Below are 144,179 nucleotides of genomic sequence, written 5' to 3'. Positions count from 1 at the left end.
TTACCCCTCTTTTATAAGACTATGACTGGTTTACTAGTACAATAAGATGGACTCTTGACCTCACTATCTACCTTGCCAAGATCCTGCACCTTATTACTTTCTTGCACTTTATTCTATGTTTTAATTGTTTAACCTTGTTCTGCCCCATTGCCCCGTGTTGATAATTTGATCTGTATTCACAGTATGCAAGGCAAGCTTTTCACCATATCTTGATACATGTGACAATAGTAAACCAATTCCATTTCCAGTCGTATTGAAGTTTGCTCAGAGATTTCGGCTAAAAGATCAGCAATATTCTTATTGAATTGTGGAGGAGGTGCAACTGGTTGGCCTACTTCTGTGTCTTTTTCTTATGCTCTTATGTTCCTCTGTTCTGTAGGACAGGCTGACAGGCCACACTGAGCTGGTGCTTGAAATAATGGGTGATTTATTAAAAATCTGGGTGCACACCAAAATACCAGCCAGAGCTGATCCACCTAGGAATGAGTTTGGTTCAAATATTCTCATTTGAAGAGAATACCAGAAAAAAAGAACTAAATTTTGATAACAGAATGGTGGCTACAGGAAATATCAATTAAGTAACAAATTAGGCCCTGAATCCAAAAAGATGATTATCCACAGGTTTAACAACAAATCCACTTTTCTATTACGACAATGGGTGCACACTATAACATACTTAATGAAGTTCTTGAAACTAGGATACCGTCACTGTTGCATTCCATGTCTCTACTTTTAAGCTTTGTTTGTGGTTCCCTGTTACCACATTAATACAATCCACATCCCTGTTTACTAGTTGTTAGCCCTCACTATTCTTTCCCCGACAACTACTCCTTGTCTATCAAGTCTTGATACTATCTTTTTGATTTATTTCCATTGAATGTATATGCTCCATGACACTCACTCAGTCGCTCAACTTCCACTTGTACGTAACCACTGACAAGCACATTTGTTCCCTGGGTCCAGAACAGCTGATCTTCTACCTCCTTAAAAACATCCTTCTCCAATGCCTTACCTTCATTGTCTTGTCTGGACAACTTATTTTTATTTAATGTTCCTTAAATTTGTTTGTTAGTTTATTGATGAAGCTGGAGCAGTGGATGTGGTGTATTAATAAGATATTTGACAAGGTTCCCTATAGTAGTCTCATTCAGAGAGTCAGGAGGCATGGGATCCAGGGAAACTTGGCTGTGTGGATTCAGAATTGGCTTGTCTACGTAAGCCAGAGGATGGACGTAGATGAGGCATATTCTGTATTGAGGTTGGATGTAGATGAGGCATGTTTTATTGAGGTTTGTGACCAGAAATGTTCTGGGGGATCTGTTCTGAGACCGCTGCTCTTTGTAATTTTTGCAAATAACTTAGATGAGTAAGTGGAAGAATGGTTTAATAAGTCTGCAGGTGGCATGAATGTTAGTGGTGTTATAGATAGTACAGAAGGTTGTCATAGGTTACAATGAAACATTGACAAGATGCAGAGCTGGGCTCAGAGGTGGCAAATGTTGTTCAATCTGGAGAAATGTGAAGTGATACACTTTGGAAGGTTGAACTTGAAGGCAAAGTACAAGGTTAATGACAGGATTCTTAGCAGTAGGAACAGAAGTATCCTGTAGTCCATGTACATAAATCCCTCAAAATTAACGTGCAAGTTGATAGGATGATCAGGAAACTGTTGGCCTTCATTAGTCAGGGGACTGAATTCAAGAGCCACAAGGTAATGTTGCAGCTCTATATAGCTCTGGTTAGACCACTCTTAAAGTATTCTGTTCAATTCTGGTTGCCTCATTATAGAAAGGATGTGAAAGTTTTAAAGAGGATGCAGGGGAGATTCACCAGTATGGTGCCTGGATTAGAGCGAATGTCTATGAGTAAAGGTTGAGTGAGCCAGAACTTTTCTCATTGCAGCAAAGGAAGATGAGAATTCACTTGATAGAGATGTAAGATAAGAGGCATAGATCGAGTAGACAGCAGCACATTTTCACCAGGACAGCTATAGCTAATATGGGAGGACATACTTTTAAGATGATTGGAGGGAAGTATAAGAGGAATGTCAAAGGTAGTGTTTTTCACACTGAGAATGGTAAGTACATAGAACACACTGCCAGGGTTGGTGATAGAAGCAGATCATTAGGGATATTTAAAAGACTCTTAGATAGGTACATGATGAAAGAAAAATAGAGGGCTATGTGGGAGGGAAGGGTTAGGTTACAAGGTTGGAACAACATCATGGAGCAAAGGGTCTGTAATGTTTTATGTTCTATGTTCTTTTGAGTTTTCTCTCCATTTCAATGAGTCTACGCCTTTATTCCTTCTACTAAAGTGCATGACCATACACTTCTCTACACAATATCCCATCTGCCACTTCTTTGCCCATTCTCCTAATCTGTCTAAGTCCTACTGCAGACTCCCTGCTTCCTCAACACTACTTGCCCTTCCACCTATTGTATTGTCCATAAACTTGGCCACAAAGTCATTAATTCCATCATCCACATCATTGACATGTAACTAAAAAGAATCGGTTCCAACACCAACCCCCCGTAGAACACCACTAGTCACTGGCAGCCAACCAGAAAATGCTCCTTTTATTCCCACTCTTTGCCTTCTGCTAGCCAGCCAATCTTCTATCCATGCTAGTATCTTTCCTGAAATACCATGCACTCTTATCTTGTTAAGCAGCCTTAACAAAGACTAATGTAAAATACTTATAGCATCCACCATTTCTTTGTCCCCCATTACTCCCTCTCCAATGTCATTTTCTAGTGGTCTGATATCCACTCTAGTCTCATTTACTCTTTACGTATCTGAAAAAACTTTTTGGTATCCTCTTTTATATTATTGGCTAGTTTACCTTCATATTACATCTTTTCTCTCATGATTTTTATGATGTCTTCTGTTGGTTTTTTAAAGGTTCCCAATCTTCTAACTTCTCACTAATTTTTGCAACATTATATGCCCTATTTTTTACTTTTATGCTATCTTTGACTTCCCTTCTCAGCCACGGTTGCCTCATCCTCCCATTAGAATATCTCTTCATCTTTGGGATTTATCAATCTTGTGCCTAGAAAGTCTAGCCATTGCTGTTCTGCTGCTATCCCTGCTAGTGTCCCTTTCCAATCAGCTTTGGCCAGCTCCTCTCTCATTCCCCTTTACACCACTGTAATACTGAAACAGCTGACTTCATCTCTTCCCTCTCAAACTACAGCAAGAGTTCTATCCCTGCTTCCCAAGGGTTCCTTTACCTTAAGCTCCCTAAATCAAATCTGGTTCATTACACAATACCCCCTCCAGAATTGCCTTTCCCCTAGTGGGCTCAACCACAAAATAAGCCATCTCATAGGCATTCTACACATTCTACACATTCCATCTCTTGGGACCCAGTGCCAACCCGAATTTTTACAATTTACCTGCATTTGAAATCAATGACTGTTGTAACATTGCACTTTTTTTACATGCTGTTTCTATCTCCTGTTCTAATTTGTACGGCATATCCTGCCTACTATTTGAAGGACTGTAACACCCATCAGGGTCTTTTTACTCTTGCAGTTTCTTAACTCTACCCATAAGGTCTCTACATCTTTTGATGTTATGTCAGCTCTTTCTAATGACTTGATTTCATTTTTTACCAACAAAGCCACCCCACCCATTCTGCCTACCTGTCTGTTCTTTCTATACAATGTGTATTTTTGGATATTAAGTTCACAACTATGGGCACCTTTCAGCCACAACTCAGTGATGCCCACAATGTCATACCTGCCAATCCATAAATGTGCTACAAGATCATTTACTTTATTCTGCAGACTGTGTGCCTTGAAATACAATGCCATCTGTTTTGCTTTCATCATCGTGTTCAATTTTGCTCCCATGTTACACCTCAACTCATCTCACTGAAAGCTATTGTGCCCTATCATCTGCCCGTGCTTTTTCAGTCTCATGAAACACTGCATCTACATAGAACATAGAACAATACAGCACAGTACAGGCCCTTCGGCCCACAATGCTGTGCCGACCCTTGTATGCCAACTACCTTTTTATTGCTTTTGCTGGATTCTCATAACCTGCTAAATATATCGGCCAAGAAATAGTGTCAAAAGCTTTAAATGATGGTTTTAAAGCAATTGCACACCATGCTAATGGCAGTGTCAGCTGATAACATTGCAACAAAAGAATCTGGATATCTGGACTGGAGCACAGAAATCAGCCCCATGTCTCCTTAACACATCTGAGAGACAGAAATAAATAGCATCAGGATTGAGAAGGAATAATAAATTTGATCAGGAGAAATCCATTACAAGTTGGGTACAGATGGAGAAATGAAGAGAGAAAACTAAAGATTTATCAAAAATCAGAAATGTAAAGATTATTATATTCTCCACTTACCTTAGAGCCTCTGTCACTATCTTCACACTTTCCTCCCATTTGCCAATCACCAATCTATACCTGGATCCACCTATCTTTTGCAGTTCTTACTCCACTCTTTCCCTAAACTGGCTATCTCCCCTTTATCGTTTAGTTTTGATGTAGAGTCTTGACCTAAAATATTTAATATCCCATTTCCTTCCGGAAAAGCTGTCCGACCTCCAGCTTAGCTTCTCTGACATTTTGCTTTTCACTTCATTTTTCTGCATCTGAACTTCTTAGTGTTATGATTTGTAACTCCAGAAACAAATAAAAAGAAAATCCCAAGAGCTGGGAAACGTTCTGTCCACATAGTTTTTCTTTAGTGAGGTGCTCACATTTGATGTGATGGCATAATGACATATGCCATTCACATACTTCTTACATATAACCCAAAATGAATTATGTAAGCAATGAAGTATGCTTAACAAAACAACATATATACAATAATACTGAAATATTAAATACACTACACCTTTTAAATCCATCTCCATCTGATGGAGTGGCTAATGATTCCACGATACAAACAATGCATTTATGACAAGTGTGCATAACATATAAATCATTCAGACACACAAATTTTGTCAAAGTAGATTATTAGCAAAGGCCCTGCTGCCTGAGGTGCTCAGAACTCAACAGAGAAGGTAAAGCATGAGGTTCCTGGTAATCTCAGGCAGGCAGCACATAATCCCCACTGTAAGAAGTCAACCCTCACTACCAGTCGCCCAGTGAACAGTTGGGGTGCAGAGGCAGGGAGAGGAAGAGGCAAATATTATATATTAAATACGCTACACTCTTCCCTGCTATATTCCAACTCAATATAGAATGCATCTCAACTCAAGTATATTGCTCTCTGATCATAATCTATATATCTATCTACACACAACTACTATATACAGACAGCCACAGCATAGTCAATTTTAAATTGCCCCATTCAGTCCTAAAGTTTTAATCACTGTGGAGCATTTCTTACTCTTGTGGGATAACGTCTTTCCTGACAAGGTTGTTGGGGGTGGGGGTCACTCTGCTTGACAGGTGAGACAATCTCAGGTTCTGGGGCCTCCTCCGTTGTGGTTGTAGGAGTTGACTCTGGGACTGCAATTGGTTACTGGGTTCTGACAGCTCTGGACACACTTCTTCTCTAACAATTGACTCTGTTCTCCTCAACTGATTGATGCGGTGACTCCAGATGACAGCAGACACAATCTCCACGTGTAGGAGAGTGCTCCGGTTCTGTCCTTAATCTTTCCAAGTGCCCACTTTTGATCACCTCTGTAGTTCTTCACAAGGACTGCTTGTCAGGAGTGAAACATTGAACCACCTTGTTTGATATGACCTCCAGTTGTCTCAGCTGTTTGTCATGCATATTCCTTCTGAGATTGGGTTTCAGGACATCCAAGTGTGAGTGCAAGATACGACCCAGGAACAGAATAGCTGGTGAATTGTTGATTGTGGAGTGTTCTGCATTGTGAGATACAAGGAGAAAATTAGTGAGTTTCTGATTCAGTGCCAGTGTAATATGTTTTGGTGACATTGTTTGCAGTACATTCTTTAGACTCTGGATAAACCTTCCCTCTAAGCCATTTGTATTTGGGTGGAACAGTGCAGATGTAATATGTCTTATTACATTCTTTATTATTAACAACTGTGGTCCATTGTCACTGACTAAGTGTCTGGAACACCAGTCCTTGAGGAGAGGTTTCTCAACACATCAACAGTGTGTGGGGCTGTAGTAGAAGCTATTGGGAACACTTCTGGCCACTTTGTAACTGCATCCATTACTACCAAGAAATTTGTGCCCATAAATGGTCTGGCAAAATCCATAAGAATCCTCTGCCAGGCCGACACAGGTCTTCCCAGGGATGGAGAGGCACTGCTCTTGGCATCTTCTGCATGTGTTAGCATCCCAAACAGTGCAGGGCAAACTGTTTGATCTACTGGTCTATCCCAGGGTACCAAATAAAGTTCAAGCTAATTCTTTCATTTTGGCCACACCTAGATGATCCAACACTAGCTCCTCCAACACTTTATCTCTTGACTTCGATGGTACAACATCTGTCGATCCCCGCACAAGGAAAACCCCCTTCAGGGGCAAGTTCATTTCAGTGCTAGTAAAAATGAGAGAACTAGAGTTTCAGGTGCTCATTACAGCCTTTTTGGGTGGTCATGTAGGCATGAGGCTGTGTGGGATATTTTCTGGTTTCCTTTAGATCATCTCTGCTGTAATTGGGAGACTTTCGACTTGCATGAGGGAGAATATGTTAACAGGAATTTGTGCAGTATTTCCTTTTCCAAGGATAAACAGGACAATACATCAACATTTCCATGATTAGTTTTTCTCTTAAATTTGATCTTGTAATTGTGTTCACCAAGAATCAAAGCCCAACTCTGCATTTGTGCAGCTGCTATTAGTGGAACACTGTTCTCTGGATTGAAAATGGATACTAGTGGTTGATGATCAGTAACTCAGATTCAGTTTATTGTCATTTAGAAACCACAAATGCAATGCAGTTAAAAAATGAGACAATGTTCCCCCAGAATGATATCACAAAAGCATATGACAAAACAGACTACACCAGAAAATCCACGTAATGTTTGGCAATCCCCAATCCAGAGTCCGGAGAGGCTGCTGCATATTAATATCACGCTACCGTCTAGCGCATTCCCCGGAAAGGAGCTCCAATCCCACCAAACAAAAACAAGACCAAAAACTAAAGCTACAAGACCTGCACAAAACCACATAGTTACAACATATAGTTACAACAGTGCAAACAATAGCACAATTGATAAAAAAAACAGACTATGGGCACAGTAAAAATAGTCCAAGATGTTAAAGGACTCTAAGTTCAAAAGAAATCACCACAGTTTCCACAAGTCCCCAGGGTCCCACCAGACTCGCCATCCCACACCAGCGGCAGAAGGGAGTACCCCCTCTATGGACTTCCAAGGCGCTGCCCGACTCAGCCTCGCAGACGCAGCACACACCGAAAGCGACCTGAGTCTGTCGAACCTCCGAGCCGACGACCATCCCCTCCGGCACAGCTTCTCTGAGCACCATCCTCTGCCGAGCATACTAAGATGGCCCCGCCAACAGCCATCGGCAACGCGACCCCGAGGACTGGGGGCCTGTTCTTCCCACCAGAGTCCCAGACCTCACAGCAACAGCAGCAATGAAGAAGGTCTTCCTGGAATTTCCTGATGTTTCTCCGTGCTTCCACGTCCGTTTTCAATCGATTATGATTGCGCACGGCACCCCACTTCACAAATAACAGATAATTCAGTTCCGGAGTGGCTGCTGCAAGCTGCGTCACATCACCATCTTGGATCCACAGTAATGAAGGTAATATCTCTCCCACTCAGATACCGGTTGAAATGTTTTGCACCCGAAGCCAGATGCAAGGCCTCTGTCAATCTGTGTGTAATTTTTACCTTCAGCGGTAAGGGAATGTAAAGCAAAGTCTATGGGGCATTTACTTCCATCACTCATAACAAGTGACATGACTGCACCTATACAATATGGATCATAATGTTCAAGTACAGTATCTAATGTCGCCAATACCTTTGCTTTTTGGAAAGCCACCTCACAGTGCTTTGTCCATTGCCATTTCTTCCCGATCTGTAGTAATAAGTTCAAAGGATGGAGCATAGCAGCCAGGTTTTGCTTGAGCCTGTAATTGTAATTGACAAATCCTGAAAAGGACCACAACTGTGACACTTCCTTTGGCTTTGAGGCATTCACCACTGCTTGAATTTTCTTGTGTAATCCTTGTGCATCAGTAGTATGTCCACAGTAAGTGATGCTTGGTTTGAAGAATTCACACTTGTTACGTTGTGCTCTGAGCCTTTAATCTTTTAATCTTTATAACACTGTCTTGAGATTTTGGAGATGTTCCTTGTCATGTCCTCCAGAAACAATGATGTCATCCAGGTAACACTGAGTGCCTGGCCAGCCTTGCAGCACCTGGTCCATAGCTTTCCGCCAGAGTGCAGGTGCAGATGCTACTCCAAAAATAAGCCTGTTTTAGTGATAAAGCCCTTTGTGAGTGTTTATGGTGAGAAACATTTTGGACTCATTTCCATCTCCATCTGTAGGTAGGCCAGAGCTAAGTCCACCTTGCTGGCATTGTCCATGGGCTCCACTCAACCATGGGAAGAATTCCTTTAGCCTCCATGTGATCTGGCTCACTGGTTACTTTATCATGGATGGTATAAAGATCCTGACAGGTTTTATAAAAATTAGTGTGGTATTTTCATTTAACATGATTTTACCATTGATACATATGTTGGAGTTTTCCATTGCCATCCTTGAACACTTCTGTGGCATCATCCAGTACCTTTCTTGAATCATTTTCAGCTAATTCTATTGCAGGGGTTGAGGCATACAAATGGTGGATGGATCTCCTATCAAGTTGCCGTTATCTCAGCCAATCATGGCCCCACAATGATAGCCTTCCTGTTTTACCATATACAAACTCAATGTGGCTTGTTGGTTGGTGTATTTAATGTTTCGAATGTCATTTCCACAGGAATTATCTTTTCTCTGATATAAGTTCCTTGTTGGATTTCTGCAGGCTTCAGTTCAGTATCTTTGAACTGTCACTCAAACTCATTTTGTGGAATGACTGAAACAGCCGAGCCAGCATCCAAATCCATTTTTATTAATTTGCTGTTCTCTTCTGGTGTAAGCCATATTGCTTGTCTCTTGTTAGTTTTCATATTGTAAATTTTATGTTTACTCAGTCCAGTGTTGCTCTCATCATTTTTCAGATTTTTCAACAGCATGCAGATTAGTGCACTTTTTAAAACTGCAACTTAACTTTTTATCGTTTTCTCTTTCCTTTGCAGTCCATTTATTTTTGTCTGCTCAACATGCTCTTTGTATCTGTCCTACTTTGTTGCATTTTCTGCAAGTTTCACCTTTAACCCTGCATTAGTCTGTTGTATGTGAGCCTCTTGCCATAACAGTAACACAATTTGTTTGGCCAGGCAGGTTTCTGTTTAAACATTGCAATTTTGTTCACGCTCACTTTCATTCCTGACTGCAATTGAATTGCATCTCTAGCTGCTATTTCCTTTGATATAGCAATTTCAACAGCTCTTTTGAATGTGAGCTGTGCTTTGGTTAGGAGCTGTTTTTGAATACTTTCTTTTAAGATTCCACAAACTAAACAATCTCTCAGTTCAGCATTAAGCCCAGCACTGAACTGACAAGCTCAGTCAATTACTTCAATTTAGCCACATATGCTGAAATGGACTCCACTTCCTTTTTGATTCTGCTCATGAAACCTCAAAGTGTTCTGCAATCAACAATGGTTTTGGTTCTAAATGTCTCTGCAGTACGTTCACAATATCACCAAAGCATACCTCAGCTCGTTTAGTTGGAACAGCTAAACTTCTGAGAAAACCTTATTCTTTTCCACCCATTGCACTCAGCAATACTGGCATACAGTTTTCATTGGCTGTTTCATTTGCTTCAAAATACTGCTCAATTTGTTCAGTTTACATCATCCAGTTATCTGATGCGCAAACAAATGCATCTATCTTTCTGATGTAGCCAGCCATTTCTGATTTTTATTTATTTATTATTATTCTTACCTGGTACTCATAGTTTATGAACCTATGGCCATAGTTGTTGCTTGTTAATTGGATCTGTTTTCTGCCTTTTTTTTTTAAACTTCAATCTCTCTCTCCCCTTCCAAAGAAAAATGTACTGCACTTTAACAGTCACTTCAGGTTCGTTATAAATCTTCCTTGTCACCACTGTTATGTTTTATATCTCCAGAAACTAACTGAAGGAAAAACATAGGAATTGGAATATGTCTACTTAGTTTTTCTTTACTGAAGTGCTCACATTTGACGTGGTGGCCTAATGACGCATGCCATTCACATATTTCTAACATGTAACCCATAATGAATTATGCAAGCAACAAAGACTGCTTAATCAAATAATATATTTACAATATTACTCAAATATTTCTGAAATATTAATTTCACTACACCTTCTATCTTCATCTCCAATCTGATGAAGTAGCTGATGGCTCCACTGTGCAAACCATACATTTATGACAAGCATGCATAACATATAAACCATTCAGATACACAAATCTGGACAAAGCGGATTATTAGCAAAGGCCTTGTTGCCTGAGGTGCTCAGAACTCAGATGCTATCATGAGGTTCCTGGTAATCTGAGGCAAATGACACATCTTCCCCGCTGTAAGAAATCAACCCTCACCCCCTGTCACCCAGTGAGCAGCTGGCAAGTGGCCACAGGGAGAGGAAGAGGCAAACAAGACAGCCCCTTCTGCATGGTATCAGTCAGCGAAAGCTCATCTGAGCGTTATTTCAGTCATTGCAACCAACACGCAAGCACCGTACCTTATCTTCCCACCATCACAGTGTGTGCCGACCACAATGTGACAACAGCTTTTTTTGAATTGCATTCTAGCTGAAAGTTTGGTTTTGCAGTTGCAGCAGTCAGAGCAGCAGAAAGGAGGATCCAGCAGGGTTTCTCTAAAGTTGCTTTTGATTGTGGCAACTCGGGCAATAAAAGGAAGGTAAGGTAAAGCAGAAAGATCATAGTGAGAGTGGTCCAGTGTAAGCATGGAAATGAGATTTTGCTGAGGAGGCACAGGTAGAAACAGATGAAGCTTTTATTTCCCTGTTAATATTTGACTTTTGACTTACCGTAGACAAAATGGCAGCCGTGGCGGTGGAATGCTCTTCCTGCAAGATGTGGGAAGTTAGGGAATTTTGCAGACTCCCTTATGACTGAATATGTGGAAACTGCCCCCATCAGCACAGACTGAGTCAAGGAATGGGAAATATGGAATGTCCTTAGGATCATCAGGGAGGCTGAGGAAATCTTAGGTGAGAGTTTTAGTGCAGAGTATGGATAGGTGAGTGACCACCAAAAGAAGAAAGAGGAGTAAACAGATAGTGCAGGATTTCCCATCAATAACAGATCCAATGCAAGTGAGAGGGAAACATCTCATTTGTCTGTGTAATCTACAATTCAACGAAAGGAACATTGAATTGTTAATTTCTGCTAATCTGTGTTCCACACTCCCTCTCTTTCTGATTGCCCACTGATCCTATCATTGTTTCCTTTCCTATAACTACCTTCCAGACCCCCATCAACTATTTTCACACCCTTCCCCTCCTAGTTCTATTCACCTACTATCAAAACACCCCACCCACTGGATCCCTTTCCATCTGCCCTTCATCTTTTCCTTAAATGGTTCCCATCATCACCTTCATACTTATCAGATTCCAGCACTTCTAGCTTTTGTGTTCCCACTCGTAACCCTCCATCCTCTTCGTTCCACCTTCAACTTCTGCTCCCCTGCCTAGCCTATTCAAACCCTAATAAACCCCTCCCAACCTTTTAGTCCTTTTTTTCTCTTTTTGTCTTCCCTTCTCTGATTCCAACTATCACCATTTGCTTCTGTCCTCCAGCTCTCCCACCCAGTTCCATTTGCCTATCATCCCTCTCTTCCCATCCTTTGTCCACCTCTCACCACCTGGACTGATCTCACCCATCACCTCCTGGACCGATCTCACCCCTTCCCCTCTCTCCCTTAAACCTACCTTTCCATTCCACTCTCAGTTCTGAAGATGGGTCTCAACCTAATGTATTAAGTTTCCTTTCCCTCCACAAATGCTGCTCAACCTGCTAAGTTCTTTCAGTGATTTAATTTTTGCTAACACTTCTATCATCACCAGTGTTCTATCACCTATTCTCTGGATACTAGGAAGTGCTGAGCAGATATTTCAATTCATTTTTATCATAATTTAATTTCACATTAAATATATCATTGCCTTACATTCCTGTTTCCTTGCCCATTATCCTTTGGTCATTATAATTATTAGTTTAGAATATCCTGTGGGTGCTGATTGAAAATCTCATCTATTTCCTCCAAGTTTAAATTTAAATGTTTTGCACCTTTGAAAGCTAAATTTTTATTTTGAAATTATCACTAGGCAATTTCTTTAGTTGAGTTAACGCTAGTAAGACCCTGTGCATACAGAATAAAAGTTAATGATATTCTTCATTTAACCTCTAGGTGGCAGGGCAGAACTGTGATAGACTGGCTCACTAAATTTTCCTTCTGTCTGTCTACACAGTAAGTATGAAATTTCAGGTTTATTGCATGTTAATTTTAAGGCATGACTATGTTTGGTTTAACCTTATTGTGTAATAGAATACATAGCTGGTCAACATATTGTTTTACTGCTGCAGGGTAATAATCCAAACTTCCTTATGACAAAGACAATGGGGCATTTTGTCCCATTGAGTCTATACTATCTCGCAGAGTAGTCTATTTCACAACTAGTTTTCCCTATGATCTATTTTCCTCAAATTCCCATCAACCCATCCCATTCCTTACACTGTGGGGGTAACTTACCATGTCCAATTAGCTCCTAATCTAATAGATACCACAATGACATTTTGTATTTGAATTACAATATTGCAATATCCTCAAGAAGTGAATTATAAAAAATGAGGGAGAGGGAATGATAAGTCCTAGGCAGGTAGGATTAAAGAGAATTCAAAGGTATTCTATACATACATCAAGAGCAAGAGAATAACTATGGAGAGGGTAGGACCACAAAAGGATAAGCTTGTATACGGAAGATGTGTGTGAAGTTCTTGATGAGTACTCTACATCAGTATTTACAAGAGAGAAGGACATGGAAAATAGGGAGATCAGTGCTGAACATAACAATATGTCAGGGGCTCTTTGAAGTAAAGGAGAAGGTTGCTTAAAGAGCATTAAGGTGGGTAAGTCCTCGGGGCCTAATGGGATATAATCAAGGTTATTGAGAGAGGCAAGAGAAGAAATGGCTGGGGCCTTGACCATAATCTTCATGTTCTCTCTAGCCACAGGCGAGGTCTAAGAGGACTGGCAAGTAGCTAATGTTCTTCCATTATTCAAGAAGGGAAGCAGGGATAATCCTGGAAACTATGGACAGGTGAGTGTCATCAGTGATAGGGAAGTTACTGGAGAGAATTATTGGAGATAGGATTTATGAGCATTTGGAAATCCATGGCACAGTTAGAGAGAGCCATTGTGGCTTTTTGCAGGGCAAGTTGTGTCTTATTAACTTGATTGAGTTTTTTGACGAGGTGATGAGGATGATTGATGAAGGTAGAGCCATGGATGTTACTTATATGGATTTTAGTAAGGTGTTTAAGAAGGTCCTTCATGGGAGGCTCATCCAGAAGATTGAGATGTATGGGATGTATTGGGATTCAGAACTGGCTTGCCCATAGAAGATAGAGGTTACTGGTCAGCGGGACTTATTCTAGTTGGAGGTCTGTGATTAGTGGTGTTCTGCAGGGTTCTGTACTGGGACCTCTGCTGTTTATGATTTATATAAATGACCTGGATGAAAATGTAGATGGGAGGGTTAGTAAGCTTGAGGATGATGCGAAGCTTGGTGGTGTTGTGGATAGTGTAGTTCCAAGGTTGTCAAGTGGAGGAGTGGTAGTGGGGACAAGCTCCCACTACCTAAAAATTCTCCTCATGGTGTAAGCCTCAAATAGCCTCTGACAACCAAGTCCAACTCCTGGCCTTCTCATGTGGCTTAGCCTCTAAACCCGGTGGAACTGTTTCTACTGACAGGAGAAGGGGCGAAGGCAGGTCCTGGTGCCTTAAAACCAGTGCTTCGGGTAGATGGAACTTGTCAGCCTGGGAAGGCAGTCCAATTAAGAGAGGGAAAACTCTGATTTCAAACCTCTGCTGCCTCGCAGCCACACCCACTCATGGGAAAGGCTTCGGGAATAAACCCCGAGGACAAATCTGGAGCTGGAGTCCCTAAGGCAGTCCGACGTTGTCTTCAACCTCGTTCTGGCAACTCCTGTGACGACACTGGTGCCAAGCTGTATCGGCCCTTGCCCTTCCGTTGGACAACATTGGTGGTGTGGAGAGGGGAGACTTGCTGCATGGGCAACAGCCGGTCTTCCATACAACCTTGTCCAGGCCTGCGCCCTGGAGAAGACTTTCCAGGCGCAGATTCATGGTCTCGCAAGACTAATGGATTCCCTTGGATAGTGTAGAAGGCTGGGAAAGAATACAATGGGATATATATCAGTTGCAGATATGACTGGAGAAATGGCAGATGAAATTTAACCCGGACAGATGTGAAGTGTTGCACCTTTGTAGGTCAAATGTAAAGAGTACATTTTTTAGGGCAAGTCCCTTAACAGTGTTGATGAGCAGAGAGAACCTGGGGTACAAGTTCATAGCTCCCGGAAAGCGTCTACACAGTTGGATAGGGTGGTTAAGAAGGCATATGGCATGCTTGGCTTTATTAGTAGTTGACGCATTGAAGTCAAAAGTCAAGAAGTTAAGTTGCAGTTTTATAAAACTCCAGTTAGGTATCTGGAACATTGCACACTGTTCTGGTCATCCTGTTAGTGGAAGGATAGTGACACTTTGGAGAGGGTGCAGAAGAGTTTTACCAGGATGCTTCTGGGATTAGTGGGCATGTGCTATAAGGAGAGGTTAGTCAAATGGGTTGCTTTCTCTGGAAATGTGGAAGCTGAGAGGGGATCTGATAAAGGTTTTTAAGATTATGAGAAGCATAGACAGAGTTGTAGGTTTTCACAAATGAAACATTGTTAGCCATTTTATGTTTAAGAAAAACAATAACAACTCATTTATTGTACTCCAAGCACTGAACACAAAGCGCAGTGAAAGAAAATTCATGTAATTATGTCATCATATCAGACCAGGCTCTCAAAGTGAAACCCCAACTCAATGCTGGTGGTTGTGAATTCTGTACATTTCCACCAATTAAATTGCCCTACACAGCCCCCCCCCCCCCCCAACCCACAGAATTCATGAAAACCAGCATTGTGAGCCTTTGTGGAGCTCGGATGAGCCACCCGGTTCGGGACCTGTGCTCCATGGGTGGAGGAACAGCAGGTGCCTCTGGCTCATCCAGAGGTGCGTTGACACACTCAATGTCATGTCGTGACGGCAGGGGCATGGTAGCAGAAACCTCCAAAGCTTAGTGGGCCTGTTTAGAATGATTTACCAAAACTCATTCAGGTTTATTCTTTTCTCTCCATTCCAAAATACGGAATGGGCCATCATAAGGGGGCCTAAGGGGATGCTGGTGTGCATCATGGCGGATGGAAGAACAAACGAGGCAGAATGTAGGTCGACAGGAACCCAAGAGTGCTGTATGCTATGATGGGAGGTAGGAATAGGTGCAAGAGAATTGAATTTACTGAGGAGGATGGAACGCTGTTGAGAGGCAGAACAGGCAGTCTTGGCATCAAGAATAAAATCACTTGGCATTTGAAATGGCAGTCCGTATACCAACTCAGCCCTGGATGACTTCAGGTTCTCTTTTGGAACTGTTCTGAGCCCCAGCAGGACCCATGGGAGATGATCATGCCAACACTCATCGGTCCGGAAGCCCTCAGAGCAGCCTTTAAGGAGAAGTGAAACTGCTCAAATAGGCCATTGGACTGTGGGTGATACACTGTGATATGATGTAGTCTAACACTGAGGTTCTGGGCCATCGCATCTCAGAGGTCTTTCCTGAATTGGGGACCTCGGTCAGAGGAAACATCAGATGGGGTGCCAAACTGAGCAATTCAGGTCCTGGTAAATACCCCACCAACGTCTGTGACCATTGTCGATGCTAGAGGGACAACTTTGAGCTACCTGGTGGTACAGTCCCCCATGGTAAGGAGGTGAGTGAAATCATGGGAGGGCGGACAAAGACTAACAAGGTCCACATTGCCATGGACAAACCTTCACTCAGGGACCTCAAAGGTGCTGGTGGTGCTTGGACATGACTGCTGGCACTCCACATAGGCTGTAATCCAATCATGCACGTCCTTTCTGAGGCCGTGCCACACAAACTTTCGTGCACTCAATTTCTGTGAGGCCTTCCGGCCCAGATGCGAAAGGCCATGTATGGAATTCAAAACAGTTCACCTCCAGTTTGTGGGCACCATGGGCGAAGGTGACCTGCTGAGACATCACATGGAAGAGAAACCCCAGCTTCCCCAAACCTAATGTCAGCCAACTGCAGGCCTGTGACTGCTGTTTGGTAGGCCTGGACCTCTGGGTCAGTAGCTTGGCTGGCTGCCATGCCGGCATAGTCAACCCCTATGTGTACGGACTCGATGGCTGGCCGTGAGAAGCAATCAGCCATGACGTTATTTTTCTCCATGAAATGTTTTATATCAGTTGTGAACTCTGATATGCAGGACTGTTGGCAGTGCTGCCATGCAGACCAAGGGTCTGATATTTTGGCCATCGCATGCACTAGGGGTTTGTGGTCAACAAGCGCTGTGAAATGGTGACCCTCTGGAAGGAAATAAGAATGGCGACCAGCCAGATAGAGACCAAGAAGCTCACGGTCAAACGTGATGTATTTCCTTTCGGGGTGACAGAACTACAGGCTGAAGAAGGCAGACGGCTGCCACACACCTCCGGCCAACTGTTCGTACACAGAACCCACAGCATAGTCTGAAACATCAGTAGTAATGGCTATGTGTGCACTGGGGAGCAGGTGCACCAGTAGGGTTGCGTTAGAAAGAGCTTGTTTAGTATCATCAAATGCCCAGGTCATATCCGCTGACCAGTGAAGCACTTGATAAGGGTTATTGCCTTTAAGTGCACTATACAGGGGAAGGTTAAGTTCAGCAGCTTGTGGAATAAAGTGATGATAGAAATTCACCATGCCTTAAAAACTCCTGTAGTTTTTTAGTAGTACGTAGTGGTGGAAGGGATTTTGCACCTTCTGCGGAGATGTGATGGCTGATAAAGTCAATGGTTGACAACCCGTGCTGGCACTTAGCAGAGTTAATAATCAGCCTGTGTTGGCTTAGTGCTCAACAAGTGTGTGGGGATGTGATACATGTTCGGATTTGGATGAACTGGCGACAAGTATGTCATTCAGGTAAACAAAAAGAAAATATAAGTCTTTTTATACATCGTTCATCAGCTGGTGGAAAGCCTGTGCTACATTTTTCAGTCCAAATGGCATGCACAGGTACTCAAAGAGGCCAAATGGGGTTATCACAGCTATTTTGGGAATATCCGCTGAGCACATCAACACCTACTAGTAGCCCCAAACCAAATCGGCTTTGGAGAAAATTAACATTCTAGCTAAACGTGCTGAAAAGCTCTGGATGTGAGGGACTAGGTAGCAATCGGGAGTGGTAACCTGTTAAGGTGTTGGTAATCCCCACGTGGGCGGCAACCACCATTGATCGGTCTTAGGGAATATATGGAGGGGTGAAGCCCAGGAGCTATTCGACTGACATATAATGCCATGCATTTCCATGTTGGCAAACTCAGCCTTCAAACTCAGCAAACTCAACTTTTCTGGGTCCAGTCTACATGCCCGGGCATGACTGGCAGTCCAGTTGTGAGAATGTGGTGTTCAACCCCTTGGTTTGTGACTGTTGTGGAAAATGTACCCTTGGTGAGGTTTGGGAACTTGCCCAGCCATTGAGTAAACTCACATGCAGTGGTGCATGCGCTTGACAGAGTCGTTGTGAGGAACTTACTGGCAGAGCAGGGTAACTACCCAAACTCCTTGACATCCACAAGCTGGCAGTTCTTAAGATCGACTAACAGTCCTCGGGCACACAGGACATCTGCACCGAGCAGAGGTCCAGCCACTTTAGCCAGGATGAAGTCCCATGTGTAATGCCACCTACTCAAGCAGAGTCTCACCTGTCATGTCCTCGAAGTCTGGATCCTGCAGCCTCCAGCAATGTTTTGGTGCTCTTTGCCTTCTCACGAATAACTCTCTTGAGCATCTGTGTCACACTGGAAGCGTCGCCCCAGAACAGGTGTCCGTAATGAACAGTAGACGTCCCTGGCAGCTGAAACCCTCTGTGTTCACAGACCTCTGATGTCCCGACGTGCTAGTACCTTCGAAGCTGCAAGGTGGTCGGCACTTCCCAGCGTTCGTACCAAAGCGAGCGTGGTAAAAACACAGACCCGGCGTTTCCTGTTTCACAGCTGCGGGCATCTTTATATTGGAGCCCTCGCTGACTGGGCTTATTGAGGTAAGGAAAGGAGGAGGAATAATGCACCTCTGCCTGGCTGAGTGCAGACCATCAGTCCTTTTGGCAATCTCCCTATAGTCCTTTATGGGTACACTAGCGAGGGCTATGCGCGAACTTGAGCAGGCACTTTCTACATGTGGAGTTCTTTAAAAATAAGACAAAGATAGTGATTTTCCAGGAGAGAAAGCATGTGTTCCATTAGCTCTGATAGCTTAGTATCCCCAAGACTAGGCAAGGAGAGCAACTGTTTGCTGATCTCAGACTCTGATAGTCCAAAAGTCCGTAAAAGGTGAGTTTTCAGTGATTAGTATATTTGTCGTGTTCAGGTGGATGTTCTATCAGACTTCACCACTCTCGATGCTGTGGACCTGCTGAGCGACGCTACCACATAGTAAAATTTGGCATTGTCCACGGTGATTGCTCGCAGGGTGAATTGGGCCTGCAACAGCATTTTGCTCCCTAAACTCTGGCAGTTTCAAAGCGTCTGCGTTGGCCGACATGTTCGATAACTCTGGAAATCGTCCTAGAGCATCGAGGTCACCAATGTAGGTTTACACAAATAAAACGGCATGAGGCATTTTATGTTTAAGAAAAACTGTAACAACTCATTTATTGCAATCCAAACACTGAACACAATGCACAGTAAAAATACTTCACATAATTACATTATCATGTCAGACCAGCCTCTTAAAGTGAAGCCCAACTCAATGTCAGTCATTGTGAATTATACACGTTCCCACCAGTTACATTACCCTGGAGAGTAAACAAATGACATCTTTTTTTCCAAGGCTGAAATGTCTAATACCAGAGGGCATGCATTTAAGGTGGGAGTGTTCATTTCAAATGAGTTTATTTTTATATACAGAGAGAGGTGAGTGCCTGGAAAACACTCCTTGGAGTGGTGGTAGAGGCCGATATATTGGAGACTTATAACAGACACTTAGACACATGAATGTGAGGAAAATGGAAGGATATGGACATTGTGTAGGCAGAGAGAATGGGGCATGTTACTCATTTGATTACTAATTTAATTGGATTGGAATAACAATGTAAGCTGAAGGGCCTGCTTCTGGGCTCTACTCTTCTAGGTTCTAATACTGATAATTATAAGAAGAATGAGGACCTTAACAACATTTCAAAAGATAGCTGTAATAAGAACTTCAAACAAACGAACCCAAGCGCTGAGTAAACTCGAAGGTAGAAAGTAAGGACGAGGATTTATCTGAAGAACATAACAGAGGAATAACAAATAACCCAGAGTGTACTTGAGAGGGTTAGAGTACACAGGACATTTATTATGTCTGTGCTGGTCTGAGTTCATAACAATAGCAAAATATCAAAGCAGTCAAGTTGTACAATTCATCATTTTCTTGCATTTGTTGCATTGATTTCATTATTGAAATGAGGTAAAGAATACACCTCAGGGCTGCAGCAGCTCGAGAAGGCAGCTCATCACCACCTCCTCGAGGGCAATTTGGGATGGACGATAAATGCCGGCTTAGCTGGTGACGCCCACAGCCCTTAAATGAATAACTTTTAAAAAGATAAAGCATTTTGCCATGGATATCATTAAATTTTCATTTACTATTGATTGTTAATATTTCATTTTCAGATAATATCAATTATCATCCACATATTGTCTTTCATATAATGAAGCATCTGCAGGCACTTTTAAAGAAAGCAATCTGACAAAAATCAATGACAGATATCTAATTCACACACTCTTCTTCAACACTGTGCCACAAGATAGTTTTGAGAGAACAGACAGAGTCTGAAGTTTAATGTCCGTTCTAAATCAGAACTCTAATGATATTGTAATATTTCATAAGCTCAGACTGTTGTGGTTGGGATTTGAACTCATGGCCTTCTATGTCATAAAGTAATGGTGGTACTGAGGAAACTACAGCTGACACTGAACGCTGGTCAAAGGCTCATTCTGAGACTATAAAGAAGGATTTAGGTGCGGAAACCTAAACTTTAGTACCTTGACATATCTAAAGGATAGTAAGTCACAATGAATCATTGGAAATGAGCAATTCATAAAAGAGCAGGGATGGTGAAAAATGGAATATTTGGATCTGTAAGGAAAGAAGAAACTGGACACCATGGTACAGTTGTGGAAAAAGGGTGGTGTAAATAAACAAAGTGATTTGAAAATGCAACATTTAATCTGAGGTAACATTGGACCAGAATACAGGAAGCAGGAAGAACATACACAATTGGTATATGGGTGGCTAAGCTTTGGATGGGTTCAAGCTCAGATATATTATTCTCCCTGATTTTAACAAGACTAACTCACTTTTGAGGCAAGTGCTCATCATTTCTACTGACTGATAAGCTGCATTTCCCAACAGTTCCTAGCTTAGCTCTTACAGACAGTGTAGTCTATAATGCAGCTTGTCAGCAAGCTTTCCCATAGTTTATGGTCCACATGATGTGAATCGTTTGATGTACAATCAGTACGGATTTGTGCTGGCATGGTGTTGAGATTGCACTATGACAGAGGGTCACAGCTATTCAACTCCCAAGAAGCTTTCATGTAAGTTCATTAACAAAAAGAAATTGGATGATTCAAATAAAATCAACAACCACATTTGACTGATAAATGCTTGTCAGGAATTAGATCACAGCTGCAGCAACATGGACTGATATAAGCAATTGATTATTTCTGCTTCCTTAATAGTCATTGAGAACTACAGCACAAAAACAGCCCTATAGCCCATCTGGTCTGTGGCAAACAATTTAAACTTCCCGGTCTTATCAGCCAGCACCCGGACCATAGCCCTCCGTACCCCTCCCATCAATATACCTATTCAAGCTTCTCTTAAACATTGAAATCAAAATCACATCTACCACTTGCACTGGCAGCTCATTCCACACTCTCACCACCCTCTGAATGAAGAAGTTTCCCCTCATGTTCCACTTAAAAATTTTACATTTCACCTTAACCATGAGTTCTAGTTATAGTCTCACCAAACCTCAGTGGAAAAAGCCTGCTTGCTTTTACCCTATCTACACTATACCCCTCATAATTTTATATACCTCTATCAAATCTCCTCTCAATCTTCTATGTTGTAGAAAATAAAATTCTAACCTATTCAATCTTTCCTTATAACTCAGGTCCTCATTCTTATAAATTTTCTCTGTACTCTTTCAATCTTATTGACATCTTTCCTGTAGGTAGGTGATGTGGATGTGCTGAGGACCCTACAAATACTTGGGGGTACACCTGGTTGACAGATATATGTGGAGCACCAACTCGGAGGCTGTGTACAAGAAGGACCAGAGTAGCATCATCTTCTTGAGGAGACTGAGGTCCTTTGGAGTGTTCAGGCCTCTCCTTCACAAGTTCTACCAGTCTGTTGTTAACAGTACAATCTTCTATGTGGTGGTATGCTAGTGCAATGGCATCTACATGGAAGATGGGGACAGGCTCAATAAACTGAGTAGAAAGGCTGGCTCTGTTGTAGGAGTCAAACTGGACACACTGGAGGCTGTGGTAGAACAAAGGACCCTACAGAAAATCCTGGCAATTCTGGACGATGTTTCTCAGACTCTGCATGCTACCTTGGCTGAACAGAGAAGCACTTTTAGTCATAGACCAAGACAACTGCGCTGCTCCAAAGAGTGCTATATGAGGTCATTCTTACCCTTGGCCATTAGACTCCAAAATGAGTCAACCTACAGCTGGGGAAGTGATGATCGCCTCTTGTTAGACTGTCTGAGGTAGCTTAATTTTTATTATTTTTTACTTCTCTTCTAATATTTGTATATCTGTGCACTTGTAATGCTACTGTGACACTGTAAATTTCCTTTGGGATCAATAAGGTATCTATCTATCCAATCGATCTCTCTACCTGTGAGGCCACTTTCGATGAGTTATGGACCTCTATTCCCAGACCCTCACTCCTCAGTGTCCATCCACTCACAGTGTAAGAGCTACGCTGGTTAGTCCTCCAAAGGTGCAACACCTCACACCTGCCTGCATTAAAATCCATCTGCCATTTTTCAGACCATTTTTCCACTCGGTCCAGATCCTGCTGCAAGCTTTGACAGTCCTCCTTGTGATACACCCCCAGTCTTGGTGTCACCTGCAAATTTGCTGATCCAGTTAACCACATATCATCCAGATCGTTGATATAGATGACAAACAACAATAGACCCAGCACCGATCCCTGCAGCACTCCACTAGTCACAGGCCTCCAGTCAGAGAGGAAACCGTCACCTAACACTCTCTGGCTTCTCCTATAAAAGCCAATGACTATTCCAATTTACTATCTCACCTTGAATGCCAAGTAACTAAACCTTCTGACCAACCTCCCATTTGGGACCTTATCAAATACTTTGTTAAAGTCCATGTAGACAATATTCACTGCCTTGCCTTCATCAACATCCCTCGTAACTTACGCAAAAAAATTCTAAGATTGGTTGGACAGGATCGACCACACACAAAGCCATGGCTACTATCCCTATTCATTCCCTGTCTATCCAAATACTCACATATCCGGTCCCTTGGAATACCTTTCAATAACTTTCCCACTAATAATGTCAGGCTCACTGGCCTGTAATTTCCTCGTTTATTCTCAGGGACTTTCTTAAACAACAGAACAATATCAGCTATCCTCCAAACCTCTGGTACCTCGCCTGTTGCAAAGGATGATTTAAGTATCTCTGCTAGGTCCTCTGCAATTACTGCCCTTGCCTCCCACAAGGCCCAAGGGAATACCTTGTTAGACCCTGTGGATTTGTTGACCGTAATTTGCCTTAAGATAGCAAACACCTCCTCCTCTGAAATCTGTATCGGGTTCACAACTTCGCTGCTGCTTTGCCTCTGGGTCTGTCTCCCAAGTAAATACAAAAGCAAAAATAAAGAAATCCATTTAATATCTCCCCCATCTCTTTTGGCTCCACATATGGATTACCATCCTGATCTTCAAGAGGACCAATTTTGTCCCTTCTTATCCTCTTACTCTTAACATATCTGTAGAAGCCCTTAGGATTCTCCTTCAGCTTGTCTGCTAGAACAAGCTCATGCCTTCTTTTAGACTTCCTGGGTTCTTTCTTAAGTGTTCTCTTGAATTTCGTATAATCCTCAATTACCTTATTTGATAAAAGCTGCCTATATCTGCTATGCACCTCTTCTTTTTCTTAAGCAGGACCTCAATACTTCTCGAAACCAAAGTTCCCTAAACCTGTTATCCCTGCCTCTTTTTTTTTTTTTGACAGGCACATACAAGTTTCATACTCTCAAAATTTCACATTTGAAGGTCTCCCACTTACCAGATATACCTTTGCCAGAAAACAACCTGTCCCAATCCACACTTGCCAGATCCTTTCTGATACCATCAAAATTGGTCTTTCTCCAATTTTGAATCTGATCCCAAGGACTAGACCTGTCCCTTTTCTATAATTACCTTGAAACTAATGACATTATGATCACTAGATGCAAAATGTTCTCCTACACAAACTTTTGTCACCTGCCCTGTCTCATTCTCACATAGCAGATCACATATTGCACACTCTCTTTATGGGAATTCTATGTAGTGATTAAGGAAACTTTCCTGAGCACGTTAGATAAGTTTTATCCCATCTAGTCCTTTTATAGTATGGGAGTCCCAGTATGTGGAAGGTTAAAATCATGGCAGATGGAGTTCAACCCAGATAAGTGTGAAGTGGTTCATTTTGGTAGGTCAAATATGATGACAGAATTTAGTATTAATGGTAAGATTCTTGGCAGTGTGGAGGATCAGAAGGATCTTGGGGTCTGAGTCCATAGGACGCTCAAAGCAGCTGTGCAGATTGACCCTGTGGTTAAGAAGGCGTACGGTGTATTGGCCTTCATCAATCGTGGAATTGAATTTAGGAACCAAGAGGTAATGTTGCAGCTATATAGGACCCTGGTCAGATCCCACTTGGAGTACTGTGCTCATTTCTGGTCACCTCACTACAGGAAGGATGTGGAAGCCATAGAAATGGTGCAGAGTAGATTTACAAGGATGTTGCCTGGATTGGGGAGCATGCCTTATGAGAATAGGTTGAGTGAACTCGGCCTTTTCTCTTTGGAGAGATGGAGGATGAGAGGTGACCTGATAGAGGTGTACAAGATGATGAGAGGCATTGATCGTGTGGCTAGTCAGAGGGCTGAAATGGTTGCCACAAGAGGACACAGGTTTAAGGTGCTGGGGAGTAGGTACAGAGGAGATGTCAGGGGTAAGTTTTTTACTTAGAGTGGTGAGTGCATGGAATGGGCTGCCGGCAACGGTGGTGGAGGCAGATACGATAGGGTCTTTTAAGAGGCTTTTAGATAGGTACATGGAGCTTAGTAAAATAGAGGGCTATAGGTAAGCCTCGTAATTTCTAAGGTAGGGACGTGTTCGGCACAACTTTGTGGGCCTAAGGGCCTGTATTGTGCTGTAGGGTTTTTATGTTTCTATCTGCTATAATAACTTTGTTTCTTACAACTGTCTGTGATTCCTCTCTAAGTTTGTTCCTCTAAATCCCAACGTCTGTTGTCTGTAACGTAGCCCCATTAACATCATCAAACATTTCTTATTCCTCAGTTCCATCCATAAAGCCACACTAGTAAAGTTCTCCAGTCTGTCCTGGCTGCGCATTGCTGTGACATTTTCCCTGTCTAGTAACAGCACCCCTCCCCCTTTAATCTCTGTTGCTCTATCACATCTTAATCAATGGAACCTTGGAATATTGAGCTGCCAGACCTGCCCTCCTACAACCAAGTCTCAGTAATGGTGACAATATTATTATTCCATGTATCAACCCATACTCTGAGCTCATCTACCTTTGCTGCAATACTTCTTGTATTGAAATATATGCAACTCTGAACATTAGTCCCATATGCTCATCCTTTTGATTCCTGACTTTGTCTGACCTCTTAACAACATCTGTCTCCACAACCTCTCAACTACATGTTCTGGAACTCTGATTCCCATCCCCTGAAACTCTAGTTTAATACCACCACCCCCCTCCCCCGGTGCCGTATGAGCAAACCTTCCTGCTAGGATATTAGTGCCCCTCTGGTCCTCCAGTTTAGGTGCAAACCTTCTCCTCTGTACAGGTCCCATCTTCCCTGAAAAGGAGCCCAATAATCCAAAAATCTGAAGCCCTTCCTCCTACACTGACCCCTTAGCCACATGTTAAACCTTATGATCTTCCTATTTCTGACCTCACTAGCACGTAGTGCGTGTAACACTCCTGAGATCACAACCCGGGATGTCCTATCCTTTAACTTAACACCTAACTCCCTGAACTCACTTTGCAGAACCCTTTCCCTCTTCCTACCTATGTTATTGGTACCTACATGAACCATGACCTTTAGCTGCTCATCCTCCCTCTTAAGAATGCTGAGGACCTGATCTAATATGTCCTGGACCCTGGCACCTGGGAGGCAACATACCATTCGGAAATCTCGTTCTTGTCCACAGAACCACCTTGTCATTCCTCTAACAAACAAATCCCCTATCATCACAGCTCACATCTTCTCCCCCCTTCTCTTCTGAGCCAAAGAGCCAGACTCAGTGCCAGAGACCTGACTGCTGAGTCTTTCCTCTGCTAGGTCACCCCACCCTCCCCACCACAGTATCCAAAGTGGTATACCTGTTGTTGAGGGAGATGTCCACAGGAGTTCTCTGCACTAGCTGTTTAACCCCTTTCCCCCTCCTGACTGTCATCAAATTTTCCTGCATCCTGCACCTTGCGTGTAACTACTTTTCTATATGTTCTATCTATGATCTGCTCTGCCTCCCAAATGATCTGGAATTTATCCAGTTCCCGCTCCAACTCCTTAACGCGGATTGTTAGAAGCTGCAGCTGGATGCACTTCTTGCAGGTGAAGTCGTCAGGGACTCTGGAGGTCTCCCTGCCTTCACACATCCTGCGAGAGTAGCACTCAACTATCCTGCTTGGCATTTCTTCTGCTTCAGCTGTGCAAATATAAAGAAGCAAATAATAAATAAACTGAAAAATGTCTACCTGCAGCTTTTCGCCTTCTCTCACTCAAGCCTCTCCTTGCTGAAGACTTGGATAACTAAAGCTTCAAATCCCCACTCTAACACTGTTCACCCAACAAAGGATGCTCCATTTGCCTCTTGCTTATTTTTATTTGCCCTTGCTAATGAATTTAGTACTAATTCTATAAATTAAACTCTTTTAAAAATGTTATCTGCAAGCTTTTAAATCTGTCAAATGCTTTAAATGAGTGTGGTGTAATAGATACTAATATAAAGTGACAAAACTGAGTTAAGAAAATCCTGGTGACTAGAAGACGTAATATCCATTATTTGCTAATACTTGGTTATCTTTGATCACTTTTCATATAATGTACTCCAAATAAGCGAGGCTTAGCCAATGCAAACTAAATCTAGTAGTTCTGCAATCATATTTTCAGACATCTTCAGTTTTGGATTGAACTTAATCTCAGTGCATGTCCAAATACTGATTTCTGAGTGTGTGCACAAAAGATAAGCATGGATATCACATCCAGCAAACAGAAGACCAAGCCCACAGGTTTCAGTTTCCTGTTCTGTAATTATAATACAGGTAGCTCATTGGGAACATAGCACATATTCCGTGAACCAGCTCTCCTCCAGCTACTTCCACATCTGCTTGGTGGAACATTGCACAACTTCTACTTCAACACCACACACTATGTCTTGATCAAAGTTATAGCTGTTGTGACTCTCAAAACACCCAATCTGTCTATTTTTTTAACGAGTTACATGGAGCAGTTTTTGTTTCACTCCCACATGGATCCCTTCTCTCAACTTCTGTTTTTACGGTGCATCATTGACAGTATGGCAGCTGCCTCCTGTATTGAAGCAAACTCAAAGATAATTTCCTTTTTTTCTAAGAATTTCTACCCAGATTTTATCTTTATTTTGTCCCCATCTAACTTTTTTGCCCTTCCTTTTCTGATTTTCTCCATTTCAATGGAAAGGCTAGCCACATATATCTAAACAAGAGAAAATCTGCAGATACAGGAAATCCAAGCAAAACACACAAAATGCTGGAGGAACTCAGCAGGCCAGGCAGCATCAATGGTAAAAAGTACAGTCGACATTTTGGACCAAACCCTTTCAGCAGGACTGCAGAGAAAAAGCAGAAGAGTAGATTTGAAAGGTGGGGGGCAGGGAGAGAGAAATGCCAGGCAATAGGTGAAACTTGGAGGGGGAGGGATGAAGCAAAGAGCTAGGAAGTTGATCGGTGAAAGAGACAGAAGGCCATGGAAGAAAGAAGAAAGGTTGGGGAGGAGCACCAGAGGGAGGTGATGGGCGGGCAAGGAGATAACATGAGAGAGGGAAAGCAGTTGGGAAATGGTGAAAGTGGGTGGTGGATGGAGGCATTAGTGGAAGTTTGAGAAATCGGTGTTCATGCCATCAGGTTGGAGGTTACCCAAACAGAATATAAGGTGTTGTTCCTCCAGCCTAAGTGTGGCTTTATCCCAGCAGTGGAGGAGGCCATTGGTGGACATATCGAAATGGGAATGGGAAGTGGAATTAAAATGGCTGGCCACTGGGAGATCCCACTTGTTCTGGCGGACGGAGTGTAGATGCTTTGCGAAGTGGTCTCCCAATCTATGTCATGTCTCACCGATATACAACAGGCCACACTGGGAGCACCAAACACAGTAGATGACCCAAACAGACTCACAGGTGAAGTGTCGCTTCATCTAGAAGGACTGTCTGGGGCGCTGAACGGTAGTGAGGGAGGAGTTGTAGGGGCAAGTGAAGCACTTGTTCCTCTTGCAAGGGTAAGTGCCAGGAGGGAGATCAGTGGGGAGGGACGAATGGACAAGGGAGTCGTGTAGGGAGCAAAGGGAACACTAGCAGGGATAATTGGAGAGTTGCAATGGCTGGAGTTTCTGGGAGCAATTCAGAAGTACAGGACCAATACATCCCAAAGAATAAGTATAGGGGACAAGGAAATGGTGGATGAACTGAGTAAGTATTTTGCATCAGTCTTCACTGTGGAAAACACCAGCAGTGTGCTGGAAATTCAAGAGTATCAGGGGGCAGAATTGAAAGAAGTTGCCATTACAAGAAAGAACTTGCTTTGGAAACTGAAAGGTCTGAAGGTGGATAAGTCACCAGGACTAGATAGTCAACACCCCAGGGTTCTGAAAGAGGTGGCTGAAGAGATTGTGGAGGCATTAGTAATGATCTTTCAAGAATTGCTAGACTGGCACAGTTCTGGAGGACTTGAAAAATTGCAAATTTCATTCAACTCTTCCAGAAAGGAGAGAGACAGAAAATAAGGGAACTATATACCAGTTAGTCTGATCTCAGTGGTTGGGAGATTGTTGAAGTCAATTGTTAAGCATGAGGTTTTGGGGCACTTGGAAGTACATGATAAAATAGGCCAAAGTCAACATGGTTTCAGCACAGGGACCGGTCATTCGGTCCACAATATTGTGCTAAAAAGCAAATCAAAAACACCAAAACACTAATCCCTGCTACTTACACCACGTCCATATCCTTCCACCTTCCTTACATCCATGTGTCTATCTCTTAAACATCTCTAATTTCTACCGCCAATCCAGACAGCACATTCCAGGCATCTACCACTCTCTGAGTAAAATACTTACTCCTCACATTCCCTTTGAACTTACACCCTATCACCTTCCATGCATCCCTTCTGATATTGGACATTTCAACCCTGGGAAACAGAGACTCTCTGTTCACTCTATCTATGCCTCTCATGTAAACCTCTATCAATTCTCCCATCAGTCACTGGCGCTCCAGAGAAATCAAGCCAAGTTTATCCAACCTCTCGTGATAGCACATGCCCTCTAAACCAGGCAGCACCCTGGTAAATCTTTTCTGCACCCTCTCTAAAGCCTCAACATCCTTCCAATAGTGGAGCGACCAGAACTGTACACAATACTCCAGACGTGGCCCAACCAGCGTTTTATGAAATTGCAGCATAACCTCCTGACTTTTGAACTCAATTCCTTAACTGATAAAAGTGAGCAGTCCATAAGCCTTCTTAACGATCTATCAACCTGTGTAGTCACTTTCAAGTACTATGAACTTAGGTACAAAGACCTCTCTGCATACTCTTAAGGATCTCGCCATTAATAGTGTATTGTTTACTTGTATTTGTCCTAACGAGGTTCAGCACCTCACATGTGTTAAACTCCATTTGCCGTTTTTCAGCCCATATCTGCCACTGATCTATATCATGCTGTATTCTTTGCCAGTCTTTTACACTATCCACAACTCCAACAATCTTAGTAACATCCACAAATTTACTAACCCACCAATATACATTTACATCCAGGTCATTTACATACATCATAAACAGCCAAGGTCCCAGCACAAATCCCTGTGGAATACCACTAATTACAGACTTCCAGCTCGAATAAGTCCCTTCAACCACTACTTTCTGTGTTCTATGCACAAGCCAGTTCTGTATATAAACAGCCAATTTGCCGTGGAACATATGCACCTTAATCTTCTGGACTAGCATCCCATGAGGGACTTAGTCAAACACCTTACTAAAATCCATGTAGACAACAACCACTGCCCTACCTTCATCAATCTCTCTTGTCATCTTGTTCAAAAACTCAATCAAGTTGGTAAGGCATGACCTGCCATGCACAAAGTCATGATGGCTCTTCCTAATTCAGCCATGGGTTTCCAAATGCTCATATATCCTATCCTTACCTAAGAATTTTCTCCAGAAATTTCCATACAATTGATGTGAGGCTCACCAGTCTCTCACTCCTAGGAGTTTTCCTTTTTCCCTTCATGCACTTTTTCACTTTGGTAAAAGAAATAAAAGGGTAATTGGAGAGAAGTTACAAAAATCTGAGGTGCAAAGGGACTTGGGAGTCCTTGTGCAGGATTCCCTTAAGGTTAATTTGCAGGTCGAGTCGGTAGTGAGGAAGGCAAATGCAATGTTAGCATTCATATAAAAGCAAGATGTAATATAATGCTGAAACTTTAGAAAGCAGTGGTGAGGCCTCACTTGGAGTATTGTGAGCAGTTTCGGCCCCTTATCTAAGAAAGGATGTGCTGTCATTGGAGAGAGTTCACAGGATGTTCACTAAAATGCTTCCAGGATTGAATGGCTTGTCAAATGAACTGTGTTTGATGACTCTGGGTCTGAATTCACTAGAATTCAGAAGAATGAAGGGTGACCTCATTGAAACCTATCAAATGGTGAAAGGCCTTGATAGAGTGGATGTAGAGAGGATGTTTCCTATGGTGGGGGAGCTTAATGCCAGAGGACATAGCCTCAGAATACATGAGTGTCCATTTAGAACAGAGATGACAAGGAATTTTTTAGCCAGAATCAGTGGAATTCATTGCCACAGGTGGCTGTGGAGGCCAAGTCATTGGGTATATTTAAAGCAGAGTTTGATAGATTCTTGATTGGTCAAGGCATGAAGGGATACGGGGAGAAGGCAGGAGATTGGGGCTGAGAGGAAAATGGATCAGCCATGATGAAATAGCGGTGCAGACTCAATGGGCCAAGTGGCCTAATTCTGCTCCTATATTTTACAGTCTTATTTTCCCCATCCCTCTGTCTTCGTCACATCAGTTCTAATGATGAGACATTCTGCACAAGTGCCTCTGAAATATTTTCCTTTTACCTAAACTGCAGCTTCCTCTCTATCAGACAGGCCCTTTGACCACATGGCTTCTGTTCCCCACATCCCTGCCCCTACCCCCTCTCCTCCTGGACAGAACTGAAATGGAGTTTTCTAGTACTCACTTTCCAGTCCACCAGCCTGCCTATTCAGTGAAGTATCTTTTGCTCCAATCACCAGATACACTTTCTCCTCCATCCACTGTCGGTATTTTGAATCGACGTTCCTTTTGTGGCGAGTTGGTCCATTCTTTCAGCATTTTTACTCCCCTTCTTGTAACATCTTCCCACCAAATCCCAAGAGGGGTAACACCTGCATTTTCAATTATTTTTCTCTCCATCATTCAGGGACCCAAGCAACCTTCCTAGATAAAGCAACACACACACGCATGCACACACGCACACACATTTCTGCAGATGCTGGAAATCCATAGCAACTCACAAAATGCAGGAGCAACTCCACAAGTCTGGCAGCATCTATGGAGAGGAATAATGAATCAACGTTTCGGGCTGAGACCCTTCATCAGAACTGGAAAGGAAATGGAAGAGGCCAGAATAAGAAGGTGGAGAGAGCAGAAGAAGCACAAGTTGGCAGATGAGAGCTGAAGCCAAGTAGGATGAAGTGAAAATCTGGGCGGTGATAAGTAGAATAGGTAAAGGGATCTGATGGGAGAGGGCAGAGCACTATGGGAGAAAAGGAAGGAGGGGGGAATCTGAGGGAGATGATGGGCAGGCAAGGAGATGAGTAGAGGTAAGAGGGGAGCTAGAATGGGGATGGGAAATGGAAAAAGGAAGAAGAAGAAGGGGGAGAAATTACTGGAAGTTAGAGAAATCAATGTTCATGCAATCAGACTGGAATATGAGATGTCATTCCTCTAAAGTGACAGTGCCCCTCATCAAGGCATGAGAGGAGGCCATGGACTGATATGTTAGAATGGGAATGGGAAGTAGAATTAAAATGGGTGGCAACCAGGAAAGCCATTTTTCTAGATGAAGCAACAATAAACTTGCACTGCTCTCAATCCAGTGTACTGTATTCAATGCTCACAATATGTCCTCCCCTGCTCCGAAGGAATCAAACATGAACTGCATAATCTCTTTTAGGAGATCTGCATTCAGTCTCCAGACATGACCTTCCCCTTGATACCTGCCACTTTAATTTTCCATCTCTTTCCACTCTGACCTCCTCCACTGTTGTAACAAGACCCAATGGAAGTTTGAGGAGTCACACGTTTTCACTGGGGACATTGTAGCCTTTTATATTTAATACTGACTTCTCCATATTTAGATAATTTGCTTTCTGCTGTACTAATCCATCTGTGTTACTGGTTCAGGTTTTCCCTCTATTGTAAACCTCTCCCAGGGATACATCCAATTACCAACACTGGAGATGGACAAGTCTTAAATATATACTAAGGCTGAAGACATCATCCAATATTCATGCAGCTACCAGGAACAAAAAAGACCATGGAATTTCTTCCTCATATTTCACTCTCAATCTTGTCTTTATTATTCCATTTACCTAATTCTGTTTCTCCTTCCAATCACTTTTCCACCAATTGCCTTATTCTCTCACTGTATTTATTCACTTTTCCCTGTCCATTATCTGCTTTTGCTTTCCCCCGGATTTTCCTGCTGCCTTCACGTTCTTTGTTTCTCTTTCGGTTTGCTGTCAGAAGGTAAATGTTGTTTCCTCTCTAACACGGAGAGCCTCCATGAACAAAGCTAATCATTTTTTTCTGGCAATCACTCTGCCAACTGCTTCTGGTGTAGGCCTGAATCTAATATTTCTGCAAATTAAATTCGGAAACAAAAACAGAACCTTTCAAAAGAATTGGATGGTAGAGCAGCTGATAAAATGCTTAAAGATTTTATTCACAATGTTCCCACAATGAAATAGGATAACTCATGAATTTATTCCATGTTCAATATTTCTCTGTAGTATTGTTCTCTTTCCATCAGACCATAAAACATTGGAGCAAATTAGGTCATTCAGCCCACTGAGTCTGCTCTGCTATTTCGTCATGGGTTTGGAGTGGGAGAGGAAAGATTGAAAAGGAACCTGAAGGGCAACTTTCACATACAGGTTAGTGAATATATATAAAAAGAACTGTCAGAGGAAGTGGCTGAAGCAGGTACAAACAATATCATTTAAGAAGCACTTCAGTCAGCAAATGGAGCAGGCTTGAAGGCATATGGGCTGAGCGTAGGAAATTGGGACTCATTGAGTGGACACCATGGTGCAGGAGTCGGCCATCCAGCCCATTGAGCCTGCTCCGCCATTCAATAAGATCATGGCCGATCTGACCATGGATTCATCTCCACCTACCTGCCTTTTCCCCATAGTCCTTAATTCCCCTACTATGTAAAAATCTATCGAACCCTGCTTTAAATATATTTATTGAGGTAGACTCCACTGCTTCACTGGACAGAGAATTCCACAGATTCACCACTCTCTGGGAAAAGTAGTTCCTCCTCATCGCCGTCCTAAATTTACTCCCCCAAATCTTGAGTCTATGTCCCCTAGTTCCAGTCTCACCTACCAGTGGAAACAACTTTCCTGCCTCTTATCTATCCCTTTTGTAATTTTATATGTTTCTATAAGATCTCCTCTCATCCTTCTGAACTCCAGCGAGTACAGTCCTAAGCGACTCAATCTCTCCTGATAGTCTTACCCCCTCATCTCTGGAATCAATCTGGTGAACCTCCTCTGTACTGTCTCCAAAGCCAGTATATCCTTCCTCAAGTAAGGAGACCAGAACTGCACACAAAACTCCAGGTATGGCCTCACCGGTACCCTGTACAGTTGCAGCATAACCTCCCTGCTCTTAAATTCAATCCCTCAAGCAATGAAGGTCAACATTCCGTTTGCCTTCTTAATAACCTGTTGCACCTGCAATACAACCTTTTGTGATTCATGCACAAGCACTCCCAAGTCCCTCCGCACAGCAGCATGCTGCAATCTTTCACCATTTGAATAATAATCTGCTCTTCCATTTTCCTTCCGAAGTGGATAGCCTTGCAGTTACCAACATTGTACTCCATCTGCCAGACCCTTGCCCACTCACTTAACCTATCTATATCTTTCTGCAGACTTTCTGTATCTTCTGCACAATTTGCTTTTCCACTCAATTTAGTGTCATCAGCAAACTTAGATACACTACCCTCGGTCCCCTCCTCCAGATCATTAACGTATATTGTGAACAGTTGCGGGCCCAGCACCGACCCCTGTGGCACATCACTCACCACTGATTGCCAACCAGAGAAACACCCATGTATCCCAACTCTCTGCTTTCTACTGGTTAACTAATTCTCTATCCATACTAATACATCACCCCCAACTCTATGCATCCTTAACTTATGGATAAGTCTTGTATGCGGCACCTTATCAAATGCTTTCTGGAAATCCAAGTAAGTAATATCCATCTGTTCCCCTCTATCTTCTGCACTCATTATATCCTCAAAGAACTCCAGTAAGTTTGTCAAACAGGACCTGCCTTTGCTGAATCCATGCTGTGTCTGCCTGATGGATCCATTTCTTTCCAGATGCCTCACTATTTCTTCTTTAATGATAGCTTCAAGCATTTTCCCAACTACAGATGTTAAACTGGCTTATAGTTACCTGCCTTTTGCCAATATCCTTTTTTTAACAGTGGTGTGGCATTCACCTTCTTCCAATCCACTGGGACCTGCCCAGAATCCAGAGAATTGTGGTAAATTATCACCAAAGCCTCAACTATAACCTCTGCTATATCATTCGGTCCCCTGGGATGCATTCCATCTGGACCAGGGGACTTGTCTATCTTTAGGCCCACAAGTTTGCTCAGCATCAGCTCTCTTACCTGCATTGGAAAACTTATAAGTTTTGGGAAGAAAGCATTCTATAACAGAGTATCAAACATGCTTATATAGTTCTAACTTTTATTATCTACTGTAGGGGTTTGTTTAGATGCAGTAAAACAAAAGTTATCGAAATGACAAAGATGGCAAGCAGGTGATATGAAACAGCATCCACAAAACCGGAGTATTGTAATGAGGAGATAGAGAGAAATGCTGGAACAAATCTCAGAATTTAGGGCCTAAAGTGATCAGGGCCCTCATGGTACAGTGAAGGATGTGATATTAAGATAAAAGCCAGAACTGGAAATATGTGGTGAGAATATTACAGTGATAACATGAATTATCTCCATGGAGATAAAACACAGCCAAAACCCAGGTAATGATCTTATAAAGAGGAAATTAGGCAATTGGATTTTTATCTCAGTATTGTGTGGAGACATCATTTTTGATACATTGAATAAGAAAGCTGCAGATAATAATTTTCACACAAATGATAGTTCAAAGATTATTGCTAGTGATAGTATTCACAGCCAGGCAAACATAATCAGCAATAGGCATAACTAACTGCCAAAGCCAAATTGTCACTGTGACAACTTTTTTGTGAAACATGCCTCATTTAAATAATTATCAAGGTCCAATATGCAAGTCTGCATACTAACCAGAGGCAGCTACAGATACACGAGATGGAGGGAAGTGAAGGTGATTGTGTTTAGTAGGAGGCTTGATACGAATGGTGGTGGACAGTGCATCTTAAACAGTGTCATAACGGGAGTCAGGAAGCAGTAAAGGGCCAAACAGATTTCAGTATAGATACTATAATATCTATACAACAGAAAAATGCAGAAGGTGTTTAATAAATCTATTGAAATTTAACCTCCAGATCAATAGGATCAGATCACTGGGGTTTAGAAGTAATGCCTCACGTATCCATTCAAGACAGACCACACCAGGAAATGTATATTTCTGGTAACATATATATTCTGATATGGGTCTCTGTTGTGGACTGAGAGTGCGAAGGAGGCAGGGAGATGGGAATCATGGTGGGAAAAGGGGAAGGGAGAGGGGAGGGAGTGGGAAGCACCAGAGAAACATTCTGTAATGATCAGTAAACTAATTGTGTGAAATTAAATTTCCTTGCCTGGAATCTCAAGGCCCAATATGTCTGCACCCCCCACCCTGGCACTCCTTCTCTGCCACCTGCCCCACACCCCTCCTGTGGCACTCCACCCTCACCACTCCCAACATCCCTTGCTCCCGCCAGAATTACAAACTCGCTCTCTGCTCCATGTTGACAAAAATAGTACTGTGTAAAATTTAGGCACCCTAGTTATCTATGTGCCTAAGACTTTTGCACAGTACTGTATGTATATGCATATATATACTGTATATATGTATATAAATGAATAAATGACCTGGATGAAAACATAGATGTGTGGGTCAGTAAATTTGCAGATGATACAAGACTGATGGTGCTGTGGATAGCATAGAAAACTGTCAAAGGATGCAGATGGATATAGATCATTTGCAGATATGGTGTACAGACAGCAGATGAGGTTTATCCCAGACAAATATGAAGTGTTGCACTTTGAGAGATCAAATGTAAAGAGACAGTACACTGCTAATAGGTAGACCGTGGTGAAAAAGGCTTTTAGCACTTCGGCCTTCGTCAGTCAGGGCACTGAGTAGAGGGCTACGACAGTCGTTGCAGTTGTATAAATAGTACTGTGTACAGTTTCTTTTCATCCTCCTACAGGAAAGATGTGATTAAACTGGTAAAAGTGCAGAAAAGATTGACAAGGATGCTGCCAAGATCAGAGGGCCTGAGTTATAGGGAGATGTTGACCAGGCTAAATTTTTATTCCTTGGAAGATAGGAAAGTGAGGGACAACCTTATAGAAATGTTTAATATTATGAGAGGCATAGATAGGGTGGGTGGTAACAGTCACTTCCCTAGAGTAGGTGTGTTCAAATCTACAGGGCATAGATTAGAGTGAGAAGGGAAAGATTTGAAAGGGACCTGAGGAGCCATTTTATCATGTACAGTGTGGTGAGTTTATGGAACGAGCTGCCAGAAGAATTTGGTTGAGGCAGGAAATATTAACATTTAAGAAGCACTTGGATAGTTATATGGAAAGGTGGGGCTTAGTTGGAAATGGGCTGAACATAAGAAATTGGGAATAGCTGGGGTGGCCACTGTGGTCGCATGGACTGACTTGGGCAGAAGTGCTTGTATCTGTGCTGTATTGCTCTTTGAATCTATGATTATTTTGTGTTAATAGAAGGTATTTGTTATCACAGGTGACCGTCTCCAGATGGTCCATGAAACTGTCTCTTTCACTTCTTTTCCATCTTCTTTTACTTTTAAGTGTGGTTCTGGTACTGTTGGAGCCTGGTATCTACAGTTTGATGGTGTGTTTTCAGGCTGATTGAGCTACCTGGTGCTTTGTGGTCTCTGAGAAGGTTCCGGGAGGCAAGTGGCCTCGAGGCCAAGAATCTTAGAGACAGGGCGCAAGCCCATGATCGACTCCATTTCTAACCGACAAAGCATCGAGGAAAATGTGGAAGGTGAGCAAGTGTTCAGCACTGTCTACCAGCCTCTCACTCGCTGCTGCGGAGGAAGGTGTCTGCGTGTGATGGTCCTAACCTCCCTGTCGCTCGCTGCTCCCAAGGGAGGGTTCCTGCATTCCAATTAGCTCTCTCCCTCGATGCTGTTGGAGGATGGTGTCGAAGTTCTGGGTCTGTGGTCTGTGGATTGGACTGTAGCTTCTGGTTGCTCCTTTTTCTGTTGCTATTTTGGGTGATTTTGAATTGGGGCAGACTGCAGATAATTAACACTGAGCTGAACTGAATATGGACTCTTCGATTTTCAGTTTTATATTCGATGTTTTTGCCCGTTCTTTCTTGTTGCCGTTTGCGCAATTTGGTTTTTTTTGCGCATGGGGGGTAGGGTTGATGTTCTTGTCATTTGCACAATTTGGGGTTTTTTAGCGCGTGGGGGGTTTGATGCTCTTGTTGCCATTTGTGCGATTTGTATTTTGCACGTGGGGGGGGAGTTTGTTCTTGTTGCCATTTGCGCGATTTGCTTTTGCGTGTGGGAGGGTTGATTTTTTTTTTTGAATGGGTTCCAAGGCTTTCTCGTTTTGTGGCTGTCCGTGGAGAAGGTGAATCTCAGGGTTGTATACTGCACATATGCTTTGATAATAAATGTACTTTGAATTCTTTGAATCCTTGTGAATATGGGGCATGGGAGGATGCATCAAATTAGGACACAGATTAGACGGGATTTTAAATAAATACCAGAATCTAGATGAAGGGCTGTAATTTTTCCCTGTATTTTTCCATGTATTCTAGAAATTTGATACTTTAAAAGTACTTGTAAATCAGTTGTAAGACTACTCAGACATGAGAAGTTTGAGGAATGAAATGGAAGAGCAAAAGTCACAAAATATGGTTCCACGGGAAGTGTAGCTGGTCAAAGGAGAGAATTCATGCTGAGAGACCAAACACTAAACTGTGAGAGCGATATACAAAAAGCTGCTGCATTATTTTGTTGAGATAGGGAAATGTTTACCTGAGTTTGCCAGTGGTCTGTCTGATTGCTGGTGCTCTCCTGATTGGAGTGGTTTCTAGTTGGATTACTGATATTATGTTTTGAACGACTCTGAGCTAAAATTATATCTTGCTTTCCTCTAAAGTGATTCTTTAGTATTTGAAATAATTCAGCCCAACAACCATTTATGATACTTTGATTTTTTTAAGTTTTTTATTTGTTAAACAAACAGACTTAAAATGAACAATTATTAAGTATTCCAGATAAATCACATGCAAATAAACATCAAGGAAACAAATGACAATTGATTTCCCAGGGACATTCTTACAAGGGATCAGCAAAGAAATGCTAAGATTGCACAGCACTAATCAGCTCCATGGTCACAATAGTCCATTATGAGAGATCGCTAGCTATATTTAATTCACGCACATGCATACATACAGACAGACAGACACACACACAGAGACACACACACACACACACACACACACACACACGTGCAAATATGCAGGTGCAAGAACATACAGGTGCAGGTACACACAGGCGCACACGCGTACCCATATGCATATGTTTGTAAATATGCATACATAAACACATGCACATGCATACACACACTAACAAACACACCTGCACAGAAACATACTTAAGCAAATTTGTCTACTTGCACACCAATTATTTTAGGGTATAATTTGTGATAGTATTCATCAGTGTTGAGTTTCTGACATTTTGCCCAATAACTAGTAGACCATATGTTCAATCTACGATCCATGGATAAGTGATAGTCCAGAATATTGTAATTCTGGCAGCTATGCCAATGTGTTAGTTTTACAGCATCCTTGCACTCTTTTCATGGTGCAGCTACTGCTAAATCACTGAAATAGTAATCTAGAGACATAGACTGAATCTACAATTTTGAATCCCACCTTGGCAGCTGTGGTGTTTAAATTCAGTTGATATTCTGGAATGTAAATAAAATGAAATTGTCATTTGAAATGATGACGGTAAAATTATAAATAATTTGTAAAATTCTACTTTGTTCACTGACTTCCTTTGTGGGGAGATCTGCCACTTGGCCCGTGTGTAACTCTACACTCACCATCCTATCTGATCCTGAAATGCCCTACCAAGACTCAGCTCAAGAGCAATAATGGAGGGGGTGTCAGTGCAGCCTGTATCACTGAGCCACAATGATGCAATGATGCTGCATAGCTCCATAGACCTGAATTCAATCAAGACCCCCAATACTGTCAACATGGGGTTTGAACTCTAATCCCATGAATTTTTCCCATGTGGTTCCATTTTCTCCCACATTCCAGTGCCGCAAGAATAGATCCATTTTGTCACTTTAAGTTTCCCCTTGATGGGTGACAGGAGTAATAAGGAGGGGTAAGTTGATGGACTTGTAAGAACGAATAATTTGTAGGGAAATGACCTGGGGAAATGGCACCAATAGGGCAGTTCTATGAGTGAATATAGACTCCATGGACCTCTCTCTGCACCATAGAGAAATATATCAAAATCTGAAAAGCAACTGTTTTGGGTTGTGAAACGTAATCCCAGAGATAGCTCAAGCAAATAACATAAGTCACTTGAAGGAAAATTTTGATTATTACATGAGTTAGAAAGGTTCAGAAAAGAGTGCCCTAGAAGGATAGGATAAAGAACAAGAAGAGGGTCAAATGAAAAACATAAACACTGGTACTTATCAGTGGGGTCAAATGGGCATTATGCTGATGTAAGGTCAATGTGATACAAACACGTATTTGACCAATCTTGCAGTCAGACATCCGGACCAGGTCAATTTACTCTCTTTCAAACCTGTATACTCAAAATGTCTGACTTTAGACATAACTTTCAGTGAATCTCTCAGGCAATTGTGGTTGTTGTGACTTGGGCAATTGATTTAATTTTCACCACATGTTTCATAGTTAGGAGACCAGGCACAAAACTGACCGTGAAATAAGAAACATTCCTAAAGATAATGACCAAAATAAAAGTCATTCTTACTAGCAGTTCAGAATGTTGGCATTGGGTCAATCCTGCATGCACGGTGTGGAAGCAGACTAAAAGGGTTATGGATTAGAGTGGACATTGCTGCAGAGCTGAGATCAGAGTCAAGGACACGCATTTTAAACTGGTTGTCAGTTGGAAAAGCTATATGTTGCAAAGATCTCTGGTTGCCTAATGTTACACTGATGGTAAGTGGTGTCATTGGTGAATAATCAGCAAAGGACCTATTCCATCTGTTTCTAGCCGAGTGGGTTAGGTTACAATTATCCTCAAGGTGCTCAGTTATACTGTACACTAACATTCTTTACCAGGCAGTTCTCTGCATCACCATGTGGTAGCTGATGAGAAATAAATATTTTGTTTTGTTTTACTGGGCCGGATGTTTAAAAGAAAAAAAATGCAACCCATTTTAAAACAGGGGCTCTGCTTTCAAATTGAATGTGTGCTTCTCAATAGGATTTCAACATTGACGTGACACCTTATTTAAGGTCTCGGCGGTATCAGCACCTACTAGGTTTTGTGCAGAGAGAGGCTTTAAGTTCCGAGCATTTTAAACATATCAGCCTGAAATCTATGAAATGGAAGTGAGCTGGATATGGATGAGAATGTTCGTCATTCAAGAAATAAACATTTTTATTCATTATGTGCAAAAGAGAAGGCAGGAAGAAATTCAAGCAATGGCAGGTTAAGATATAATGAGCATCTCCATGGAAAATGCAACATGACCTCATTTGCAGCTTTATCGATGGCTTTCCTAAGTCCTTAACAGAAAACCTCCTGTTCTTGACCAGTAAAAGTAATGTTCAGGTATGAAACAGAAAGAGAGATGGGAAGCTGAAGGTGACAGTAGAAAGGGCTAAGAGTTTCATATGATCAGTCATCATTCCCAGGAATCTCGGTGCTCATGTGTTTGAAATGCTCTGAATGTAATACTTCACATCAACGTAAAGAGCTTTCTTTTCAAGTCCAAACAGCAATTGCATTAGTCATGGTCAAGGGCATAGGATACCTTCAATTGTAGATCCTGACTCTGTTCCATTCAGATAAACAGATAAATTGGGGTAGAGATGTGAGGACCAGCTGAGCCAAAACTAAACCAGGGGATTCCCTGAAGAAGTCTGGCTTCAGGTTTGGAAATGGATGGTTAGACTGGTGGGAAGGCTCCACTAACCATTTCATTGCCATGAGAAGCCAGACTCTTCCAGGCTTAAGCTGTGTTGCTATCAGCACTTACACTTTGTTATAATCCAACAACTTCCCTTGTGGCTGCCGAAGTATAAAATCATAAGGAAAGAATCCCAGGTGAAGTTATTTGTGATTTTCATAATTTTATTTTTGAACTTTTTAGACATAATGTAATTTCTACTATGGGTTAGAATTTTAAAAAATACTTTTCTGCCTGTGTTTGATACTCTGTATTTTTTTGAGCTAGTGATAGTAATTTGCTTCCTTAAATTATTACCCAATATACAGCAAATTATTTACTGAAAATCCTATTTCATGCAGCATGCATCTACGCTCATTTCTGTTGCTACGTTGTAATCATATTTTCCTCCTTAAAAAAAACAATAAATCATGTGAAGACCGGTAGGAGAGAAAATGTTTCATGGTACAATGAAATTTCCACCTGACAATCAGACCCAGCCACGAGTCTTCTAGTGGGAGATCCTGACTGAGAGGAGCAGGTCATTACTATCCAAGGGCAAGGACTTACTAATGCTGATTTCTTCTCATTGGTGCAGTCTGTAATGTCATCTGGGAGTTAACCAAATCCAATAATGATGCCAAGGTATAATGCTTCAAACTCTTGGACAATATAATATGAGAATATCATACAGGCTCATGGAATAATTCAATATCCACTTAATGCCTTTATGTGCAAAGCAAGAAAGAAGCAATGGACTATTTCTTCCCTTGAAAGAAGGAAGATAAAACAAATGAAGCAAAGAATGTGAAAGAAGAAATAAAGGAAGGTGAGAGAAAAGGGAGAGATATAGGACAGAGAGGACTACTGTGTCTGCTGGCAGGTGGAAATGTACAAAGTAATTCAGAAGAACACAGGAATATCTTGCAAGGAGTACAAATTGAAACAATAGCATTGAATTAATCCTGCACAACATTGTTCCTAGGCTTACAGGAAGTATTGACAAGGCGTGTGATCATGGCCTCACTGCTCAGGTGCAGATGCCTCTGTCTCACCTTCTACCTCCTCGGATGCTTTCCCTCCATCTTCAGGAGCTGCAAGAACATTTAGATTTGATTATTAAACAGGGTAACACTCTGCAGATTTCCACATTCAAATTCAAAGGCGTCAATTAGATTTGAAAAAAAAAACATCTATTATTTGAAATCGTGTTGATCAAATTAGTACTTGATGTTCTTGTTGGCAGATCTCTCATCTACAGATCTAATAGTTATTAGATGCAGTATAGACTTTAGCAAGACACCTACCAGGGTTAAAGGCATTGTTGCAAGGCATTCACCAAGCAGATGGATCAGGGAAGTAAAAGTGTAAGGATCCTACAGTAAATTTGTGTTCAAAACTGAGCTGGCTGCAGGAGGTAAGGGGTAGTGATCAACAAATGTTGTAGTGGTAGGAAGACTTGGGGAAGCATTCCTAAAGGCTCCATTCTACCATAGCCTTTGACTTCTAATGATAAATATCAATGATTTTGATACTAAAATTGGCATGGGAGTTGGGAGGAAGAGCTGTAGACTGCAACAAGAGATCAATGGACTGGTCAGGTGGGCTGAAAGAATATTAGTTTCAATACTTTGCGCGGACAAGGGAGGGGTTGGTTGCTTGCTGAAGGATCCCTGAGGTAACAGAATGAGTGGAATTAATGGGTTCTTCCTCAGAAGTACATCATCAGCCTGTACTCTTAAGATTGAACGATTGGAGGGGAATTGAAAGCAACCTGTATCTGAAGGAATGCTTGCAGCAGGAAAAGGCCTCACATTTAAAAATTATTTCAATGAGCACATGCATAAGCAAGGCTGTCACCTGAGGACTGGTGCATGAAATTGGTCCAAATAACTTTTTTTCAGCTGGCATGTTTATGATTAGCCAACTGGTTTCCCGAGACACAAAACTTTTATGGTTCTATGAAGTGATGTTGAGCCTTTCACTTCCTTTCATTTTCACAGTCATCCATGCCATATTACGCTAATCAAATTTAAACAGAGTAGTACAAAACTTTACAATATTAAATGTTAAGGACAGGGAACATAATTAAACTTGGCTTATAACCTTCTTGTCTGCACAACCACATGAACATGGGAATTAGAAGCAGGAGATGGCCTCTTGGCCCATCAGTCCTCTACCACCATTTAATCAGATCACGGCTCCACATTCCAATCTGCTCAAGGTATGCTTTCATCCCTTTCTTATTAGTATCTCTCTACCTTTGCCTTAAAATGTCCTAGGTCTCTGCTTTGACTGGTCTTTGAGGAATGGCGTTCACTTGTTGACTCTACCTGATGACCCACCTCTGAATGAATGCTTGTAAATTCGTACATTTACAGATTACTGTTGAAAGTCATTTGCCAAATTGACTGCTGCACCACACAATTACTCCTGGTGGCAGTGTTGGTGTGCTAGTGTCAAACCAATATTCATTACATTGTTACTGTCTTAATACTGTTGCTAGGTAACCAATGTTAATGAAATAATTGATCATTCTGAAAACATTACAATTTCATTTGCAAACTGACATTACCTTTGATAAATCATCACTATTGTTACAAATGCAAATATAATACCCAATTTCCACAAGGTAATCTAGCACAAAGAACAAATGCACCTCCAAATAATCACAAGGAAATTCTTATAAAATGACAAAGATATAGATTAACTTCATTTGTTACACGTATATTAACAAATTGAAAAATTCAGTGAAATGCATTGTTTGCATCGAGGATGTACGGGGACAGCCTACAAGATTCATCAAGCTTCCAGTGCCGACATAGCATGGCCACAACTTTCTAACTCTATTAACTCTATTCAAGTATTTTGGTAATGTGGGAGGAAACTGGAGCACTCAATGGAAACCCACCCTGATCATGGAGAGATTGCACAGACTTCTTACAGACAGCAGCAGGAATTGAACCCCAATCCTACAGATGGCTTTGTGAAGCGTTATGCTAACAGCTATGTTACTGTGCCATTCATTCCTGAGCATTCTGTCCGCTGGGCACCATAACCTCAGGAGTTGATTGGCGACACCCTAGATAGGACTTCTGACAATTTTCTGTAAAAATTATGGCAGATGATTGGGAGAATCCTAGAAGAAATTTCCAGTGCATCATTTCTAGGATTGTTCCCTCCTCTGAGCATCATATTGTTCTCAAGGAGCTTTTATAAGCAGTGTTGCAGTCATATAATGTACCACTTAAAGAGTAACAGGCATAACGTAACAATCATCCAACACAACCAATATTATATAAATGCCCCACTTCTCTTTTATAAAGAAACATTAATAGTGAATTAACACATTTACAAATCTGATGCACTGCACAAGTGAATTGAGTCACCAACTTGCTCATGTCTGTGATCTTCACAACAGTGCTAGTGCCTCATGCATCTCAGATCCCTCAGGTAAGATCTATGTCCGGACTTGTGCTATCACAGCTCTCTGTAGCAATAATAAAGTTTGACTTCACTTTAGTGAAGGGTGAAGTGTAAGACAAAAGACCATATGAAGATAGGTTAAGACAAATCATGTGATAAAGAGCACGACAGACCATTAGCATGATGCTTTAAAGAAATGGCCTGAGCATGATATGATGTGAAGGCAGTTACCTGAAGGTCGAAAATTCAATGTTCATCAAACATTGGTGAGGCCGAATTTGGAGTACTGTGTGCAGTTTTGGTCAACAAATTATAGGAAGGATATTAATAAGGTTGAAAGAGTGCAGAGAAGGTTTACAAAGATGTTGCCAGGACTTGAGAAACTGGGTTACCCAGAAAGTTGAATAGGTTAGGATTTTATTCCCTGGGGCGTAGAAGAATGAGGAGAGATTTGATAGAGGTATATAAATTTATGATGGGTATAGATAGAGTGAATGCAAGCAGGCTTTTTCCACTGAGACTAGGGGAGAAAAAATCCAGAGGACATGGGTTAAGGGTGAAGGGGGAAAAGTTTAAAGGGAACAGTTTAAAGTTTAAAGACTTCTTCACACAGAGAGTGGTGGGAGTGTGGAATGAGCTGCCAGATGAAGTGGTAAATGTGGGCTCACTTTTAACATTTAAGAAAAACTTGGACAGGTACATGGATGAGAGGTGTATGGAGGGATATGGGCCAGGTGCAGGTCAGTGGGACTAGGCAGAAAAATGGTTCGGCACAGCCAAGAAGGGCCAAAAGGCCTGTTTCTGTGCTGTGATGTTCTATGGTTTTATGTTCCTATCTCCGAAGCTTGCAAAGCGCCTAGATGCAAGGTGAGATTTATGTTAAGCCTGAGTGCAGTAATGGAGGAGTCCACCAATTGAGGCGTTGGAATTTGAGTGAGATTGAGAATTAAATTTACAAGTAACCGGGAGCTCAGGATCATCCCTGTGAACTGAACAATCTCTTTTTGGGGTTTGTCGGATGGACCATTGTGAATTCCAGATGGAAGAGATATTTGGCCAATGGGCATGTGGATCACTGCATCACTTAGGGCTCTGGATGTAGTGAAGGGAAGCAATGAATGAATTGGTATTACACCTCTGCTGGTTATACAGAAAAGGTGCCATGGGAGGAGAATGATAGTTGGGGATGGAAACCAGACCAGGGAGTTTTCCATTAAGCAGGCTTCACAGGAATGGTAGATTTTGGACTCAGTATAGTTAAAACAGATATAAGGTCAGCAATTAATCCAAACTGTCTTCCCAGAGAGACTGGTAAAATCTTGTTCCTCCAAATAATTACAAATGCCCCTTTTCTACATGGGTAGAACATGTGACTGATGATGGGATCATGTTGAAGCTGGTGGCAATTGTAAACAGTAGTACTTGAATGCAGAGGCTGGTGAGCTCTGTACCAGGCAAGAGCAAATAAGAGGAAATTAGATGAAATGTCGGCAAGAACTTTATACTCTATGGCAGAGAGGAAGCAACATTTCAGGAAGAAGAGGGATATTTGAGGGGCACCAGAGTGAAAGGCCTCACAAATCTGATGAAGACAAAGAAACTGAGGCAAGAATGGCTTCTTTACAAGAGGCATGGTGAGATAAGGTATGGTCAAGAAAAATGGGAAAGTCTGTGGAGATGTAGGAAGTATTAGTGGCTGGTTTAACTCCTGAGATGGAGATAGAGAGATCCAGAAAGGGAAGAAAATGATCAGAGATGGACCACTTGAACGTTGGGGAGGAAACTGGCAGCAAAATGAATGAAAGCTTCGAGCTCGGTACAAGTGCAAGATGCAGCACCAATGCAGTCATCAATGTATTGGAAAAAGAGCCGGGAGACTTTTTCAGACTCCATCGTCTACAATTTTATTTGTTTTCCTGTGTCTCTATTCCTCTATCCACGGAGTGTGCATCAAAATTGGTTTGTTTTGTATGCCTCTAAGCTTGTATGCCACTGCTGAGTCTGGGAAATACCCATCTGTGGTGTTTGTTGTAAAAGTATTTGTCTCTAATTTTCTTGCATTTTTATATGCCTTCATCAAAAGACATCTACTGTATTTTTGGTTCAATGCCCTGTACCCTGTTGTAATTATATTGTTAACCTGCTGTGCATCCATTAAACAGATATCATAGGAATGGTAGATTTTGGACTTTGTATAGTTAATAAAGATACAAGGTCAGTAATTAGTGCAAATTGTCTTCCCAGAGAGAATTAGTAAAATCTTATCCTCAGAATAAATTACAAATACCCCTTCTCAACCTGTGTAGAACTAAGAAATAAAAACAATGTATTAAGCCAGTCATATCCATTATATCCATTTTCTATATTACTCTCCAATCTCATCACTGGAAACTTCACCAGCCAGTGTATGACTGGCATTGTAATGTACTAAACATAACTCATTGCTGAGGTTTTCCTTGCACTGGTTATCGACATGTTGATATTCCTTACTCTAACATCAACGTTCATCTTTCATTAGTAGTTGGTGGAGAGGTGTCAATACTATAAGATACGGTGGGAAGCAAGTGTAATATTGAAAGCCACCTAAAAATATATTTATTTGAGGCTCCCTGCCTTTGATCATGACCTCAGATTTTGCTTTCACTGATAATTGTTCTTTTCATCTTCTCACATAACTAAAACAACTTCTATTGGAAAAAGACATTAACATTTTTAAAAACTTGACAGAAGTTTTTTAGGGGGGGGGCATGATAGTGTAGTGGTTAGCACAACGCTTTACAGTACAGGCGAACCGGGTTCAATTCCCACCGTTGCCTGTTAGGAGTTTGTATGTTCTCTGGTTTCCTTCCACAGTCCAAAGATGTTGGTAGGTCAATTAGTCATAGTAAATTGTCCTGCGATTAGGCTGCCATTAAATTGGGGGCGTGGCTCAAAGGGCCAGAACAGCCTATTGTGCGCTGTATCTCAATAAATAAATTAATAAGATTCTCTCACATTTATCGAAATACATTGAACAACACACACAAAATGCTGCAGAATCTCTGTAGATCAGGCAACGTCTATGAAGAGGAATAACCAGTTGATGTTTCAGGCTGAGACCACTCATCAGGACTTTGATTTAAAGATTACTTGCTCATGATTTCCAGCATCTGCAGAATCTCTTGTGTTTATGACCTTCTAGATATATTACCTTGTATTGAAAGGTTCTCCGTCTCCAAGTCGGTTACAGTTAGAGGACTCCGATTGCATACAAAATGTTGAATTCCCCACAGCTGATCAGAATTTTCTTGGTGCTCATTTTGCTCAGTGGGGATTTGCTATACATGTGTAGGTCTTAATTGTCAAGAAATGCTGTGTTTTATTAACTGCATTATGCTGAGTATTGTATGAGAAGTCTAGCTTCATTAACTCCTCTAGCCCTGACTATTTCTTATGCAAACCTTAGAAGGTAGGCTGGAAAATTTCATGTCACTCAGTATGCTTTTTCCATTGATACCACATGCTGTGAAAGCTTGTTCACCTCTTCTTTCTGCACGTTCAATGCATAGGGAGCAGATCAGGGTTTGCAGTAGAGATTAGTCTTGCTTCCATTATTTTATATATCTGATCTTTATGCCACTCAATTGCCATGTGTGAATCCTTAAAGCATGTTGTTGCAGAAGCCTGCTAAAGTCAGGTTGTGACTAAATTGCAAGGAAAATTGTGATCCAATCCATCATCAATTCTTCCTACTAATCCCTTCCTGGCAAGATAAGATCTTTTATTGCATAATTTGCCACTAAAATTAGAGGTCTTGCCTCTACAAAAGCCTCTCACGTTTATCTCTAAATTTTTTAGTGTTTCACCAGAGTATGGTCTTGATTTACAGTTTCTCACAATTGACCCCTGATCAAATTTCTGATCAAAAGTGCCAGTGACTATATTTAATATTTGTATCAAGGTCTCAATTTTTGGTCTTTTGTTTTCAATTGTTTTTCTCACTATTGATGGCATAAATGTGATTCTTTCATTGGTCATCCATTTCAAAGTTGTATAAACCTCCCTCCTAAGGTTTACTATTGCAATTGGTATCCTTCATGGAACTTGACCTGTCAGGTTGTTTTCTAGCAAAGGTGTACTTGGTAAGTGGGAGGCCTTCAAAAGTAAAATTTTGAGAGTATAAAGCTTGTATGTGCTTGTCAGAAAAAAAAAAGGTAAAGATAACAGGTTTAGGGAACTTTGATTTTCAAGAAATATTGAGATTGTGGTTAAGAAAAAGGAGGCATGTAGGATCAACTGCGGTACTTAAGGAGTATAAGAAATGCAAGAGAAAACTTAATAAAGAACTCAGGAAGGCTAAAAGAAGGCATGAGCTTGCTCTAGTAGACAAGCTGAAGAAGAATCCTAAGGAGTTCTGCAGATATGTTAAGAGCAAAAGGATTGCAAGAGGCAAAATTGATCCTCTGGAACATCAAAATAGTAAACTATGCATGGAGCCAAAAGAGATGGAGGAGATTTTAAATGGAAATTTTGCATCTGAATTTACTTGAGAGAGAGAGACACAGACTGAGAAGTGAGGCAAAACAGCAGCGAGGTCATGCATTTCTTATACAGATTACAGAGGAGGTGGTGTTTGTTGTCTTGAGGCAAATTAGGGTGAATAAATCCCTGACAAGGTGTTCCCTCGGATCCTGTGGAAGGAAAGTGCAGAAATTGCAGTAGCCCTGGAAGAGATATTTAAATCACCCTTAGTGACAGGTGAAGTGCCACTGTTTAAGAAAAGCTCTAAAAATAAACCAGGAGATTGTAGGCCAGTGAGCCTGACATCAGTAGTGGGAAAGTTATTGGAAAGTATTCAAAAAGGCCACTCTCCCCAAAGTCCAGTGTGGATGCCACCACACCACCGGCCAAACATTGGTACATATGCTACATTTATACTGATGTAATACGCTGCTTGAAAGCATTGCATCATTAGTAAGCTTTTCCATAGAAATGCCCTTTTGAATGTCAGATCTTCCATTCATACTAACTAGGATTGAAATGTCTGTCTATTCGGTTGTTGACGAACCAGAACTGCAGCAAATTTACAACATTGTAACTACTTTTATAAATGAGTTGATGATCTTATCTCCTGACCCCTGACCATGGATTCTGAAATTACAGAACTCCATGTTTTATGATGGTGCGGAGTTGAGGTGACTCAAAATGCCTCAATGACTTTATTAGATAGGGCATTGATGTAGTACTGCCAACTTCGCATATGGGTTTGGTCCTATTTCTTCTCATAAAATCGGCATCATGTATTCATTGCGAAATTCTTTAACTTCACCCTCTATTCCAATTATGTTATTCATCTGGAAAAATCTTCATATTTTTCAGGAAGGAAGTGCTTTATTACAGTGGTAGAGATTAACAAGTACCTATTCTGGGACTTGTTTGCCGTCTTATACTGAACAGATATAAATTTTGTCCAGTAGTTTACGAGGGTATCCAGGTTCTTACGATCAATTTTCTGTTTGCCATTATTTTTCATGCTCTTGTCCACACGTTAACCTCACAAAAATGGTTGTGCGTTCCCAGAAGCAACTTATTCATGCAGAATGAGCTTACTACTTTTGATACCCATCTCATTTCCAAGGCCAGTGTGTAACATGTACTCTATAATTTCCTAACATCCAACAAAATCCAAATGCAGTGAGTGCCAATGAAAACAGAAAACTCCAGCTCAAGCCAAGATATGCCCGCTCTATTCAAGGTCCATACCGACTGCCTCACTGAAATCTTCAATAAACACTCCTGAAGTCTAGGAAACAGCTCGTCACATCAAAAGTTCAAAGAGTTCAAAAGTAAATTTATTATCAAAGTAGATATATGTCACCATATACAACCCTGAGATTTATTTTCTTGCAGGCATGCTTAGTAAATCCAATAATCACAAAATTATCAATGAAAGAGCTCTCCCAACAGGGCGGACAACCAATGTGCAAAGGTTAACAGTGTAAATACAAAAATAAAGAAATAATAATGATAATAATGAATAAATTATAAATATCGAGACCATGAGATGAAGAGTCATTGAAAGTAAGTCCATAAGTTGTGGAAACAGATCAGTAATAGGACAAGTGAAGCTGAGTGAAAAGGAGAAAATCTGCAGATATTGGAAAGCAAAGTTACACACACACAATGCTGGAGGAACTCAGAAGGCCAGGCAGCATCTATGGAAAGGAGTAAACAGTCAACATTATGGCCCAAGACCTTTCATCAGGATTGGGGAAAAAAGAGATGAGAAGTCAGAGTAAGAAGGTGGGGCAAGGAGAGGAAGAGATACAAGGTAGTAGGTGATAGGTGAAACCAGGAGAGGGGGAGGGGTGAAGTAAAGAGCTGGGAAGTCGATTAGTGAAAGAGATAAAGGGCTGCAGAGGAGGGAATCTGATTGGAGAGGACAAAAAGCCATGGAAGAAAGAGAAGGGGCAGGAGCACCAGAGGGAGGTGATGGGCAGGTAAGAAGATAATTTGAGAGAGGGAAATTGAATGGAGAATGGTGAAGGAGAAGGAGGTGGGGGCAATTACCGTAAGTTTGAGAAACCAATGTTCATACCATCAGGTTGGAGGCTACCCAGATGGAATATAAGGTGTTGCTCCTCCAACCTGAGTGTGGCCTCATTGCAAGAGTAGAGGAGTCCATGGACTGACATGTCAGAATAGGAATGGGAAGTAGAATTCAAATGGGTGGCCATTTCAATTGAAGTTGAGTGAACCTGTTTCTGAACTTGGTGGTGTAAGTCCTGAGACTCCTGTAGCTTCTTCCTGGTGGCAGCAGGGAGAAGAGAACATGACCTAGTTGATGGGGGTCTCTGATGGTAGATGCCTCTTTCCTGCGACAACACTCCTTGTAGGTGTGCCAAGTCATGACAGATTCCTTAAGGAATTACAACCGAAAAACAATAATTATTGTTTGTAACCAGTACTACACAAACAATAGCAGGTAAATGTTTCAGGTAGGGACTATCCATTAAATAACTCCTAACTACTATCTTGTTATGATTTCCCGCCTACCAGGTAGGATTAAATTTCAGGGCAATCACTTTAAAAAATGAACTTTCATCCCTGTGCTAACTCTGTGCTACAGGGCACTAGTTAATGCTTGTCTTTTGCTGATCTGTAGCAGAAGAGATACCCTGAGTGATTACCACTGTCTACTTAAGTGTTGGACTCATTATCTTGAAGTATTCTTCTTGTCAAAAATTGAAGCTCAGCTTGCCAAGCAACAGGTTGCTGACAGCAGACTAGGTAATAGAATACCTTAGTGTCACTGGGCCAGCTCCTTGAATCTGGTTACCATGAAACCAGCAATGCCAATTAAAGATGAATCCATACTGGTAAATTTGGATTAAATTGGCAAATTGGAAAATGGGTTCATTGTTGTCACACGCATGGAAGTACAGTGAAAAACTTGTCTTGAAACACCGTCCATGCAGATCAAATCATGACTGCAGAGCAATGAGGCAAAACAATACAGAATGAAAAATAAAATGTTACAGTAGGTACCATGTAGGTAGCAATGACATGGGCAGGACAAGTGACAAGGCTCTGCATAGGGAGTTCAGGGTGCATAGTCAAAGGGCAGGACCTCCAGGGTCGGGATCTCAGGATTGCTACTCATGCCACATGCTAGTGAGACCAGACTAGGAAGATTATTCAGTTTAATATGTGGCTAAGAAGTTGGTCTTCTCCGTGGATTGTCACCTTGTCGTGATGGAGAAGCTTGTGTGGTCCTGAGATCCTGAGAGTGATACCGTCTGGAGCTATGCTCATGGCGGTAAGGTCGATGGTGAGGTCCCTGACAAAGAACAATCCAACCAAGACCTCAACGGTGGAACAGGCGGACAAAGTTACTTCAAACTCAATGGTTGTGAAGGCGGATGAAGGCTGCAACAAATCCATCAGCTCCAATCATCGTGGTTTCCATGCCATTGGATTCAGTTGGTTGATTTGTGAAGTATCATGTGCTGCTTGGAGCACAACATCAAGTACACGTTAAACAAATACATGCATAGGTGTCTTCGCTCTGTGGAAACGGAACGAAAACCATAATTCTCAACCTCGAGGGATAGCCACGATGATGATGAAGAAGTTGGTGTAAGAGGCTGGGCAAAAGATTTGTGGATCATCGGGCTCTTTTTCAGGGAAGGTGGGACCTGTACAGAAGGGAAGGTTTGCACTTCAACTGGAGGGGGACTACCATCCTAGCAGGAAGGTTTATTAATGATGTACAGTGGGGTTGTAACTAGAGTTGCAGGGGGATGGGAACCAGAGTGCCAGAACAGTTAGTGGAGAGGCTGTGGAGGCTGATGTTGGTAAGATCTCAGACAAAGTCAGAAATCAAAATGTTGAGCATGGTGCGTCTAGTGTCCTGAGTTGCCGATATTTCAATGCAAGAAGTATCGTAGGAAAGGTGGATGAGCTCACATGGAATTATGATGCAGGTGTAGGTGTAGGCAAGTAGGAACAAATAAGTTGCTTATAGAATACAAGAAATGCAAGAGAAAACTTGGGAAAGACATCGGGAAAGCTAAAAGAAGGTTTGGATTTGCCCTAGCAGACAAGGTGAAGGAGATTCCTAAGGGATTCTACAGGTATGTTAAGAGCAAAAGGAATGCCAGGGACAAAATTGATCCTCTGGAAGACCAGAATGGTAATCCATGTGTGGAGCCGAAACAGATTGGCGAGATCTTAAATGCATTCTTTGCATCTGTATTTACTCAGGAGATGGACACAGAGTCTATAGAAGTGAGACAAAGTGGCATCAACTTCATGGACCCTGTACAGATTACAGAGGAAGAGGTGTTTGCTACCCTGAGGCAAATCAGGGTGAATAAATCCCCAGGGCCTGACAAGGTGTTCCTTCATACTCTACTGGAGGCAAGTGCAGAAATTGTCAAGGCCCCAGCAGGGATATTTAAAACATCCTCCATGACAGGAAAGATACCAGAGGATTGGAGGATAGCCAAGCGTTGCTTCGCTGTTTAAATAAAGCTCTAAACAGAAACCAGAAAGGTATAGGCCGGTGAGTCTGACATCAGTTGTGAGAAAGTCATTGGAAGGTATTCTAAGGGACTGTATATTTAAGTATTCGAATAGACATGGACTGATGAAGGATCGTCAGCATGGCTTCGTGCATGGTAGGTCATGTCTAACCAATCTTACAGAGTTTTTCAAGGAAGTTAACAGGAAAGTTGACGAAGGCAAGGCAGTGGATGTTGTCTACATAGACTTTAATAAAGCATTTGACATGGTCCCGCATGGAAAGTTAGTCTAGAAGGTTCAGTGGGTCAGCGTTCAGGATGAAATCATAAATTGGATTAGACATCAGCTTTGTGGGAGAACCCAAAGAGTGGTAGTTGAGGGTTACCTCTTTGACTGGAAGCCTATGACTAGTGGTGTACCACAAGGATCAATGCTGGGTCCATTGTTGTTTGTCATCTATATCAATGATCTGGATGAAAAAGGATCTGGTGCTTTCCCGGCATATATGATGCATAAACTCTTCTCAGGCTTCCAGCCAGGTACGGATATAGATTTTAAGCAATGTTTCAATGACAAGCTCCTCCACCTTGATTATGCTGGCTGCTTTACCAAGGCAGTGAGAGGTATAGACAGAGTCCATAGTTGGGATGCTGGTTTCTGTGTTGTGCTGAGCTGTGTCCACAACTCTCTGCAGTTTCTTGCAGTGATGGGCATAGCAGTTGCCATACCATCCAAGTCGGATAGGATGCTTTCTATGAAGCTTCGATTCAGAAGCTGGTGAAGGTCAAAGGGGACATGCCAAATTTCTTCAGCCTCCAGAAGAAACTGGCAAACGTTCTTGGCAATGGCGTCAATGTTGTTGGAGCGGAACAGACTATTGGTGATGTTCACTCCTGGGAACTTGAAGCTCTGAACCCTCTCAGCCTCAACACCATTGATATCAACAGGAGCCTGAACATTTTTTGATATCAGATCATTTCAGCAGCAGGTGGAATGTTTGCAAATTACATGCCCATATAGGATTGTACTGTACAGCTATCATTGATATAGAATGGAAAACATTTGCAGTGTCTTTTTATTGGCCTCAGTTGAAATCATCTTGCACTCAAAAAATACAGTGCAAAATATGATCAGAAGGCAATACTTTGATGTACTGTTAGATTCTCTGAGATATTCTCTTTAACAAATTGTTTCTATTTGGAGGCTGTTCAAACCCACGGATTTATTACTATGAGCTGTAAAACTGACAGGTTGCATTCAGTTTTTTTTTCTTTGCCAAATACACAGACAAAGACAGTTACAGTGGGCAGAGTCCTGGCACTTTCGTCTTCAACACAGTTTAAATTCAGGCATAAATTTCACTCTTCATTACTTGTAGCTGCTCCATATTTGACACAAAGCAGGAATACCAGAGAAGATGCTAATTTGTTACCTGATTACTCTATGTGTACAGACTGTCATCTTTAATTTAAGATAATGGGTTAGAAATTCACCCATGCTTACTTTCACTGCATGCACAGCATTGTATTGGCTATGTGGTGCCTCTCACTTTCACTGAAGTCACTAGAACTGTTTTTCTGCAGTAGATTGCATAAATGAGCAGCGGGAAGGATGGATGTTCTGGCTCTAAACTTTAGAGCAACTGAATTTCTACACCAATATCACTGAACTCTAATCTGTGAGTTTACTTTAACCTACAGTAACCTACACCCAACATTAAAAGAACAAGCACTTGTGTTTATACAGTAGCTGTCTCAAACTCAGGAAATCCAAAATCACTTTACAAGCAATGAAATACCTTTGAAGTACAGGCACTAGTACAAGGAAAGAAAATGAGTAAACACTCTTTGTTTTAACTGTTTTACTCTTGTGTTTATCAATTCCAGATATAATTGAATTCTCCTGAGGGAGATATCAGTCTCTCTGCTGTAGATAACCCAGGAAGTTTTTTGGTTTTGTTTTCCATAACCTGATTAAAATTAGTATCTCAACAAAGAAACTATCCTCCCTCCATTGTTTACCATCTCTGTTTGCAATTCATTAGTAAGAATGAGATCATTTCATAGTTTCTATGTGTGCTATTTTCACATGGGCACAGGGGCCACTATACAGTACTCTTTTTCATATCGAGGTTCTGGCGGCAAAGGTAGTCTCCAAAATCTCCTACTACCTGGATTGGTGTGTGAAGAGTACCACTTTGTAGCAGTGTTGGAGAGCTGCCCACAATCTGAGGAATGACTATCATCTGGCAGGAAAAGCCAGGAGCTAACTTGCAATGTGTTTTGACAAACCATGAGATCAGGATGGATCGCTTTGCCCCACTTTGTTCTACTCTACAGCAGAAAGAAGCTAGTCTGCCCATTGTACCTGGACCAGCCAGCTGAAATTTACCCCATTAGTTCCATTACCACCCTTCTCCTCCATCTGGCAGAAATGGTCTTCCCCCTCAATTTCTCCTTTGACTCCTCCCACTTTCTCCAGACTCAAGGGGTAGCCATGGGCCCCAGCTATGTCTGCCTTTTCGTTTGTTACACAGAACAGTGCATGTTCCAAGCTTTCACTGGTATTGCTCCCCAACTCTTCCTACACTACATTGACAACTTCATTGGTGCTGCTTCATGCACCTATGCTGAGCTCATCAATTTCGTCAACTTTGCCTCCAACTACCATCCTGCCCTTGAAATCACTTGGTCCATTTTTGACACCTTCCTCCCCTTTATCAATCTGTATGTCACCATCTCTGGAGACAATCTGTCTACCAACATCTGTGAAATCTGTTGGGGTCGCCTATTGTATCCAGTGGTCCCGATGCCACCTCCTCTACATTGGTGAGACCCAACTTAAATTGGGGGGCTGCTTTGTGAAGCACCTCCGCTCCATTCACCAAAAGCGGAATTTCCTTGTTGCTCGCCTTTTTGATTCCTTTCGCTTTCCTGTTCTGACATGTTGATCCATGACGAAGCCAGGAGCTACTCTCAGGGTGGAGGAGCAACACCTCATCTTCCATCCACGTAGCCTTCAACCTGATGGCATGAACATCAATTTCTCCTGCCAGTAAATATTTCCCCCCACCTTCCTTCTTCTATTCCCCTATCTGCCCTCTTACCTCTTCTCCTCACCTGCCTATCATCTTCCTCTGGTGCCCCTCCTCCTTCCCTTTCTCCCATGATATATTCTCCTCTCCTATCAGACTCCTTCTTCTCCAGCTTTTTACGTTTCTCACCCACCTGGCTTCACCTATCACCTTCTCACCGTCCTTCACCTCCTTCCCACCTGTTCGTTCTGGCATCTTCCCCCTTCATTGCCAGTCCTAAAAAACAGTCACAGCCCAAAACATCACTGTTTATTCATTTCCATTGATGCTACCTGGCCTGCTAAGTTCTCCAGCATTTTGTGGGTGTTGCTCTGTATTTCCAGCATCTGCAGAATCTCTTGTGTTTAACATTAGTTCCAAATTCCAGCTCTTTCACTAGCAAACTTTTTTTTCTTTTATTCTTCTGGTGAAAGTTACCTCAGAATCTACTTCTAGCAGCCTTTCAGGTGACAGTACCTTTGTGACAAAAATACTTTTTGTTCTCATTGACAGTGTGATTAATTTTCAGAATATACTGTAGGTATTTGTCTTGAAACTGTGGATTGCGTTCAAACTGCATGCTAACATTTTTCGACAGAGATACAAACGATTCTGCAGATGGTGAAGATCTTGAGTAACACACAGAAAATGTTGGAGGAACTCAGCAGGTCAGGCAGCATCCATGGAGGAAATGAAAGATGAACAGTCAACATTTCAGGCTGTGACCCTTCATCACAACTCTTTTCTACAACTTGTTTTACAGGGCTCACTGACTGGAATAATAATAGGGAGGAAATGGATATCCTTGTGCTTCTCTGTAGATGTTAAACAGGTAATATTGTAAACATACATCTATTCAGAATCTCTACTGAAGTGTCTGATCTCTGCTGAAGGATCTCTGGTGAGTCCTTGAAGGTTCTCAAACCAAAACGTTGACTGTTCATTCTCCTCATTCAATGCTGCCTAACATACTGAGTTCCTCCAGCATTTTGTACATTTATTCACCATCTCAGTCCATTTTCCATTACTGAACTACAAACAAATCCACTAAGCTAACTAATTTCTGCCTGGTAAAACTCTTCTGCAACCGTTCCAAAGACCCTCACCTCCTGTCTATAATGGAATAACCAGAATTGAATGAAATACTTCAGTTGGGGCCTAACCAGAGTTTTATAAAGCTGTAAAATAAGTTCCAGACTCTTGAACTTAATGTCTCAATGAATAAAGGCAAGCATGGCATATGCCTTCTTTACCACCCTATCAACCTGTGCAGCCACTTTCATGGAGCAATGGACATGAACCCCATGACCATCTGTATATCAACAGTGTTCTGTCCCTTTACAATTGATATCCATTGTACAACACCTCACATTTGGCCAGATTAAATTCCATCTAACATTTTTCCTCCCATTTCTGCAAGTGATCTATATTCCATTATATCCTTTGGCAATTGTCTACACTATCCACAATGCCACAAATCTTTGATTCATCTGCAAACTTACTAACCCATGCATCCACATTTTCATCCAGGTCTTTTGTATATGTCACAAAGAGCAGAGGTCCCAGTATGAAGCCCTGGAGAACACAACTAGTCGCAGACCTTGATCCAGATTAAAGTTGCATCAACCATTGTCTTTTGTGTTCTTTGGACAACTCATTCCTAATCCAAACAAACAAGACACTGTGAATCTCATGCAGCTTAATCTTCTGAATGAGCCTACCGCAAAGGACCTTGTCAAACATCTTTCTATTATCTAGAGCTCTACCTTTATCAATCACCTATGTCACTTGCTCAAAAAGCTCAATCAAGTTAGTAAGTCATGGCTTGCCCTGCATAAAGGCAGGGGGATGGGAACAAGTGCAGAGAGACAGAGGGGTGTAAAATGAGGGTAGAAGCAAAAAGTAGTAAGGTGAAAAGTAAAAGTGGCAGGCAGGCAAATCCAGGGCAAAAAGCAAAAAGAGCCACTTTTCAACATAATTGTATAAGGGCTAAGAGTGTTGTAGAAACAAGCCTGAAGGCTTTGTGTGTCAATGCGAGGAGCATTCGTAACAAGGTGGATGAATTGAATGTGCAGATAGTTATTAACGAATATGATATAGTTGGGATCACAGAGACATGGCTCCAGGGTGACCAAGGATGGGAGCTCAACATCCAGGGATATTCAATATTCAGGAGGGATAGACAGGAAAGAAAAGGAGGTGGGGTAGCATTGCTGGTTAGAGAGGAGATTAACGCAATAGAAAGGAAGGACATTAGCCTGGAGGATGTGGAATTGATATGGGTAGACCTGCATAACACTAAGGGGCAGAAAACGCTGGTGGGAGTTGTGTACAGGCCACCTAACAGTAGTAGTGAGGTTGGGGATGGCATTAAACAGGAAATTAGAAATGCGTGCAATAAAGGAACAGTAGTGATAATGGGTGACTTCAATCTACATATAGATTGGGTGAACCAAATTGGTAAGGGTGCTGAGGAAGAGGATTTCTTGGAATGTATGCGGGATGGTTTTCTGAACCAACATGTCGAGGAACCAACTAGAGAGCAGGCCATTCTAGACTGGGTATTGAGCAATGAGGAAGGGTCAGTTAGCAATCTTGTCGTGCGAGGCCCCTTGGGTAAGAGTGACCATAATCTGGTGGAATTCTTCATTAAGATGGAGAGTGACATAGTTAATTCAGAAACAAAGGTTCTGAACTTAAAGAAGGGTAACTTTGAAGGTATGAGATGTGAATTAGCTAAGATAGACTGGCAAATGATACTTAAAGGGTTGACGGTGGATATGCAATGGCAAGCATTTAAAGATCGCATGGATGAACTACAACAATTGTTCATCCCAGTTTGGCAAAAGAATAAGCCAGGGAAGGTAGTGTACCCGTGGCTGACAAGAGAAATTAGGGATAGTATCAAGTCCAAAGAAGAAACATATAAATTAGCAAAAAAAAGCGGCACACCTGAGGACTGGGAGAAATTCAGAGACCAGCAGAGGAGGACAAAGGGCTTAATTAGGAAAGGGAAAAAAGATTACGAGAGAAAGCTGGCAGGGAACATAAAAACTGACTGTAAAAGCTTTTATAGATACGTGAAAAGAAAAAGATTAGTCAAGACAAATGTAGGTCCTTTACAGTCAGAAACAGGTGAATTGATCATAGGGAACAAAGACATGGCAGACCAATTGAATAACTACTTTGGTTCTGTCTTCATTAACGAGGACATAAATAATCTTCCAGAAATAGTAAGGGACCGAGGGTCTAGTGAGATGGAGGAACTGAGTGAAATACATGTTAGTAGGGAAGTGGTGTTAGGTAAATTGAAGGGATTAAAGGCAGATAAATCCCTAAGGCCAGATGGTCTGCATCCCAGAGTGCTTAAGGAAGTAGCCCAAGAAATAGTGGATGCATTAGTGATAATTTTTCAAAACTCCTTAGATTCTGGATTAGTTCCTGAGGATTGGAGGGTGGTTAATGTAACCCCACTTTTTAAAAAAGGAGGGAGAGAGAAACCGGGGAATTATAGACCGGTTAGTCTGACATCGGTGGTGGGGAAAATGCTAGAGTCGGTTATCAAAGATGTGATAACAGCACATTTGGAAAGAGGTGAAATCATCGGACAAAGTCAGCATGGATTTGTGAAAGGAAAATCATGTCTGACGAATCTTATAGAATTTTTTGAAGATGTATCAAGTAGAGTGGATAGGGGAGAGCCAGTTGATGTGGCATATTTAGATTTTCAAAAGGCTTTTGACAAGGTCCCACACAGGAGATTAGTGTGCAAACTTAAAGCACACGGTATTGGGGGTATGGTATTGATGTGGAGAGAGGATTGGTTGGCAGACAGGAAGCAAACAGTGGGAGTAAACGGGACCTTTTCAGAATGGCAGGCAGTGACTAGTGGGGTACCGCAAGGCTCAGTGCTGGGACCCCAGTAGTTTACAATATATATTAATGATTTAGACGAGGGAATTAAATGCAGCATCTCCAAGTTTGTGGATGACACGAAGCTGGGCAGTGGTGTTAGCTGTGAGGAGGATGCTAAGAGGATGCAGGGTGACTTGGATAGGTTAGGTGAGTGGGAAAATTCATAGCACATGCAATTTAATGTGGATAAATGTGAGGTTATCCACTTTGGTTGCAAGAACAGGAAAACAGATTATTATCTGAATGGTGGCCGATTAGGAAAAGGGGAGGTGCAACGAGACCTGGGTGTCATTGTACACCAGTCATTGAAGGTGGGCATGCAGGTACAGCAGGCGGTGAAAAAGGCAAATGGTATGTTGGCATTCATAGCAAAAGGATTTGAGTACAGGAGCAGGGAGGTTCTACTGCAGTTGTACAAGGCCTTGGTGAGACTGCACCTAGAATATTGTGTGCAGTTTTGGTCCCCTAATCTGAGGAAAGACATTCTTGCCATAGAGGAAGTACAGAGAGGGTTCACCAGATTGATTCCTGGGATGGCAGGACTTTCATATGAAGAAAGACTGGATCTACTAGGCTTATACTCACTGGAATTTAGAAGATTGAGGGGGGATCATATTGAAACGTATAAAATTCTAAAGGGATTGGACAGGCTAGATGCAGGAAGATTGTTTCCAATGTTGGGGAAGTCCAGAATGAGGGGTCACAGTTTAAGGATAAAGGGAAAGCCTTTTAGGACCGAGATGAGGAAAAACTTCTTCACACAGAGAGTGGTGAATCTGTGGAATTCTCTGCCACAGGAAACAGTTGAGGCTGGTTCATTGGCTATATCTCAGAGGAAGTTAGATATGGCCCTTGTGGCTAAAGGGATCAGGGGGTATGGAGAGAAAGCAGGTACAGGGTTCTGAGTTGGATGATCAGCCATGATCATACTGAATGGCGGTGCAGGCTCGAAGGGCCAAATGGCCTACTCCTGCACCTATTTTCTATGTTTCTACATTTCTAAAGCCATGCTGACTGTGCCTAGTTAGACCATGGTTTCCAAATTCCCATAAATCCAGTCCTTAAGTATGCTCTCCAATAGCTTCAAATTGATGTGAGACTCTCTGGTGCTTCTGCAGATTGACGGTTTAGTGTTTTCTAGACATCTCCGAAGTTTCTAAATTCTACAGGAAGTATTATGCCAAATGCTAAAAGAAATTGTCTTGTCTCAAAAGCTTCTGCAGTAGTGATTACTCTCAGACAGGGTGATTTATTATTTGTGTTTTTTCCCCCTGAAAAACAATATGATGCAAAGCAGTGGACAAATGGCCAGTATAAGCTCCTACAAGGAGGAGGAGGAGCTGGGGGTAAGGAGGGCTCTTCGTTGTGGACCATGTTCATACAGCCTCTTCACAGTGCAATTTTCCAAGTAAGGCTCATCAAAGCTATTCATGCTTAATAAGGATGTCATGCTGCAAGTTCGTGACAGAGTAATGTGAGGACTGCCTTGCTTGTAGCTGCCAAGGCCAGTGTGATCGAATATTTTTACGTGTGAGGTTTTATCTCAGGATGGAGCTGGAGATCTATGCTGCATTGGCGATTGTCTTCCATTGTGCAGCGACTAACTGCTCCAATGCAGTAACAAGATGAGGGGTGCCTTTCATTACATGCATGTTTATCTGCAGATACCAATTACCAAAGATACAGCATACTGCAACTGGAAGTGATTCATCTTCCTCACCTTCCAGCTGATATGACTGCTTAATGCATCTTGCATGTCACTGCTAATCTGGGGTCTGATGGGTGATGTATGTTTCTCTGCCATACACGGATAAATTTATGAGAAGTGTTTGATGGCTCTGGGCCTGTACTTGTTGAATTTCCAAAGGATGAGGAGGGATCTCACTGAAATCCACCAAATACTGAAAGGCCTGGATAGATTGGACATAGAAAGGATGTTTCTATTAGTCTAAGATCTGAAGGCACAGCCTCAAAATAAAACTGAGATGAGGAGGAATTTCAGTTGGGGGGGGGGGGGGTGTGCAGGGATTGTGAATCCATGGAATTCATTGGCACTGAGGGCTATGGAGGCCAAGCCTTATTGTGTGTACTTAGACGTAGATTGATAGGTTCTTGATTTGTAAGGAGGTAAAGGTTTACAGAGAGGGTGGGAAAATGGGATTGAATGGAGAAGTGGACACAATGAGCCAAATGGCCTAATTCTGTTCCAATATCTTCTGGTCTTATGCTCTATAGTTTTCAGGATTATCCTTTTTTTAACTAGAATAACAGAGAAAAATTAACTACTCACCAGTCCTCCGTGACTATGCCCATGGCTAGAGAGGATACGAAGATAACTGGCCAAGACCCTAGTAATCTCATCTCTTGCTTGTCTCAATAACCCATCAAGCCCTAGGCACTTACCCACTGTAATATTCCACAAGACTACATCTTTCTTTATCTGAACATCTTCTAGCATATTAGCATACTCCAAACTGATGTTACAATTCTCCACATCAGTACTCAGTACACTTTACGTACGGGTACTCCATACTCTTTGCGAGGAGATTTGCTTCCACACACATTCACTCAACTGCTCCCCATTGTCCGGGCTCCCTCTGAGCCTTATATGCCAGTGATATTAAACCTAATTCTGATTCCGAGATGGATCTAGTTTCTGATAAGTGCAGCATAGTGCACTTTTCAAGGACTGCCAAATGTAGGAGCTGCACAATGAATAGCATGGCCTGAAGTTGTACAAATGAATAAGAAGATATTGCTGTACAAACACAGGATGAGGCAGTGCAGAAGGCATATAGCCACCTGCCTTCAATGGCCAGGGCATAGAATTTAAGATTATGTATGTTACAGTTGAACTATAAAATGTTCATTAGACCATAGCTGGAGTAGTGTGTACAGTTCTGGTTGCCATATGAGAGGAGACAATTTGGATAAAGTGCAGAGGAGATTGACCAGATTGTTGCCTGGAAAGAGGGTTTTAGCTATAGTGAAAGAATGCATTGACAAGGACTCTTTATCCTTAGGGCAGAGGCAACTATGGGTGACCTGAGAGAGGTAAACAACATTGTAAGGGGCATAAATAGGGTGGGCAGTAGAAAACATTTCCCCATCAACGGGGCACCTAAGACTAGTGAGGAATGGTCTAGAGGAGGTCTGAGAAGAAACTTTCTCACCCAGAAAGTGTTTGGAATCTGGAACACACTGCTAGAGTGGGTGTTGGAGGAAGGTATTTGCACAATATTTAAGAAGTACCTAGATCAATATTTGAATCATCAAAGCACAAAAGGCTATATTTTTATTTAGAGATACTGTACAGCATGGAATAGGCCCTTCTAGATCTTCGTGCATTACTGGCCAGCAACCCCTGATTTTGATCTTGGCCTAACAATGGGATTATTTACAATAAACCATTAACCTTCTAACCGATACGTCTTTTGACTGTGGGAGAAAACTGCAGGACCTGGAGAAAACCAACACATTCCACAGGGAGGACGTACAGAGTCCTTACAAATTACGCTAGAATTAAACTCTGAACTCCCAGCGCCCTGAGCTGTAATAGTGTCACACTTGCCGCTACGCTACTGTGGCACTGTTTGGTACTTGTCAAGAACATATTGGGCTGGAAGGTCCGTTTCTGTGCTCAATGACTCCACGACTACATTATATCTTTTACACTTTTCATTACTCTTCTCTTTTGTTCCCTTAATCCTCTTTATTTGTCTGACTTCAGCAGGTGAAATGTCATCTTCTCACTGAGCCAGTTATGTTGACAGTTAAGCAGTAATTAAAAATGTGTTCAAAAATGTAAGCAAAAAGTGCAAGAAGTATTAAATTCTTCAAAATCAATTTCAATAACTTGCTTTTATATAATACAGTCAGTGCATTATTCCCAAAACATTTAATTATAAAGTTATAAGCAATCAAGCCACAGAAAGGATTATTTGTACAGATGACAAAAACTCAGTCAAAGACTTGTGCTTTAAGAAACCCCATAAGGAGGAGGAGTGAAGCAGGAAGGGAATTCTAGTGCTCAGGTCTAGGCTACTGAAAGATTGGCTGTCAACAGTGGAGAAATGAAAATTATAGATGAGCAAGAGACCAGAAATAGAACTTGAAGGTTGGAGATTACTGAGATCAGGAACAAGACCACAAAAAGATACAGTATGAAGAAAAGGGTTTAGAAAAGAACATCTCCTGAGGTCTTACATAACATCCTGAACTGTCAATTGTTCTGACAGGAGATGCATTAATATTTTTTCTAAATTAGTATTACATATCATGTCTACAACTCTTGTGCTTGACACCATATAGAGAAACTTTGTATGAATTTTATGATAGATCATCACTGTTATAGAAATTCTTCAACTATTTCTACAATGTTTAAGTTGAAAATGGGATAAATATATGATATATTTATATATATTCAGCTTTAGAAAATGTTTAAGATTAAATATTTCCTCATTAATGTTCACAAAGTGCTTCTGATGCAGAAGAGATTTATATGTATTCTACTGAAATGATTGGAGTGCACATTAATTGATCCGATCATAAGTAGAATAATCAAGTGGGAAAACAAATGACTTCTATTTTAAAAATAAAACTTTCACCTTCCACTGTCCATTTTAAATAAAGTATTCCAATCACACCACTTAAAACTTGCAAAGTCTCTTCCAGAAATGAATACGTAGCAATTAGCAATTCTCTCTCCTATGATGCTGCTGAACACTTAATTACCAAAGGTATGTTTAGGACAATCTGAGTATAAGTTAATTAGAATGAGGCAATTAACAATGAGAACTTGGGGAGGTAAAACTTTAGTCAGGGTGTTTATTCCAGCGGGGATTCGGTATCTGACACTGGCCCAGTAGCAGAATGAAAGGGGATAAAGGTTTACGCACAGAAGATGGAAAGAGAAAGAATGCAGATAAAGAGCAGAAGCACCTGAAAATAGTTTCTACTAGCCTTGTATTTATTGTTCAGTTGTGAATTACCCTGCTTACCCCTTGTTTTCTCCAGGCCAGCAGTCCACGTTTGTCAAGGAAATGACATTGCTTAAGGAGGATATTTTTGCCTATACTTTCTGTTTCATCATAATACAGGCACACCTTTTGTATATGTGTCCGATTTGCTGACTCAAAGCTTTGGTCCCATTGTGACTCTGGAGAAGTAACATGAAGTTATAATGTTTTTTTATAATGCTGTTTACATTGTGAACATATGCTGGTATTTTCCTATTTATGCACATTGTATTTCATATCTGTATTCTACCTTTATTCTTATATAATTCTTCATTCTGTATAATTGTTGAACATTGTCAATTTTTATTGTATGCAGCACCAACAGCACAGCAATTTCCTAATACATGTAAATGTATAGAGCAAATAAAGTTGATCCTTGACCCTTGATAAGCCAGCAACCTACAAAATGTTGAAGCAACTCAATAGGTCAGACAGCATTTAAGGAGGGAAATGGACAGTTGACATTTCAAGTGAAGACCATCAGGACTAGTAAGGAAGATGGAAGAAGCCAGTATAAAAGGGTGGGAAGAGCTGGAGTCATCAGGTGATTGGTAGATTCAGGTGAGGGAGGAAGATTGGCAGGTGAGGAGGTGGTGTGGGCATAATGTAAGAAGCTGGGAGGTGATAGGTTGAAGTGACAAAGGGCTGAAGAAAATTAACTCTGATAGGGTGGTGGAATCAGTGGACCATGAAATAAAAGGAAAGGAGGTGAAGGGTGTGGTGTGATGCTGTGCCATGCCATGAGCTTGGAGCCTACTGAGGTAGAACATATGAGCTGTTCATCAAATCTGTATCTGTCCTCAACTTGTCAGTAGAGGAGGACATGGGTAGACATGTTGTTTGTGGAATGGAAAATGCAGTTAAAATGGCTGGCCAATGTGAGATCCTGGCTGTTACACAGATGAAATGAATGTACTTGATGTTATAGTGCCCTGATTTTGGTCTCACTGATATAGAGAAGGCTGCTTTGGGAGCACCAGATGTAATAAATGACACTGATACATTCACATGTGATGGACTATCCCACCTGGAAGGGCTGTTTTTAGGATCCTGTATGGTGATGAGGGAAAGGAGTAGGGGCAAGTCTAAGTGCATTTTCAGGGATATGGGACTGGTGGGAGAGAAGAGTGTACAAAAGAGCCAAGGAATGAGAGATCCTTGTGGAAATTGGTGAGGGGTGGACAAAGGAAGATGGACAAAAGTGAGATCCTGTTGGAAATGGTAGAACTTTCAGAGAATGTGTTAGATGCAGAGGCAGGTAGGGCGGTAGGTGAGGACAAGGGGAATCTTACTACTGTTAAATCTGGTGTGATAAGGTGAAGGCAGACTTGTGGGAAATAGAAGAAATGGTGAGGGCTTAGAATAATAACAGTGGGTTTTTTGATAAAAGGATAGCTTGTATGTCCTGGAATAGAAAGCCTTACCATAAGAACAGATATGGTGGAGACAGGGTCTGTTCTCTCCTATCAGATTCCATCTTCTTTGTCCATTGTCACTTTCACCTATCACCTCCCAGCTTCTTACATAATTCTCTCTCTCCCCTTCCTACATGCCTGTCTTCCCTCTTAGCTGTATCCTGCTCTAGCTCCACCCTTTCCCTTTACATTTTATACTATCTCCTTTCATTCATGCTCTGATGAATGGTCTTGACCCAAAACTTTAACTGAACATTGCCTTCCATAGATGCAGCCTGACCTGATTTCCTCCAGCATTTTACGTGTGATCCAGATTTCCAGCATCTGCAGTCCTTTGTGAGTCTCAATTATAGGCCAGCATTTGCTAATGTCACAGACATTCTCTTTCAGTGAGACGTTGAATAGTTATGGAGTAGATTTATTTACTTGCAGTAGTTCTCCACTTTTCTGCATTTATTGCCTCAACCTCATCCTTCTGCCTTCTTTCCGTAACCTTTAACCCTTTTACTAATAAAGAACCTATCAATCTTTGCTTTAACTGCACCCAATGACTTGGCCTCCACGGCACTCTGGTGACAAATTCCACGGATTCACCATATCCTGGCTGAAGAAATTGCTCCTTATCTCAGCTTTAAAAGGAAGCTCCTTTATTTTGCAGCTGTGCCCTCGAATTCTAGACTCTACTAATAACGAAACCACCCTCTCCACATCCATGCTATTCCGGTAGGGAGTTACATGATTCAGAGACAGTAACAATGAAAGAAAGGAAAATATTTCCAAGCTGGAATGGTGAGTAGTTTTGGAGTGGAATCTGTGGGTTGTATGGTTCTTCTTCACTTGCAAGCTGTTTCCTCATATACATGGGAAATAATCACTTGCACCTTGAGACTGAACTGCTATGTGTCAGCTCTCTTATTTAACACTGTCTACCGAGTTTAATTGTGTAATACCTGCTTTCCTTCACATTTTCTTTCTGGGAACCAATACAAGTGTTGTGGTTCATGAGAACTTGACAAGTTGGCTTTTAACGAGGAGCTGCTGCAGCTGATTAGAGCTTGACTACCAGCCCTGCAAGGTCTCCTCCAGGGCTGGGGATGATTGAATTTCTGGAGCTCAGATGCACAACTACCATCTAGTCAAGTGATTAAAAATTAAGATTTCCACACTGCTGACACCTCTGCTGTTAGTAACCGCTGTCAGAATCAAGACATCTCCCTTGACATCTGCGACAAATCAGCTCCACACTAAGCAAGCCACCAGCTTTCTCATGCCTTTAATTAACTGCAATAAAAGTTCTGCAATTGATTAAAAAAAACAACCATTTCTTTTACTTAGAATATGTGGGGGTGGGGTTTAAACAATGAATTGGAGAAAGTCGCCATACTTCATAACTGAAGCAATCACTCCACAGATATTTCCCTTCACTGTCACTGAAGCCAAATGTTCTGCATTGTGCTTCATGGCACCATCTTGGATCTTAATCAGCTGACTTCCATGGATTTAAAAATAGGATGAGTTGTAAGAGCAGGCAATCTGCTGTCACCAATTTTACAACCTTCATTCACACCATCAGGATCCACCCAACATCTCCATATTTAGTATTTGTTGCAAAATAGGGAAATGTAAATTGTCCAAACACAGCTATTTCTGAGCAGTTTTTCACTGTAGCTTGATTATTTTTTTCTTTCTTAAATTGACTGGAAATCAATTAATTCTGACACTGGGAATGCGAATGAACCATGATATCCACTTTTAGTCACTGCCGTTTTATGTTTTACCAATGAAATTAAGGTAATTCTGTGCTTGCTGCTCTCTCGGTGTTAGATTTGAAATTTCTCGACTGCAAATGTCACTCCAATCCTCGGTCATCTTGGAGCACAGATGAAAGATGTTTTGGGGGAATTGCGCTCATGTCACATGCTTAAAAGTAGCTTGTTACCTCTCTTTCCGCGTTCTAGCCTGAAACATTACCTCTGCTTCGCCTTTCACAGATCTGTGTGATGTGCTGACTGTTTTCAGCAGATTTTTTTTTAATTATTCAAGAAGTATAGTTATGAGGAGAATCTACTTACCTGGGATTGTCTTATAAAGTAATTGGACCATACAGCATGGTGGCTCAGTGGTATCAGCGCCGGACTTCGGAAGCAAAGGCTCCCAAGTTCGAATCCAGTCAGCCCCCCCAACCCGGAGCACACTTCCCATCCATGTTGGGTTGAATGTCAAGCTAGCCACTCGGCCTCGTAAAAAATACAAGGGTCGAGTCAGGAACATTCATACCGTGACCCGGATAATCCGAAAGGAGGCCAATCCTGACACCATGCGCCAGACAAGAATGGCTGACTGGTGTGACAAGCTATGAAATGAAATGATATAGCATAGAAGCAGGTTCTTCAGTGTATTGAGTTTATGCTGAGCATTAAGCACTCATTTACAACAATCTAATGAAAAACCCACATTATTCTCCCATAATCTGAACAATTCTCCTTAGATTCTATCACACATCCACAGCTAGGGACAAAATGCAGTGGCAAATTAACCTACAAACCACATGCCTTTGGGGTTTGGGGAGGAAACTAGAACACTTGGGGGATGTACAAATTCATAGAGAGAGCTCTCGAGGTCAGGGTTGAACCTTGGTCACTGAAACTGTGAGGAAAATGTTATACTGTGCCACCTGAGTGGAAATGTGTCAACAGTAAAGCTAACAAGGCAGTGTGTGACCACACTGAGCCAGGTGGAATTGTTGACTCCTGAGAAGTTTCTATCATAGTTAATCTCAGTGTGAATTGTACACAAGATGGCTCAGTGTTTGGCTCCCAAAATCTTCAAGGCTTCACTGCCATAAGAATAGTCTGCAAGCACTGATTAGGTCTCCAATGTCCTTGTCCCAGATTTCCTTTTTCTCAATTTGTGCTGTCAAAGGCATTTTAATTGAATCTAATCGTCTGTAATCTTAATTAATTTAATGAATTAATTACAGTATTACAAATGAAAATAAAGTGAAGTAAAGAAAGGACAAATTCTTCAGTTATCTTTTTAATTAACCCATAAAATAATTATGATATGCTCAGTATGATTGGCATAAAGTTTAGGGCTCGGGTGCAAAGTGCAACTGGACCCAGAGCAGAATTCACTTCAGAACCACCCCTGAATACAGTGCTGAACCCTGTGTTCAGGATTCCCACACTGTAAGTAAACAAGTACATTACGAATGTGCTAAAACATAGCTGGCTGTTCTCTCAAGGGGGTTGGCATGTTGAGCATTTAGTGGCAGAGTAGGCATCTTACACTTTGTGGAAAGTGGACTGAAGCAATCCAGTCTGAGGCGTCTAGAGGAAAGGAGGGAGCACACTATTATAATAACAGTTAGCTGGTGAAAGCAACTATTCAATAAATCACAGTGAGTTACATAAATATAAGGTACAGAGAAGTGAGTTGGATTAGAGAAAACAAAATAATCGCTTTTTAAGTAAGTACTGTATAGCCTACATGGTATTTAGGAATTTGTCTGCAAATCTGAAAAATAACATTCAGTGTGTTGCAGATTTAATTGGCTTATATCTTCGTCAAGGAAGAAAATCAATACCTCACACATTTCAAGCTTGTCAGGCTGCAGAGGGCTTAATAACAGGAAGGCACAGAATCAGCAGAAGCATTCACACTGGGGAGACCCAGGGCATGCTGTTCAGACTGCGGCAAACTAGCTCAGGTCTGAGAAGGTTGGTGAACACTGTGCATTAACAAAATGCAGGCTGTGACTTGGAATGAGGAAATGCAAACTGAAAAAAAGTAATATCACATTAACATAATCTAAGACTGTATTAAAAGGGAGCATTGATGGACATCTACTTCACTGGAAAGGCTGTCTGCAGAAAATGGTGGCAAACAAATGTTCTCCCTTGAAGCAATGTACTTTTAAATCAACTTCATGATCTACAGATTTCACAATCTTATCAAGGACTCGGCAAACTTAACTCTCAAGCAAGCAGGTACAGCACCTTTAAGAGGATGAGTGTTCATTAGCAGGGCCAGAAGTGAGGCAGAAGGGGGATAACTCCAAGCCAGGATGAAACACAGGAATGAGAACCCCTCCACCCAGCATCTTGTTAGAAAACGTACAGTCACTGGAGAAGAAAACTGAGGATCTGAGGGCAAGATCGAACAGAAATGAAAGATGGTTGTATTCTATGTTTGACTGAGACATGGCTTACTCCCAGCATGCCAGATATGGCAATCAGATCCGAAGACTTCTCTGTTCACAGGATGGACCAAACTGCAGACCCGGAAAAGGTAAAAGATGGAGGAGCATGTTTCATAATAAACTCTCAGTGGTGCTCCGATGTCGCAGTTATGTCAAACTCATGTTCCCCCACCTTCAACACCTAATGGTCAAATGTCATCTGTTCTATTTACTGAAGGAGTTCTCCTCCATAATCCTGACTGCAGTTTAGATATCACCAGGGCCGACTACAATCAGGTGCTTGAGATAGTGCGTAATGTCATCTCTATAATGAACCAGTCCATACCAATGCATTTCAAATTATAGTCAGGGAATTCAACCCTGCCCGATTACCATCAGCATATAACCTGTAGTACCAGAGGTCCCAACACACCAGACCACTGTTATTCACTTCACTTTAATTGTCCATGGGAATCCGATGATGACATCCACTCCTTTAACAGTGAGATCTTTGATGACTATACAGTCCTATCCTGGACCCACAAGTTCAATTGCAGGTGGGACATGTATATGTGGTAGTGGAGGTAGTGATGGCAACCATGGCTGCATTTCTCCTGGCTCTCTTCTGCTGTCTTCTGGTTGTTCTTTCCATCTCCGGAATACGAACCCCGTCCCTACACAGCTGTCGCCAAGTGTTACGGTCAGCAGCAACATCCTCCAGGTCCTCAGGTCTGATCTTGCACTTCCTTAAAGCATTCTTCATCTGATCCTTGTCGCGCTTCTTCGGCCCTCCAGCTGAGTGTTGACCATGATGTATCTGGCCGTATAACACTGCGGGGTAGCCGACATGGGGGCATCCTTATCACGTGCCCCAGCCACTGCAGCTGGCGCTGGGTGATCATTGGCTCAATACTTCTGCAGTTGGTCTTTACAAGTATTTCAGTGTGAGGCACCCACTCACGCCAAGTAATTCCCAGGATGCGCTGAAGGCAGCTTATGTGGAAGCACTCCAAGGACTTGATGTGACGGCTGTAGGTTACCAAAGCTTCACAGCCATAAAGGAGGGTTGTGACACAGACCACTTGGTATACAGCGATCTTTGTGGAGGGATGAAGGCTCCTGTTCTGGAAGATTCTACGCCAAAGTCTCCCAAAGGCAGCTGATGCCTGTTTAATGCGGCTCTGGATGTTGTTGTCAATGCCGCTCCTCAGATATTTGAAAGGTGGCACTACTGACAGCTTTTAATCACCAACCGTGAAGGCAGGTAGGGTGGGAGGGACACTAGTACTCCATTGGCAAACCACTTCTGTCTTGGTGGTATTGACGGTCAGCCCCATCCTGCTGTATGCTCTCACTGCCACAGCAAGGACAGTCTGAAGATCCTCCGGAGTATGGGCCACAAGAGCACAGCCGTCTGCATACTGCAGCTCCAGGACCCGCTCTCTATGGAGTTTGGTGATTGTGTGGAGCCTCCAGATGTTAAAGAGGTTGCCATCTAATCTGACATCCACTGCCACACCGCTACTATCCTCAATCTCGTTGTGGAGAAGCTTGGTAACGCACAAGAGAACGATGTTAAAGAGCACTGGTGCTGGCACACACCCCTGCCTCACCCCTGTGTGTACAAGGAAGAGCTCGGACCCTTGTCCTCCTAGGGTCACCTGAGCAGTCATCCCATTGTGGAACTGGTGGAGGATGTTAAGGAATGCCTACCGTTCCATGCCTAGACCACAATTCAGTAAATCTAAATATTTGACTGTCCTTCTACCTGCATACAGGCTGAAGCTAAAGAGCAAAGCTACAGAGATGAGCACAACAAAGAGGTGGTCATAGATGCAAAGGAGTGGCTTCAGGATTGCTATGAGTTTGTGGACTTGGCCATGTTCAAGACCTCATCTGTGGATCTGAATAAGTACACCATGGTTGTCAAGGACTTCATTACAACAATTGTAGATGAGTGTGTCTCCACAAATTCTGGACAAAATTTGAATCAACGGAGGATGTTCAATAGTTGTGGCAGGGCTTGAATGCTATCACCTCTTAAAAAGTAAAATTAAGTCACGTAGGTGACAACAGGGCTTCGCTTCCAGATGAGCTCAATGCATTTTATGCTTGCGTTGACCGTCAAAACATGGAGGAATTCCCATAGCCCCCAATTATCCTGTGATTTCAATCTCTGAGGCTGACGTAAGACCAACCTTCATAAGAGTGAACCCACAAAAAAGCATCCAGCCCAGATGAACTACATGGCCAAGTACTAAATACCTGTGCTGATCAACTGGCTGGAGTGTTCATTGAGGTCTTTAACCTCCCACTTCAGCAGTCTGAGGTACCCACGTGTTTCAAGCTGGCTTTACTTATACTGGTGCCTAAGAAGAACCTGGTAACCTGCCTCAATGACTATCATTCAGCAGTACTTATATCCACAGTGATGAAATGTTTTGAGAAGCTTGTGATGAAACATTTCAACTCTTGCCTCAGAAATGATTGGGATTTGCTTCAGTTCGCCTACTGAAGCAATAGGTCCACAGCTGATGGCCTTTCATTGGTTCTTCACTCAATCCTGGAACACCAGGATAGCAAAGAAGAGTACATCAGGATGCTCTTTATCGGCTACAGCTGGGCATTCAAAACCATCATCCCTTCAAAACTAATCAATAAGCTTCAAGACCTTGGCCTTAATACATCCTTGTGCAATTGGATCCTTGTTTTCTTCACTTGCAGACCCCAGTCAACTTGGATTGGCAACAACATCTCCTCCACAATCTCCATCAGTACAGGTGCACCACAAGGCTGGGTGCTCAGCCCCTGCTCTACTCACTTTACAATTATGACTGTGAGGCTAAGCACAGCTCCATTGCTATATTCAAGTTTGCTGCTGAAACCACTGTCATCGGCCGAATCAAATGTGGTGACAAATCAGCATATTCGTCGATTTTAAATCTGGCTGATTGGTGGCACAACAACAAACTGTCACTCAATGTCAGCAAGACAAGGAGCTGAGTTTTGACTTCAAGAGGAGGAAACCAAAGGTTCATGAGCCAGTCGTCATCAGAGGATTAGAGGTGAAGAGGGTTAGCTGCTTTAAGTTCCTTGGTGTGATCATTTCAGAGGACCTGCCCTGGTCCCCGCACGTAAGTGCAATTATATAAGAAAGCATGGCAGCACATCAACTTCCTTAGGAGTCTGCAAAGATTTGACACGACATCTAAAACTTTGACAAACTTCTATAGATGTATAGTGGAGAATGTATTGACTGGCTGCATCACAGACTGGTATATATACACTAATGCCCTCAAACAGTAAATCCTACAAAAATAGTGGAAGAAGCATCCATCATCAAAGAACCTCACCATCCAGAACATGCTGGCTTCTCATTGCTGCCATCAGGAAGAAGGTACAGGAGCCTCAGGACCCATACCACCAGATTCAGGAACAGTTACTACTCCTCAACCATCAGGCTCTTGAACCAAAGGGGATAACTTCACTCAACTTCAGTGGCCCCATCATTGAAATGCTCCCACAACTTATGGACTCACTTTCAAAGACTTTTCATCTTGTGTTGTTGATATTTATTGCTTATTTATTTATTATTATTATCATTATTATTATTATTTCTTTTTGTATTTGCACAGTTTGTCTTTTGCACACTTGTTGAATGCCCAAGTTGGTGGGGTCTTTCACTGACTCTATTATAGTTATTGTTCTATTATGGATTTATTGAATATGCCCGCAAGGAAATGAATCTCAGTGTTGTATATGGTGGCATGTACTGTATGTACTTTGATAATAAAATTACTTTGAACTTTGCTGTGCTCCAGTGAAAATATCTAAGAATCCTTGACATCATATTAATAGGTCAGGTTTGGCTTGCTAATCAATTTTATTTCCCCAGTCAACACCATACATTTGCTCTGTCACACCCCGAGGCAAATTTCCATGTTTCAACGAGATGACTTTCCATTCAACCAAATTCCAAGGAATATACTGTATGCTTAGTTAATTTCTGTAAGATTAAAATGGGATTTAAGTGATTTGTTTTTCAATTTTTCATTTGTTTCTTATTTCAGTTTTGAGGCAGCACTACTACATAATGGTTAGCATAACGCTTTTCCAGCACCAGCAACCCGAGTTCATTTCAGCCACTGTCTGTAAGGAGTTTGTATGTTCTCCCCGTGACTATGTGGGTTTCCTCTGGGTGCTCTGGTTTCCTCCCACATTCCACAGACATGTAGGTTAATTGGTCACATGGGTGCAATTGAATGGCACAGACTCATTCGGACAGTAGAGTGTGTTACCATGTTGTATCTCAAAATAAAACTGCAAGAAGCAAACTGTCAAAAAGCCATCAAAGCATTTAGGGGTGGGACCTCAGGATACACTAACTGAGGCCCAATCGTCACTCTTGACCAGCCAGCTAAGTAGGCATAGCTGCAGAATTTAGATCAGTCCATGGAGCTGTGAAAGCTGTGGCCATGAGATCAGCAAAAGGGATGGGATTGGCACATGGAATGACACAATCATTAAATACCACAGCACAGAGGAGGCTGTTTAAATAATGTGCTGGCAACATGTTTTTTGTTGTAGGTTCTCATTGCTTTCTTTATGTTCCCACTATTTTCTCTCCATTTAGTGTTCATCAAATTTCCTCTTTAAAGATGCATTAAAACTGTATCCGCTACTACATCAGGCAGCATCTTTCAAGTTGCTGTCAAAGAGTTCCTGTGTTATCTTTGGTTTCTTTACCAATCATCATCAATCTGTGCTCTTTTTTTTACTGATTTATCAATGACAGGAAACTGTTCCTCATTATTTATTATTGATTTCAAACAACTCAATCATTTCTTCCCTACCCTATCTATTGTTAGTTATTTTTCTTACAAAAGCAAGCCATTTTCCTCTCTTCTTGCATTCAGATCTCCAAATGTTCTTTGAAATTAGGCAGAATTTTTCAGTCTATTATGTCAAGGGCATAAGGAGAGAGAAGAGCCCCAAAAACAGAGAATGGGTAATGGGGGAAAATGAAAAAGATTTGTGCTGAAGAGAGAAGGGTGTTAAGTGGAGCTTTTGTTGACACACAATTATGCAATACATAAATAAATGCAAACATTGTCAGAGCAACACACACAAAATGCTGGAGGAACTCAGCAGGCCAGGCAGCATCTATGAAAGTGTACAGTCGCCAGTCCTGCCGAAGGGTCTCAGCCTGAGACATCGACTGTACTCTTTTCCATACATTCCATACATGTGTTGCTTGGATTTCCAACATCTGCAAATTTTCTCTTGTTTGCAAACTCTGTGTAAAGGGGGTTTCTTCTTTTCCTTTGTTACTGTGTATGTAATCAAAATGGCGTCTTTGTTATGATAAGTGCTGGAAGCTTGTTTGGGACTGTAAACTGATTGTGGCGGGGATTTTGGGGAGTCGGCGCGATGGAGTGAGAGAGAGAGGACGGGATGCTGGAAGCTGGGCGACGGAACGGACCCCGAGCGGGGGTCCCCAGCCCAAGGTTTTCGGTGAGGAGAGAAGACGGAGACAGAGGAGTGTGGATGGTCTGGTCGACCACCGTGGGTGGTCCCAGGAGGCGGGTCGAGGAGTTCGGAGGGGATCGAATGCCAGAAGACTTCAGTAATTGAGCTCCAACGGTTGTGCACGAAGTGGTTTGGACTTCGATAAGTTTGGCGCCTTTTCTTTTTTTTTCTTCTTCACATATACTGTATCGTTAGTAATCACTTAGTTATAGTAATCTTTATAAATTGTACTCATTTAATCGCATAAGGTGTACTGTCTGTTTTTTGGGCGAGGTGGGGACATCACACAGCATCCACACCAGCTGATTACCCAGTTTGGCGGGGCCGAAGGCTGCTCCCCCTAGACTAGAACGAGTTTGAGCGATGCCTGAGGCGACCCAAGGGTTACATCTGTCTGGGTCATTTGCATAGAAGACTCTGCACACTTCTGGTTGCTACACTACAGGATAGATGTGATAACAACAGACAGAATCATAAAGTTAATAAGCACGGAAAGAGACACTTTGACCCAACTGGTCCATGCCAACCACGGATCCCATCTAAGCTAGTCCCATTTGCTTGCATTTGGCCCTTCCACACCTCAGATGATCTTTTCTGGGCCCAACATATCAATGCAATGCTTCATTAGGAGTTGGCAGAGATCTGGCATTGCACCGAGGATGCCAGCAGATTTCTACAGAGCGTCATCATCTGGTATAGAGGGGCCACTACACTGGATCCTAAAGAGGTGGAGAGGGTTGTAAATTCATCCAGCTCCATCATGGGCACTCGAGGATATCTTTAAAAGGTGATGCCTCAAAAAGGCAGAATTCATCATTAAAGGCCCTGACCATCTGGGACATGCCGTCTTCTCATTATTACCATTGGAGAGGAGACACAAGAGCCTGAAAACCCACAATGAAAACTTTAGGAACAACTTCTTTCCTTCTGCTGTCAGATTTCTGAATGGTCCATAAACCCATGAATACTAGCTCACTATTTTGTTCTCTTTTTTCAACATTGTTTCTTTCCTTCTTTCTGTCTTTCTGACTTTCTTTAAGGCCTCAAAGCTCTCCGTTCCTTTCTGGACACCAGACCCAACCAGTTCCCATCCACCACCACTCTCCTCCGTCTAGCGGAATCTGTCCTCACTCTCAATAATTTCTCCTTTGGTTCCTCCCACTTCCCTTAAACAAAAGGTGTAGCTATGGGCACTCGTATGCGTCCCAACTATGCCTGCCTTTTTGTCGGCTACGTGGAACAGTCTATGTTTCAAGCCTACACTGGTGTCTGTCCCCCACTTTTCTGATAGTACATCAACGACTACATTGGTGCTGCTTCCTGCACACATATGGAACTTGTTGACTTTATCCACTCTGCCTCCAACTTCACCCTGCCCTCAAATTTACTGGTCCATTTGCAACACCTTGCTCCCCTTTCTCGATCTCTCTGTCTCTATCTCTGGAGACAGTTTATCTGCTGATGTCTATTATAAACCCACGGACACTCACAGCTACCTGGACTATACCTCTTCCCACCCCATTACTTGTAAAAATGCCACCCCCGTCTCTCAATTCCTCCACCTGCTCTCAGGATGAGGCTTTTCATTCCAGAACAAAGGAGATGTTCTCCTTTTTCAAAGCAAGGGACTTCCCTTCCTCCACAATCAACTCTGCCCTTAACCACATCTCTTCCATTTCATGCATGTCTGCTCTTACCCCACCCTCCCAACACCCTACCAGGGATTAGGGTCCCTCTTGTCCTTACCTACCACCCCACTAACCTACGCGTCCAGCAAATAATTCTCCAAAACTTCTGTCTCCTCCAATGGGATCTCACCACCAAGCACGCCTTTCCCTCCCTTCCCCCCCACCACTTTCTGCTTCCAGCAGGGATCACTCCCTAAGGGACTCCCTTGTCCATTCATCCCTCTCCACTGATCTCCCTCCTAGCACTTACCCTTGCAAGTGAAACAAGTGCTTTCCTACCCCTACACCTCCTCCCTCACTACCATTCAGGGCCCCAAACAGTCCTTCCAGGTGAGGCAAGACTTCACCTGTGAGTCTGTTGGGGTCACATACTGTGTCCAGGTACTACCGGTGTGGCCTCCTGTATATCGGTGACATAGACTGGGAGACCGCTTTGCCGAGCACCTACGCTCCGTTCACCAGAACAAGCTGGATCTCCCAGTGGCCACCCATTTTAATTCCACCTCCCGTTCCCATTCCGATATGTCTCTCTATGGCTTCCTCTACTCTTGCAATGAGGCCACACTCAGGTTGGAGGAACAACACCTTATATTCCATCTGGGTAGCCTTCAACATGATGGCATGAACATCAATTTCTCAAACTTCCGCTAATGCCCCCCCCCCCCCATCTTTCTCCATTCCCCATCCCCTTTTCCCTCTCTCACCTTATCTCCTTACCTGTCCATCGCCTCCCTCTGGCGCTCCTCCCCCTTTTCTTTCTTCCATGGCCTTCTGCCCTCTCCTATCAGATTCCTCTTCTCCAGCCCTGTATCTCTTTCACCAATCAACTTCCCAGCTCTTAACTTCATCCCTCCCTCCCAGTTTCACCCATCACCTTGTGTTTCTCCCTCCCCTCACCTTATAAATCTGACTTCTCATCTTTTTTTATTGTCCAGTCCTGCTGAAGGATTTCAGCCCGAACTGTTGACTGCTTACTCTTTTCCATAGAAGCTGCCTGGCCTGCTGAGTTCCTCCAGCATTTTGTGTGTGTTGCTTGTTTTTCCAGCGTCTGCAGACTTCCTGACTTTCTTACTGTAACTTATATATTGCCCCCTACTGTTGCCATAAAACAACAAATTTCATGGCTTAGGTCAGTGATAATAAACCTGATTCTGATTCTGAAGCCTGTCCTATCCAGATACCCTTCCAAATACCTTTTAATGTACCTGCCCCAACTACTTCCTCTGGAAACAGACCAAATAACTGGAGACCAGGCAGCACCTATGGAAAAGAGTAAATAGTCGATGTTTCAGGCCGAGGCCCTTTATCAGGATTTCCAGCATCCGAAGATTTTCTCCTGTTTGTACTTCATCTGGCAGCTCAATCTATATACTGACCACCCTCTGGGTGAAAACTTACACCTCAGGTTCCTATTAAATCTCTCCGCTTAAACCTCTGCCTGAGGAAAAAAAGACAGTATGTATTGACCTTCTCTTTGCCCCTCATGATTTTATACACCTCTGTAATATTACCCCTCATTCTCAACTAATCCATTGAACAAGTCATAGATTTCTCATTTTTAGAATCTTTTTATTGATATATAATCTTCAACAGCTATAAAATAATACAAACCTTCAACAGATTAATATATATACAATTAATAAAGCTGAAGAAAAAAAACTGATCTTAAAATATAAAAATGGGAAAAAAATTATATATAGGAAAAAGAAGGGGGAAAAAAAGAACCCCATCTAACTAGGAAAAAAACCCACTAACTACAAAAAGAAACACCCATTAGGAACCAACCCCCCGGAGCAATACATTTGAACATCATCTAAAGATATAAAAAAAAGTCATCAACCACCATTTCATATTTATAAAAAAAATAAAATTGGAAGGATACCATATAACTTAATTCAAATTAAATGATAATATTTGGCAAAAGAACCCCATCTTCTCTCAAAATCAAATCGAGGATCAAAAATTCTACTTCTAATTTTTTCCAAACTAAGACATAACATCACTTGAGAAAACCATTCAATTAATGTAGGGGAAGAAATATCTTTCCATTTTAATAAGATAGCCCTTCTTGCCAGTAGTGTAACAAATGTGATTACAGGTTGATCTGAAAATGAGATACCCTGAATCTGATGCGGCATGATATGATATGACATTTTTTACAACAATATTTACCTAAGTTTCCATATTTACAAGAATCTGATTTGTTGGATACCATTTTGAAATTGAATCCCTTAGTGAAAGGTTCCATTAGTAGAATTTATCATTTATTTTTGTTACAAAAAGAGAACCTATCACTAAAGATCAAACAAGATTGTGAGAGAGAACTTAATATGACCTTTGTTAATGAAGATTGGCTTCAAGTTTTGAAAAACATAAATTCTTCTTCTGTATGTGCCAACCATTGTTTAATTCAATTTAAAATTGTACACCATTATTACTTAACAAAGGAGACACTAAAATATTTCCTAGTATAGATAACTATTGCGATAGATGTAAAACTGAAGTAGCTACTTTGTCACATATGTTCTGGTCACATTCTGCATTAAAATCGCTCTGGAAATCTTTATTTTCTACAATCTCTAAAGCTTTGAAAATTAATTTACAACCTAATAGATTGACTGTCACAGATTTCTCACACCCTCTCCATAACTCAGTCCCTTAAGTCCTGGCAATATTCTCGTTAATCTCCTCTGCACTCTTTCCAGCCTAATGGCATCTTGCTTATAGTAGGATAACCAGAACTGAACACAATATCTTAATTTTACCCTTGCAATGTCGTTTAAAACTAAAACTTAACATCCCAACTTCTATATTTAGGGCCCTGAATAAATAAGGTCAGCATGCCAAAGGAGTGTAGAAGAGATTTACCAGGATGTTGCCTGGAATGGAGGGAGAGTTTATAAGGAGAGTTTGAATATACTGGTTTTATTCTCACCTGAGTGTCGGAAGCTGAGGGATGAGGGCTATAAAATTATGAAAGGCATAGAAAGGAAAGGCGGAAGGAGTCGTTTTTCCAAGAGCAAGGGAGTCAAGAACTAGGGGGCATAGTTTAAGGTGAGAGGGTAGATATTTAAAGCAAATCTGAAGAGTAATTTTCTCACATGGAGGGTGGTGGTTATGTGGTATAAGTTGCCAATGAAGGTGGTAGAGACAGAAACAATGACAATGTTTAAAGGCATTTGGATGGATACATAGAAAGGAAAGGCATCAAGACTATGGGTCTGAAGCATGAAACTGGGATTAGCGTTGATAGACATCATACCCACATAGATGAGTTGACCTGAAAGTACCTGTTCCTCTGCTTTACAATTCAATTATTCCACAAGCCCAGAGTGGATAATTTCACTCACCCAGCACTGAAATGATTCCACAACCTATGGATTCACTTTTAAGGACTCTACAGCTCATTCTCAATATTTATTATTATTATTATTATTATTATTATTATTATTATTATTATTATTATTACATTTGTTTTTCTTTTTTCTGTTTTTGCACAATTTGTTGTCTTTTGCACATTGGTTGGTGTCCCTTATTGTTTTGTGCGGTTTTTCACTGATTTTATTGTCTTACTTTGTATTTACTGTGAATGCCCACAAGAAAATGAATCTCAGGGTAGTATATGGTGACATATATGTCCTTTGATAATAAATTACTGTGAAATTTGAGCTTTGAAGTGTGATCAGTAAAATGCTGTGGCGTAAAGTTCCCATTCTCATAGACTATCACTTGTAGACTGAAAGGCGGCAGCTGAAATAATCTCCAAGGGAAGCTGCTGGTAATTAAAGTATTATCAGAGTTCAAGGTACAGATGGATAGAATATGAGAAGGCAGGAGTGGGGAGATCATTTATTTGCTTGTCATTTACAGCTTTTAAATGGTCCCAGCAAATTGCTCGGTACTAGTAATGAATTAGCACCATTTGAAAGGAGGTTGGATAATTCAATCAATGTAATTCTGGCTTTTCTCAGCTGAGATCATTTACTGGAAAGCTGTGACTTCAAGGGAAAACTCATCATCTGTCTTGAAATATTGACTCAAACTAAGGGTACATAAACTTCTGGAGAATCTGGGGGTTTTTTTATTGTTAGGCATTAAGCTAAGACCCTGTCAACCAATGTGGGTGAATGTAAAAGATTAGCTGGTACTTTAGAAAGAAGAGCTGAGCATCCTCATCCCATGGAACTACTGCATATAAACACCTAATTATTCATGCAGGGAAAATTATCAGTAAATTAACCTTGTTGTAGGTTGGCTCATACAAATCTAATGAAGGGACGAGTAAATAGCAATAGTCTTGTCTTTCCAAAAACACAAAATGAGCTTTAGAATATGAGAAGACATAATCAGTTCATAATTAGCTGTTATCTCAACCAAGCTAAAACATGAGATCTTTTTTTAGTCTGCTTATCTTCACTCAATCCCACCATGTGTCCAACTCCTCCCCTTTCTACTTTAATTATTCTTTTTTTTTTTCACGATTTTAGCGTCACTGATGAGGCACAATACCTAATTACCTTCAAGGGCTGTTATTGAGATGCCTTTTTGAAATACTGCCGTTCTTCTCCTGAAGGCACGCCCAGAATTATATTAGGTGGGTAGTTCCAAGTTTACACTCTGTGAAAATGGAGAACTGATGCTATATTTCCTTATCCCGATGGTATACATTTTGGAAGGAACATGCAGGGGTGATGCTCCCCTTATCCTTCTTGTAAAGTATTGCATGAGTCACTTCAGTGTATTATTGTAGGAGGAACATATTGCAGCTACTGGGTAACTGTTGTGGAGGGAATGATACCCGGAGTAGTTGATGAGGTACCAACCTAGTAGGCTGTTGTGTCTTCACAGTGTTGAACTTCTAAATGGTATTATATCCCTTTGCACTACTGATTTGCACTTGTGGTCTGCCCTTGATACCCTCTGGTCTCTAGCCTGCTGCACTGGTCCAGTTGAGTTTCAGTATGTTATGGGTAGAGGACTTGGCAATCATAATGCTATTGAATATAAAAGGCAAGTCTTATTAGACAGGGTCATTGCCTGATATTATTGTGGTACTTGTCACTCATCATTCCTTTACTGCACATTGTCTCTGTCTCACTGCATGCATTCAGATTCCATATGGATTTAAGCATATCGTGCAATTTCTAGCTGGTAAGGAGACCTAGCGCTGGACTTCAACCAGAAACATCATTGCATAGATGCTACTTGATCCATTAAGTTCCTCCAGCTGATTGTTTTTACTACCGGCTATCTTCCTCATTTCTAACTTTTTGATGGAAGAAAAGTCATTAATGAATTAACTGAAAGTAGTTGGGACTGGGGCACTGTACTGAGGATCTCCAATAATCTCCTTTGTAGAAGGTATGAGTCCAACAGTTGGAGATATTATCTCTTGATGCCCATTGATTCAGTTTTACTGGAGCACCTTGATGCCAGACACAGTCAACTGCTGCTTCATTGTCAAGAGCAGACAGTGTCACGTCCGAAATTCAACACTGTAGTCAATGTTTTGATGAAGACTGTAATGAGACAGAGAGATAAGTAGTCCTGGCAAAATACAAACTGGGCAGTTTATATTTTATGTTGATAGGGCTATGTGATAACACACATCGTAGGGAAAGTTGAAGGGATTGTGGAGAAATTAAAATGGGTGCTTGATGGGTTAGTTCACATTTGGTGGGCTGAAAGGCTTGTATCCATGTTGCATGGATGTGTGAGACTGTCACTGTTTATTGCTAAGCAATCTGAATACAAGAATAGAGTAGTTATGTTTCAGCCTTCGAGGAAATTGTTAAGACCAAATCTGGAGTACTGTGTTCACTATCAGTCCATTTACTTAAGGAAGGATATTGATACATTGGAATTAGCTCATAGAAAGCTCACTTGGCTAATAACTGGAATTAGTTGGCTGCCTTATGAAGAGTTGCTGGATAACCTAAACTTGCATTTGTTTGCATTTACAAGATTAAATGGGGAGTTGATAAAATCCTAAGGATTCTTGCTAGGGTGGATACAGAGAAGTTTCCACTTGTGGAAGTGTCAAGTACTTAGGGGTCACTGTTTAAAAATCAGGGGTTTCCCAGTGAAAGACATGAATATTTGGAGCGCTCTTCCTCAAATAGTAGTGGAAGCAGCCTTTGAATGTTTTCAAGTCAGGGGTAGATGGGTTCTTGAGAAGCAAGGGGGTGAAAGAAGAATGTGGGTGGATGAGAATGTGCATGTAAAGTTGCAGACAGGTCAGCCATGATCTTATCAAATGGTGAAGCAGGCTTAGGAGTTCAGGTGACTAAAACCTAGCCCTATTTCATGGAAAAAGGCTGATACATCAACTAAGGGAAGATGATAGGTGGTGACAATGAGGATATTTCCTTGCTTATTTCTGATTTGATGCCATGAAAACTTATGAGGCCTGGAGTCAATGAGAGGTCTGTCATGCTATTTCTTTATGTTCTTGTATCATTGGTTGATCTCCACCGCCTCTGGGATTGTGACAGAGAAGTTTTGCACATCTTCACTGTGATGTGATCCTTCGTAGATCAATGCATCATGTTTAATAGCTGGAAAGTTCTCCTGATTTAGACTCCAAACCCCCGACACAGGTGAGGAAGAATCTTCAAAGTCAACTAAGCAGAGAGTGCCTTTGCAGAGTATGAATCCAGGGCAAGGTCAATGGAAGGTGCTCAGCTATTGTTGTTTCTGTTTCATTTTAACAGACGTGGTTAAACTGAATGGTTTGCTAGGTCAGGTCAAAAACCCAATTAAGAGTTAGTGTTCCAGTCTGACATCATGTTAATTAATCATTTTTAAATCAGAGCAGTTTCCATGTTTGGCCTGCAAAGAGCATTCGGCAAGTTAAAAACAGCCCAGGATTTGGAGCACATCAGAGAAAGTAGAGCAAAGAAAGGTCAGCTTTATGATTAGAGCTGGAAACATTAGAACAAGAAGAACACTGGTTACAGGTCTCAAATACAAGAAACATTTCCAGGTAGCGATATGGCATGCTGTGCCTATCATACAGAACATATTAGGAAGGCATCAAAACTGAATGGATAAGTATTAGTATTATACTCCTCCATGTTGACCTATTCATAACAGTATTACCTGACAATATTTGCATTTAGTTAAAAACAAAAATGCCTCAACATACAGGATTTCTTAATTTGTTGTCAATAGTAATCCATGGAGATAGGTATAATTCTGATTTCACAACTAGTTTATGAGGTAGCACAAATAATCTGACCTAACCCTCTATCCTGATGCAAGTGCAGACTAGGAGATAGTTTACAATGAGGAGGAAGCTTTCGATAAAACAGAAACGCATCGGATCCACAGGCACTTCACAGCTGCTGGCTTACATTGAAATCCAGTCACAGGCTGAGCAAGTAAAGGAAACACCAAGAAATCTGCCCCAGGGGAAATACCGCTTTTGCCAGCCACACACAACAGATTACAACTGAAAAATATTATGGTAGCAGGGCAGTAGTCACTCTTTATGGGTGTCAGGCCAGAATTGGAGGATGCTGAGAAACAGTAGTTTACTGATTGAGTTTGAAGGATGCCCATTAATGAAGAGTCAGCATTCAGTCTGTGATCGTGTTAATTAATCATTTTTTTTAATCCTGCAAATAGCAACAACAATTTAAAAACAGCCTCTCATCAAAGTAATTGAAGCACATCAGAGAAAGTAGAGCAGGGAAAGGTCAGTGTTATAGATGGTGGCCTGTAGATTAGAGTTTGAAACATGAGAAGTACAAGAACGTAGATTACAGGTCTTAACAACAAATGCAAAAGTCAGATAGGAGATGTGACCGGGGTCAACATAGATTATACGCATTAATTGATTCCACCTTCACATTGCCATAATAATGAGCCTGGCCTGTCACACAAACCAGCCTCCCTTCCATTAATTGTCCACACTTCCCACTGCCTAGGCAAAGCAGACAACATAATCAAGGACACCTTCCACCCCGGTTATTCTCTTCCCTTTCCACCCAATAGAAGGTCAAGAGAATACATACCACCATGCTCAAAGTCAGCTTCTACTCTGGTGTTATAAGACTCTTGAACAGACCTTTTGTACAATAAAGAGGGAGTCTTGATCTCTCAGTCTACTTCGTCATGGTCTTTGCACATTATTGTCTGCCTGCAATGCACTTCCACAGTAACTAATATTATGTTCTGCATTCTGTTCTGTATTTCATTTGTACTAAAGTGTGGAATTGGTTTGGATGCCATGCAAGCAAAACTTTCTGTGTACCTTTGTACATGTGACCAACATGAACCAATTACCAATTAAATGTTGTCACTTAACAACAATTGTGTCATATCAACAATCACCAATTCACCAACCTGAGAAATGTAACTTACTTTGTGTATGGTTGATGCTCAGTGCTACCAGCAAAACACAAACCCAACCAGACCCAATTTGAAGCAGAACAGCATCTTCATGTGATATTCTTACTGCTAGTGCTTAGTGGGTTAATTGGATAATCTGTGATATGAAGTCTGCTAGTATCAATGCCTTTGGCAACAGCATCTTGCACAAGGCAGTGGGCTTCACCATAAGAATACATACTGGAGAACAAGAGCAGGCAGGAAGCTCTCAACATCCAATTAGTTCACAATAATTCACAGGTAACTACGGAAAGTGAAAGAAATCTGTAGGCTCCCACAGACTGCAGGTGGATCACGGTATTGATAGGAAATTGCATAGCAGGAAAGCAAGAGTAAGTTAATTGAACAATGGGTCTGCACAGCAGTATTTTTCAGTAATGTTCACTTATGCATATTTTTTTTATTTGTTGTTTATTATTTATGTAAATATGCTCTTTATGTCTAAACAGGGCATAGTAGGAAAATCTGAAATTTGTTCACAAATTAATTATGGCAACATCTGCAGAAGGAGCTGTCGATAACACTCAATGAGCAGCCATCAGCTGCTGCGATTCCATAAAGTATATGAAATTTCTAACATCTCTACAGGAAGATTGTCATAATCCTTTTCCTGAAATGAGATTTCCTTCTCTACAGCTTAAATCTTCATGAAACAGTGGCAAACGAGACTGCTCCCATTGGCAGGATGCTCAGTAGCCAGACATTTAACATAACTTAAGCTAGATGAGGAGAACATTTTTTTTAAAGTATATAGTGAGTTGTGATCTGAAATTCACTGCCTGGGAATGAGGGGGAAGAAGATTCGATGGAAATTCTCAGAATGGAATTCGAAGGATGGATAGTAGAGATGTTCACTACTGTGGGAAATAGGACCCACTGCACTTTGAAAGAAATGCCAGAGGCACACTGAATCAATTGCTATCTGTTTGCTTCTTCTACTGATAATACTAAGCCATGGATTGTCCTTTGTATCATTGTTATTCTGCAAATCCTGTCTGAGTTTCCTAATGCTGTGGGGACATATGTGAGTAGGTTCCTCCCCCAATAATCAAACAAAAATAACCTTTAGACTGCAGACACAGAAGTACACAACCATCCCATAAACTTTAGTACACACTTGATACTTCAAAAGTCAGCAAATATAAGTTCATTTGCCCCCTTTGTGACCTGTTACAGAAACTAGAAACATGGTGTATGTTCCAATATATGCTCCCTCTGGTATGTGTCACAGCTTGTGTTCTGTTCTATGCCTAGCAATGTCTCTAGTGCTAAATGTTCTACACGGTAATGTAGCCTGCCTTCAAAATTCAGTTCCATTGACTTCCTCGCACACCATTACAATGTACATCAGCTGAAGGCAGATAGGTCCTTGTTTAATTTCTGCATGGATGAGAACACATCACCGATAAGAGGATGTTCCTGTGTTACTGCACTGTTAACCCCCTTTTTTGGATTGTGATCTGTCTCTACAATATTCTGACTCCAAATTAAGGTACCAATTACTGAGCCAAAGCTTCTAATGTCTCTGTTAGACATATAACAAGTTACCTTTTGAAAATGCTAGTGCAGGGTAAGTTTAGCACAGTGATGACTGGAATAGGAAGATGCATTTTCTCTGATGACCATAGGGACAAAGGCAATATTATTTTTTGTACATGTATCTGTGTTCAAGCTCCATTTCACAATAATCAGTGTTACTGCTCATTTGATGTACAGATGGTGTGTGATCACAAGCAAAAATTGTGGAAATAGCTGTTTGATTTTTATTTGGCAACATTCAAGATGCCTATATTGTGTGATTCAACCTACAACTTGTTTCAAGACAGAACATGGATTACAGATCAGGGACAGTCCTGGAATAACATATGGACTGCTGGGTCTTAATGGTTAGAGCATTGTCCTCTTTCAAAAGCTGACCTAGAATGAGTTAGATATTAGGCATGCTTTTGGACTCTAAATTATTTTGCTGTATCTAAGCAAAAGCCTAGAAGCAACTTTAGAATATCAGCCAAAAGCACCTGGCAAAATAATAGTGGCATAATGCATAAGGCACAGTGTTGGCACTAAGAAAGGGAGATACAAAAAAAAAATTATACTGTATAGGACATTAGGTACCAGCTCTTTGAAAATATTATCCAGTTAAAACCATATATTCAATTCACCTTCGCAAATTATTGTAAATCTGCTTTCACAACTTTTCAGATCTTTTTAGAGAGAGAAAGAGAGATAGAGAGGGAGTGAGGGGGAAAGGAGGGAGATTTTTGTTTGTATGATCTTACTGTGCGAAAATGGACTCAGATTCCTCCATTACAACAGTCAACACATTTCAAAGCTAAGGTACAGCAATCCAGATGTCCTGCGGCATTTTCTAAATGCAAGATTTTTTTTGTAATTAGATCAATCCTTGTACAAACTTTATCTGATACATGAAGAATACAATTGTGAAGAAGTTTAATTTAGTAATGTCTTTAACTTTGATTGGCTGTAGTTGAATGGCTGTGTGTATCCGGTCAGCAAGACGGATGTTCTGTCGCAAATATAAAAACAGGCCTGACATTGGTGTGAATATCACACAGGAAGTTAATAGAGAATGCTATGGCATAAAGACAAGTTATCCTTCCTATAGGGCCCATCTTAACTTTATGGTAAGAACTATCCAATTAGTCTAAATTCTTGATGATTCTCCTGTTGTTTTATTGTTGTCTTTCCCTTAAGTATTTATCTAATTCACTTTTAAATTTTGTTATTAAATTACCCACATCAGATTTTCAGACAATGCAAGCCAAATTGCTCAGTAAAACACGAAGCTGTACATCAATAGATAAAAACAGAAAACATTACTTGAAGTTCAGATGTTTAAAATTTTCAGGTGACCCAAGTGTGCCTCCAACTCACCCATTTCTAGGTTTAGAAGGAGTGAGACGAGGAGTGGACCACCACCTAGTTCTTATGAGACATCAATCTAACTATTTTAATGTGCCTGGCTGATTAATTAGACTTGCTTTGGAGCTTTAATAATGGCTTGTCAGTTAGGAGTGATGGCGAAGTATCAGTTGAAGGAATGTCAACTATCTTTAGCATTTTGCTTGTGAAGATGGGAATGCTGAAATACTCTCCATGTTCTGACTATCTCTTATGTAAAAAAAACTCAGGATTTTTTCCCCCTCAAAGGATTAAGCATCACACCCAGCTATATCACTCCCATATTCCACCCACATTTCAGGAGCAGAAATCATACCTAACTGCAGTGAAATTATACCTAATCATTCCATCTATCTGGCCAATTCAGACTGTCTTCTGGTGACGGAATCCATCAAAGATAGAAGCTCCTGCTTTGTGTGATTCCTCAACTTCTCCCCTACCCCTCCTCCATTAATATCTAAGGCAATGTTTCTTCATGTTGTCTTCAGCAATTTTGTCAATCACATCGAAAGTTTCATTTGATTAATTATCACATATCCTGCTGCTTAAAAATGTTTATGTTCTTGTTCAAAAGGCCATTATGATTTTCAATGGTTTTCTAAACTGCCCTCTTAACCTACTCTGCTTTAAAATGGGCAATCTCAAGCTTTCTACTTTCCCACTTTCTCGACAGAACCATGATGATCATTAAATATGTGGTGCTCAGAAATAAAGTCCAATACCCTACAAGAGATTTAACCAGATTCAATACAGGTTCCTTGATTTTTGTAACCTATCCATTGATAAATAAAGTCAAGAATTATAAAAGTTTATGTTTAAGATGATCTCCCAGTTGTCATGTCTTGATAGATTATTATGTATTCTTTTGCAATATTTTCTGTTCTTACACAGCCTCTAGGAGTACGTCCCTGATTTTTATTGCCTCACTGTCTCACCAAAAACTTGACTTCACACCTCCTTCTGTTAAATTCACCATCATCTGTCTACAATTTTGACCAATCTGTCTCTGTTACTATCCTTCTTGTTTACCACATTTCTGAGTTTCATATCAATTGGAAACTTGAAATCATATCTGGATCATTAAAATACATGACAGTAAACAAAAAATGCATTTAGTTGGCAAGCAGGTTAAAAGCAAATACAGTGCTGCCCTCATGGGACACAAGTCTTTACTTCCCTCAGGTGGCAGAAACTGCCATCCACCATCACAATCTGCCTTCTGTCGCTTAGCCAATTCTGCACATGCTAATGTGGAGATTTCAGTCCTGTATTAGGAATGAAATGTTAAAATTTTGACCCAAAATACTGACATTTCCTCTCCTCACACAGATGCTGCTCAGTCTCTGAGTTATGAGTATTTTTACAGAGTCATAGCACACTACAGATTGAAAACAGGACCATCGGCCGTTCCAGTCCATGCCAAACTGTTATTCTGCCTAGTTCCATCGACCTGCAAATGGAATATAACCCTCTATACCCCTCTCATTTAAACACTACTTATTTATCTCATAATTTATAGTAATTTTATTTCTTTGTACTGCATTGCTGCTGTAAAACAAATTTCATGTCATGCAAGACTGATAATAAATTTGATTCTGAATCCTCCTGCTGATTGTCTGTTGCTCCACATTCCACACTACGGTTTAATGTGTCTCTGCATATGCCATCACTGATATTTGATACGTGCTTTGACGTTGCCTCCTCATCCACAATGCACCTTGTCAAAAGCCTATTGAAATTCACGTGTCAATTCACATGAAGTAATTTGAACAGCTGATAATGGCACATACCAAAAACTCCATTCCTGCCACACTGAACACTCACCAATATGTTTACTGACAGAACTGCTTTACGACAGATGCCATAGCATCTGTCATGCACCTGACCCTGACACACCTAGAAAACAAGGACAGCTATGTCAGAATGCTGCTTCTGGATTTTAGTTCAGCATTCAAACACCATTGCCCCATAGACCTTGGTGAACAAACTCCTACTCCTCAGACTAAATGGGTGTTGGATTTCCTAACCAAGCGTCCTCAGACAGTCAGGATGCACAATCGCTCCTCCCGGCCCATCATCCTCAACACCGGTGCTACCCCTCCCCCCCCCAGGGGTTGTGTCCTGAACCCATTGCTGTACACTCTGCTCACACATGACTACACGGCCAAACACCCGAGTTATCAAACGCCCAAGTCCACATGGCTTTGTGCATGGTAGGTCTTCTCTAACCAATATTATAGAATTTTTCGAGGAGGTTACCAGGAAAGTTGACGAAGGCAAGGCAGTGGATGTTGTCTACATAGACTTTAGCAAGGCCATTGACAAGGTCCCACATGGGAGCTTGATTAAGAAGGTTCAGTTGCTTAGCATTCAAGATGAGGTATCAAGTTGAGTTAGATATTGGCTTCACGGGAGAAGCCAGAGAGTGGTAGTAGATGGTTGCCTCTCTGACTGGAGGCCTGTGTCTAGCAGTTTGCTGCCAAGATCGGTGCTGTGTCCATTGTTGTTTGTCATCAATAATTTTGATGATAATGTAGTAAACTGGATCAGCAAATTTGCTGATGACAGCAAGATTCAGGATGTAGAGGACAACAAAGAAGACTATCAAAGTTTACAGCAGGATCTGAACCAGGTGGAAAAATGGGCTGAATAATGGCAGATGGAATTTAATGCAGACATTGCACTTTGGGAGGACAAACCAGGCTAGGACTTACACTGTGAACAGTAGGGCACCAAGGAGTGCAGTAGAACAAAGGGATCTGGGAATACAGGTCCATAACTCCTTGTAAGTGATTTCACAGGTAAATTGGGTCATAAAGAAAACTGTTGGCACATTGGCCTTCATAAATCAATGTATTGAATACAGGAGTTAGCATATTATGTTGGAGTTGTACAAGATGTTGATGAGGCCTAATTTGGATTATTGTGTGCAGATTTGGTTACCTACCTACAGAAAAATGTCAATAAGATTGAAAGAGTATAGAGAAAATTTACAAAGATGTTGCCAGAACTCGAGGACTTGAGTGATAGGGAAAGTTTGAATATGTTACGACTGTATTCCTTAGAGCATAGAAGAGTGTCAAGAGATTTGACAGAGGTATATAAAATTATGAAGGATATAGATAGTGTAAATGTAAGTAAGCTTTTTCCACTGAGGTTGGGTGAGATGAGAATTAAAGGTTAAGGGTGAAACATAAAATATTTAAGGGGAACAACAGCGGGAACTTCTTCACTCAGAGGGTGGTGAAAATGTGGAATGAGCTGCCAGTGGAAGTGGTGAATGTGGGATTTATTTCAACATTTAAGAGAAATTTTGATAGACACATAGATGGTAGGTGTAGGGAGGGCTATGGTCTGAGCGCTAGTCGATGGGACTAGGCAGATTAATAGTTTGGCACAGACTAGATGGGCCAAAGGGCCTTTTTCTGTGCTGACATCTTCTATGACTCTATGACTCTAATCACATTGTCAAGTTTGCCAATGACACGACAGTGGTGGGACTCATCAACAACAAAGATACACATCTATACTCACCTCCTTCTATTGATGCACAACAGAGAGCATCCTAACATGCTGCATCACTGCACCATGAAGGATCCCACCCACCTCGCTCATGCACTGTTTGCCCCACTCCCATCAGGGAGCAGGCTAGGTAGCATCTATGGCAGGACCACCAAACTCAAAAACAATTACTTTCCTCAAGTAGTAAAACTGTTCAACACCTCCACCCACTAACCCACTCCAATACACTCCCTACCACTATCATTTCCTAGTCATTTTATAGAAACATATAAAACCTACAGCACAATGCAGGCCCTTCAGCCCACAAAGCTGTTTCAAATATGTCCCTACCTTAGAACTACCTAGGCTTTACTCATAGTCCTCTATTTTTCTAAGCTCCATGTAGCCATCCAGGACCCTATCACTTCCACCTCCACCACCGCCGCTGGCAGCCCATTCCAAGCACTCACCACTCCCTGCGTAAAAAAAATTACCCCTGACATCTCCTCTGTACCTACTTCCAAGCACCTTAAAACTATGCCCTCTCATAGCCATTTCAGCCCTGGGGAAAAGCCTCTGACTATCCACACGATCAATGCCTTTCATTATCTTATACACCTCTATCAGGTCACCTCTCATCCTCCGTCGCTCCAAGGAGAAAAGGCCGAGTTCACTCAACCTATTCTCATAACGCATGCTCCCCAATCCAGGCAACATCTTTGTAAATCTCCTCTGCACCCTTTCTATGGTTTCCACGTCACTTTATGGACATACAATCAATTGATATATGCAAACTATCTTACACATTTATGTTTATTATGTGTTTTTGATCATTGTGTTCTTAATTGTATTGTAGTTTTTTTTTGTGCTGCATCAGATCCGGAGTAACTCGTGTAATGGAAATGACATTAAACAATCTTGGAATTTAACCATGCTGTCTCATTAATACTTTCCACTTCTTTATCAAAGAACTTGATAATGTCATCAAGCATAGTTGATAGCAAATACATGTTTCACTTATCAGGCCAAGATTATCCAAATCCCGTTAACTTTATGCCGAATTATTGGCTAGATATTTTAGCTCCGTTGACATTGAGCTATTTTTATACAAGTTTTTGTCTCATTCCTTTCTTTTAGTATGTGCATTTAATTAGTGCCATCCAGAATTTCACTTATTCGAGTTTGTGGCAGGTGCAAAAGACAATAGCTTCAATTTCCTCACATTTAATTGTCGGAAGTTTAAACTTATTCAGTGTTGGGTGTCAGATAAACAGTGTGAGAAATGTAAAACAGCAGAGTAGTCCAGAAAACTAGTGAGATGAGGCTGAATGTCATCATCCTCCTTGACTACAATGCTGTGCCTTAAACTATATCACTGTGGATTAACATATAAATGAAAAACAGAATACCAAAAATAAATCTTTAGGGACAAGCTTTTACAGCAAGAAAAGAAATCATACAGAAATGCAGTTATATAGATAACACAATTTTCAAGCTCATTCTGTAAGTAACAAATAGGCGAGAGCTGTTCCACCCAAATGGAAAATGGAGAAGAGACATTGAATCACAAACAAGAGAAAATCTGAAGATGCTGGAAATCCAAGCGTCTCAGTTTGAAACGTCTTTTCCGTAGATGCTGCCTGGCCTGCTGAGCTCCTCCAGCATTTTGTGTGTGGTGAAGAGACACTGAAGGCAGATGGGATGGTTAAGTGTGTCAGGGGATACTGAGAAATGAGTAAGAATTACAAGGGGTAATTTCACACAAAACTGTAAACAATGTGACATGTCTCTTTTTACGGGTGAATCAGGATTATGGCAAAAATGAAAATCTGATCAAAGCAAGCATAAGAATAAGGAAAATGGGGATGCTGTATTTTCAAATACTCTGGATTAGAAAGAGATGGGTGGTGGGATGGAGATACATCTCTACCAAAGGATGTGTGAGACACTCTTTCATTCCACTACCCTGCATGTCACCCTTGGCAAGGTGTAGCACCTGCTTAGCCCCCCCGATCAGGGTCAAGTGAAGCCATGGGAGCAGGCGGTGGATGGTCGTATGAGCAGCTGGTGCAGATCACAAGTCCTGGTTATGCAACCACTGACCCCAGGAGGACAATCTCTGAAGAGTATTGATAATGGCTGGGGTCACCCGTCTTATAAAGATACTGCCTAGAATAAGGCAATGGCAAACCAGTTCTGTGAGAAAGGAGTGAGAAATCAGCCAGAAATCGGAATGGGTGGGGTATCGGACATCAATAGTTAGGACAGAATTGTGTGTGACTGTTAGGTATCATAGACAGACAATGGAAGAGACTTGATAAAAAGATATGAAAAATAAGTAGCAAAGCATTATTGGTGTGGTTCAACCCAAGGAACAAATAAAAGGACCATTGCCACTGATGCATTTTGATAACACCCCCTTCTTTAGGCCCACCAATTACCTCTTTTGCCTTGATCCCCCTCTTTCGGATCCCCTTCCTAATTGCCCCTATCACCATCCTCTTCCCCCGAATTATTATTTTCTCTCCCTCTCTTTCAGCATCTTCCCACTTTGCAGCTTTTCTCAGTTCCTTTCCTCCTCCGCCTTGCCGTTGCCTTTCCATTCCTGTCTGGTCACCCACATCCACTCCTAGCTTTTACTTACTATCCATTGGAAGGCTGCTTCTGCTCAAAGGCTCCAGTTGCTCAAGTGACTGTCACCACTCTCTGTCTCAGGGGCCACTCCTGACTGTGAATCACCTCCCATGTTGATGGTTATGGAGGAGGATCTACCATTCGTGAGCTGAAGCATCTTAACACTGACCTTGCTCTCACATTTTCACTTATTTATCCCGAAACAACACAGGGCAGATTAAGCAATACTAACACTGAGGAACTTCAATCACAATGTTATGGTTACGAAGCACTGATGATGGGAATTTGAAAACAGAATATCTAAGATGTCTTAGGTTTGGTTGTGCATTTTTTATGAATTAGAGCATCCTTTAAGAATTCACACTGTGTACTTGAGATTATTTAAGTATTAGCTGCCTTCTAATGAATTTGACATTACACCTAACTGGCATATGTAACTTATGCCATACAAGAATACATGAATACATTCCTTGTTCAGATCTATTTTGAACAGGGTTTAAACAAAATATTTAGATTTACATAGATTTATAATTGCATCTCATTTGCTAAATCTTCAGTAGCGCTGATGGCAATAATATTATTTATTTTAAAAATCTCCATTTTAACTCATCTGCTGAAAATCAAAACTGTGTCTCCACATCACTGTAAATGTGAGGAAGGTTTCTGCCAGAACAGAAATGGAAGAAGTTCATTGGGCAGCTCTCCAAATGTGGTGCTTTATAATTCTCCTGAATTTGACATTTCCTCAGTGCAATTTGTTTCAGAGAAAATATATAAATGTAGTGATAAAATCACACATAAAGATAAATTTAGTTCATTCAGATTACATAAAATCACACCATCCTTATCACATCCACTGTTGAAGATTTGAAAAGGCATGTCCATTCCCATTCTGCACTCTATTGTAACACTAGCTTTCTAAAACTTATTATTAATATGTAATTATGAGCTTTTATGTTTAATTTTAATCTTTTCTGTCTGAAGATAAGATTAATATGGACTGAGATGTTTATTTTGTTGGATTCCTGTGATGCCTATTTGATAAAAGTTCCTTCTGGTTTTGTACTTGAATGTGAATTTGATGACCTTGCCATTAGTATTACTATTTCTCATCCACAAAGGAGGAGTTTTATCCCACTTTTCCCCTCTTGAGTTCTGTCTAACAGTAGAGCACATAGAAAGAGTCAGCATTAGATTTGCCCAGATTGCTATGCAATGATCAATGCTAACTTCCATTGTCTATCTTAAAGTTAAAGCAAAAACACTAATTTGACAAAGGATCGGTTGAGAACAAAATTTAGGAAAAAAGCAGAAAACCAAGAATTTCTTGTTGAATGGAGGATATTAAATGACTTTCTTTAAGACAGTCCAAGGACTTTTTTTTCCAATCATAACAACCACCTATCATGTAGCACATATGCCAAATTTGGAATGATCAACAACAATGACAAAACTATTTTCATTTTACTTTCAATCCCCCGACAATACTAGTCATAAGTTATTGAGCTAAAAAAAGAGAGATGAGAAACCTTCTGGAAGGTAGGCATTGTCATCTTGATGGATGCATTCATGGCCTGGCAAATATTTTACCTTTTTAAACAGAGCACCTTGCTTTCGATAGAGCATTCTCTTATGCACATCTTACATAGCAACCGACAATTAGGTTAGTGTTGCTAGGGATAAAAGAAGCTAAATTCAGAAGTAGGGCTTGACGATTTACACCAGAGATTGGACAGGATGTTTAACTGAAGTTACCATGTGAACTATTTCAGTTGCCTGCAACCTACAAGAGCACACGACCCGCTGAATTTACTAGCAGAATTATGACACAACAAGCAAAATTGTGTGCTGGATTAAGCCCTCAATAAACTTATATACATTGCAATTAAGAATTAACATTCTCTAATTATGGTGGATTTAAAATGTCTAGTCAATGCTAACTCAGCCAATCATAGATCCACTGACAAATTTCACTCTTAGATCAATATTGTCCAACCCTGTGACCTAAATACAATTGGTACATCATTTCTCAATAACAAGTTATCCTTAGGACAGCAATCATGATACATTTAATTTTTACTTCCCTTACAGTTGATTCTTATTTGGACAATCCATCATGAAAAATGCACCCCTTCAGAAAAAGCCCCACTATGAAGTTTTTTTCCCTGTTCCTGACCTTCATAAGTACAGTATAAGACACACAAAATGCTGAAGGAGTTCAACAGGTCAGACAGCATCTATGGAAAGGAATAAAGAGTTGATATTTTGTGCTGAGACCCTTCTCAGGACATGATGAAGGGTCTCGGCCCAAAGGGTTCAAGGACTCATAGGTAAATCTGAATGAATACACCACGGTTGTCACGGACTTTATAAAACGAGTCTTAGATGATTGTGTCCCCACAAAATCATTCACAGTCTTCCCCAACCAGAAGCCCTGGATGAACCTTGAGATCTGCAATGTGCCGAGGGCCGGATCAGAGGCATTCAAGTCTGGAAAGCTTAGTTTTGGACTTCCCTAACTGAGGAAAAGACTGTTACTGTGCACTTTATCTATGCCTCTCATAATTTTAAGCACTTCTATAAGATCACCCCTCATTCTCCTATGTTCCAAGGAATGAAGACCAATTCTAGCTAACCTCACCCAGTAACCCAAGCCCTCTAGTCCTGGCAACATCCTTGTAAATCCTTTTTGCACTGTTTCCAGTTTAACAATGTTTTTCAAGTAACAGTGTGACCAAAACAAGTACTCTAAGGGTGGGTGTACCAAAGAGTTATACAACTGCACATAATATCCCAACTCCCATACTTACTAGCTGATGAAGGCCAGCATGTTAAACACCTTTTTCACAACCCTGTTTACCTGTAATGCTACACTGCCTGGTACCCTACCATTCATAGTATATGTCCTCTATTGTTTTGATTTTCCAACGTGTATTACCTCACCGTTATCTGCATTGAAACTGATTTGCCACTCCTTGCCCCACTTCCCTACCTGTCCAAGATACCCCTGCAGTCTACGATTATCTTCTGCACTAAGCACAACACTCCTAATCTTGCGTCGTAGAAGATATCCACAGATTTACACGTCATTCTTACATCACCACATGACAGATCAGCCCTCCGATACTCAGTAGCAGTAGCCTGAGATCTGAAATAGGATTAGCTGAGATTATTTTTAAATTGAATTTCATTTAAGTTTTATATTATGATACATGTTCGTGCCCAAGGATTTGTAATTATATTGTCAGAGATTCATTCACCAAGAGCTAAGGATGCTGGTTCCCAGTTGTGGAAAGGATTTATCACAATTATGTATTGTTAAACTTGATATTTAACCCAATAACTGAAGAACATTTGTCTTCAATAACGACTGTGCCGTATTCATCTCCTGGTAGTGCATATGGAATGTGTAGATTAGTTTCCCCACAGATTTGCCTGTAGGTCTAATGAATAAAATGGGGAGGACTAAAGAATTGGGAAGACGGTGTTCACAATATCATTAGATTTAGAACTGTTAAAGAGGAGAATTAATCATGAAAATATACAGCTGAATAAAACATTTATGAATTAAACAGTAGCTCAGCACAGACTTTGAAAACTGAGTACAGCTTAAAACTAAACATCTACTCCCTAGACATCTGGAAATATATGTTCCAGTAGGTTTGCAGGTATGGAGATTAAAATAAAATAATAAATTAAGCTTAAAAGTTTCAGGGAAATGTCAGGTTTATAAGTCAGTGAAGAACGTGACTACATACAAAAAGGTACATGGGCGAATTTTGAAATGGAACATGGGTGGAGCAAAGATGTGTATAAGAATAAACCAATGTCTTATGTAAAAAGCACAAGTTTTGTTACAAGCAAATGAATTGTAAAATCCTAGTCAAAGGAAGATTGCAAACCAAGGGGTCAACAAATGAAAGTTTCTTGTGAAGATGGAGACCACGGTTATGGAACTAGCTGAAAAGTTTTCCTCTACTTTCACTAAAAAAGAGAACACAGCTGTATTGAAACAAGGGATGTTAGAGCAGGATAAAATTTAATAACAGGTATTTGAATCTTGGCAGGATTAAGAACAGAAAGTAATTTGACGTGATAACATTCATTCAGAGTCTTAAGGGAAGTCAGGATGAAAAACCACCATAATTTTCTAATTCTAATTTTCTTTCTTAAATATGGCAATGGCATCAAAGGTAAACCAAGTACATTACACCCTTGCAACCAAAATGAGTAAAGGATATAATCCTAAAAAGCAGACCCAATGATAATAGAGACTTTTAAAGTCATTAATCTGGGACAATATTAAAACCTCTTGAAAAAATATGCTTTAAGAAGTGAAAGCTTTTAATATGTTGTTACAAACAAATTTTGCCTTCTTGGATGAATGAGTTTGCTGATGAAGTAATGGAAAAAGAGAATAACTGTACAGTCAAAATTATGATTTGTTCTATCAAATATTTTCAAGCTACTTAATAGACTTGCGAGTAAAACTCAATCCATCACTCAAAGTGAAATGACATGTGGATGTAGATGGAGAGGGGATAAACAGATGTTTCCGCTCTGGCAGAAAGTGTGCAACTGGGATTGGTGTAGGGAACAAGGCTCTTACAGAACCGAAGACACAAGAGACTGAAAGTGCTGGAACTGTGGAGCAACACTCAAAGGCACTGGAGGAGCTCAGTGGATCAGGCAGCATCTATCCAGGCAAATAGACATTCAACATCTCAGGCCAAGGCCATTCATTAGAACTCATATAACTGTCTTGCGATAGATCTGGGGCGTTACATTAAAACTACAGATGACACAAAGGTCAAACTGAGAATGGAGAGGACAGTAACAGACTTCACAGTGACAAACATAGAAACATAGAAAATAGGTGCAGGAGTAGGCCATTTGGCCCTTCGAGCCTACACCGCCATTCAGTATGATCATGGCTGATCATCCAACTCAGAACCCTGTACCTGCTTTCTCTCCATACCCCCTGATCCCTTTAGCCACAAGGGCCATATCTAACTCCCCCTTAAATATAGCCAATGAACTGGCCTCAACTGTTTCCTGTGGCAGAGAATTCCACAGATTCACCACTCTCTGTGTGAAGAAGTTTTTCCTCATCTCCGTCCTAAAAGGCTTCCCCTTTATCCTTAAACTGTGACCCCTCATTCTGGACTTCCCCAACATCGGAAACAATCTTCCTGCATCTAGCCTGTCCAATTCCTTTAGAATTTTATACGTTTCAATAAGATCCCCCCTCAATCTTCTAAATTCCAATGAGTATAAGCCTAGTCGATCCAGTCTTTCTTCAAATGAAAGTCCTGCCATCCCAGGAATCAATCTGGTGAACCTTCTTTGTACTCCCTCTATGGCAAAAATGTCTTTCCTCAGATTAGGGGACCAAAACTGCACACAATACTCCAGGTGTGATCTCACCAAGGCCTTATACAACTGCAGTAGAACCTCCCTGCTCCTGTACTTGAATCCTCTTGCTATGAATGCCAACATACCATTCGCCTTTTTCACCGCCTGCTGTACCGGCATGCCCACTTTCAATGACTGGTGTACAATGACACACAGGTCTCGTTGCACCTCCCCTTTTCCTAATCGGCCACCATTCAGATAATAATCAGTTTTCCTTTTCTCGCAACCAAAGTGGATAACCTCACATTTATCTACGTTAAATTGCACCTGCCATGAATTTGCCCACTCACCTAACCTATCCAAGTCACCCTGCATCCTCTTAGCATCCTCCTCACAGCTAACACCGCCGCCCAGCTTCATGTCATCCACAAACTTGGAGATGCTGCATTTAATTCCCTCGTCTAAATCATTAATCTATATTGTAAACAACTGGGGTCCCAGCACTGAGCCTTGCGGTACCCCACTAGTCACTGCCTGCCATTCTGAAAAGGTCCCGTTTATTCCCACTCTTTGCTTCCTGTCTGCCAACCAATTCTCCATCCACATCAATACCATACCCCCAATACCGTGTGCTTTAAGTTTGCACGCTAATCTCCTGTGTGGAACCTTGTCAAAAGCCTTTTGAAAATCCAAATATACCACATCCACTGGTTCTCCCCTATCCACTCTACTAGTTATATCTTCAAAAAATTCTATAAGATTCGTCAGACATGATTTTCCTTTCACAAATCCATGCTGACTTTGTCCAATGATTTCACCGCTTTCCAAATGTGCTGTTATCACATTTTTGATAACTGACTCTAGCATTTTCCCCACCACTGACGTCAGGCTAACCGGTCTATAATTCTCCGGTTTCTCTCTCCCTCCTGTTTTAAAAAGTGGGGTTACATTAGCCACCCTCCAATCCTCAGGAACTAATCCAGAATCTAAGGAGTTTTGAAAAATTATCACTAATGCATCCTCTATTTCTTGGGCTACTTCCTTAAGCACTCTGGGATGCAGACCATCTAGCCCTGGGGATTTATCTGCCTTTTTTAATCCCTTCAATTTACCTAGCACCACTTCCCTACTAACATGTATTTCCCTCAGTTCCTCCATCTCACTAGACCCTCGGTCCCCTACTATTTCCAGAAGAGTATTTATGTCCTCCTTAGTGAAGACAGAACCAAAGTAGTTATTCAATTGGTCTGCGATGTCCTTGTTCCCTATGATCAATTCACCTGTTTCTGACTGTAAGGGACCTACATTTGTCTTGACCAATCTTTTTCTTTTCACATATCTATAAAAGCTTTTACAGTCAGTTTTTATGTTCCCTGCCAGCTTTCTCTCATAATCTTTTTTCCCTTTCCTAATTAAGCCCTTTGTCCTCCTCTGCTGGTCTCTGAATTTCTCCCAGTCCTCAGGTGTGCCGCTTTTTCTGGCTAATTTATATGTTTCTTCTTTGGACTTGATACTATCCCTAATTTCTCTTGTCAGCCACGGGTACACTACCTTCCCTGGTTTATTCTTTTGCCAAACTGGGATGAACAATTGTTGTAGTTCATCCATGTGATCTTTAAATGCTTGCCATTGCATATACACCGTCAACCCTTTAAGTATCATTTGCCAGTCTGTCTTAGCTAATTCACGTCTCATACCTTCAAAGTTACCCTTCTTTAAGTTCAGAACCTTTGTTTCTGAATTAATATGTCACTCTCCATCTTAATGAAGAATTCCACCATATTATGGTCACTCTTACCCAAGGAGCCTCGCACGTCAAGATTGCTAACTAACCCTTCCTCATTGCTCAATACCCAATCTAGAATGGCCTGCTCTCTAGTTGGTTTCTCGACATGTTGGTTCAGAAAACCATCCCACATACATTCCAAGAAATCCTCTTCCTCAGCACCCTTACCAACTTGGTTCACCCAATCTATATGTAGATTGAAGTCACCCATTATAACTGCTGTTCCTTTATTGCATGCATTTCTAATTTTCTGTTTAATGCCATCCCCAACCTTATTACTACTGATAGGTGGCCTGTACACAACTCCCACTAGCATTTTCTCCCCCTTAGTGTTATGCAGCTCTATCCATATCGATTCCACATCCTCCAGGCTAATGTCCTTCCTTTCTATTGTGTTAATCTCCTCTCTAACCAGCAAGGCTACCCCACCTTCTTTTCCTTCCTGTCTATCCCTCCTGAATATTGAATATCCCTGGATGTTGAGCTCCCATCCTTGGTCACCCTGGAGCCATGTCTCTGATCCCAACTATATCATATTCGTTAATAACTATCTGCACATTCAATTCATCCACCTTGTTACGAATGCTCCTCGCATTGACACACAAAGCCTTCAGGCTTGTTTCTACAACACTCTTAGCCCTTATACAATTATGTTGAAAAGTGGCTCTTTTTGCTTTTTGCCCTGGATTTGCCTGTCTGCCACTTTTACTTTTCACCCTACTGCTTTTTGCTTCTACCCTCATTTTACACCCCTCTGTCTCTCTGCACTTGTTCCCATCCCCCTGCCACATTAGTTTAAATCCTCCTGATTTGATCTGAAAAATGGGAAAACACATGAAATAGTGAAGGAAAGAATGAAGTGGTTGATGCTGAAAGGAAAAATAGGTGAGAATAAATACAGAAGTACAAGACTTGAGGGAATACATGCTTAAATCTTTTAAGGTAGCAGGATGTGAGAAGGTCATTAAAAGGACAGATGGGACCATTGGCTTTAAGTTGATACTTGAAGTACAAAAGGATTTTTTCCTAAACTGGTCTCAGCTTGAGCATTGTTGCTAATTGTAGGTGTCACACTCAGGGAAAGATGGCAAGGCCTTTGAGAAGATGCCGAAGATATCTACAAGGATACTACCAGAGATCAAAGATCTGTTCTGGGGAGAGACTGTAGAAGTTGGATTATTCTACTTCAAGCAAAGAAAGTCCATTTGAACCTTATATGTTATGTTTTATATTTTCTCATGATATAAAAGGGGGACATTTTGTTCTTTTAGACTATGACAGCCCATTGAATCAATTGCATTTCCCACATTCTCTGCAACCTATCCTTTCTCACATAGCAATATTCTTCTTGATAGTCCTATCCTATTAGAACTTGTGATCATTTCCATTTATCCGTTAACCTGGCAGCAGGTCTTTAGGATGTGAGGAAACTGGAGCACTGGGAGGAATTCCCTTGGAGTCACAGGGAGAACATGAAAACTCCACTCAGAGAATACCAGATGTCCGCTGAATCTGTGAGGCAATAGTGCTATTTGCTAAAGCAATGTGATGCCCACAGATCCCTCAGGTAGTTTGATTTGTGCACCTACACCACACATTACACAATTCATATAAAAGCTTTAAGCAGCACAATGTTCTGTTCCTCAATTCCTCATAAAACCTGTTCTTCAATTTGATTATCAATTTCTGTTAAGAACTACTCAGTATGCAGCAGTCCAAAATGTAACTCTACAGATGAAATTCTGATGCAGGATTATTATCCCTTGTTTTTGGACATTGTCACAAACATTCTGGGCTCTTCCGCAGTAAGAACCAGACCAAAAAATTGTTTTCACAAAGACTCCTTCACAACAGCCAGCTATATAAATCTTGGAAAATCAAACAGAAACAGTAGAGTTTCAAAGTTACTGAAGCTGTCTGAAGAGCTTGTTCCAAATTCCACTCCCTGCTGTTTTAAATGAAGTGTAAATGCATCTCTCTGTAACCGTAGATACTCTTACTAATCAAGAACCTATTGACTTCCACTTTCTATATACCCAATGTCTTGGCTTCCACAGATGTCCATGGCAATGAATTCCACAATTTCACCACCCTCTAACTAAAGAAATTCCTCCTCACCTCTGTTCTAAAGGGACATCCCTCCATTCTCAGGCTGTGTTCTTTGGTCCCCCACGATAGGAAACATCCTCTTCATGTCCACTCTATCTAGACCTTTAAATATTCAATAGGTTTCAATGAGATTTCCCCTCATTCTTCAAAACTCCAGCGAGTCCAGGCCCAGAGCCATCAAATGCTCCTCATACATTCACCCTTTCAGTCCCAGGACCATTCTCATGAGCCTCCTCTGAACCCTCTCCAAGGCCAGCACATCCTTTCTTAGATAAGAGGCTCAAAGTTGCTCACCATACTCCAAGTGCAGACTGAACAATGCCTTATGAAGGTGATATATTTACTATTATGACTAACTCCTTTGAATGTGTGTCCACCTGCTCCAAAAAGGCACCATTTGAGCCAGTGCCTAGGAAGACCACAATCTGTGCAGATTTGTAATAATATCTCCTCTTTGCTGACAATCAACACTGACTCACCTCAGGGGTATGTGCTTAGCCCATTGATCTACTCCCTCTATATATACATGACTGTGTGGCTAGGCATAGCTCAAATATCATTTATAAATTTGCTGATGATAAAACCATTGTTGGTAGAATCTCAGATGGAGATGAGAGGGCATACAGGAGTGAGATATGCCAACTAGTGTCACAGCAACAACCTTGCGTTCAATGTCAGTAAGATGAAAGAGCTGATTGAGGACTTCAGAAAGGGTAATACAAGGGAAGACAAACCAATCCTTAGAGGGATCAGAAGTGGAGAGAGTGAGCAGTTTCAATTTCCTGGATGTCAAGATCTCTGAGGACCTAACCTGGTTCCAATGTATCGATGCAGTTATATAAAGGCAAGACAGTGACTATACTTCATGAGGAGTTTGAAGAGATTTGGTATGTCAACAAATACACTCAAAAACATCTATAGATGTACCATGGAGAGCATTCTGACAGGCTGCATTACAGTCTGGTATGTGGGGTGGGACTACTGCACAGGACCAAAAGAAGCTACAGAAAGTTGTAAAATTAGTCAGCTCCATCATGGGTACTAGCCTCCATAGTATCCAAGACATCTTCAAGGAGCGATGCCTCAAAAAGGTGGCGTCCATCATTATGGACCCCCATAACAAAGACATGCCCTCTTCTCATTGTTACCATCAGGAAGGAGGTACAGAAGCCTGAAGGCACAAACTCAGTGATTCAGGAACAGCTTCTTCCCCTCTGCCATCCGATTCCTAAATAGACATTGAACCCATGAACACTACCTCACTACATTTTTTCTTTTTGTTAATATATATAATTTCTGTTTTGCACTTTCTTTAATCTATTCAATATACATATATATATTTACTGTAATTTAGTTATTTTCTATATTATCATGTATTGCATTGAACTGCTGCTGCGAAGTTAACAAATTTCACGGCACATGCAGATGATAATAAACCTGCTTCTGATTCTGATTCATTTCCAATGTGTGTCATTTACTATAAAAATTTGCGAAAGAAATGAAAGAAAGTAGATAAGTAAAAAGTTCTAATCTTTTTTTTCACCAATGTAAACAGCCATAGCTTTATAATAGTGAATCCATCCTGACTAAAAAAAAATTAAAATCCCTCTTTGAAACTATAATGATACTTCTAGCTATTCTCTGCTTATCGGGTAAACTGGGGGCCAACAGCAATGTCCTATAGTGATTCACAGTGACAGAAAACAAAGAAGAGAATATTAGGTTTTAGGAAGAAAGAATACGAGTTACCATTTCGAGCCATTGAACTTTCAGGCATCCACATTTCTCCACAGATGCTGCCTGACCTGTTAAGTACCTGCTGCATTTTCTGTTTTCAGTTTATATTTTCCAGTTTTTATTATTGTTCATATTATTTTTATTATTATCATATATTAACTGCACATTTTTGTGCAGTTTTCCTTTGCGTTAGGATCAGTGAGAACTTTGAAGTAATAAAACGAGGTGCAAGGTAGAGTGGATGAAGAAGGATACTGGAGAAAGCTGCTATGTCTGAAGGTGAAGCCATTAAACAGAATGAGTTCTTACCTGTCTCTGCTTGGTCCCCATTAACAGATGCCCCTTCCTTTGCCTCTTCAGTAGCCCCATTTTGACCTTTCTCTTCCTTGACTGCATCAGCTGCTCCTGAGTCTCCAGCATTCGCACTGGTCTCGTCAGGCCCATCCGCAGGAGCTTCCTCCTCGCAATCCCTTGTGCCATCTGCTTTCTGCTCAGAATCTTCCTTCTCTCCACCCTTGAGCTTCTTTCTGGTCATGTGGCCGCGGAAGCTAGCCTGGATCTTTGCGGCGGCTGCATTAGCCTCTTCGTCATCCAAGGGGATGTCGAGGATATCTTCCTCCTCATGCTTCACGCAGGTCTCTTCCTTATCACCCTTCATTAAACAAGAAAAAGAGAGGGATGGAAACAAGCTTTTAAAACAAAGTTATCACAGCAAAAAAAAATGCTGTTTTCAAGAAAGGCTTTTACTTATCTGTAAGCAAACATGTCAGAAGTTGAAGATAAAAATGCAAATATTAAACGTCTTTGGTTTGTAGATTACTGCAAAATCCAATTGGATTTAGCAGACAGGTGGGTGTTAAGCAGCAGACTGCAAAACAGATCTAATGGCACAAATCACTGTTGTACCATAATATTGTATGTGGGTGGCGGATTTGTTCCTTGCTCTTTCCCATCCTCAGTTTCCAGTCTTCCTTCCCCACCCACCTCCTCCCCTACTTTGTCCAAGTCAACAGATGATATTCACAGATGCTACAAATGCCTTGGCCAATCCCTAAAGCAGCGTGAGCAAGTGGACCTGATTCAAACACAGCACTTTGACTTACACACTGATTTCAGCTCCCAGTGTCAATGCTTAGAAGTTTAGTGCGCTGGCCATTAAAAGGAACACAAGTCAATAGGCAGTCCTAAATAACTTGCATCATAGGACTGGAATTGGAAAAATCAGCCCAAGTTCCCATTCCATAATTATTCAAATGACCATTTTGGAAAGAGAGCATTGGCTAAGCACATGAGCTAACTCATCAGAGAATCTGTTTATAATTGATGTTTGATGATGTTAGTAGCCTATTTATAGATAAATTAATAACTCCGAAGTTGAAACACCAGAAGCACACATACATCATCTGGAGAGGAAAGAACAATTGAGACAAGGTAATTAAAGTATTTAAAATGTATGTCTGAAACCATGGGAATTGCTGGAAACAAAAATATATTCATTGGCTATACTGAAATGAATGGCCTCTAACAATCTTAGTAGAAGTTAATCTTAGAGAGCAGTAGAAGTTAATCACATTGCTGTGGGTCTAAATTCTCAGACCAATTAAGGACAATCTTTTTCCTTCTATTATGTTTGTAGGTGAGGTTGATAGGGTTTTCAACAATCCTGTGGTTTCATAAACACCACAAATAGAACTATCCCTACATTCCAATTTAATTAAGACTGAATTTAAATATCAAATAATGTCATGGTAACGCTCTAACGTCTCTGTGTATCATTTGTTCATTATTAGTTCATAATGTAACCAATTTCCCATTAATCCCCCAACACAGCAGTACATTTAAGTACCAGTATCTTCAATGAACTGTTTTAATGCATTCTAATTATTCACTATCTTGAAGTTCCAGCTCAATTATTATTCAAATGAGAGAATCACAAGTATACATAGGACCGGTAACTGGAACTCAACTCACAGTTGAGGAGCTGCCTTAAATCCCCATCTGGGAAGGACACTGCTGCTTTACAACTAGCACCGAATTCAGTGTTGAACTCTGGTGTGTTCACTGGTGATTCAGCACTGGTGAGCACAGCTCTCAAATCGCCTATTGGGACTAGGGTCTTACCTTGGTCTAATTGTTTTATTAATTAATTAACTGGGCCAAAAAAAAACAGCATTTACGTCACACCCTCACTGCTCCTTTGGCCGTTACAGAGGACAGTGTTGCATTAGGTAAAGATTCAGCCTTTCGGATTAGTGAACCAAATGGCTTTATTTTAATCCAGTAATTTACTTTTGCTAAAAGTAATATTTTCATTCTAGTCAGTTTTAAATATTTAAATTGAAATTTCCCAGATGCCATCAAAGGGTTTCAAATTAATTTCTCAGACTCATCAGTCCAGACTTCCTTGTATGAACTTGGTAATTTAGCAAGTGCACTAAAGTACTCCAACAAAGGTACATTTAAGCAATCATAATCCAGCTCCTGAATCATTGACACGTGTAAAGAATTCAACATGGTTGGCACCAAGATGTTGATTCTTAGCAAAGCAATGAAAGTGACTGGAACTGGGAACTACAGGAATCACCCAAGTGTGAACAATTCATTGACGTAGAATTGAGGGCTGAGTAATGTAGAAATTCTTCAAGAGGAACACAACCTTGTCATGGTTTGGAGACTTGCAGGCCTCAATGAGCTAGAGAACTATGGTGGCTGGAGTAGGGCTCTATTATTTGGCTCTTGGTGGGGTGACCCATGCTAAACTGGTCAAAGGGTAGAGGCCAGACTAAGAGTGGTCCACCAGTCCTCCAGGTTCAGGGATTCAACTCAAGGCTAACGACCCTGACTGGTAAAACAAAACTGTAATGGTAACATCAATGAAGAATCCTTCTACAACTGATTGGCCAAGGAAAGACAGAGATGAAGGACTTTCATTGCTGTCCTACATGCCAGCAGCATAGCAGTCAAGTATATAATGCAGAAATGTTTAAAATAAGATATTTTCTCTACACTGGCTCCATGCTGCACTAGATTTGGAATTGTTGAGGGAGGAAGGACAAAGGTGAGGTTCTCTTTATCACTAAGTTCCTCTACAAAGAGTCTTCATAAGCACAGTAAGATGATGATATTGTACTGACAGAATTCATAATGCAGATCAGCAAATTCAATAAAAATGAAATAAAATGAAAATTATATCCTGTCACTTATGAAGGATTTATAAATATTCCCTTAAAAGTATTGATAACTGGAGATCATATGAGTTAACTGTTCTATTTTGTAACTCCAAAACAAAAACTAGTTGAAAGGAAATGCAGAGCCGGGATAACTCAAATATGTACTTAGCTTTACTTTTAGCGAGATGCGTACATATGATGCGGTGGCGCGATGACATATTCCATGCACGTACTTTTACATATAACCCATAATTAATTATTTAAGCAAACAAAGACTGCTTAATCAAACAATATATTTACAATATTATTCAAATATTACTGAAATTTAAATACACAACACTCCTCCCTGCTTAGTTATAAACTCCAACTCAATATAGAATGCATCTCTACTTAGACACACACACACACACACACACACACACACACACACACACACACACACACACACACATACACACACACACACACACACACACGTATTTAAAATGTGTGAAACAATCTTAGGTTCTGAGGCCTCTTCCATGGTGGTTGTAGGAGTTGACTCTGGGACTGCAGGAAATGGATCTGACAGCAGTAGCTAACTTTCTTTTCTAACAATTGACTCTGCTCTCCTCAATTGATCGATGTATCATCCCCAGATGACATCAGACACAATCACCACTGTGTAGGAGAGTGTTCCAGTTCTGTCCTTAATCTTTCCGAGTACCTACTTTGGATCATCTCTGTAGTCCTTTGCCAGGACTGCTTGCCCAGCAGTGAAACATCGAACCTCCTTGTTTGAGGAGCCTTCAGTTTGTCTCAGCTATTCACCCTGCATATTCCTTCTGAGATTGGGTTTGAAGAGATCCAAGTGTGAAAACAATTAGGACCCAGGACAGCATAGCTGATGAGCTGGTGGTTGTGGAGTGTGCTGCATTGTGAGATGCAAAGGGGAAATTGGTGCGATTCAGTGACAGTGCAATGTGTTCTGCTGGCATTGCTCGCAGGGCATTCATTAAACACTGGGCAAACCTCGCCAAGTCTTTTGTAGCTGGGTGGTATGGTGCAGATATAATATGTCTTACTCCATTCGTTTTCAGGAATGACTGAAACTGTTCCCCCACACACTGTGGTCATTGTCACTGACTAAGTGTTCTGGAACACCAGTCCTTGCAAAGAGGCTTCCCAATACTTCAACAATGCCAGACTGCAGCAGTGGTTATTGATAACACCTCTGGTCACTTAGTAGCTGCATCCGCTACTACCGAGATATTTGTGCCATGAATGGTCTGGCAAAACCCACATGAATCATTCCCAGGGATTTAGAAGCACTGCTCTTGGCATCTTCTGGATGTGTTGGCATTCCAAACAGTGCGTGGCAAGCTGCTCGATTTGCTGATCAATCCCAGGCCACCAGATGAAGCTTCGAGCCAATGCTTTCATTTCAGCCATGCTTAGATGACTGGCATGTAGCTCCTCTAACACTTCAGCTCTCAGCTTGGATGGTACAACAACTCTCAATCCCTACATAAGGCAATCTCCATCAAGGGCAAGTTCATCCTGGTGCTGATAAAAAGTGGGGGAACTGGGATTTCTGCTTCACATTTTGGATTGCCATATAGACCTGAAAAAGTGTGGGGTCTTTCCTGGTTTCCTTTGGGATCATCTCTACTGCAATAGGGAAACTTTCGATTTGCATTAGGGAGCATAAGTCAAGAGGAGTGTCCTCTTTTGTAAATTTTTCAGGCTTTCAGGCATTTCCTCTTCGAAGGGTAAATGGGACAATCCATCAGCATTTCCATGATTTGTTGTCCTGAGGAAGATGGTGACAGCGAACAACGTGGCCAAAGGCGCCGTTCTCAGACATTTCATGAAACTATTTCTCTTACTTCTTCTTTCAAGTATGCTTCTGCTACTACTGGAACCTGTAATTTACATTTTGATTATTTTTTTTGGGCCAATTGACCGAACTGGCACTTTGCTGTCTCCGATGGAGACTGGGGAGGTTTCGAGCTGAGTGTGCGGCCTGGAGGCCAAGAAGCCCAGAGAGGGGGCATGAGCCATGATCAACTCTATTTCTCGCTGATCTCGCCAATTAAAGCATCGAACAAGATTGAAATCAACAAGGACGAGAGCAGAAGGTAAGCGGGTGTTCAGCGCTGTCTGCCTGCATCTGACCAGTCTCTCTCACCCTCTTGTTCGCTGTTGCTGGAGGATGATGCTAGTGCCTTGGGTTATGGGCAAGGCTTAATCGACACGGTTTGAGGACTCTGTAGTTCATGTCATATGTGCTTCTGGTTTCTGGTTACTCTTTTTATTGCTATTTTGTGTGATTTACATCGGGGCAGACAACCTGCAGTCAATGAATGACACATTGCTAAATTAAACTGAACTTAACTGAACTAAATTGAGCATACCTAGACTGTTTCAATGACTCTGTGGTTTGATGATTTATATTGTGTGTTTTTTGCTCATTTTTTGCTGTTTGCGTGATTTCTTCTGTTTTTTGCGTGTGGGGTATTTGATGTTTTCTTTGAACGGGTTCCATTGTGTTTCTTCGTTTTTCGGCTGTCTGTGGGAAGACAAATCCTAGGGTTGTATACATACAATCTCCAATAATAAATGTACTTTGAATCTTTGAATCCAAATTCTATTGAGCTTCAGTCCTGGGCAGGCTAAACATTAGTCTACCTATCGCCTGCCTAAACAGAGCTAAATTCCATATACCATGTAGATTTAGCTCAGAAATAATAACTATTAACATATGACAAGAATACTGTTTTCCTTACCTTGGGGTGAACTTTTCACTGCTTACACATTATTCTGTGATGTCCTAATTTTAGAAAGTGATACAACTGAATACTTAACTAGAGCTTCCAGGTTAGAACACAGAGATTCAGGGTTAGCTGACTAACATAGAGAGCACAGCTGAGTTAAGGACAATCAGCAGATATGAAGAATAGCACTAGGGTCAGAGACTGAAACAGGAAAATGATGTTGAAGAGTTATTGGGTGGGTTTGTGTGTGCTCCCACTGACATACCCTGTCTTCTTTAGAGTGCTGAGTTTCTTGTCCTGAGGAAAGGGCATTACAGAAGTAAATCTGTACAGGTCCACGCCAATACTTAACCTACACACAATATTCTCTCACCCTTTTCATCAATGCTACTTGCATATGTTTTGCTCCCTTTTTCCATTCTCTGTTTATCTCTTTTCCTTACATACTGTTCACTTTCACTGAGGCAGTGAGTTCTATGTTGTGACTATTCCCTGGGTAAAGTAGCTTCTCCTGAGCTCCCTATTCTAGTTATAAATGTCTATCATATATTTCATCAAGGTGTACAAGATTATAACAGGCATAGATTGAGTGGATAGCCAGAGACTTTTTCCCAGGGAGGAAATCGCGAATACTAGGCGACATAATTTTTAGGTGATTAGAGAAAAGTATAGGTGGGATGTCAGAGGTCAAATTTTTTACACAGAGAGTGGTGAGTGTGTGGAATACCCTGCCGGGGGTGATGGTAGAGCAGATACATTAGGGCCTTTAAGAAACTCTTAGATAGACGCATACAGTAGATGATATAAAAATGAAGGGCTACGTAGAATAGATTGATTTTAGAGTGGGTTAAAAGATTGACACAACATCATGAGCTGAAGAGCCTGTACTGTGCTGTAGTGTTTTGTGCTTTACGTTCTACTTGCATGTCTCCTGCAGCTGATGTGCTTTCTCTTTTAAATTAGCAGCATTTTTAAACTTTATGTGAGTACATTTTTTTTCATTTACACACAATGCCAGTACCTCAATAAATCTGGGATCATTATATTCCATGAATGCTCAATTTAGTGCATCCATCAACACTGCATTATGCAAGTCATCGATTGCTTCGCAGACACCTGTCACAATGCTTTTATATTTTAAAGAATCTTAAATTCCAAATTGGCAAAATGTTTAAGAGCTATACCTGGGAGCATTGTATCTATCACACTGCTGTGATAAATAACGACTTAATCCCAAATTAAGGTACTACAATGTTTATGCTTTCATTTTGGTGCGTTGGAGTATTGGTATTGGGTTATTATTATCACAGGTACTAATATACAGCGGAAGTCATACAGATCAAATCATTACACAATTGAGAATAAGGTAAAACAATAACAATGCAGAATGAAGTGTAAAAGCTACTGATAAAGTACAGTGCAGGTAAATGATCATGTGCAAGATCATAGTAAAGTAGATTGTGAGGCCAAGAGTCCCTCTTATCGGACTGTGTGTAGGCCTCTGTTAGTCTTGATAAACAATGGATTTCCAGGGCGCAAGCCTGGGCAAGGTTTTTTTATGGAAGACCGGCAGTTGCCCATGCTGCAAGTCTCCCCTCTCCACACCACCAATGTTGTCTAAGGGAAGGGCATTAGGACCCATACAGCTTGGCACTGGTGTCATCGCAGAGCAATGTGTGGCTAAGTGCCTTTCTCAAGGAGACAACACACCGCCTCAGCCTAGGCTCAAACTAGCGACCTTCAGATCAATAGACGAACGCCTTATCCACTTGGCCACGCGCCAACGTATCAGACTAGAGGTCCACTCAAGGGTCTGATAACAGTGGGATACAGGCAGTCCTTGAGCCTGGTGATACATGCTTTCAGGCTTTTGTACTTCTGCTTGATGGGAGAGGAGAGGAGGGAGAACGTCTGGAGTGTGTGAGGACTTTGATTATGCTGTTTGCTTTACTGAGGCAGTGAGAAGTATAGACAGAATCCATAGAGGGGAGGTGGTTCCTTGATGTGCTAAGCTATGTCACTTCCTTCTCTGCAGTCATGCATGATCGCATCGTAGGCTAATTGAAAGTGTCCTGCAATGCAGCCCAACTATGCCGTTATCTGACAAGTTGTTAGCATGGCAGAGGCCAACAAAGATAAAGCCAGCAGGAATACCTAGAAGAAGAAGAGTAGCCCGAATAGATTGTGGAAGAATATTGGCTGCAAGAATCTTTCAGTTATTTCTGAAGAAGCAAACGGTTCCAATTGGGAAATATGTCCAGGTTGATTGGAGTAGTGGGGCAATCCTCCTCTGGACCTGCTGGAGAAAGAAGACGCTGAGATGCACCAAATGGTTTTGCATTCGTTGCCTTGAATGGAAACACTGATGTTGCAAAATGTTTCAGTGCGTATTTTGTAAATGACAAATAAATGGATGATTAGGATGTGGTGAAACTCCGGTGCTGATATACATATTGTTATCTCTTACTAGGAGTGTAGGCACTGTTCCCTCTAACCTGCACAGGTGCACGGCTGCACAGTAACTGAAATGCTCCCACACCCATAGTCTTTGTTGTTGTGCAGCTGGAATTTCCTTTTATATAATGTTAATATAAAGTGGCATTCAATTTTCGGGCAGTGTAAAAATTTCCTGCTCAAGAACAATGGTTGGTCTGCACAGCTGTAAAAAATAAATTTGAGGGAACATTGATTATATGTACTCTTTGTCCTCCCTCTTAAAAAAAGAGTTCAATAAGTACACTTGTATTGATATCTTGCTGAAATTATACAGACTCTGGTGAGACTACAGCTGGAATATTATGGGCAGATCTCATTTCCCTATCTAATGAAGGCTATACTTACAATCGAGTCCAATCAAGATTCACCAGATTAATTCCTGGAATAAGGGAGAGGCCTGTGAGAGTAGACAGACCATGGGAGCATAGCAGCTACCATTACTCTGTTACAGCTCGGGGCATTCCAGAGTTCAAAGTTCAATTCTGGCCTCGTCTGTAAGGAGTTTGTACGTTCTTCCACATGAACTATGTGGGTTTCCTCCGGGTGCTCCAGTTTCCTCCCATAGTCCAAAGATGTATTGGTTAATTGGTCATTGTAAATTGTCCTGTGATTAGACTAAGATTAAATAGGTGGGTTGCTGGGCAGCGCAACTCATTGGGCCAAAAGAGCCCATTCCAGGCTGTAAATAAATAAGTAAATACCCCGTGCCATTTAGATGAATTGGCAATGTTCTGATTGAAACATATAATCTTCTAATAGGGTTTAATAAGTAGATTTAGAACTGAAGTTTCACTTAGCTAAGGTGTCTGGAACCAGGTGCCAGTCTCTACTTAAAGGCTGTCCATTGAGAACAGAGCTAAGAAAAACAAATCTTTATCTTGAGTGCAGTGTACTTTTGGAATTCTCTCTTGAAAAGGGCTACCACTTTTGTTTCAGAGTATATTCAAAAGAGAGCATGATAGGTTTTTAGATATTAAGGGAATCATGGGATAAGGGATTAGTGCCAGAAAGTGACACTGAGGTAAAAGATCTTTGTGAACAGCAGAGTAAATGTGAGTGGCCATATTGCTTTCTCCTGCTTCGATTTCTTACATTCTAATGTTTATGACTCCCTTGTACTGAAGCCATGAAATAATTGAAAAGGTTCAGATGCCTGAATGGCTTAGTGATATGTATATAATCTATAATACATGGTTCATCTGGTTGCATTAATTCCTTCAGTGAAGACTGGGAATGCAAAGCAAAGCCTGCTGCTTAAAGTGTACTCATGATATGTTCTTCATTCAGTTGTGTGGATCTAAGTGCCATAGTAATCTGTATTAATGGATATTTATAGTGGATTCTTCTGATAGTACTAGATATGTCTGTGCTGAACATGGAGTTTCCATGTGTGCTCCCTTCTGGGAGTCATCAAGCCAGAGTCATGGAGCATGGAAACAGGCCATCAACCCCCATCTTCCATGCTGGCTGTGTTGCCCAACAAGCTAGTCCCACAAGCCTGCATTTGACCCATAGCCTTCGAAACCTCTCCCTTTCATACAGGTATTTAGATTGTTTTTAGATGTTGCTAATGTGCCCCCCTCCTCCACTTTTTCTGACAGCACTGTAACATTTAAACCCCTCGCTCTCTTTTTCTGCCAAAAGAATACTATAACCCCCATTTTTCATAATCTCTTTACAGACTTTTTATCTGAAAAGGTTGTTGTCTCTTTTTCTCACAAGAAAAAGTGTTATTAAGATGCATATGTTTGGTAATTCAAAATACACAAGATGAAATATTCTCATCGACAGCATAATAAAGTAAATGGGCATAGACATCTCTATTATAACTGCAATTGAAAAATAATAACCTTTCCTTCTGCGTACTTGCTAACTGTGACTAATTGGCTCCTTGAAACAAGCACCATTTGCACACACACGCTCACACATTTCAAACTCAGACAGTAGGAAGTCAGCTTAACAAGGTTTTCCCTTGAGAGGTAGCTGCAGTTGATAATAACCTAGTTTTATTTTCTGATAGAAATGCAATTTTTAGCACAATCGCCCCGTTTTTAATCATTTGATTTCCTTTCCGGTTCTTCTGTAGATTTATCACTTTTGCTGGATTAGCAATTTCACACTGGCCTTTCCGTAATAAGGACACTTGAAGGTTTCTGCTACTTGGTACAGTTATTTAAGCTCTACATGCCAGCTGGACATTGGAGATCAACAGGCAAATGTAGACCTCCTTTTCATCCTCAGAAATCATCAAACAGATTTCCAGCAAACCATCACATTGAGCACAGAGAGGAGCAGATACTGGCTGATTTTAACATTCCCCAGTCGAGGAACGCTGACAAATACTTGGAAACCAATAATAAATTGCATTTGCATACCCTCAAATCTTTAATCTGACAAAATATCCTAAACGAATGAACTTCCGATCCCAATATTAAACTCTGCCGAATATTGACATTATACTTTCAAGTGAAATTCTATGCTTTACAGATTAGCTTTATTTGTAACATGTTCATTGAAGCATTGATACATTCAGTGAAATGACCAACACATCCTGAAGATGTGTTTGGGCAGCCTGCAAGTGTCAGCATCTTTCCGCCACTGGCATAGCATGCTCACAACTTACTAACCCTAACCCATACAACTTTTGGAATGTGGGAGGAAACAAGAGCACCCAGGGAAAACCCATGCAGTCATGGGGAGAATGTACAATCTCTTTACAGACAGTGGCGTGAATTGAACACCAATCTTCTGTGTGTCAGTGCTGTACAGCATTATGCTACCACAGCCTACCATGTCACACTTGATCTTTCTTGATTCCATGCTTTCCTTTCTTCTTCTAATGACCAGATCATAACTCAAACTAAATGCACATCATCCAATGTTCCTTGCGTCCTCAAATGCATCAATCAAAATCATCTCCCAAGTCTCAATCATTTTCAACCTTCAGCCTTAATTTTAGGTGGTTCATCCTTGGTCCCACTGCTATTCACCCCTTCACAGCACTGGGCCACCGCCCCAAATTCCTTTGAAAATTATCAGTGGTCATGCATTGAATTTTATGGGTCCTTTGTTTAGGAATTCTCCCGCCAAAATACCTTCTATTCTATTCCTTTTTGCTTCAGAAAAAAATGTATCTTAATACACATTATTTAGTGAAAATAATATTAATCTCTGTCCCAGAAACAATGTCCATAAAGAGACAATAAGTGTAAAGTTTCTTTACATTCTTTTGGTTAAAATGGAACAGAGAGGGGTATGGAGCTTTAAGTATTGCAGACTTCCTTTGGGAATAGCTTCATCCAGATGCATCTAAAATCTTATGATTTTGAACTTATGAAGAAAATCTTGAACTTATGCCAAGAATGCACCATTAACTTTAATATTAATCACTCGTTATTCCTCTTTTTTAAAGGAATACTCTCAATCTTCTTAAAACATTCATTTCGCCAAATTTTTACAGAACTTCTCTGATGCCTCCTCTTTGGCTTCATGTCAAGCCTTGATAAAAAGTGCTCCATGACATACCCTAGGAAGTTTTACCAAGTTATAGGTGATATATAAATCAAAGATGTTGCTGTTCCTTTGACTTTGATTTTCTCTGTTTTTTGAAGAGTTCTTGGCAGGATATAAGAAGGGAAATCTAAGGCATTAGCATTCCACAATCAGTATTACAGGCAATAGGGAGGTGCTGAGTTACATTTAATGAGCTTGCCATTTTACTGATGAATATCGTTCCAGCATTCGCAGAAATCCAGAGATCTCTGTATTGTAGGGAGATCATAGCACAACAAAAACTATTAAGTGTCAACTTTGGTTCAGTAAGCAGCATTTCTCCTCTGAGCTAGAAATTCATAGATTCAATCATATTTCAAATGAACACAATATCTGGCATGACTCTTCAGTGCAGTACAGAAGGAGTGTCATGCTGATGGATGTTTGGTAAGACAAAAGGTGGAACGCCCTAACATAATTCCTGAGGGGGGGCATTAATGGCTCCATGGTACACCTGAGGAAAGAGGAGTCAAGCAATATCTTGTTGCCTGTCTGATATTTTGCCACAATCAACATCATAAAAACAAATCATCTGATCATTAATCTATTGATATTAGTGGGAGCCTGATCACCACATTGAAAATAATCCATTGTTTGCAAAAGGGATAAACCAGTTTGCTGTACTTAAATACTAGTACATCCATATGTATCATGTATGTATCCAGGAGAAACAAGGAAAGAGTTGACAAGTTTCATGTGTTTGGTAACTCTCTATGTGTCTCATGTCCTACAGTGATCCCTACAGCACTCACAGCCTTTGTAACAGCATCCACACCCACTGCCTCCTTTCAAGATGTGCTAAAACCTCACAAATGCATAGGTGAAGTTTCATGGACAGCTTCTAAAGCATTGTTATAAGGCTCTTGACTGGACCTTGTGTATGATAAATATGAACTCTTAATCTCTCAGTCACCCTCATAAAGGCACTTACATCCTATTCATCTTTCTGCACTACACATTTCCCGTAACAGTAACACTATGTTCTGCATTGTTATTGCTTCCCCTTTTTACTACCTTGCTGTACTTGTGATCTGTCTGGATAGCACGCTAAACGAAGCTTTTCACAGTACCTCGGTTCATATGACAATCATAAACAAATTATTATTATTACTATTGACAGAAATTAATTGTATTTCCTGTGAACAGAGCAGCTTCAAAAGAATGTCATGGCTGTAGGGAGGGGGGGTTCACACAATCAAAGTAGAAAAAATACATCAGATAGAAGGAGACCTTTCAATAGGTCATCTCCATTCCTGGAACTTCTGGTCCAGTAATAGCTGATGAATTGATTGTCACCAATAGAAAGCATAAAACAACTGAGAAGAAGAGCCCCGAGGGTTATGTTAAATAATGTCAAATCTCCTTCCTGTGTCAGGCTTTGGAAGGTTTTGCTGGAGGTCTGGAATAGAATCATCAAATGCATTAGATTTCATAACTTTCGAAGAAGATTGGTCTTACAGTCTTTTCAGCTTTCCCCACCATTGCGAGGCACTGGCCAGCTCTATGCCTTATCCTGTCTATTTCTTTTGAAGTGCATTTGTAGATTTCACAGGTTGTGCTTGTATATAATTGCATGTATGTAATTGTATGTAAATGGACTTGAGACAGTGTCACCTTCTTGAACTTCTGCAGTCCCTCCCAATTCCAATATGTTTTCATCTCCTCATCTCTGTTCTAAATAGCTGATCCCCATACCTTGTGATCAACCTCCTTGGGTTAGATTCTCTAATTTTTCATTAATTACCTTTTTTAATCAAGAATCTTGCACCGCCTTTCACTCCTACAATTTTATATCATCTTTGCTATCAATTTGGTGAATCCAAACGCCATGCCTACAAAGCAAGTATAGTCTTCCTTAGACAAAGAGAACAAAATAACACACAGTCATCCAGGTATGACACCATCAAAGCCCTGTATAATTCCACTGAAAGGACAGATTGCAGTACTTTCAACTTTCCAATACATAAATTTCCTCACTTGCAAACCCCAGTAAGTTTGGATAGGCAACAATATCTCCTTCACAGTCAGCAACTGAACAGGTGCACCACTAGGTTGTGTGCTTAGCCCTCTGCTCTACTCACTTTACACTATGACTGCGCGGCTAAGTACAGCTCCAATGCCATAGTTAAGTTTGCTGATGACACCACTGTCGTTGCTGAATCAAATGGGGTGATGAATCGGCATATAGGAGGGGGATTGAAAAATCTGGCTGAGTGGTGCCACAACAACAACCACTCACGCAATGTCGGCAAGACCAAAGAGCCGATTATTGACTTCAGGAGGAGGAAACCGGAGGTCCATGAGCCAGTTCTCATCGGGGGGTCGGAGTTGGAGCGGGTCAGCAAATTCAAATTCCTCAGTGTTATCATTTCAAAGGATCTGTCCTGGGTGCAGCACGTAAGTGCTATTATGAAAAACACATGACAGTGCCTCTACTTCCTCAAACGTTTGTGAAGATTCGGCATGACATCTATAATTTTGATTAACTTCTATAGACGTGCTGTGGAGAGTATATTGACTAGTTGCATCATGCCCTGGTATGGAAACACCAATGCCCTTGAATGGAAAAGATTTTAAAAATGTGTATGGCCCAGTCCATCATAGGTAAAGCACTCCCACCACTGAACACATCTATATGGAGCACTGTCACAAGAGTGCAGAATCCAACATCAAGGACCCCCACCATCCAGGCTATGGTCTTTTCTCGCTACTACCATCAGGAAGGATGTACAGAAACCTCAGGACCCACACCACCAGGTTCAGGAACAATTATTAGCCCTCAACCATTAGGCTTTTAAACCAGAAGGGATAACTTCACTCAACTTCACTCACCCCATCACTGAATTGTTCTCACAACCTATAGACTCACTTTCAAGGAGCCTTCATCTCATGTTCTTGAAATGTATGCTTATTTATTGTTATTTTTTCTCTTTTGTTTTGTATTTGAACGATTCGTTGTCATTTGCACATTGGCTCTTTGTTCTCTCATGTGTGGTCTTCCATTAATTCTATTGTGCTTTTTACATTTACTGTGTATGCCCACAAGAAAACAAATCTCAGGGTTTTATATGTACTTTGACACACAAGTATTTTGATAATAAATTTACTTTGAACTTTGGATAAAGGTTAACTGTTATTAGTCGAGCATTTCACTAGTAAAGCCTATTTAAACTTTTCTATTGTTGTTCTGAACCTTATACAAATCTGTACCCATATTTTATATTACCTGAACCCAATGAACCTTTATTTCAAACAGCAACATTTTTTTGAGATATCTTACCAAGTGCCATACAAAAATCCAGATGGTCTAAATCAGAGGCTCCCAAGCTTTTTTATGACATGGATCACTACCATTAACCGAGGGGTCCATGAACCCCAGTCTAAATAAAGTGATTTGCTTTGTTATATTCTCAAAGCACTTGAGTAGAATTTCAAAATGATTCCCATTTCATGGAAACATTGACCATAACTAATTATCCTATAATTTTAAGTGTGTCATTATCATATCCTAAGTATGGGGTCCATTTTTCTCTTTCTCTGTTCTTGAAAAGTGGAGTTCCATTTGTAATAGTTCCCTGAGATACGATCATTTCAGAATACCAGGAATTTTGAAAGTTCATCTCTTACAAAATCCTTTTTTCTCTGCAGCTAATCTCATTAAGAATGCTAGAATATTAAATTAATGATAAGTTCCTTACTGCTCTTAAACCTTTGATACCCTGCTTTTTCAGTTTTGTTTATTGTCCCTTTCAAAACTTACTTACTTACTGCCCGTTATGCCGTAGGTGTTTAGAGCAGTAATGAAGGTCTTCCATCTCTGACGGTGTTCAGCACTTCCTTCATCATGTCAGCAGCTTCCTGTCAGTCATGCAAGTCCCGGGTGGAGACTGAGGAACACTGTCATACTCAGCTGTAGAAGGATTCTTCATTGTTGTTTCCATCACAATTTTTTTTTAACCAGTCAGAGTTTTTAGCCCTGAGCTGAATCCCTGAACCTGGAGGACCAGTGGACCACTCTTAGTCTGGCCTCTACCCTTTGACCTGTCTGGCACGGGTGATTCTACCAAGAGCCAAAGCATAAAGCACTGACTCCAACCAGCATAGCTCTCTGGGTCATTGAGGCATGCAAGCCTCCAAACCCACTGAAAATGTTGTGGTCCTCTTTGAGGGGTGCCTTCAAAAAGCAGATACAAAATATTTGTTCAATGCCTCCATATTTTTTATTCCTCATTATAATTCTTTTTTCTCCATCGGACACACATTTATTTTTGTTTCTCTCTCCCTTTTTCTATATTCTCCCATTTTGTTTAATATTTCTGCTTTGTGTATATATCCCATGCTTCTTAAAGTTTTAACGACATTTCTGCTTCCTGTCACTTCCAGTCTTTGGGCTTAATGCGGCCTGGGTTGTATCACTTTTCGTTTTTTCCCTTAATGTAATATCATCTTTCATTTCCTTAGTCATCAATGGATGGATTATCCTTCTCATTAAGTTTTTATTTCTCAATGGAATATATACTTATTGAGAATTATTAAATACTTCGTCCATTGTCCTCAAAATGATTTTTTTTTTAAAGTCATGCTTCCCTGAAAGATCCATTGCTGTGAATTAACTGATTAATGATGTCTTGTTACACAATATAAAATTTGGAGCAATAAACAATCTTATGGATGAACTCAGTTGGTCAAGCAGCATTGGAGTTGGGTGGGAAGAGTAGGGGAAGAAATTGTTAATGTTTAGGACCAAAGCCCTGCATCTGGAAAACCCAACCCTCTGAACTAGTTCCATAATGTATTTCTTTCGTGAACTGTTCTTAATGCCTGTTTTGAAGTCACCCTTCTGAAGGACATTCTAAGCATCTTCCTTTGGACAATTAAAGCACGACATAAATGCAAATTTTCCTTTTAGCTTTAGGATGATGGAGGAGAAATTGCCTAAAAGCACATTTTAATATCAAAACTGACAAGCACAAGGGAGAAGAAATGAAAATTGTAATTTGTTCAGTTTGTTTGCAAAAGCAAAGCTCACAGATAGAAACACTATTTTAGAGTGCCACAGGAACATTGTGTGAGCTTGTGTCTATAAATCATCACGCAACAAATTCTCAACATTAAATATGCCAATCACTATGAAGAATTTAATTATGTCTCTACAAATGAAATCCTGACAACCTATTTCCATGCATCCGTTGCACCTTCTTGCATCAATGGAAGCCTGTGAGCAGATTTTACACCCCTCTTATCAGCTGAGGTTTGTGCATAGCATGCGACTTCCAACATGGTGGAGTGGCAGCATTTTTGAAAAAGAAAATATCTCACACAAAAACCAAAACAACAACCTAGTAATTGCTTTTCCCTTGATAATTCAAGGCAGCATTTGTCAGTTGTACGGTTTCAGCACTATCTTGAACTTTAGAGTCAGGCAATTTCCAATCCTGATTGTTGTGTCCGTCTGAGCTTCCCTTAAGCAGAAGGGATAACATGAAAGGAAACATTCATTGCTTCCATAGTTCTGACCAAGAAGAGCATCAGTAGGAACACAAGGGCATACAAGCTCACTCATCCACTTCAACAGAGGTGGCACTTAGCACGATAGAAGAGCAATAACAATGTAAGCCAGTCAAGACCTGAGCAACTAATATATCCACAAATAATCATAGCCTTGAAATTAGCTCAGGTTATATGTTAATTTTCTATTCTGCATTATGAATTTCGCATAGGTGATTGCTTACATTTTGGGTCCATATATTACACATGGTCAGTCCACTCTAAACCACTGAAGTCCCATCGAAGTGTTAACAATTGTCACATCATCCTTAGACCACCAACACAGTCTGGTAAATGTGAATTACCGAAAATAGAACTTATTGGGGAAATATTTGCATTCGATGCCATTCATTCTGCTGTTGCTATTAATGAGACCAAATGGTTCCATTTAAAACTCTCAATAAAATTCTTACTTTAAAATGGTGTTAGCATGACAATGTATGACATTTGTTAATTACTGGATGTCCTTTGTATCCTACTATATATCTTCAATCACTTCAGATCCAACACATATTAAAACAGGAATGGAAGAGTATTTTGGCTCATCCACAAACATCCACTAGTTCTCTTTTTTGTTCCAACTATATTTCAGATGCTTGGGAAGTTCTTCTAACCCTACATGGCAAATTATTCCATATACTTATTACTATGTAACTGAAGGAGAGTTGTAAACAAGTACCTTTTATTTCTTTATATTGCCATTACTGTTGTCACTTGTCCTATTAAATTCAATCTATCAATATCCTTAAGCTTACGTTTGAAATGTAAAAATACAATAAAACATCATCATATTTTGAATCATAACTGTTAATTTATAAATACCAAAATATTACCTACTTTATACACAGAAATGTTTTTAAAATCTCTTTCTTTCACATTATCCTAATGTCCATCATAGTGTTTGGAAGTCAAAATACCTTTCTGGGTGGAAGTTTGATAAACAGAGTTTTATAAGCACATGCCATAACCAGGCATGACCCTCAGAAAGGTATTTTTGATCTTGGATGGTTCTAGAAAATGTATATTTACTGAAGAACAGCAGGAAGAAAGCAGCATTCAAAGAGTTAAAAATGCAGAAAGCCGATCCACTAATTCTTCAGTTAAAACTTCCTTCCTGAAGTGCTTCTTATTCAGAATTGTTTTTAATAAATCCAAAAGCCTAGAACACAAGCAGTGCAGCATCTGAGAGATTTCAATCCTCCTCTGTATGAGATATTGCTATTTTCAGTTATACGTAGTTACATTTTGTAAAAGAAACAAATCTCTAGAAAGCCAATGAATTGACCAAGTTAATTGAAGTGATATAAATCAGAACATCTCAAATGCCATTAACAATACTTATCAGCTTACTGTTCAGCCTGTCTCACTGATAAGCATAATGCGAGTTCAAAACTGAAGGTTCTGAAAACAGACGTGAATTAAGCAGACATATCACAATTAAACAAGCAAGGAGAAAAAACTGGAAATTATACATACAGAACAGCAATCCATCCTAACACGACTGGGGATCAAAAGCTAAATTCAGATGCTGAGATTTAGTTACTGCAGGTAAACAAGAGGCTCGTGAGCGAGTGCTGTACTCTCTATACTCAAGCTCTCTCTCTCTCTCTCTCTCTCTCTCTCTTTCTCTCTCTCTCTCTCTCCCTCTCTCACTCTCACTCTCTTCTGGAGTGATCAGCTTCTGCAGGTGTTAAAACTAGACCATCACTGATTACATAACCTCCTTCGTTAGCCCAAACCGACCTATCACCAGCACACACAAAACTTGGGCTCTTTCCATGCACAGTTACAACTGACACTGCCAATAAATCTTTTCACCAGTAAATGTTTTTTTCTGCCTTTTCTCTATTCTCAACAGACATGTTGCAAGACAAATACAGATGAGATTTGTGTTGAATGGTTCTTTCTGTCCTCATTTTCTCTCTCTCTCTTTCCCTTACCATTTTTTGAACTCCCACACAAATTAAGCCTCTGTGAAATTAATTGCAATGTATAAATTCCAATTTTGGTTAATTATATATATATATTTTACTTTCGGTCTTATATTTGACAAACACATCACTAATCCCATCATGTTCATATTTTGAAATAACTAAAATTAATTTTAATTTTCCTTTAACATAAAATATTAAAAATATTTTGTTACATTCTCCTAACACAGAGTTACTCTGTTTTCTGAAAATTTTAAAGAAGACAAATTAATATTGGATAAGCAATTAGGCAGCCTATTTTAATGAAGTATTCAGAGGCTGTCAGTAACTGATCAGCAGATTGCTCTGTATCAGCGACAGTGAGATCTAGGTACTCTCTTGTTACAAAGTACCCTTCAATCTATGAATTGTACTCTTTAAATATACCTTGACTTCTGGCTCAAATTATATCATATAAGTTAGGATATAATAATATCTACTTTGTTTCATAGTACATGGGAAACTTTTCAAATTCATTCACGTTATAGTCTCTGAATGATGCCAGGGTAGTTTTCCATAGTCTGGAAGTGTCACCGTAACTTGCCCCACTAGCCACTTCTCCATGTGTTAATCCAAACAAGCCTCAGCAGATTAGTCAATCATGGGTATATTACAGCATTGGTAATATATTGACACACAAACACACACAACCCGTATCCAATAAGCTGTCAGACACACAACTAATGTATAACACACAGACAGATAATAAACACACACACCCAAATTCAAATGCAAAAATACACAAACACGGAACAAATACAGTACATAAACAAGCACGCATGCAATAAACTAGTCAACATTCACAACAAATACACACAAATCAAACACACGCATGCACACAAAGTAAACACTCACACACAAATGTATGCATGTCCATGCACATGTAGATAAAGAATCATAGATAAGCAGACAGGATCAGAAAATATATGCATTTTTTTCTTCTCAATAAAGTAGACTTTAACTATATTCCTGCATTATCATGCTGAATGCAAAACTCCACCTAAACAATCTAAGCATTATATTTGCAAGCTTTCCTGAATGATTAAATTAATGCATTAGGTAGTGCACTTCTTGGTGAGTCATCATCAGGGAATCAAATCCAGTCAGGTGTAATACTGCATACCTAAGAAATTAGTCACTATCTTTATTCATGAACGAGTTATTTGCATCCACTCAGAACTTACAGGGGAAATTGTACTGTTGAATATGTCGAGGGAAATAGTGTGAGATAACAAAATTCAGTTAATTATTTTTCATCAGGAGTCAAGACTAACAAAGTTCTCAGTAACTCATGAAATTCCCAAAGAACGTAAGACCATAAGATATAGGAGCAGAATTAAGTTATTTGGCCCATCAAGTCTGCTCTGCCATCTCATCATGGCTGGCCCAGTTTTCCTCTCAACCCCAATCTTTTGCCTTCTCCCCATATCCTTTCATGCCTGACCAATCAAGAATCTATCAACATTTGCCTTAAATATACATAAAGACTTGGCTTCTACAACTGGCTGTAGCAAAGAATTCTACTGATTCTCCACTCTCTGGCTAAAGAAATTCCTCCTCATCTCTGTTCTAAAAGGATGCCTTCAATTCTGAAGCTGTGTCCTCTGGTCTTAGACTCTCCTACCATAGGAAACATCTTCTCCACATCCACTCTATCAAGGGCTTTCACCATTTGATAATTTTCAATGAGGTCACTCCTCATTCTTCTGAATTCTAGTGAAAACAGTACCAAAACCATAAAAATCTCTTCATATGACAAGCCATTCAATCCTGGAATCATTTTCTTGAACTTACTTTGAAACCCCTCCATTTTCAGCGCATCCTTTCTAAAATAAAGGGCCCAAAAGTGCTCACAATACACCAAGTGAGGCCTCACCAGTGCTTTATTAAGTTTCAACATCACATCCTTGCTTGTATATTCTTGTCCTCTGGAAATGAATGCTGACATTGCATTTGCCTTCCTCACCACAGACTCAACCTGCAACTAACCTTTAGGGAATCCTGCACAAGGACTCCCAAGTCCTTTCTCAAGCTCAGTTTTTTTGTATTTTCTCTCCATTTAGAAAACAGTCAACCCTTTTCATTTCTTCTACCAAAGCGCATGACCGTACATTTCCTGACACTGTATTCCATCTGCCATTTCTTTGTCCATTCTCCTAATCTGTCTAAGTCCTTCTGTAGTCTCTCTACATCCTCAAAACTACCAGGTCCTCCACCTACCTTCATATTGGCTGCAAACTTTGCAACAAAGCCATCAGGTCCCAGTGGAACACCACTAGTCACCGGCAACCAGTCAGAAGAGGCTCCCTTTACTTCCAATCTTTGCCTCCTGCCAACCAGTCACTGCTTTATCCATGCTAGAACCTTTCCTATAATACCATGGGCTCATAGCTTGTTAAGCAACCTCATGTGTGGCACCTTATCAAAGGCCTTCTGAAAATCCAAGTGCACAACATCCACCGATTCTCCTTTGTCTATCCTGAATGTTACTTCTTCGAAGAATAACAACAATATCATAAGATATTATGTATATACCACATGCACTGTACACATAACCAGTATCTCCACCTGTATCTGTGTATTCCACCTACTCCAAAATCTATCTCAAACCATACTACACCCAATTTCACTTAAGGAATCTATGAAGATTCTAATTCATGACTTTGCATTTGATTTCAAACATTAATAGTTCTAATTTGCACTCTCCCCTTTTGCCAATCATCTGGAGGCAGGAGATGGCTACATGGAGAATGTATATCATCACACATTTTAAATGGGTCATACTTTCCCATCCAAAATTAATGGCTGAAGAACAATTTGGGCAGATATGCAATGATCATATTTATTTGAAAAAAGTAAAACATCCAATGTGTATTCCGTGATTTAATTCACAGGAAATACTGGATTAAATATTTCTCAGCTTTTCCTCCAAGGAGTTTGCCAAAGGCATCTTCCACTTGATCATGCTTGCTCCCTGATTCCAGGACAATGCCAGAAGTCAACTAGAATTGCATCGTTACAATTACGGCACAACAGAAATGATCAACCAAGCTGTGAAAACTGTTCAAGAGGCAAAAGGCTGCTCTGGCCTAACCATGTCCAGACTCATTCCCCTTTTGAAGGCATGACTGGGAGACAGGATGAGGGGCTTCCAGACTGACAATTTCTAGCCTCCATCCACAAAGGTCACCTTCTCCATACAACATTTCTGTGCTGCTTAATTTTCTCAGTCATGGCTTTGGTACCTTAATGATAATCCTTGGAGTAAAGTCTTAATGCAAACGTCAGATATGGAATCTAGAATAAAAACAGAACTGGAAGAACTCAGTAGGTTAAACAACATCTTTGGAGGAAAATGGTTTAAGTCAATATTTTGGGTCAAGCACTGAGCAGTTTGTGAGGAGCACTAATGAAGAGAGATTGAGAAGGTGTGAAGTTACAAACCTACACTCACTTCAACTTCTTCTCCACCCTCCTCAAGAAAATACACACACACACACACACACACACACACACACACACACACACACACACACACACACACACACACACACACACACACACACACACACACACACACACACACACACACACACACACACACACACACACACACACACACACACACACGATGCAGCCAAGATTCTCTCACTGGTACTAATATTGCTGTCATTATTTAAACTGTCAGATCCACTGCCAGATGCAGCTCAAAGTGAGGGGAAATTGGAAGCTTGGTTAGTGTGTGCTGTTCAAACAAGCTGCTGCTGCTTACTGTGGAAGGAAGCAAACAGAGATGATAATGCAAAGAATATTCATCCAAAAACTATAAAAAGAATGGTGCTGAAGAAGAATCTTTCTGGTGAATCAATGTGCCACAGAATCAGATAGAAGAGTCCCTTCAGCCCCATGTGAGTTATCCAGTTATCTTCACATCTCTGTCTTATGCTTACGTTAAGCACAAATGCAAGATTCCTGTGGCAGCATATTGTTCTATCTATTTTCTCCACACTTTCAGGCAGTGCATTCCAAAGAGTAACAGTATGCTGAGTAGAATAATCTCACTCCGTGGGTATCAAATCTCACATGAAAACACAGTTTATGGGAAGAGATGTTCTCCTGTGATGGTATTGGGCTTGCTGACCATAAAGTTTTAATCTCAAATGAAGACCCTAAACCCTATCTGATATAAATAGCTATATAAATAGCTATAAACCCCCACTAAAGGGAGGTTATACTTTAGCTAACCAATCTTCAAGGACTAGTCCACTTCCCCGTTCATCCTCTATGGTGGCTTCAGTTGCCAATACTCACTATTTGACTGTTGCGTTCCACCCTCCCTACCAAGGAGATACTTCCTGCAAACAAAGTGGTATAACCATAGTTCCTTTATTTTCAGTGATAAATGTTTAAATTCAAAAGCATTCTAAAAACATTCTTAAAACTTTCTATCTTTTAAACTAAATTTGCAGGGGGCGGGGATCCAGAATGTGAGAGAGGATAGCGAGAAGAAGAATAAAGGACAGGTGGGGACTACACGGTTCTGGAATATTAAGTGTGTAGTAGAGAAAAGTGAGGCGGAACAAGTGATAAGGAGGACACATGTACAGAGGATGGTCTGATGGAACATGAAGTTAAATGTGTTGAAAGAATAAGTAAATTTAGGAAGGACAACAAAATTCTAGGGGCGTATAGCCCGATGGGAGTTCGGGGAGCTGGGTTAAGCACAATAGGCAGCGATTCAAACAGAGAGAGGAGAAATGGGCTAAAAATTCTATATCTGAATGCACAAAGTGTCAGAAATAAGGCGGATGAGCTTCAAGCCCAGGTGCGAATGGGTAACTATGATGTTGTTTGGATAACGGAGACATGGCTGCAGGGAGATCAGACCTGGGAAATGAATGTACAAGGGTATATGTGCTATTGTAGGGTCAGCAATGTGGGCAGAGGGGGTGGCACAGTTTGTACGAGAGCCGACCAGGGACAAGACTATTCTGGATTTAGTGTTACGTAATGAACAGGATTTGATCAGCGATCTTGCAGTAAAGGAGCCATTAGGAGGTAGTGATCATAATATGATAAGTTTTAATCTGCAATTTGAGAAGGATAAGGGCAGCTCAGAGGTGTCAGTGTTGCAGTTGAACAGGGGAAACTATGGAGCCATGAGGGAGGAGCTGGCCAAAGTTGACTGGACAGATAGCCTAGCAGAAAAGACAGTGGAACAGCAATGGCAGGTATTCTTGGGAATAATGCACAAGGTGCAAAATCAGTTCATCCCCCAGAGAAGGAAGGATTCAAAGGGGGGAAAGGGGCCACAGTGGTTGACAAAGGAAGTCAGAGGTTGCATAGCATTAAAAAAAAGGAAGTATGACAGAGCTAAGGTGAGTGGGAGGACAGATGATTGGGAAGTTTTTAAGGAACAACAGAACTTAACTAAAAAGACAATACGGGGAGAAAAAATGAGGTACGAACGCAAGCTAGCCAGGAATATAAAGGAAGATAGCAAAAGCTTTTTTAGGTATGTGAAGAGAAAGAAGATAGCTAAGAACAATGTTGGGCCCTTGAAGAATGAATTGGGTGAAATTGTTATGGGAAACAGAGAAATGGCAGAAGAATTTAATGAATACTTTAGATCTGTTTTCACTAAGGAAGACACAAGCAATCTCCCAGATGTATGGATGGGCCAAGGACATAGGGTAACAGAGGAAATGAAACAGATTGACATTAGGAAGGAAATGGTGATGAGAAGACTGATGGGACTGAAAGCTGACAAATCCCCAGGTCCAGATGGTCTGCATCCTAGGGTACTAAGGGAGGTGGCCCTGGAAATTGCGGATGCATTGGTAATCATTTTCCAATGTTCCTTAGATTCAGGATCAGTTCCTGAGGATTGGAGAATGGCTAATGTTATCCCACTTTTTAAGAAAGGAGGGAGGGAGAAAACAGAGAACTATCGACCTGTCAGCCTGACATCGGTGGTGGGGAAGATGCTAGAGTCCATTATTAAGGATGAAATAGTGGCATATCTAGATAGCAGTGATAGGATTGGGCCAAGCCAGCATGGATTTACCAGGGTAAATCATGCTTGACTAATCTGTTGGAGTTTTTCGAGGATGTAACCAGGAAGTTAGACGGGGGAGATCCAGTGGATGTAGTGTACCTCGATTTTCAGAAGGCATTTGATAAGGTCCCACATAGAAGATTGGTGGGTAAGATCAAAGCTCAGGGCATCGGGGTGAAGACATTGACATGGATAGAAAACTGGTTGGCAGATAGAAAGCAAAGGGTAGCGGTGAATGGGTGTTTCTCAGAATGGCAGGTGGTGACTAGTGGGGTGCCACAGGGCTCGGTATTGGGACCACAGCTGTTTACAATTTACGTCAACGATTTGGATGAAGGCATTGAAAATAACATCAGCAAATTTGCTGATGATACTAAGCTGGGTGGCAGGGTGACATGTGATGAGGATGTTAGGAGAATTCAGGGTGACTTGGATAGGCTGGGTGAGTGGGCAGATACTTGGCAGATGACGTTTAATGTGAATAAGTGTGAGGTTATCCACTTTGGGAGTAAGAACAGGAAGGCAGATTATTATCTGAATGGTGTAGAGTTAGGTAAGGGAGAAATACAAAGAGATCTAGGAGTCCTTGTTCATCAGTCACTGAAGGTGAATGAGCAAGTGCAGCAGGCAGTGAAGAAGGCTAATGGAATGTTGGCCTTTATTACAAAGGGAATTGAGTACAAGAGCTAGGAAATCCTCTTGCATTTGTACAGAGCCCTGGTGAGACCACACCTGGAGTATTGTGTACAGTTTTGGTCTCCAGGGTTAAGGAAGGACATCCTGGCTGTAGAGGAAGTGCAGCGTAGATTCACAAGGTTAATTCCTGGGATGTCTGGACTGTCTTACGCAGAGAGGTTAGAGAGACTGGGCTTGTACACGCTGGAATTAAGGAGATTGAGAGGGGATCTGATTGAAACATATAAGATTATTAAGGGATTGGACAAGATAGAGGCAGGAAATATGTTCCAGATGCTGGGAGAGTCCAGTACCAGAGGGCATGGTTTGAGAATAAGGGGTAGGTCATTTAGGACAGAGTTAAGGAAAAACTTCTCCCAGAGAGTTGTGGGGGTCTGGAATGCACTGCCTTGGAAGGTAGTGGAGGCCAATTCTCTGGATGCTTTCAAGAAGGAGCTAGATAGGTATCTTATGGATAGGGGAATCAAGGGATATGGGGACAAGGCAGGAACCAGGTATTGATAGTAGTTGATCAGCCATGATCTCAAAATGGCGGTGCAGGCTCGAAGGGCCGAATGGTCTACTTCTGCACCTATTGTCTATTGTCTATTGTCTTATAAAACATTTCCAAATTACAAACCATTTCTAAAACACAAAGGATTTCCAAAACACAATTACAATTCCGATAAGCTAAAAAGATATACCCATGAGTGCAGACAAACTAGTCATTTAATGCAGAAATCAATGGCAGAGGAATGGTTTCTAATTCACCTTGTGTTTTTGTCATGCTTCTTGATGTTCCTGGACCATTCCTAAAAACACCTGAACTGCTCTCTAAATTTATACCCTCTTTACTGCTACTTTGGTGACTTCACATATGTAATATTTTTCACCTGCAAGTGATCTAAATGCTCCTGGAGGCAGAGATTCCAGGTACCCACAATTAATGCTGTGAAGCTAACTCTTTGAGTATATAAACTGTCCAACATATTAATCAGTCAGCTATTGATATTTTAGATGATAATACCAGTCTAGACTGCCAGCCTCCTTGAACTAAACAACTTAGCCAGCCTTGTCTAGTTTGAAACAAGCCAGATTAAATAACCTATAGAGTTATACTGCACGTCTTCAGCAGATAGACCAGGTGCTATGGGCCAGCAGTCTACTGTACGGACAGTGCTTGTTTTCAGCGCTGTTCTTTTTAACTTCAAACGATTACTACTTGCCATTTAGATTAAGAACTATGTGTGTGAAATCGCTCAAGTGACAAAAAAGGACTGAATACTGGCTTCCATTTACAACCTGAAGTTAAACAAAGAATAATAGTTGGAAGTGTAATTTATTCAAAAACAATAATTTGATCTTTAGAGCTATGTTTAGAGCTTGACAAAAAACAAGAGCTCCTGGCCCTGAAAAATGAACATCCATCTCACACCTTGAAACCCACTGCAGTTGATAGAACTAAGTCTGCTCTCAAGCAGTGTCAGTGTGTTTTATTTTGCTTCAGTGGAATGGATTTTAGGAACAGGATTCTATATGTGAATGTTACTATATAATTTCCTACAGATTTGTTTTTCTCCTTTCCTGTGGACAAGCACATCACCATATCTAGCACCAGTGATAGATAAACACAATGAATATAAATACATAAGATTTGCTTTTGTACATAGACTGATTGTAGTTACACAAAATTAGACTAGGTATGGGAGTATCTGTACATGAGGTGACTGACAGGAAATGATAAAGAAGTGGTGGTGTGAGGTAATCAGCTTGGTTACCTCAAATTATATGCGATATATTGTAAATGTCTGTTTTAATTCCAGAAATTTCATTTGTGGTGTTTGATTATTTGCGTGCTGTTCACAAATGCAGAAGAGGAATTAACTGCAGCAAAAAGAATTCAAGAGAGAAAAGTTCAAACCATTTTTGATTCCTGATTTCTGTTGTTATGGACCAAAGGGCCCACTCCTGTGCTGTACTCTTCTATGTTCTATTCTCCCTTCTCCAATTATTCTATTACTTTGCATCTCACAATATCCTTATTTTGCCTTTGAAAGATATGAAAAGAGGGCTTGAAAGGGTGAATACTGATAAGATGTTGCATCTAGCTCGAGGTAGAGCTGGAGGAGATGATTCCAAATAAGGTGTCAGCCATTCAGGACTGAGCTGAAGGAAAATTTCTTCACTCAAGATAATATGAATCTTTGGAATTTTCTGTCCTAGAGAACTTTAGTGATCAATCGCTGAGATGTTCAAAATAAGAACACCAAAGAGATTAGTGAACAGTGAAAGAGACTCAAGTGGTGCTTGACAGAATTTCTAAAAGCTAGGAGTTGGAATAAGCTGCAGTTTGCCATGGTGACATTTAGGAATTGTTAGCTTTAGGGAACAGCAAAATTGTATTTCATAGAACCATAGAATCATAAAGCATGGAAACAAGCCCTTCAGCCCTACTTATCCATGCCAACCAACATGTTCACCTAAGCTTGTCCATTTGCTCGCATTTGGCCCTTATCCCTCTCAACCTTTCCTATCTATGCCTGTCCAAATGCCTTTTAAATAATGTTTAGATATTGACAAGGATTTACCCCAATTTTTTTTGCATTTTTATCCCATATTCACACTGCAATAAATGTGCATGTCCACAGTGCACTTCACCAGAATGCCAAAAAGAACAGTTATGAAACAATTTTGAAGTGGAGCTGCCATTACAACTGCCACTCTGAATGCGGTGAGTTCCCACGAACAACTATCTCATACTGACCAGATAACACACACAGAATGTGGGAAGAACTCAGCAGGCCAGGCAGCATCTATGGAAAAGAGTAAACAGTCGACGTTTTCGGCCGAGAGCCTTCATGTCTCAGCCCAAAACAGTGATGGTTTACTCTTTTCCATGGATGCTGCCTGGCTCACTGACTTCCTCCAGCACTTTGTGTGTGTTGCTTGGATTTCCAGCATCTGCAGATTTTATCTTGTTTGTGATACTGACCAGATGATCTGTTTGCTGAGTGAGGCATTACTATTGGCCGGGACCCAAGGGACAGCTACTGGCTCTTCTTCAGTATGGTCCTGAAAACAGATGGGGTCTTGACTTGACATCTCATCCAAAAGACAGTACCTCAGAGAGCACAGGTTTCCTGCAGCGCTGCAGCAGATAATAAGCACAGAGCTTTTCTTGAAACCCTAAGGCTCCAGCTAGCTCTGACAACCATTCACAGCTCATGCTGACATAGATCTGTTTATTTTTAAACATCTCATAATCAGAGACTTGGTAAATTTTGAGTTGTGGAATTATTTAAAAAAATAAAACTGGAAATGAATAATTCAAAAGGTAATCATGAAAAATATGTATTAACTGAAATGTATGGGCAAATAAATTAATTAAACAGATCAACCTACCATTTTACTTTTCTTGTGAACCTGCTCTGAACCCTCTCCAATGTCAGCACATCCTTTCTTAAATAAGAGGCCCAAAACTGCTCACTACACTCCAAGTGAGGCCTTACCAGTGTCTTATAAAGCCCCAGCATTACATCTTTGCTTTTATATTCTAATCCTCTAAAAATGAATGCTAACATTGCATTTGCCTTCCTCACCTGCAAATTAACCTTTAGCGAATCCTGCACAAGGACTCCCAAATCCCTTTGCACCTCAGATTTTTGAATTTTCTCCCCATTTAGAAAGTGATCTGCACCTTTATTCCTTCTACAAAAGTGCATGACTGCACTTCCCCACACTATATTCTTTCTGCCACTTATTTGCCCATTCTTCTAATCTGTCCAAGTCCCTCTGCAGCCTCCCTGTTTCCTCAACACTACCTGTACCTCCACCTATCTTTTGTAAACTTGGGCACAAAGCCAACAATTCTATCATTCAAATCATTGACATACAACGTAAAAAGAAGCAGTCCCCACACTGACCCTTGCAGAACACCACCAGTTACCGGCAGCCAATCAGAAAAGTTTCCAATTACTCCTGTTCTTTTCCTCCTGCCAATCAGCCAATGCTATATCCATGCTCGTATCTTTCCTGTAATACCATAGTCTCTTATGTTGTTAAGCAATTCCAGGAATGAAAGGTTTGTCGTGTGAGGAGTGATTGTACTCACTGGAATTTAGAAGAAAGGAGAGTAGGGGATCTCTTTGATACCAATCGAATGTTGAAAGGCCTCAATAGAGTGGATGCGGAAAGGATGGTGGGGGATTCTTGGACCAGAGGCCACAGCCTCAGAATAGAAAGACGTCCATTTAGAATGATGAGGAGATATTTCTTTACCCAGAGAGTGGTGAATCTATAGAATTTATTGCCACAGGTAGCTGTAGAGGACAGGTCATTGGGTGTATTTTAGGCAGAGTTTGGCAGGATCTTGACTGTGCATGAGAATGGGGTTGAGAGGGAAATGAATCAGCCATAATGAAATGGTGGAGTAGACCTGGTGGGCCAAATGGCCTAATTCTGCTCCTATATTTTATGGTCTTATTGTCTTATAGTAAATCTAAGGTCATTACGATTAATCTTCAGCCATTCCATTCAAATGAATTGGGCTAGATGCTGGCACCAAGGTGAAGAGATCAGCTACAAAGTGTATCCCGCCCATCAGCTCATTAAGTTTCAGACCCCTGATCACAAATGTTCCTCTTCGTTGACTGTATGCTGGTGGTTAGTTCTCAGCATTAACTGACCACTTGCATATAATCAGCAAAGAGGAACATTAATGGCAGCAATATTGATGGTAAATCCAATGAGTTCATGTGATGGTTACAACAGATTAAAAAGTTTCATTATAATACCTCAAATCTGATTTCTTTAGGCTGAACTCTTTAAAGATGAGTGACAAATATTTAATAAATGGAGAACTCTATACAGGATCTCTCATCGTGAGCACATCCACTCCGTCATTGGTAATATCTACATGAGCAGCTGCTTCATGGAGGCAATAACCATAATCAAAAACCCTTCTTCCCTGGCCCAAGCCATCTTTTTGCAGTAACAAACCACCAGGTTCAAGACCAGTTACTTCCCTTCAGTCATTCAGTTGTTGACCCAACCTGCACATTCTTAATCAAAACAGTTTAGCAACAGTAGGACCATGTCATGGCTTGGAGCTTGCATACCACATTTGCCCAGAGAACTAGGTTGGCTGGAGTCAGGGCCTTATGCCTTGACCCTTGGTAGGGTCACCCATGCCAAACAGGTCAAAGGGTAGAGGACAGACTAAGAGCGGTCCATCGGTCCTCCAGGTTTGGGGGTTTGGCTCAGGGTCAACAACCCAGACTGGTAAAACAAAATTGTTATGGAAACAGCAATGAAGAATCCTCCTACATCTGAGTGTGACAGTATTCCTGAGTCTCCACCTGGGGCTTGCATGACTGACAGTAGAGAAAACCGAGAGGAATCTACTGACATGATGAAGGAAGCCCTGAACACCACCAGGGATGGAGGATCTTCATTGCTGCCCTAAACGCCAGCGGCATAACGTGAGGTAGGTAAGCAAGTATGACCACTTTGATCATTTTGCACTAAAATGGACTTAAATTGTTCGAATTATATTCTTTCTTGTAAAAATTCTGCATAATTTATGTTTAATTTGCTCTTCTTCTGATTGGTGCGATATAATGCCAAGTGCTTGTGATGCTGCTGCAAGTATTTATCACATTGACCCTGTGCATCCATGTACTTGAGCATATGACAATCAACTTGACTTTTTCTCCCCATTCTTATGATAGTCTAAAACTTTTCAGGATTACTCAATTACTTTGGCGCTGAACAGCGACTCCTTTACTTGCACCTTCAGAAACAGCTCTATTTCTATCTTTAATATCTCTGTTTTTCCCTTTCAGGGTTCTGTTGAAGACCCTGACCTGGAGTTACCAGGTGAACGAGTAGTCTTTGTGGTACTGCAAGTCTGTGTCTTTATTGATGCTTTGCTGCACGCTCGAGTGCTTGGTGGGGGAAGCCGATGCTTTTTTGCTGGTGGGAGTAGTGGGGGTCATTGTTTTGCTGCTGCTTACGCGTGGGAGGGGGAGCTGGGGGGGCCTTTGGGGTTCTAACATTTAACTGTCATTCATTCTTTGGGGCACTCCTCTGCTTTCATGGATGGTTGCAAAGAAAAAGAATTTCAGGATGTATATTGTATACATTTCTCTGACATTGAAACTTTGAAACATTAGGAATTGTTAGGTTGCAATCATTCTGAAAATAGTAGAAAATCACTTAAGAGTCCAAAGTGGGTTACTTATGGCAGATTGTTAATTACAGGATGGTTCCAGCTAGAGAACTGTGGCAAATTATAGGTGCCATTCTTTAAATAGGGTGCTCAGGCACCTGAAAACATAAAAAGGGCATCAACCAGAATGGAACTGGGTGAACCTTTTCAGTTATATGGAGAAGTAGAGAAACTGTTTCCGGTAAAGTAGAGAACAGTAAAGGAAAATTTGATAGAGGTTTTCAAAAAAATTAATGGTCTTGAATGAGTAAGTAAGGAAAAAATTGATTTTAAGAAAAAATGATGAAAAGAAATGACTCAACATTGCTTGGATCACGAGGAGATTTGATGGAGGTGTACCAATTTATGAGAGGTATAGATAGGGTAATCCAAACATGCTTTTTCCACTGAGTTTAGGTGGGACAACAACCAATGGTTATGGGTGAAAGGTGAAAGATTAAGGGGGACATGAGGGGACACATCTTCACTCAGAGGGTCATGAGAGTGTGGAACGAGCTGCCTGCGCAAGAGGTGCATGTGAGCATGTTGAAGAGTAGTTTTGAATGGTACATAAATGCTAAGGGTATGGAGGGCTATGGTCCCAGTGCAAGTCAATGGAAGTAGGCAGTTTAAATGGTCTCAACATGGACTAGATGGGCCAAAGGGCCTGTTTCTGTGCTACATTTTTCTATGACCCTATGACTCCATGTCTCCATGTCTATCTAGCCCAACCTTAAGTTCACACCCTCCTACCCATAATAGTCCTTGAGGCAGCACTAACCATTTGCAGCCTTGCAGTCCACTCACTACCATGGCTGTCCAATGGCAATTAGGCCTCAGATGGTGGATGGTGACTCCCAAGCTGTGGGAACTGGCTCATACTTCCCAGGCAGGAACTTGCTGAGAATCGTTATTGTCAGAAGGTAAATGTTGTGCAACAAGAACAGGTTGATAGAGAATCTTTCCCTTGTAGATATTGGGTATAAGCCCCAGGCTCTGGTATACTTTAGTGAGTGGGTTGAAGCTGAGTTGGAAATCAAACTCTGAGTGCTCACAATCTCACACTTTGCTTACTGTAGCTCAACAAGTGATATTCATTGACCTTGGTTCTGGAGTGTAATCACTACAAGTTGAACAGCTTCCCATTAGTATTTCCACTCCTGCAGGGTGTCTCTTGGAGGTAAGAGGGAGGACTGAAGATTTTTTTTAAAAGCCTTGGCATTGGATTTCGCTGAGAATGTATCTGTTGTGATCACTTTTGGTACTGAATCAAATCACTGGTTAAATCATATTGGGTACTGAGACACAAGCACTGAGTCACACTGGGGAATGAGTTACAACCATGAATTGGCCACACATGGATTAAGTTACATGAAATACCAAGGTACCCTCAGTTCTGAATTACACCAGATATAGTGCTACAGTTAGTGTGAAGACACACTTGGATACTGAGACACATGCATCACTTAATCACACCAGATACTGAGACATGCTCTGTTCTGAGTCATACCGGACACTGAACCAGACTTTCTACAAGGACGCATAAGATAATGACACACAAAGAATTCAGTGATATCAAATTCTAAATCACCTTCAGCACTGAGTCATACCTGGTCTTGAGGTATAATTGGTACTAAATCACATCAGATTTATTTTATTCCATCTTGGATGTTCCAACAGTTACACCCAATGCAGAAGATGTCTGTTTATTAAATGTATGGAGATCTCCTGTTTCCACTAATCTACAGAGAAGTTAATTCCAACTATTAATTTCTCTCCAACTTAAATAATGCACAGATATTAACCAATTTAGAATCACTTTTGTCTTCAGCACAATCATAAACACAGAGCATAAACACAAGAGAGTCTACAGATGCTGGAAATCCAGAGCAAAACACACAAAACGCAGGAGGATCTCAGCAAGTCAGGCAGCATCGATGGAAATGAACAAACAGTTGACGTTATGGACTAAGACCCTTCATCAGGACTCATTCTGCAGATGCTGGAAATGCAGAGAAACACACAAAATGCTGGAGGAATTCAGCTAGTCAGACACTGTGTCGAGAGTCCTTGACAAGGATGGTTCAGACCCAGATGCCGAAGTATATCCGAGGCTAGGATTGAGACATGGAATAAAATTGGATTGGGAACTGAGCACAGAACAAAATGCTAGACGATATCTCTGGTTGGGCTGATGATTGAGCGCTGAGGTTTCATTCAGGTGCCCTTTAATTACTCAACTCTTGGTGCCCAAAATGTGATTGCCAATTATTGGGATGTGTTGAACCCTTAAAGGGGCAGTGCCAGCTATCTATATTCTGGAGAGTTAGAGCATCTAAACCCCAGACGGTGATGCAGTTGGGTGCATGTCGTAACAGGCAGTATCTCTGGAAAAGAATAACCAGCTGGCATTTTGGGCCAAGACCCTTAATCAGAACACCTTTTGCCTTTTTCTGCCTTTTTGCCTTCTAATTGATTTACTCATCCATGCTTGCAGCTCTCTAATGCTTCCTTTTCAATTGAAATGTCAACACCTCCACCATCTTTCTTCTTAGATCAATAACTTGATTGGAATACTTTGGCCTCTTTTCTTTACTGTATTCTTTTTTTTTGAAGGACTTTCTTGCATCCATGTGATCAAATTTAGACACATTCCACGGGATGTGGTCTGACCAGAGCATTACAGTATTTTGTTTCTTCCCTTGTCCTGTAATCAGCTCGTTTCCTATCAATTTAGTTACCTTTTCCGATAGTCCCTTTGTATTAGTTTTATGATGAAAAGAGAAGTTAAATAGTTAGCTAGTTAGGTTAGAATTCTGTGTCATTTTTCCTGAGACGTAAATGAAATGGCAGCATTGTAACTGGAGAATATAAGTCCAGGTATCAACATAATTACAGAATTAGATGTAGTTATTGCAATAGCAGTCAGAAAGTTATTGGATTGATGTAAAAAATATCTAATTTACTCAGGAGACTGATCTAGAGTCCATAGAAGTGTAGCAAAACAGCACTGAGGACCATACACAATTACAGAGGAGGAGGTGTTTGCTGTCTTGAGTCAGTTAGTTGTTCCCTCTATCAACAATCTGGATGATAATATAGTAAACTGGACCAGCAAATTTGTAGATGACACCAAGGCTATCAAACCTGCAGCGCAATCTGAACTAACTGGAAAAATGGCCTTAAAAATGGCAGATGGAATTTAATGTAGATAAGTGGGAGGTGTTGTATTTTGAGAGGACAAACCAAGGTAGGACATACACTATGCAATGAGTGGTAGGGCACTGAAAAATGCAGTAGAACAGAGGGATCTGGGAATACAGATCCATAATTCCTTAAAAGTAGATCAGGCTGTAAAGAGAGCTTTTGTCACATTGGCCTTCATAAGTCAAAGGAGTACAGAAGTTGGGATGTTATGTTGAAGTCTGCGAGTCCACTGGGAAAGTCAGAGGCTCGATGTCTGCAAGTCCGCTGGAGACTGGAGGCCTGAAGACGGCTTGTCCAAGGGTTGGAGAACTGTCTGTGTGTGGGGTGTGAGAGGCTGGGTGGATGGTGGGGAGTAAAATTGCTGTTGTTTTTGCTGCTCTGGTGGCACCAAAATGTACGGCAACACTTGTGGGCTGCCCCCAGCACGTCCTTAGGTTGTGTTGGTTATTGACACAAACAACACATTTCACTTTATGTTTTGATGTACATCTAATAAATAAATGAATTTGAATCTGAGGCCAGACCCAACCAATATGACAATTAGGACCAGCAATGCCCATGTTGAATAAATTTATGAAAAAAGCAATAGTCTTGGTCACCTCCAACCTCATTGTTAGCTACTTCAGCACCACATATTTCATCATACATTGATTGTTTTGCCTTTTAATATTTAGTATTACTTGGTGCTAAATTTCAACTGCAATTAATATAGACAATAATTATCATTGCCTCTCTCATTTGTTGATGCCTCAGCTGCTTTCATTAATTTAATGGTTGTGGTATACCTGAGAGTAACATTCAAAATCAAGTAAATGCCTGAGAATAAAAATTATCAGGGTTGAATTGAATTGATTAGTCCATTCCGAAGAGTGCTGTGGTCTGAATGAGCAGTGGGCTCCTACTGATTGGAGATGAGAGGAACCGATTTAAACAGTAATAGATGTCCACTTGAAGTGCTAGAGCCTCCTGTCTATAGACTGAAGCATGGGATGCAGAATTAATCAACTGTATGTATCTATATTTGGAGCCATGTACTCAATAGGTTGAATGACTTTCTGTTGCATGACTTGTTATGAATTTATTGTTCAGTATGCCAGCTTTAAATTTCTGTGAGATGTTCTCTTGAAAGATAAGAAGACCCAGAATGGACATTAAATAACTTACAGAACAGGTATGTAAATGACAAATGGATTTCAATGCAGCAAAGAATCACATTTTGGTAAAATGGAGGTTATGCACTACCTACAAAACAATTATCC

The 144,179-nt window shown here is 41.0% G+C and overlaps 1 protein-coding gene across 1 annotated transcript; it reads right to left on the bottom strand.

The window, feature by feature from the left end:
* Positions 1 to 38,623: 38,623 nt before the first annotated feature.
* On the bottom strand, positions 38,624 to 126,499 carry LOC140716820 (neuromodulin-like). The gene is made up of 3 exons (XM_073029742.1): positions 126,279 to 126,499; positions 107,591 to 107,933; positions 38,624 to 42,687 (listed from the first exon to the last, which is right to left on the bottom strand). Exons 1-3 carry the CDS (start codon positions 126,291 to 126,293, stop codon positions 42,617 to 42,619), a joined length of 429 nt encoding a protein of 142 aa, XP_072885843.1. The 5' UTR covers positions 126,294 to 126,499; the 3' UTR covers positions 38,624 to 42,616.
* Between the last annotated feature and the right edge of the window lie 17,680 nt (positions 126,500 to 144,179).

Source organism: Hemitrygon akajei, chromosome 26 (genome assembly GCF_048418815.1).
Source record: "Hemitrygon akajei chromosome 26, sHemAka1.3, whole genome shotgun sequence".
Lineage (NCBI taxonomy): Eukaryota > Metazoa > Chordata > Chondrichthyes > Myliobatiformes > Dasyatidae > Hemitrygon > Hemitrygon akajei.
This window is presented reverse-complemented; position numbering and strand designations above follow the sequence as displayed.

Bases quoted from the DNA above. Each gene is read 5' to 3' on its own strand.
- LOC140716820 (XM_073029742.1), bottom strand. The intron at 42,688-107,590 runs GTAAGAACTCAT...ATGTTCTTGCAG, and splicing joins TGGGGACCAAGCAGAGACAG to CTCCTGAAGATGGAGGGAAA.